Consider the following 127292-nt stretch of genomic DNA (forward strand, 5'->3'; position numbering starts at 1 on the left):
TGTATTAGACACAAGATTTAAGGAATATTAATATTATATTGGTAGTCGATAAAAAACAAAGATAAATAAATTTTTTTTTTGTCATTGTGAGTATATTAGTGTAAAAAGTAGTGACAATTGTATAATAATAATGAAAAAATAGGTATAGTTTTACGGTGATATAATTACTTATGAAAATGAAACCATTATTTTAAAACGAAGAAAAATGATAAACAAGACTATTATATATTATATTGAGACGGATGGAGTACTATTATACTACCCATGTTTCCCTAAAAATATTATGTCATGCATGATATCACCTATATACATATATTATATATGTATAGTGTGTGAGACAGAGTATGACACCTTTTTATACAAAATATATATTATTAAATCGAAGAGGAATTTTGGTATAGAATTTGCATCCTGCAAATTTAAATAAAATATTTTAACTAAATATATTTAATATATGGTATAGTTATAATATATATATATATATATATAAATGTCAAGAAGAATGCTCTATATAATTAATTGTGTAAATAATAACATAGTAGTATTGTGAAAACAATACATCCAATTGAAAAAAAAAATAAAAATAAAAATTGTGAACAATTTTGTATTGAAAAAGAATTTAGAATAATTTCTACATTTTGGATCAGTATTCCATATTTAAAGATTCAAGATATGGGTTTGTTTGGTTGTATTTTGGTGTGCTTTAAAAAATATTATATTCCTTCAGTCCCATAACAAAGTATCTATTTTTTCATTTTAGTCCGTCCTATAACAAAGTATCCATTTCCTTTTTTAGTAACGGTACTATCTACCTAACATTACAAATACCCTTACAACTTACAATATATTACACAAATGTCATTACTTTATATCCCGCGTACTAATAAGGTTATTTTAGTCATTTCTACTTTATTCCTACTATATCCCAATATAATATTAATATTTCTAAAACTACATGTAAAAAACAAATGGATATTTAGTTCCGAGACGGAGGGAGTAATAATTATTTGATATTTGTCATATAAAATATATTTAATGTGATCATGTACTGATTATATATATTTAATCTATATATTACTCCCTTCGTCCTAGGTAATTTGGGCGTGTTACCGTGGATACGAGATTTTAGGGAAAATATGATTAGTAAGTAATTAAGAAGTATATAATTATATTTTCAAAAAAAAAAGGACAAAATTATATGGAACGGACGAAAATAAAAAATATGGGCAAATTATGTGGGACGGAGAGAGTATATGAAAATTATATTTAGAATACACTCATTATGTGTGTTTTCTTTTGTCCAAAACCCTTATCAATAGTCGTCCGAAAAAAATACATTTTTTTTTATTGGCATAAATATTAAGAAAAAAAAATATCTTAATCTAAACGTAAAAGTTGTGCAACGGTATTTTGAGAAATTTATTTAGAGATATTTAAATGATAATGTACATGTGATGTAATAATAATGACAAAATTATTATTATTTATTTAAAATATATAAGGATAAAATTTAAGTTGACAGAAAAATATTATAATTTACAATATAAGCACAAATTTTGTATTTAATTTATTAAAAAAATTGAAGAATTACAAAAGTCCTTTAAAAATATATTTAATTTCAATTATCGCTGTCTGCTCAAAAACTCTTTCTAGATTTTTTTAGTTTTTATTTTTTAAAAAAAAAAAAAACAAAAGAGAGATATGGAGAGCTTAAAGCTATTACTACAAAAAAAAAAAATAGTATATTTGTAACGGAATTCCGTTACTAAAGATCACGTATCTAACGTAATTCCATCATTAATTCCGTCTCTAATATCATTAGTAACGGAAAAAGTGAATTTAATGACGAAAAATCTCGTTACAAAAATGATATTTTCTTGTAGTGTATGATTTATTTGGTTTGGTTTCAAAATTATTTTTTTACTATTCAATTTATTCGATTTACAATTAAATATATTACTCCCTCCGTTCAATTTTTATTGTCCTAAAGTATATTTGCCACGGTTTTTTAGGTGATTGTCTTTTTATTATGAATTGACAAATTTGTCCATAATTGTATGGTAGAAATTAAAAGTAAAAAATTGAATAAAGGATAAAAATGTAAAATTTGTATTTAAAAAATGAAATAGGACAATAATTATTGGGCGTCCCAAATAGGAAAATAGAATATTAGTTTGCGGACGGAGAGAGTATTTTATTTTATAAATATATTGTTTAAAGTAAATTTCATAAAAAAAAAAAAAAAAAACACAAACTCAAAAAAACCCTATAATGTCTACTTGGTTCAAGTATTTTAATTACCAAACAATCTCCACGATGCTTTATAAAAGTATATTCAGTATGTTCATTTCTCAATAGAACAATTGCTTAGAAATATTATTAAAAAATACAAATATATACACACGTTAATGTAATATATATCATCAATTCATAAAAAGTCAATTATTCAACACAAAATATTATTTTTTATATTACCAATATAATTTTTCATACCACATAAAAAAAAAAAAAAAACTAATTCATCTAAAAACGCTGAATGAACAGACCGATTATTCTTCTTATAAAATATCATTTTATTTTTTTTTTGTGAAAAATCATGTAAACAAACCCTAAATTAACCTACAATAGGTTTAAAATGCAAAATCTAACTCGATCACATATAGCGAACAACTTTTTGGTTATCGATTGAAAAAATATACTTTTCCCGATCCGAATTTGGCTTCTACTCTTCTCGAAAGGATTTCCTAATTAATGTCGATTATATTCGAGTTTTTTAATAATATTATATTTTCGTATATATATATATATATGCATGTGAGAGGAGGAGACAAAGTGAGAGACATAGAGACAGGATTATAGATACAAAACATGTATTGAAGATCAAAATTGAAATTTGTTTGGGATTTATGTGATCATATGTTGTGATATGTTTCTCCCCTAACACCTAACCAATCCCATTTATCGTGGGGAATTAATACACACACATATAATATACTCCCTCCGTTATGACACAAATTTTAATAAAAGTGAGTAATAATTGTTATTTTTTTTTATTGTAAAAAAAAGTACAAAAATGTAATAATTTTTTACTTAAAAAGGAAACGAGAATATTTTTCGATGACAACTCAAAAAGGAAAGTGAACATAGATTTGAATGATGATAGAGAGAATATATTATAAGAATTTAAACATTTTTATTTATTTCTTATTTAGCCTTTTCAATGATATCTATTTTTAAGTCAAATATTTATATAGTCGACTAAAAATTTTGGAAAAAAATTAATATAGTGGGTGGATTATTATTATTATTATTATTAACATAAAGATAGATAAATAGATTCAATTTTACATTAATTATATTGGAAACATGATAGGTATCATTTTTATTTTTATTTTTATTTTTAAATATATAGGGTGTGTTCAGTGTGTTTGGTTATGATTTTAATTTAAAATTATTATTATTCACTTCACATCATTTTTAATAAAAAATTATTATTTTTTCATAATATATTATATTAAAATATTATTTAATAAAAGTTCAAATCATAATATTCTCATTTCAAATCATTTTCAAACAAATATGTTCTAATATTTTTAAGACAATATAGTCATTGAATGTTATATTTTGTATTAAAAATAAGTGTTGACATTGTATTTTATTTTTGAAAAAAATTGAAATAAATAGTAAAAAGATGGGTAAAAGAAATTATATTTATTTATTCTTTTTCCTTTATATGTTGCTAGTATATGTATACCCATCTTGAAATTTTTAGTAATTAATAAATAATATCGTAGCAATTTGAAAGGAAAAATTAAAGACTCCATTTATTTAATTTTTATTTTAAAGTTTTATTATATAACCATTACAACTATTTATAAAAGTTATATTATCTTTTACAAAAAAATAAAACCCATCACATTAAGTCAGGGTGTTTTGTTTGTTTGGGAATTTGAATTTTGAGTTGAGATTTGAATAGTAAAAATTTTGAATTGAAATAGTGGTACGATGTGATATAAATAGGCGTTGATATGATGTTTTGAACATGAAATTGATTTTTAATATAATATAAAAAATAGAAAAATAAGTATTTGATTTAATATTTTTGGAGAAAAAAAATTGATGAATAGTATTTTGGGATAGAATCAAAGTAAGCAAACCCTAATTTATTTGAAATTTTATAAGAATTGTTAGAGTACTTATTATAGTTAATCGACATATTGTTAACTTCAAAAACTACACTTATTAAAAATATTATATTTTAAATATAATAATAAACATATAATATTTTTAACATGTGTATTTTTTAAATATTAACAACATTATACTCCTTTCGTTCAAATTCAATAGTCTTATTTTACTATTTTATTTCAAAATAATATTTTTATTTTTATAAATAATTATATCATCGTAAAAAAAATTACTTTTATTTTTTTATTATTATCATACCAATGTCATTACTTAACACTAATATATTCAAAGGGCAAAAAAAAAAAAAAAAAGAAAAAGATATTAATAATCCTTAAAATCACGGGCACACCATAAATCCGCTTATTGTTTTTGGACGGAGGAAGTTTAATAAAGATTCAAAATTCTTTAGACCTATACTATTGACTATGGAATTAATTCAAAAACTTTGTAATTTTTAAATACTCTCTTCGTCCCAAAAGAGTTGTTTTGTTTTTTCATTTTCGTTCGTTCCAAAATAATTATCTCGTTTCCTTATTTAGTAACCGTGGACCCTATTTTATAACAAAATTATTCATACTTTTCCAAATTATCCATAATTATTACTCTAACTTACTTTTTAAAATTCTTCAAAAAGTAAAGACATTTTAGTTTTTTACATTCTACTTTATACCCACTTTCAAGACGTCTCTTCTGGGATGGAAGGAGTATTAAATATAATTAAATTGAAAATTTTCAAATGCTGAACACTAGGCACCGATTGAATTTGAAAAATTTGAAATTATTTAATTTAATATTATTTAAAATATATTATAATAGTATGAGATGTGAAACATGGTTAGTCAAACTTCAATAAATTACATTATTTATCCCTAAAATGGTTAAAGTTTAATTACATGAATCAGAGCCTAATTATGATGGGTAAGGCTAATGATCACAAATGCTATAACACATGGACAAGAAAATAAATAAATATATAACATTTATTTATTTAATTGAAAAGTATATTTATTTATTTATCTATTTAAAGCACAGAGAATATTCAAACAATATTTAATTAATTGATTAATTAATTAAATTGGTCCATTAGTTTGAGAAGAAGATTGATAATGGATCTGCTTTTCTGGACCACTTCCATTAATTGGCTAATCCCCTTAATCATGCCTTTTTATTATTCCCATTTATTTATTTATTGTCCCTATATAATTATTAAATTAGATTGACCACATTAACAATTAATTATAATCACCATCATAAAATAATGTCGCCAAGTAATAATGCTGTTCAAATATTTTCATGTCTGCTGTTCATTAATAAATATTTAACTTTTATACATATAAAATATGTCAACTGCTTTTTTTTAATACTTCATTCGTCCAAGAAGTATAGTCTGAGTTACGTTTGACACGGGATTTAAAGAATATTAATAGGGATAAAAAGTACAAGTAAAAGACTTTTTTGTCCTTGTGTGAATATATTAGTGTAAAAAATAATGACAATTGTGTAATAATAATGAAAATGTAATGGTAGATTTATAATGATATGATTATTTATAAAAATGAGACTATTGTTTTGAGACGGACAAAAATGATAAACATGACTATTATATGGGGACGGACGGAGTATAATTTAGGCTCTATTTTGATAAGAAATTTTGATAAGAAATTTTGAGTGTTTTCATAATAGTAAAAGGTTAGAATACTTTTTTTTAAAAAATATAAAAAGAGGCTTTGAATGAGGTATTTTATACTATAAAATATATATTGTTTAATATAATATTTTAAATAAAAATAAGTATTTGAAGTAAAATATTTTTTTTTTAAGATATACTCCCTCCGTCTCTTAACAATTTATCCGTTTTTTTATTTTGGTCCATCTCGTAACAAAATATCCGTTTCATTTTTTAGTAATTGTACTATCTACCTAACATTACAAATATCCTTCTAATTTACAATATATTACACAAATGTCATTACCTTTATATCATACAATACTAATAGGGTTAATTTAGTCTTTTTACATTTATTTCTACTTTATCCTAATATAATACTAATATTCTTAAAATTTCGTGCATAAACAAAATGGATAGATAGATTGGGGACGGAGGAAGTATTATTTATAAGCAGTAACAATATTTCCAAATATGTGTATGTTAATGAGAGCCTTTCGAGATGTTTAGTACTCCATCTGTAGTAAAAAAATTATATAGGTTCATTTTTTATTTTATTTTTTTTTGCATGTTATAAAAAAAATAGATCTATTTTCTTTTTTCTAGTAAAAAGTTACACTACGTTCGGCTGAATCTAAGAATTTCATTTACTTTTTGTAAATTGATATTTGAATATTAATTATTATATCAAAGCGTAATACAAATTAAAAAAAAAAAGTTATACAAATATAATGACATTTTTAATAATACTAAATATAAGTTATACAAATATAAGAGTTTCATTTTTGCAAAGTGTCTTATAATACTAATACCAATACATTTGTACAAAAAATTATACAAATATAAGGATATTTTTAATGTTAAATACAATGATGCAACTACTTTTTATTTTATCAAAACGTAATGATTTTTTTTTCTATTTTTTACTATAAAGAACAAAATAATATACACTACATTTATGTCAAAAGTAAATGTATCAATTTTATTTTTTTTTTACGATGGAGAAAGTATTAATTGTTTTAAATAGAAAATATATATCTAAATGTATCAATTTTTTTTTTTTTTTACGATGGAGAAAGTATTAATTGTTTTAAATAGAAAATATATTAGATATAATGATTTAAATATAAAACTGTAAATGTAATATTTTGAATGTAGTTCAAAATATATTTGCTTTGATTTTTTTATAAGAAAAATAAAATACTATAGTAAACTACATAATATAAAGATACAAATGAAAATTTGTTTGTCCAACTAAATTTTTACTGATACGATCAGCATTTAATACAATGTATCTTTATATTATCAACATAATTTTTTATATCTTACATAAAAAATATATATATATATCTCAAACAAAAATATTAAATAAACATATAATAATTATTATTTTTTTAATTTAGAAATATTTTTGTCATTTTACTCTTAATTTGAATCATATATTAATATAAAATAATTAATATTTAAAGATCTATATGCAACACATTATTGTTACTCTTCTTTTTGGACGAAATGGTTTAAATTTTGAGTTAAAATTTAAATAATAAAAATTTTGAATTAGAATAATAGTATGATGTAATATGAATTGGAGTTGATGTGATATTTTGAATATAAAATTAATTTTCGTATAATATAAAAAATAAAAAATAAGTATTTGATTTGATATTTTTCAAAAGAAAATTAATAAATAATAAAAATCCGACAAACAAACACACCTTTAGTATAGTTTTAGAAAATATTGTTAAAAATAATTCAAAACATAATTATAAAATACACTCAAACAGAGCATAATAATGTACTTCACCATAAACTAACCTTTTCTTTTTGTGTAAATAAAAATAAAAATAAAAATAAATAAACTTTAGGGGAAAAGAGGAAGAAATCAAAATACCACTTTAATTATTTTAGTAACATGCTCCCGATCCGAGAAAGATCAACGCTTCATGCAGCGTCCACGTGTCAGCACGCAATAGGGCAGTTCGACATAGAATAATGCACCGCTTCGTATATATGCACTGCATACGCAGTCTTATTTGCTCCCCATTTCATATTTAATCTCATTATTATTATTATTATCGCATTTCAGTAAAACACGCGTTTCTCTCAACCCTTTTTTTTTTTTTTTTCTCTCTGCCATAATTGCGATTTATCGTCTACAAAGAAGAAAGCGCTTTTCGATCACCGACGACGACGGCGACTGCGATTCCGATGGAAGTTGGTCGGAAAATGGTGCCGGCGGAGGAGCGCGGCCTGAACCTGAAAGCAACGGAGCTTTGCCTCGGCCTGCCGGGCGGCGGCGGCGGCGGCGGCGGAGGAGGAGGAGGGAATACCGATACTGACCCTACGTTCAAAATCACCGGCGGGAAAAGAGGCTTCTCCGAGACCGTTGATCTGAAGCTCAACCTTCAATCCAACGGCTCCGCTCGTTTAGATCTGACGGACGACGTTAAATCATCGTCTAAAGAGACGGCTGAGATTCCTCTAAAGGATCCCGTCAAACCCCCCGCCAAGTAATTATACATACACAGATATATATGTATATACACGATTAAATTTTCAAATTTTGGATATTACCTTGTGTTTCAAATTTTATATTTTTTCACAAAATATCATATCAAATCAATTTTTTTCACAAATATTATATTAAATATTACATTAGTCTGGCTCTAAAGTTTCAATTTATTTTTTGAATATTAATTTTTGGATATTAATTATTATATGAAAACTTAATATAAATGAAAGAAAAATGACAAAAATATTTTTATTAGTATCTTGTAATACTAAAAATATTTTTAATTTTAAGTTGAAACAAAATAGTATATAATCTTTTACCATATTTAAAAACTTTTATTTAAACAAATACTAAATTAAATTATTTATTGAAATTAGGGCACAAGTGGTGGGATGGCCGCCGGTGAGATCGTTCCGGAAGAACATAATGGCTAATCAGAAGAGCGGCGGCGGCGGCGGAAGTGGTGGCGGAGAGGAGGCGGCGGGAGGCGGCGCCGCCACATTTGTGAAGGTGTCGATGGACGGAGCGCCGTACCTCCGTAAAGTGGACTTGAAGATGTACAAAAGCTACCAGGAACTTTCCGATGCGTTGGCCAAAATGTTCAGTTCCTTCACCATAGGTAATTAATTAATTAATAATAATAATAATAATAATCTCTCTGTCTAATACAACAATCTTGTTTACTATTTTTGTCTGTCTCAAAATAATAGTTTTATTTCCATAAATAACTATATCACTATAAAATTACCCATATTTTTTCATTTTTATTGCACAATTGCCACTATTTTTTACTCTAATACACTCACAAGGGTAAAAAAGTTTTTTATCTATATTTTTTACCAACTACCAATATAATATCAATATTCTCGTGTCTAACTCAATTAAGACTATATTTATGGACCGAGTGAGAAATAATAATAATAATAAACGTAATTAATAATTGCAGGTGGGAATTATGGAGGGGAAGGAATGATAGATTTCATGAAGGAGAGGAAAGTGATGGATGTTTTGAACAGTTCTGAATATGTTCCTTCTTATGAGGATAAAGATGGAGACTGGATGCTCGTTGGAGATGTTCCTTGGGAGTACGTATATCTATATATATATATATTTATTTTTATTTTATTGAATTAATAGTATAATTTTATTTAATTTAAGGATGAAATATATATATATATATAATTAAATTAAATTAAATAAATAAATAATTGATATATATGTATTGGTGCAGGATGTTTGTTGAATCATGCAAGCGTCTCCGAATAATGAAGGGATCTGAAGCAATTGGGCTCGGTAATAATTCTATAACTCTTTAATTATTTTTCAAATTATTTTTTTTAATTCATGAAATATAAATTTACATTATATAAAGATATAAATCGATAACTAAATATAAGATTGATGTTAATATAAAATAAATACAATATATAATCGATCTACAAGTCTATATTTTATGTAGCTCACGAGCACTCTAGCTAACCATTTTCTTCTACCGTCAGTTAAATTTATTTTTACTCTTCTTTTTAGTTCGTCTACTAAATTTATTTTATTACTAATTTGGGCAAAGTTAACAAATCAATATTTAATTATTATCCTCTATTCAACACTTATTACAACAAATATCGCTAACTTTATTACATTCTTTCTTCATTTACTTTAATTTTTAATTAAATTTCCGAAAATACTCCCAACTAATTTTTTAGTTTATTATTTTTCAATAAAATATTATCTTTTTAATTTCTGTATCGACCCAAAATGTGCTAATTTTCATGGTCGGAGGAAGTATTTCATTTTACCATTTTTATAAAAATGCATTATTATTATTGTTATTGTTATTATTATTATTATTATTATTATTACTCCCTCCATCCCATAACAAAATATCTATTTTTCTATTTTAGTCCGTTCCATAACAATGTATCCATTTTTTTCATTTTAGTCCGTCCCATAACAAAGTATTTATTTCTTTTTTAGTAACTGTACTGTCTATCTAATATTACAAATACCCTTACAACTTACAATATATTACACAAATGTTAATTAATTTAGTCGTTTATACTTGATTCCTATTATATCCCAACATAATACTAATATTTTTAAAATTTTATGTAAAAAGTAAATGGATACATTTGTTTTTTTTTAGGACTGAGGGAGTATTAGGGTTCTGTTTTGTATTAACATTATTATTTTTATTATTTGGGCATGAAATTCAGCGCCAAGAGCAATGGAGAAATGCAAGAGCAGAAGCTGAAAGAAGGAAGAAATAAATAAATAAAATATATATATATATATATTAAAAGTATAATTAATAATTAATTAATTAACCATGTGAAGAAGAACAGTGGTTTGTTGGTTTGGTTCAGAATTTGGAAGATAATGATGACGATGAAGACGATGAAGATGATGATGATGATGATGTTTCCATGTGCCCCACTATTTGTTTTTCTTTTTTTAATTTTGTAATTTTATATATTTGTTTCTTTTTAATTTTCTGGGTTTCATCTCACGACTTTGTCTGTAATTTTATTATTATTATTATTATTTATTATTATTATTTTAGTATAAAGATATGGACATTATCTTCTGTGTATTGGACAAGAAGTATAAATGCACTCATATGTGTTGTCTGCTTTTATTTTATTATATATTTTTTCCGGTCTCGTTGAAAGGTTATAATTTTTTATTTTCGTCCGTCCCAAAATAAAGTTATTATTTTTTAATTTAGCAATTATATTACCTACTTAATATAATAAATATCCTTCAAACTTATACTATATTACAGAAATGTGATTACTTTTATATTACACAATACTAATAAGGTATTTTCGTCTTTTTCACTATAACTCATTAATATACTAATATTAAAAATCTAGGTGTAAAAAGTAAATAACAACTTGTACGGAACAGAAGGAGGATATATATATTATTAAGGAGTATATATATATTATTATTAATGTTATCTTATTTTTAGAATTACAACTGCTATATTACTAATTTATTTATTTATTATAATTATTGCGTTGTAGTGATTGATATGTAAAATTATATGATATATGTTGGGTTCAATGATAGTATACGTATGATTAATTAGTACATATTGAAGCAATTCATGTATCAACATTTATATTATAAAATTAATTTATATTTTATATACCATATGTCAATATTTAATATTTAAGGTGTTATCAAACATCATATAAACCGCCTTTATATAATATATATATATATATATATATCCAGCTGCAAAAACAGTTGTATTGTATGTACATACTTTTTTTTAAGTACATGATACTTTGGTTGTCATAAAAAAAATATTCTTTTTTTTTTTTAAGTAAAAAATAATTATATTTTTGTATATTTTTTTACTATAAAAAAAGTAACAATTATTATTCACTTTTATTAAAATTTGTATCCCGTCAAATGAGCACACATTTGCATGACGGAAGGAGTAATAATAATAATAATAATAATAATAATAATAATATATGTATATTTGTTTGGTTATTTTATTTGGTGAACAGATTCTTTTAAATCTTGGCCTACATTTTAAAAATTATAAATTTATGTATATATATATATATATATATATAGTCGGGGTGAAGGGGAACATTAGCATGTGCATGTTCATGGGGCTATTATTTTTTGTTATATTTACGTATAAATTTCAAAATTTTGAAAAATTTTAAAAATAATAAAAAATCGATATTTGATATAATATTTTATAGAAATATATATCACAATAAAAAAATAAATATTTACTGTAATATTTTTCAAAACAGAATTAATCCTAACATTTCTTTTCCACGATTTAATTTTGTTTTTGCACTATGTAGTGAATAATAAATGGTTTCTTTTATTAAGAAAGATTGAATACATATATATTTTTTCTAATTATTATATTAGATACTTATTTTATTTAAAATTGCATATTTTAATTAATTAATTTTTTTTTTGGTATTATTCGGAAAATTTTAAAATAACAAATTCTGCATAGTCATAAGGAAGCATTTGTAATATATACATTTATAGTAACAGCACATCACATGCAAAGTGTTCAATGCATGTCCCCATATTATTTATTTAACTTCGTTAATTATATTCTTTTTAATCAACTAATCATTGTATCTATTTATTTATATCGGCCTGAAAATTCGATATTTAATTCCAGCCTAAAATTTTTCATCAGAAGAATTGGGGAATTTTCGAATGTTGAAAATTTTGGGAGAAAATAATGAAATTGTCTTATTAATCGTCAAAATAAGGGTCTGTATATACGTAATACAAAATAGACTCGATAGATTCAAATCTAAGTAATCATCGCATAAGACCAAATCTAAATCTACTAAATCTAAAACGGAATATCTAAAATATCTCAAGACTGAACAATTCGATGCGAATCTCCGATGATATGTCGATATAAAATTAATCCAAAAACAAACAGCAAACGAATAATTAATTGATAATAAAATTATATTATATTACAAAAAGTAAATGACAAAAAAAAATACAAGAAAATATGGGGCTTCCAGCCGCCTTCCCCTACCCTATTTTATTACTTTTTTTAATATATATAATATAATATAATTTTTTTTAATGAAAAATTATATACTTTTTTAAAATATAAAAATAAATAATTATAATATATAGCTATTGATATTGTTTTGTCGTTATTTTGTATCATTTAAAATATGACAATTACAAGAATAAAATTATTGAAAAATAAATAGATATGTTCTTTTTATGTGTAAAAATATATTGTATTATATTCTAATTTTGAAAAATTAGCTCCCCATTTTTATATGTGTAAGCAATGTTTCGTTTGATTTCTTTTTATACTTATGTAGATTAATTGTTTCCAGTAAATATATATATATAATTAATTTATCATATAATTGACAAAAATAGATATGATTTGAAAACCCTTCTCAAAAGATTTCTCACTATTATTAAAATGCATTCTTTAATGTGTAAAATATTGAAAATTCAATCCACAAAACATATGAATGTGTATTACCAACCATGTGTTGAATTGGGCCAAATGATTTTTTGTAGGCCCATTGGGCCGAATCATTATAATGGTTGGGCTCCTTTGATAGGGTTCTTATAATTGGGCTATGTATGATTTTGGCACTGGACCGGAAATAATGTGACAGACCGTCTAGCCGGTCTAGCTTACTTCATCCCGGTCCAGAATGTACCCGGCCGAAATCATTTCGCCTATAGGTACCAATTTGGGTGTACAATTTTTATTTTTTATTTTAAAATAATTTTAAGTTTTATTCAAATGATTTGGGTGGAAATAAAACTCACAATCATATCTAGATAAGATAGAAGATTTGCCACTAAGTCGCATATTAACTTTTGTTATTATTTTATTAATTAATAAATATAAACATATTAAATTTTAATTTTAATAAATCGGCCCAGATTGAACACAATTTAAATTTTTATTTTTTTTTAAAAAACCCCGAGCACGATTTTTTCGGAATCGAATTCGAATCTAATTTTTGAATCGTACTTATTTTTACCGTTCGAATTTTCACTATCATCAATAGTATTTTAATATATATATATATATCATATCAAATATCTATTACTCTCTTGATCGCAATTTTAGTGGGCTTTTAAGGTGCTTTTGATACATATAATAGAATTCTAGATAAATTATAGAAAAATAAATTTAACAGAAAATGAGTTGATAATTTTATTTGATAAAATATAAAATTTAGTAAAATAAAAATTCATTTGAGAAATATATATAAAAAAGTAAATAAAATGATATATATAAAAAGGGAAAGGTATATTGCTAGTAGAAAAAATAAATTAAATTGATCACTAGAAAATAATAAATAGAATAAGAGAAAGTGTGTAAAATAGTTAATTAATAATAATATTTTAGTTAGTAAAAATAAAATAGTTTGACAATTTTTTTCTTTTGTACTTTACATATAAATTAATTATATACTTTTCAACTAATTTGTCCACTTTAATTGGAGTACAAAATTTTAAGTACGATGTATTTAGTAAATAATTAAGAAGTGTATTAATAAAAAAAATTATGATATAATAAAATAATTATAAATTAAGATTAAGATTACTAAATAGTTTAATTAAAATAACATAAATTTTAAAATGTGATTTAAGTATATAATTAGATTTCCAAAAAAATTACGTAGGACGACCCAAAATAGAAAAAGTAAAAAATACGTACACCAATTAAGTGAGACGGACGGAATATATAATACTCCATCCGTCCCACCTACCATGTCCACATTGTCGTTTCTGTCCGTCCCACATCTTATGTTACTTTTTTTTTTCTTTTTAAATGATTACACACCTCAATTTCATTTTAAATTTCTTAGTTTAATATTTTTTAATTATAATTAAATTAATTAGTTATCTTAATCTTAATTTATAATTATTTATATTATAGGATAATTATTTTTACTAATACATACATACTTAATTATCTACTAATTATACTTATCCTAAATTCTCGTGTCTACAGTAACGCGGACTTCCAATGTGGGACGGAGGGAGTAATATATTTGTAATTTATGTAAAAATTAAATAATATTTTAGTATTAATGTCAAATTACTTTTACTATAAGAAAGAGATATTATATTTTATAATCGACGGACAAAAATGATAAAAAAAAAATATGTGAATAAATACTCCCTAAGTTAATTTTGGCATATAGATCATTGTGCTTTAATTATTCCTGCAGCAAGTCTTTCCATTTCGGGTGTGTTTGTTTGAGGGTTTGAATTTTGAGTTGGAATTTGAATAGTAAAAATTTTGAATTTGAATAGTTATATGATGTGATATAAATATGTGTTAGATGTAATATTTTGAATGTAAAATTGATTTTGGTATAATATAAAAAATGAAAAATAAGTGTTTGATTTGATATTTTTTGGGGGGAAAAAATAGGATAAATAATGTATTTAAAATCCAATTCTCAAAACAAACACACATGTATTCTGAGGTTGTAGAAAGGCTGATACTGCAACCTTGCTGCAGTATGAAATATGGGCTTGACATTATTCAAATTGCCCACTTTTATGTAATGGCTTACAAAAGACAAATGCATAATTTAGGAAATGTCAAATTTTTTCAAATGTATGAAAGCTCACACCATCTCATTTCATGCAAAGGGAAATTAATAAGGGGTTTGTTTATTCCAAGGTTGCATGGAACAAAAAAGTTGGTTGTGAGTAATCTTGAGATTTTGTTTTAGAGAAAAGATTGTTGAGTGAAGCTCTCACCACTTATCCATATTGATTCTTCATATTCTCAATGAGTGTTCGTTCTACATTGAAATCCACCAGAGAGGTCGAAGGTGATAGGAGATAAAGAAGTTCCAACCAGAGATGATGATCAGGCTCTGAGCTGCTCTATTATATGGTGGTTGTCAATATGAGTTCGTGGCAACTTAAACCTGATGAGGTATTTTCCTAGGTTAACCATGGTATGAGTATGGGTAGAAGGAGTTGTGATTATTTATGTTCTATAATCAGTATTGATTAGTGGAATCTCTCTTGGATTGGTATCCCCGGATGTAGGTTGATTCATAACCGAACCGGGTCAACAAATACTTTATCTCATTTGGTGTTTTGAGTTTTGCATTTTATTTGCTGTTAAGACGTTTAAACTGTGAACCAGCCACATTTCGGGAGTTGACCCTTATTGAAGTGTTCGAGATGTTTTGTTCGATATATCACTTACCAATAGTGTATTCTCTAAATCATTGAGTAGATCTATTCACAATTGCAGACATGAGCAAGGAAGGTCGTTCAACGTCAATACCTCAATTGTTTGATGGAACAAATTATCGAAGTTGGAAGAACTAAATGAAAGCTTTTCTGATGTCACAAGGTGAAGATGTTGTTGATTCTGTTGAGTTTGCTTGGTCTCATCCCACAAAAACCTTTCAAGATAAAGATGGAGTTTTCATTGTTGTGAAGAAACCAAAGAAGGAATGGACTTTAAATGAGAAAACTGTTCGAATTGCTAACTTGAAAGCAATTTACTCCATTTTCAACGTTATGGATGAAACCCAAGCGAAACTGATATCCAACTGCAAGATTGTGAAGGAAACATAAGATATTATGAAAAATGCATTCGAAGGATTCGTTCAAATCCGAAAATCAAAATCGGAACATGTGGAGACATTTTTCGAAAGGATAAAAATGAATGAAAATAAAATGGTGGTTGAATACTACAATCGTTTTATGGATATTGTCAACCAAGTTGAAGCTTTAGGAATGCACTTTGAAGACAAGAGGCTGATGAGAAAAGTGCTTAAAAGTCTCACAAACAATTTCAGGCCAAAACTGATTATGCTTGATGAGCCTTCGAAATCGAAAGGTATGACTTTAGATGAACTATATAGTACTTTTGTGAGCTATGAAATGAATTAGCTTGAAGATGAAACTTCAAAAAGCAAGACCTTAAGTGTGGAAGACATAGAGTTGATCGAATTAGATTAGGAAATGACATTTTTTAGTCAGAAACTTTCGAAGATGATTAGTGAGAAGCGTGCAACCAAGATGAAATATGGGAAGTTTCACAATCGTGGTGGCTATCAGGCTGTGAATAAGCTCACGGCAGAAATACCCTGAATAGAAACCATCAACTTATAGCAAGCCTAAAGTGAAATTTGATGGTGGATTAAAAAAAAAGTCACTGTGTATGTTAAGCCTGAATCTGTCCAAAAGCCTACATACTATGAATTCGGAGGAATTGGTCATATTAAGTCTGAATCCCAATTGTAAAAAAAAAAAAAGAACATATCAAGCAACATGGAGTTATAATGATGAAGAGGAAATTGTCTGAGTTGATGAGCAAACTAAAAAAGATGAAGTTGTGGCCTTCATGGTTGGTGTCAAAGACAATAGTAAAGTAAAGATCGTCTTTGTTACAGAAATTGCTCAAAAAATCAAGAAAATTGGATACAGATGAGTTGATTGAAACCTATGAAGAGATGGTAGTATAAAAAAGGAAACCTATGATGAAGAACAAAGAGTTACTGAATACCATCTACTGACAGAAAGCTCAGAAGAAGAAATTGAAATTCTGAAGAAAGATGTTACTGCTAAATCAACTGAATCAAATGCTGAGAAATGAAAATCTGAAGCTGAAAGACAAGAATGATCATCTTCGGAAAGGAAAAGAAAAGTTGAATGAAGTACTTTATATTGGGAAACCTTTTGATAATCACAAAGGAACTGGGTTTTGTGAATCTTCACATAGAAAACCTACTACATTTGTCAGAGGTAGTCTACTGACTGATGTCAAACTTCCAGGGAAGAAACCGGCTCCTACTCAAACTCAAAAACCGAAAGGGAATAAGAAAATGAAATGGATGGTGTGAACTTCCATACATCTGAAGAGATTTGACTTTTCCTAAAATACGCATTTGTCTTTTGTAAGTCAATAAATTAAGTAGACAAATTGAATAATGTCAAACCCACTTTCATACTGCAGCACGATTGCAGTCTTTATGCAACCTCAGAATATTTGAAATGGAAAGACTTGCTGCAGGGATAATTACAGCACAATGGTCCATATACCAAAATTAACTTGGAGAGTATTTATTTACATTCTCCCCATTTTTGACATATGGATGCATGCAAAATGTGCAGGGGATAGCCTCCAACACGATCAATTCAGTAAATACCAAAAATATCCAGGTTCATTATTCAAAATATAGTCCAAATAACAACAAATGCTACAGGCAGCCTTGTACAACAAATAGCAGAATTATTGTGATAACAACGAATCAACAACCATCTATACTGATTAGATCAACAAAAACAAAAACAATAGAAAACAGATCGGCAAACAACTCCCCTTTCTTGCACGCACTCCTCCTTGTAGGGAGCATATGGCCAAAAAGGCCTCAGAAGGAGGTTTCACTGACTTCCGTCTCCTCATCCCTTATTGCACGAGAATCCCTTGGAAGAAAATTAAGGGCGCGGGAGATCTTTTGGCGATAATCGCCAAGGGTGAGTTTGATACCCAGTTATTCGGTCAGCACTTTTTGGAGAATCTTTCATGCTTCCAACAGTTGAGCAGCTACATCTTTTGGAGTAGGCTCATGGATATCATTGTACATCTTGACAGGTTTTCTTTCGGTGAGAATGTCCCTACTGAAATCACATTTGAGGATCCTCTAGTCCATTAAGAAGATGAGGACTTTGACATCTTCACAGCATCCCTCCAACTCCGTCGCCGCAAGGCTGGCACTAAGAGAAAGGTCATTGTTCGTGTGTTTGACCCTGTGAAGAAGAATAAAGCCAAAAATGTGGTTGCTTCAGCACCATCTAAAAGAAAGACATCGAAGTCCACTACCAAATGTTTTATGTTCAAAGAGATCGTGGTTACTGATGCCATGGATGACACCCACTTCGATGACTCTGAGAAATTGTATGAATTTGACATCCTTGCCAACCGAGGGTTCATTGCCGAAATGAAGTTCAATCACGAACTTCATGTGGAGGTTGGCTTTGCAGAATACATACGTGAACGAGGATTGTTCTTCTGGGCCACATGTCTCAAAATGTATTCTCCAAAACTTATGCGTGAATTTTATGCTAATCTTTACTAGATGAAGGGTCTGATTGGTATCATCGTACGTATGTTCGAGGGAAAGTGATTGACCTAAGTCCCTCTATCGTCAATGAATTGTTGCAACTCCCTGGCGACAACCCTAAGGATCTACCTTCCTATTTTACATCTTAAACGAAACGTGATGTTGCACTCTACATTTATGCCCGCAGAACTGGTGATTTTGGCCGTGCTGGCCTTGGCTCAAAGGAACTAACAATGAAGTTTCAATGCTTGTTTCGACCGTGTACTCACAACATCTTTCCGACAAGCAATGCCTCATGCATTGGATCCGAAATTGGTAAGCTCATTTTTGCCATTGATAAAAACTGTTCCCTCATCAACTTTGGATTTCTTGTCTTGTCAAAAATGGTGAAATACGCCCGAGGACAAAAAACGGAGGCCACCAAGTTAAGGGCGTGGGAGATCTTTTGGCGATGATCGCCGAGGGTGACTTTGATAGCCAGTTGTTCGATCAACACTTCTTGGAGAATCTTTCGTTCTTCCATTAGTTGAGCAGCTACATCTCTTAGAGTAGGCTCATGGATATCATTGTACATCTTGTCGAGGTTCCCTTCCGGTGAGAATGTCCCTACCAGAATAACATCTTCCCCCATCGTGGGAAGGATCTCATTCTTCTCAAGAATGAGGGTAAGGAGAGCAGGGAATGGTAACTTTGTGACCTCCATCTTTTGTCATCGGGCATATTTCACCATTTTTGACAAGACAAGAAATCCAAAGTTGATAAGGGAACAGTTTTTATCAATGACAAAAATGAGCTTACCCATTTCGGACCCAATGCATGAGGCATTGCTTGTCGGAAAGATGTTGTGAGCACACAGTCGAAACAAGCATTAAAACTTCATTGTTAGTTCCTTCGAGCCAAGGCCAACACAACCAAAATCACTAGTTTTGTGGGTAGAAATGTAGAGTGCAACGTCACGTTTCGTTTAAAACAGATAAGAGGAAGGTAGATCCTCAGGATTGTCGTCAGAGAGTTGCAACAAGTCATTGACGATAGAGGGACTTAGGTCAATCACTTTCCCTCGAACATACGATGATACCAAGGAGACCCTTCATCTAGTAAAAACTTCGGAAGATTAGCATAAAATTCACGTACAAGTTTTGGAGAATACTTTTTGAGACATATGGCCCAAAAGAACAATCCTCGTTTACGCATGTATTCTACAAAGCCAACCTCCACATGCAGTTCGTGATTGAACTTCATTTCGGAAATGAACCCCCAGTTGGCAAGGATGTCATACTCGTACACTTCCACAGAGTCATCAAAATGGGTGTCATCCATGACATCCGTAGCTATGATCTCACTGGGCATGAAAGATTTGGTAGTGGACTTCGATTTCTTTCTTTTAGATAGTGCTGAAGCAACCACATTTTTGGCTTTATTCTTCTTCACATGATCAAACACACGAACAATGACCTTTCTCTTAGTGCCAGCTTTGCGGCGACGGAGTTGGAGGGATGCTATGAAGATGTCAGAGTCCTCATCTTCTTGATAGACTTGAGGATCCTCAAATGTGATTTCAGTAGGGACATTCTCACCGGAAGGGAACCTCGACAAAATGTACAATGATATCCATGAGCCTACTCCAAGAGATCTAGCTGCTCAATTGATGGAAGCACGAAAGATTCTCTAGGAAGTGCTGACCGAACAACTGGCTATCAAAGTCACCATTGGCGATCATCGCCAAAAGACCTTCCACGCCCTTAATTTGCTTCCAAGGGATCCTCGTGCTACAGGGGATGAAGAGGCGGAAGTCAGTGAATCCTCTCTCTGAGGCCTTTTTGGCCACATGCTCCCTGCAAGGGGGAGTGCGTGCAGGAATAGGGAGTTATTTGCCAATCTGATCAGTATAGATGGTTATTGATCTGTTCTTATCACAACCATTCTGCTATTTGTTGTACAAGACTATCTGTAGCCTTTGTTGTTATTTGTATTTTGATTGATGAACCTTGATATTTTTGTATTTACTGAATTGGTGGGTTGATCGTTGGAGGCTATCTCATGCATATTTTGCATGGATCCATATTCCAAAAAGAGGGAAAATGTGATTAAATACTCTCTATGTTAATTTTGGCATATGAACCATTGTGCTTTAATTATCCTGCAGCAAATCTTTCTATTTAAGTATTCTGAGGTGCAAGAGGGCTAATACTGCAATCGTACTGCATTCTGAAATATGAGTTTGACATTATTCAAGCTGTCACTTCATTTAATGACTTACAAAAGATAAATACATATTTTAAAAAATGGCAAATCTCTTCATATGTATAGAAGCTCACACCATCCCATTTCATGCAGAGGAAAATTAACGAGGGATTTGTTCATTCCAATGTTGCATGGAATATACAACCAAAGAAGACAAAAAAAATTGGTTGTGAGTAATCTTGAGAGTGTGTTTTAGAGAGAAGATTATTGAGTGAAGCTCTCACTACCTATCCATATCGATTCTCCATATTCTGAATGTGTGTTCTACACTTAAATCCATCGGAGAGGTCGAAGGTGATCAGAGATAAAGGAGTTCCAACCAGAGAGGGTGTGAACTTCTCTGTTATATAGTGGTTGTCAGTACTAGTTTGTAGCAACGTGAATATGAGGAAGTATTTTCTTAAGTTAACCAAAGTGTGGGTAGAATAAGTTGTGATTGTTTATGTATTGATTAGTGAAATCTCTATGTATGTTGATTCATAACCGAACTGGATCAACAAATACCTTGTCTCATTTGTTGTTTTGAGTTCTTCATTGTTATTTGTTATTAAGACGTCTAAACTGTGAACCAACCACGTTTCAGGGGAGTTGACCTTTATTTAAATGTTCGAAGGTGTTTTGTTCGATAAATCACTTACCAAAAAAATAATATCTTATACTCCATTTGTTCGTTCAATATATTATCACTTTCTTTGTTTCGCTCGTCTATTATTACACAAGAAAAGTCACACTAAGGAACCATATATGGCGGATCTTCACGAGTCCAACCCACACCACCAAATCATTCCACAAACAAACTTTTGTTTATATATAAAATAAATAAATAAATAAATAAAAATAAAATTGAACTTTTAATTATATATTACATCAAATAGGATTCTTTTATAAAATATTATATTAAATATAAAAAATTTTACTATTTAAAAAAAATTCCAAAACAGCAAAAACTTCCATCGAAACGGTAGGTAAAAACTCCAAAATCCTGTGTCTAAATCAAGATCTTTCTAAAATAACTATTTGAACACAAATTTTTACTAATATCAGAACAGACAAAACTCTATTTACCTACACACTTTGCTTTGACACTCTCATAGCATTTTTCAAAAAAACACTACATCAAATTCTTACTATTATTTATTAGTATCTCCGTAATCCAACTATACACTCATTTGAATTTGACTGGGTACGAGAGTTTTAATAAAAATATGTAAAAATAAAAATATCTTCTTTTTACGATAATGGAAAAAGTAAAAAATATGATATTTATAAATTAGTATGACAGATGGGTATGATAAATAGCATTTTTTTTTTTTTTCCTTTATCTCAGGATTTTTAAAATTTCAAAATTTTTATCTAAACAAAACCTAATTCATCCAAACATTGTATGGTTCGCCTAGTGTGACTTGCTTGTGGGGCCTAGTTTGTAAGGTATTAGATTCGGCCGGGATTTCGGGCAGCAAATAAATAAATAAAATAAACAACATTGTGATGCACGTTTTCTCAACTTTTTTTTCATCAGGTCAATCAAAATACTTTTCCAGTTTATTTTCCATTTTTTTTATGTTTTTTTTTTCAATTAACACCATCAAATGAAATCAAAATCAATAATTTCATTACACATCTCATTTACTATGTATCACTTTTCCTAAGCATATCCAAAGAAAACAATCATTTTCAAATCCTATTTTTTAGTAAAAATAAAAAAATCATTTCTTCAAGAATTCCCTAGGTCTACATGATTCCTACCTTATGTCAATAACGACTCCAATTTTAACCCAAAAATGCAGATTTTGCCAAAAAAACTTGCAGATAATATAAAATGTTCACCTTGATTTTGAAGCACAAGAAATTTCTTCTGACAGAGTATAAATCTTTCGACATCAAACGGGCTTTCTTGATCTTCCCATTCATATAATCCTTCACCTTGCAAAGACACCCCTTCGCCATTCTCTAAGCTTTAAGATAACACCAAATGATCAATATAAGAAAAAACATTACATTTCAATGCTAATACATTATGTCCGAATAATTGTAAAAAAAATATAAACCGATATTTACACAAGCAAAGCAATGAGATATCAACTACTCCTCTAGATTTAAGACGAGTAGTGTCTTCAGAACCTGTTTTAAACATAATTTTCCAACCCTTTTGCACCAAGTTTTCACAGAACATATGAGATATTTAAACATACCTACGAAATTGAATTAAACGTGCCTAAATCGACAAAATGTAGAAAAGCTAGAGCATTAATGTAAGGAAATATTAGTGCAAACACTAGACATGAGTCCTTTGTCCAACTAATTGTGTAAATCAATACCATACATAAGCAAAGCAATGAAATCAACTTCTCCTCTAGATTTACGACAAGACTAGTGTGTTCGGCACCTGTTTTACCATAATTCTCCAACCCTTTTGCACCCCAAATCGACAAAATAAACAAACCGAGCATAAATGTCATGAAGCATTATAGCAAACACTAGACATAAATCAATAAACAAGGCACTGCAGTGTGATTAACCAAGTTTCATAATCCAGCTTGCATATAAAAATCGAACAAGAATCAAACGAAATTGAATTATACGCCCCTAAATCGACAAAATTAAAAAAAACCTAGAGCTCAATGGCAGGATACATCAGAGCAAAAACTAGACATAAGTCAGTAATCAAGGGCACTGCAGTGTGATTAACCAAGTTTCACAATCCAGATTGCATATAAAAATCGAACAAGAATCAAACGAAATCGAATTATATTCCCATAAATCGACAAAATTAAAAAAAAAAATAAACCTAGAGCTCAATGGCAGGAAACATCAGTGCAAGAACTAGACATAAGTCAGTAAACAAGGGCAGTGCAGGGTGATTAACAAAGTTTCAGAATCCAGCTTGCATATAAACATGGAACAAGAATCAAACAAGTAAACAGATTACAGAAGAAAGCTAAAGACAGATTCAATCCAATTCCATGAGATAAAAAATCAAGTTCGTGTGCATCAATTTCAATGTCAGGAACCCTAACAAGGGCAAAACAGTTAACGATAGAAACACAATTCAAGGCTGCAATTGAACACCAAAGTGGCTCTCGCGCAATCGGAATTCAATCCCCACCCAAATCGAACCCTAATTTCTCAAACGCTAGCATACTCTCCCCTCTGACCTTCCACAACATTAAGCAGCGAACCATAAGGCGAATCCTCCATAGAATCCTCCGGCGCCCTCAGAGCGCCATGAATCAGCACAACCAAAGCCCCAACAATCAAACATACAAAAAGCCTCAACCAGAGCTTGGTCCAGAAAAGCGCTAGCAAAGTTATCACAGCGAGAATCCCCATGACTATTTTCTGATCGACAAAGCAATCGAAGACCGACAACGGCTCGTCGCGCAGGAAAACGAGGTATATCCAAGCTGCGAAGAGGAAGAGGAAGAAGATCAAGGCGAGAGGGCGGACGATGAGGGAGACGAGGAAGATGCCGAGAGTAAGGAGAGCGTAATTAGGGAGAAAATAGCGGAGATTCTGAGTGATGCGGAAGGAGGCTTCGGAGAGGGAGACCGGGATGCTGAGGGCGGAGATTTCTAGAAACTGCCCCCATGGACGGACCTTCCCGGCGTCGGCGTCGGCGGTGGCCGTCGGCGGAGCTGGCGATGACATGTGGTCGTCGGTCGAGTAAAATTTCTTCTGAATTAAAGAGTCAACAAAATGATCACCGGAAGGAATTGGTGTCCTCAGTTCAACACTATATATATATAAACTTTTTATGTTTTTTTTTTTTTTTTTATGTATGATTTATTAATATCAAAATATTTTAAATTTTTAAGACTAAATTATAATCATTTAAATTTATTTATTTTATCTAAATTTATTTTCATTGTAGTTTTTAGTAAAATAATATGACTTAGGTATGCCTGTCTCTAACAATGACATTTACTTTTTTTTTTTGCCTTATAGAAATATTTTTGTAATTTTTTTTAATTTATATTACGTTTTGATATAATAATTAATATTTAAATATCAACACATAAAAAAAAAAGGGTAAATGAGACCTTGAAACTGGACGGAGGTAACTCGGTCGGCTTGGAAATTTATTCAAAATATATTCAAAATAACAATTACGAATTTTCACTGACATAAAAAATAAAAATATATATATATGTTAATATAATAAAATACAATACCTCAAATTAATTGGAGCATATATTCTATGAGACTATCATACGTTGTGGGTTTATGTCCTGTTCTTGTATTATGTTAATATAATTTATGTATTATGTCTTCATATGGTGGGATGTATGTCTTATATTATCTGTTGAGTATGACTATGTTATATGTTTTTATAAAGTGTATTGTAAAATATTATACTTCATCTGTCTCACTTAATTTGTCAATTCTTTCTATTTTCGTCTGTTTCAAATAATTTATCATTACTTTTTAGTCGGGACGGAGATAGTATAATGTATTGTCAATTTATATATTGCATTTACATTATGTTACATAATTCATATGTATGGTTTGTATTTCTATTATATAATTTTCTTTTTCTTTTGTTGATAGCGTGGGAACTCGCAGTCGCTATCCGAAAATGCGCATTGGGTAAATTTCGAACTTAATACCCAGCAAATTAAGTCCGACAAGGCAAGTAACATTAGACAAACCCTGTATGACAAATGGACTTGAAGGCGTCGGGATTTAACCTTTGTTCTTATATTATATGGTACTATATTATAACACTATGCTTAATTTTGTATTTCAGCATAACAATAGCATATAATTAACTATGCCAAATAGTGACAATACTATTTTTTTAAACCATAAACAATTTTGGTGTGGTTGTTTGTGAATTTGATTTTTTTTTATTTTTTTATTTTTTAATAATAAACATTTGAAAGTGAAAGTAATTTGATGTGATCTTAATAGATATTGATGTGATATTTTGAATGTAAAATACAATTTTAGTATAATTATAAAAAAATAAAAATAATTATTTAATTCGATATTTTTTAAGAAAAAAAATGAAAACAAAATTGTCCAACACTCCATTGTAGTTTCAAAACTCAGCGTAAACACTTTATTTACTTTAAAAATTGTACGGCGCTCCCTTATATTTGAAAAAAGTTTTCATGAAATCACTTTGTAGTTTCAAAACTCCGCGTAAATCTCCAATTTATTTTAAAAATTGGATAACGCCCCTTATACTTTAAAAAATATTGCATAAATCTCCCGCGATGCAAAAAATATAGATAAGAAATCATCGTCTCATCACAAGGGAGGTTTCATGGCGGTGGGGTTTCATGCAATATTTTTTAAACCAGAATGGAGTGTCATGCAATTTAAAAAAAAAAAAATTACGCTGAATTTCGAAACTAAAAGAATTTATATGCAATTTTGCCAAAATTGAATAATAAAAATTTGTAAAAAATACATAAAAGAACACAATCTTAAGGTTTTTTATTGACGAAATGTGGTAGTCAAAGCGTCCTAATTTTTATGGATGGACAAAAATTATAAATATATATATATATACAATTAGGTGAGACAGAAGTAATAAGTAACAATATGTTAAAATTTATTTGTGTTATTATCATGATATAATATATACTTATTTTGTCCGGATTAATTATATCACTTTGTCTGGACATACATACTAAGAAATAATAATATTTTAATGTAAAAATAAAATTGAATGTTATAAGAAATTTATGAAAAAATTAATAAAAAAAATATTGTTATAAGTAAAAAAAAGATAATGACAACTGAATTATTATTTGTTAAAATGTGAAAATAAAATTGTGGATGAATAAAATTGTTTACTATACATGAATATGCATAAATTTAATGAAAAAAAAAAAACTGAAATAATTATAACGAAAAAAGAGAATATATATTTTGATATAGTTTTTATTATTTATTAATATATTTTATTTTTCAAAATTATAAATTAAATTTTAACAATATATTTTGTCAATATACTACGTTACAATATATTTTTATTGATTAAAAATAAAAAATAAATTTCAAATAACATCAAAATATATATATAAAAAAATTATTATTATATTTATATAAATATTTTTTAAGTGTTAAAAAAAATAATAGTTTAAATATTATATTAAATATGATAATTATACTAAGAGTTAGATTCTATTAATAATTCTAAAAACCAATATAATTGCATCGGACATTTAATTAATAGAATCCGAAAGTAAACATCAAATAATTTGGATAAAATAATATTTTTCACTCTAATCTCGTATAGTAAAAAGCACCCATGAAATACACAAACAAAAATGTTAAACTTCTCTAAATAATTCAACTAACTAATAAAATATTATTTCATTCATCTTATAAAACAATGCTTAAAATTTCTAAATATTGAGATTATAAAACAATGCTTAAAATTTCTCCGACGAGTCGTATGGGCGTCTCTGGTACTGGAGGACTAAAACAGCAAAAAATTTTCACTTATGGGACTAATTTGCGACAACTCTATTTACGGGACTAAAATGATAAAAGAGTCCAATTACGGAACTAAAAGAACAATTTACCTATTTTTTACTAAATATGATATGAGTATTTTCAATAAATAAACTAAAACAGACACCATTTGTCTTTTGGACAATATATTTAACATTTAAAAATTCTTATACTCCCCCCGTCTCAATACAATAGTTTTGTTTACTATTTTTATCTGTCCTAAAACAATAGTCTTATTTTCATAAATAATCGTATCACTATATAACTACCCATACTCTTTCGTTATTATTACACAATTATCACTACCTTTTACACTGATACACTGACAAAAATATCTTTTACTATCAATATAATATCAATATACCTTAAATCTCATCTCATGTCCAACACAACCAAAACTATAATTCTAGGACGGAGGGAGTATTTGTATAATTTATTTGCAATCATTATATTTGTATTAAAGAGACTTATAGTCTTAATTTGTACCTTTACAATAATTAATATTTAAAGATCAGCATACAAAAATATCCATAATACTCTAAGAAATATTTATTTATTAGAATAAAAAAACAAACATACATATACATTATTAAAAATTGACACTTACCTGGAATTTACTCTTTTGTTATTATAAACTTAAAAACACTATTTCTAATAAAAAAAAAATTATTATTTTTATCTCATAAAATATCACAACAAAATACTGCATAAACAAAAATTCAAATCAAACATCTTATTTGAAATAAATTTCAAACCACTACCAAAGAATTGAATAACAAATATTTATTTTAAAACTTAATATACAACAATATCTAATTGCCACATATCCATACATGGGCATAATTTTTGCTGATATATATTAACAATAATAAAATCCAACAGTTTATTTTATAAAAATAACAAATAGGTAGAACACAGCCTGTTTTACCCAAATTAGAAAGAAACCTAAGAAAAAATAAAAATAAAATTCAACCAAAGTGAAATAGTAATGTAATATTACAAGCTAGAGTCCTCACTGAGGAGACGCAAAATAACTAAAAAACAAAAGAAAGAAACACAGGATATTATATGATGTGATATGATCAGATTAGGAGGGAATGAATACTACTACACTAATTCCTACACACACACACCAATTTCTTATATATACACCAGCAACAAGAATGTAGGGTAGGGTAGGGTAGGGTGGCCGTGACAACATACCTGAGCTTCAGGATTCTCCGAACTGCCGCTCCATGATCACCTCCCCGAGTTTGATGTAGAGAGCGCGTTGCTCCTCGAACGTCAGGTTTATAAGTATCTATACGGCGCAAGAAGAGAATAATGTCTGTCGAAATTCCGATGAACCAAAAGGAAGTGTATCTTTAGGAGATGTTTTTTTTTTTTTTTTACCTGGTCCATGATCATCTCGATCGACAGGCTCTGAGGCACCACGAACGACTGGTGGTAAATGTACGCGAAAACAGCCATCACCATCTGCAGAAAAAAATTGGCATGAGCTTTCATACATTTTTGTGTCCAAACATGGGAATGGTACTAGGAATTCACCTGGCAATCCATTCTGTCGGTGATTCCGCCATGTCCAGGTATGCTGTCGCCGAAATCCTGGGATAGGTAGATCACATAAGTACGAAGATGTCTGATAGTGACAGAGTGAACGGTAATTAATAACGATGCCTGACCTTGATCTTGAAAGCTCTCTTAAAGCCGCTGGCGAAAAAGCCTCCGAATGGCGCTATAATTGACGCAAAGAGACCGAGACACAGGGCGTGCCACTGTACGGGCAATATAGAAATCTCTTTCCAGGGGAACTGCAGAGGTGTGAGAAGCATAAGACGAGCATCACAAACGAAAAAAATATAAATATATATAAAAAAAAAAATTGTATAGACCGGTATTAACCTATATGACTTTGTAAACATGAGAGTTATTTTAAATATAAAGGCGACGGTTACTCTAAGAATACATAATATAGCCACAAACAACATATAATATGAATTATATTAATATAATACAAATGCAATATATGTACTAACAATATACGATATAGAGAGACAGACAACACGTGAATTATATTAACATAATACAAATGCAGTGCATAAACCGACAACAAATGCTACAATTGATTATAACATAAGAAATATATTCATACAACACACCTACATGCTTTTATTTAACACAGTATGTGATGTTTTAAATAAAAATGTGTTATTGGTTTTCCGATCAGACAAATCAGCATGGTACTGATCAGCACCATAACCATCCCAAAGCATAAAACACACACATACGACAATATTTGTTTTGGTGGGGAATGGATGGTAAGAAACTTACCCAACCAGGAAACCACTCGGGTACAGAAAAATGTTCTGGCTTAAACAATGGACCGGGATCGCATTGAAGCCAACCAGTCGATAGATCCTGTGCAATTACAGCTAACTTTAGAAATTTTCGAAAAGGGGTGAATAGTGAAACCTAAGAAGAGTGGATGAAAGACACGATTACCTTCCTTGGACATGTCAACCATTGAAATTGGCCCAATACATTTGCCATCTGAGGAAGTAAAGAAAATAAACTCAGCAACTAGATTATCGAAACTCTCTTCCATAGCAAGTTTCTAAAAATTCTTGGCCAATATATAGTTAAACGACTCACCAGGAAGGCAGAGATCATGGTAGCAATAGATGCGCCAATAAAACCTTCCCAAGTTTTCTTTGGCGAGATCTTGATCAGAGGAGTTCTTCCGAAGAAGAATCCAAAAATGTAAGCGGCAATGTCATTGATGACAATTAGTGAAGCTGGTAGGAGGAACCTGTATTGAGGAAATTAAACTCCATTTGACATTCTTTATACAACTTTCCAATAATCCATGTCAACCACAACAATTGTTAAGTTAAAAAAAGGTTAAGTTGAAATCATCGCTATGCTAAAAATCAACAAAGTGAAGAAATTATAGCACTGTCATTTCTAAAGAAAAGCCCTTAAAGACAACATGGTAGGTTTTTCTCCAGCATTTTTAGAGGAAAGATCTCCAACTAATTGACCTCAGGTTCGTATAAATTAAGACATCCTGCAATATCAGAATGCAGCTCAAAGGTTTTAAGCAAGCTTTCCTTAACTAAAAGAACTACAAGACTGATAAGTAATATCGAATACATTTGACAATGTTACAATGGAAAGAAAAGCTGTGTTACCAGAAGATGCCTTCAAAGATATTTGCCACGGTAAACGATGATTGGGTAAAAACCACAATTAAAATCATGTGTGTCCATGCATATTGGCTGAATTGATACTTGTACATCTTCTTCTTCAGGGTAAGAATGAACCACATGAAACCTGAAACCACAAAAGAAATTAATATTCAGCTTAAATTCTATAGTACAACGGACAACCTAAAGTTTACAAGTACATTGAGAGTCAACTAATAACATTAGCATAAATCTTTCGTGTTGGATTATAATAACAAAAGATGCCCTCGGTGAGATATATAGAGCTGTCCACCCAACCAAAGTCTTTACTTAGTAAATAAATTGGTTTAGTAATTACATACCATAGCATGATTTAAAGAAGTTTACAAAAGAAACAGCCAAACCGGAAGTTCTACTCTCTGTACCAACCTGCGATGTACAAGAAATAACAGGTAACCATATGATACTTGATTACTCTTCCCACAAGCTTATACAAAAATTTGTCTGTTGTAACGGTATTAACAAGCCTCTGACTGAGAATTCGACCGTACACAAATAACATTGCTGTGAAGAAAAAGTGCCTGAAAAATAGAGGACAGAGTAAAAAAGAAATCCAGTTAAGGATTGATGATTTATTGTCTTTAGAAATTGTGAAACCAAGTTAAGAACCAGAAGAAAGAAAGTATGGAAAGGTAAAATCTGCATTGTCCTTTACAGGAAATTCCACCAGGATTCTTTTTATAGCATAAAAAATATGCAATACAAGAACTGGGTAAATAAAAGAGTTAATTGGAACGAAACAAAAATTCTTGAGAAGTTACATTCTGACTTTTCTAAGAGACAATAAGTCTATATAGTCACATCAATTTGTGTATTATCCTATTCAGAAAAGTATTACTAGCAGATAAAATTGCTCGCTGATATATATCAAAGTTACTAACCAATTTAATAGCCTAAAGCCCGGGAGGTGTCTGTCTTCACGTACCCTCCTAAGCAGTATGAACAGCTCCTTGGCCATATAAATTTGGATAACAACAATCATGGCACAGATATAAAGGTGACCCATGTAAATAAGCAAGGCAAATCCTCCAATCATCCAGGCAGATGATTGTGCACGGATTAACATGGACTTGTACTTGTTATTGTCATTAACAAGTAATTGGCCACCATTTGCTCTATCAACTTCGGGAGGGACCTAATGTAAAGAAAAAAAAAAAAAAAAGCAAGTTTCCATAAGTACAAACACTTTTGTTCTATGCTTAGCAATGAAATTGGTAGTTTTATACAACAATATGAATGAGAAAGGCCACATAAGAGTATGATACAGTTAAGTTAACAAAAGGATATCTGACCTCATTTGAACCTCTGCGCCGGCGTAACCGTGCAGTAGGCCCAGTAGGAGTAGATGTTCCACCAGTACTGCTTTCCATTTCTTTATTTCTTAGACCCCTTTAGAAAGATCTCACTTAAAAGTTTACAACTATGACTTCCAAGTGATTGCTCGATTCACCTAGAGGAATTACAAGTGTACCAGATGGATCTCCAGTTACCTGAAATAAATAAAAATGAACAAGGTCAAATAAGACAAAAAAAAAGAAAAGGTTAATCCTTCTTTGATCCTGTTAAAATGAACCCTCAAATCCACAAGCTCCTTTTCTTAGTTTGAATTACACATCACAACTTCAATTTTTTTTTGCCATTCGGATATTTTGTGTTAATAGTTAAATTTTTCCCTTGCTCTTCCTATTCTAGCTAAGCAAAACAAAACAACATTCAGCTTATCCTTTTACTAAAAGTAAAAAATAAGAGAAAACCAGAGCAGACGAATCAGAAGTGGTTCACAGTCAAATTTAATATTATGGTGCTTTTTGGCACTATTAATCGACAGTGATTTTTTTTTCGAAAACATCTCATAAAATACTTAACTTATTACATTTTTTCAAAACTCCAAAGCTCAAAAGTTTCTATCTAGGAGCCAAGATTTCAGATCTTCATACAGTTCTTACATATTATAATTTGAACTTTGACATAGACTACTCCTTTCCCCTTCCTTCAGTTTAAGATAATAATTAACAGCTGAATGACAAAATCCCCAATACATAAAACACACACCATGATTTCCTACTGTTTCTTAAAACCCAAAAATTCACATCCAAAGAACGCAAACTGTCTCAAATAACTGAATCCTGCAAAGGAAACACAGCCAACGAATGCAGTTTAATCAGGAAAACAAAAACTAAAACATCTCAACAGCTATAATAATGCATAGCAGAAGCTGAAGAACACATCTCGTCCAAATCAAAGAAACAAAACACACCAATATTCACATAAATCAGCTCACAATTCCAATAAACAACCGATTCAGCTGTCAACAACAGAAACTACACAACATTGCTTCAACGACAGAAACATAACCACATGAAAACATTGATTTCCCATCAATTCGCGAATACGACAAAATTAACGAAACTCGATTAAAGGCAAGGGATAGAGGCGTCACCTGAGCAGAAAAAGGAAGATTACCAGAGCGAGGAGAGATCCAACCAGCGCGTCGCGAAGCTCACTCAGTGAGTCAGTGGCTCGCCCGTTTCCTCTGTTCTCAGGTGAGGGTAAAACCAAGTCTACACTCTACATAGGTATGAAGATTTGGAAAGGGAGAATAAATGGGGGGAGTGGTTTGATTATTAATGAAAATTGGTTTGGGAGCGAATATGTGATTATGCCAGAGTTTTGGGTCCCAAATGGCACTATTTGCTTGCTTTCGAATCAGAATTTGTTTAAAATTGCATTAAGGTACAAAAAGGAATAATGTATAATAGTAGTCTATGAGAATATTTTGATAAATTTAATATTTGTATTGTATGTATAAGATAATGATATTTTGTAATTTAATAAAAATTAAATATTTTAATATTACCTATAATAAGAAATTTATACATTTGGATGAAAAGAAAAAATAATAAAATGCGTATGAAATAAAGAAAATAATATTCAGCTGTAAGGTCTCATTTATTTTTGGGTCATTGTATTAATTTTAAAAATATTTTTATATTTGTATAATCTTTTTTACAAATATTATTATAATAATATTATAAGACAATAGTAAAAAATATTTTTTTTTCTTGTATTATGTTTTCATATAATAATTAATATTCAAATATCGGAACAGTATTATATAATAGGTATGCATATATACCAAACCATATCCGGTGGTTAAGGTATTTCCATCAATAGATGCCTTCTTTCATATATTTAAATATTTAACTGACTGAAATTTGTGTGATGTAGTTTATTTCAAATTATATAATTTTATTCTTGTCACATTATTATATATTCCCTCTGTAATAAATTTTAAAAGTAATATAATTAGTAAAATTGAACAAAAAAAAATATATGGAATGGAAGAAGTACTCATTTCCATACCGAATCCAATTGGAAAAGTTATTAAAGGCCAATGATGAATGACAAGCGCGATTGAGAAGACTTTGACAAGATCAATTGGTGTTATTGCCAAAATACAAAACTCAGGTGGCAATATGAATTTATTTATCCCAATGCCGGTAATCGTAGCCGGAATGTACAACAATTATGTGAAAATACTCCGTAAATTTGCTCATAAAATTAAGAAAATATGACATGTAAATTCTGTTTATATAAACATTTTTAGAACTATTGATAATTTTTTAAAAAAATGAATCGCATGATAAAAAAATTCAAACATAATTTATATCTAATATAGGTAACATAGCTCTGATGACATAGGAGATTCGGAGTACCAAGTTAGTGGAATAGTCTTTCACTCTTTATAAAATATAAAAATCTAATAGTCTTTCACTCTTTATAAGATATGAAAATCTAACATTAATTCTAACGTGAGATATTGACGGAGAAGAGAGAATGTGTTCTAATATAAATAGAAATCCAAATATAGAAAAAGATATATAGAAGCCCAATATAAGGGAATGTAAGGAAGAAAGAAAAAAGAAACCAAAGATTAAAAAGTACAGGGTGTTATGTTATCATTGACAATAACAAAATTCAGACAGTTAAATCACCTTCAAGAATTGGAAACCAAAGAATGCAGCATAACACTTGTGCTCTACCATTCTAATCCTACAATGGCTATCTAAGGTAAAATCAAAACTAACTCAATTAAAAAACGACTCAAGACGAGGACTCGAACCCCAAAACTAGTGCGTATTTTCTTACCGCAATCCTAAACTAATCAAAAGAATCACATAAATCAACCTTGGCAAGAGAAACTAAGCCTCGATAAAAAAAAAAACGTACCTGCGAGAACTCAAGAGATGGAGTACGTCAACACCTCCTCCTCCGTCGGCCGCCACATTGTCTTCTTGGCGACGAGCATTCCCTCATTGTTCTTCGAGTAAGTCATGCGCACGTCCCATTGCAAGGATTTGAATATCGTCTCGAGTTCGGTGATAATCTCAGATGTGTCCCGGACGATGATCTTGCCTTCTGGTCTTAAAATCCGGTCGGTCTCGGCGACCAAAGCCATTAAATTGCACCTGTAATTCTCATACATATCCAAAAGGCTCAGCCAAGATCAAAAAAATTATATATATATATATATGTATAGGCGGCGAATATCGAATATTGCACGCACTTTTGTTTAATCTTTGAGAAGAGATGGTCGGCGTGGAGGAGGTCGTATGTTCTCGGGTAAGTACTGAACGATTGGCACCAGTCATGATAGATGCCGAATAGGCCTCGCTCGTAGATGATCGGGAGTGTATCGGCGGCGTCGATCGAGATCACGTTCATGACCCATATGTTCTGTTCTCTCAGGGCGGCTGCCAACCTGAGAGACAGAGGTTCTGTTTAGATAGATACTTTTAGAATTTTTCGACGCTATTTATTATTTTTTGCTTACCCTCCGTAGACGGCTCGCATGTCCATGACGTTTCGCACGGTGGACCACTTGATCCCGAGTCCGTTCAGGTAAGAGTTTTTCACGACGCGTTTCCAGTGTTGGTAATCCGCGGAAAAGTCGTCCGGAGCTGGTTTGCCGTAAACACCGACCTCGCTGCTCGACAGCCAATACGGCGGTTTCTCGACGCGTGCGGGCCACTGTTCCGGCCATTTAGAGCCGCGTTCTGTCGGAGCGGCGGGGATTTTGTGCATGCATGCTTGTAGAGGCACATTCCTGATCACATTCACAACAAATTGTAGCTAAATTGAATCAAGAATCAATTTTTTGGGGAGACGTAAATGAAATGCATACCAGGCTGCATTTGGATCATCGGTGTCGGGGCAGAGTGGAGGATTGTTTTCCTTCCTTTTTTCGTAGCACTCATCCGTCGTAGGCTTGCGATACACCGCGATTCCTACTCCGTTTACTTGATCTTTGATTATTGACACAACTTCCCAGCACATTGCTTTCGTCAATTTCTTCATTGCTATCATTAAAAGCTCAATACGTTAAAAACGTCGCTTCAAAGTAAGACACGGCTTGCAAATTACTACTTTCGAATCGCTTCGACAAGTCTTCTTATTTCCTTGTAGCTACAAAAGTTATCGACTCATTTTTTCGAATCAACTATCAATGTTATTTGTTATTAGAACATACCTTCCCAGATCTCAACATCTTCGGGTAGTTTCTGGTAAACAGGAGTCGCAGACCAGACGAAGAAGCCACCCGGACGTAGCAACCGGTTAAGCTCCAACAGAAGCTTACCACCTAAAAGTTAACACAATTTGGTAAGTAAAAGATGAGGCTAATTTACGGATTTAGGGGTGCGTGCTCTGATTTAAGTCGAGTTTAAAGAACCTTCGATATGCCACGGCACCCTGCAACGTGCACAATGCACAACATCGAAGACTCTTGCAGGATACGGAAGTCTTGATGTCCCCATAACAGCAGATATTGCCGGAATTCCTCTTTCAAGTGCAAATTGAACCTGAGCCTCGTGCTCGTCTTTTGGGGCCAGCGACATAGTCAGCACATCTCTATCGAATAGAAAACCTCCAAAGCTAGCAACGCCGCAGCCAACATCCAAAACAACTCGGGATTGTTTTCCCCATGCAATGTCAGGCACAGACTGCATAAAAATTCAACTCAAAACAATTTAATTCTGAAATTTTAGCCGCAGAGAAGAGATAGTTATACATATGCATTGTGTTCTTTAATATGGAAACATAGTAAGAATACGGCGCTATGATTTACTTAAAAGTGCATTCGTATAGCCATAAATTAAAAAATAAATAAAAACATTACCTCCTGTATGAAGTCAATGTAGTGAAGAGCACCATGCTTAAATTGAGTGCCGCCGCCGGGGAAGGTAAGGAATTCGCCACTGACTTTAACCCAATTCTGGTGTCCCTTATATTCCGCAAGCTTGGTATGAGGAACATTATGATACCAAATCTGCGATAAATAACAGAAGTATATCGTTACAAAGAAGAACTAAATCAAAAAATGGAAAAAAAAAAAACGAAGGACCATCTTGTTTAAAGTTTATACCTTGTCCCGGCTACTAGGCCATTCAATGGGGCGTTGATATCCTTGAGGGACGGGAACAATGCAGGTCGGAGGATTCTCTGGACAGTGCCTCTCCCTGTGTTCGTAGTGCTTAGTTGTTCGAAGTTTATTTATTGCCGCTAAGTTGTCTAGGCATGGAATGTAATCCGGCCCAGCATAGGTTTTGCAGAGTTTCCAACTATAAGTGTTCTTGTTCTCTGGTGTAGATGATGTTTGAGCTTCCTTTTCATTTTTCGACGTGGTCGCCTGAGTTGAAAATGATCCATTTTGTGTTGTCGACTCCTTCAAAAGCTCTGACTGAGCTCCTGATGGAAACACTTCACCTGGTTGGTCTTTTTTCTCAATGGAACCTTGATCTGCAGGCTTCTCGTCTTTCTTTTTCTCCATTGTTGCATCTTTCTGATCCTCTTTTTTCACATCATTTGCATTGCCTGAATTTTCTGAATAGATATTTTTATTATCCTTATCTTTTGGGTTCTCAGCCTCTACATCTGTTTTGCCTGAATTTTCCTCAGATATCTTCCCATTATCCACCTTTTCCTCAACCCCACCCCCTTGTTTATCTACATCTGTTTTCCCTGAATTTTCCTTCGAGCTTTTTTCACTATCATCTTTCTTGCTATTCAAACTTTCATCTACCTGACCATCAGGTTTATCTACATCTGTTTTGGTAGTTTTTTCTTCCGAAGCTTTCTCATTGTTATCTGTCTTGCTCTCCACTTTCTCCTCCACCTGACCATCTTGAGCTTTCATCTCAGTTTTACCTGAATCTTCTTCCGATCTTTTCTCACTACCATCATTCTTGTTATCCAACATTCCCTCCACTTTAGCCTCTACTTTTTCGACAGCTTCATTGACTGAATTTTCTTCTGCTTTTTTCTCACCGCCATCATTCTTACTTTCCATCTTCTCTGCCTGATCCCCTTGTTTATTTACATCCATTTGCCCAGAATTTTCATCGGATTTTTTCTCATTTTCTGCAGCCCCAAAACTTGAAGAGACTTTATTCTCCACCTGTCCTTCACCATCAGCTTTCTTTCCCTCTACATTCCCCGACAAATCTTTCATTTCCTCTTTGTTTCCTACACCAGCTCCTTTCATTTTATCACTGCTTGCTTCCATCCCTTCACCCCCCTTCTCATTCTTCTCCATCTGATTCGAACGTTCATTATTGTCAACTTTAATTGCATCCTCGGGCAAGTCACCCTGGCTATCCTCAAACTGCTTCTGCTTTCCATCATTCTCCTTTGCATTATCTTCAGTTGCAACATTACTATTCTCATTGTCTTTAGCACTACTATCTTCCTTTGCAACACCACTATTCTCATTGTCTTTAGCACCATTATCTTCCTTTGAAACGCCACTATTCTCGCTATCTTTAGCACTATTATCTTCCTTTGCGACGCTACTATTCTCGTTGTCTTTAGCACTATTATCTTCCTTTGCAGCGCTACTATTCTCGGTGTCTTTAGGACTCTCTTCCGTCGCCAATTGAGTACTCTCACTGTCTTTAGCATTGTTGTCATTCTCAACATTGCCTTGAGTCTCCTCTGTTGTCACCTCACTCTTGTTCTCTTCCGAAACTTTCGAATTCTGAACATTGAGTAGAGATGACGATGTCATCACCCAAACACCAACCATGCAAAGGGCTACAAACACAACTATTGTGACTGTCGATCCAGCGCCGGATGATTTCCGGCCATCAATCCTCGAGTACCTTCCTGTTGCCATGATTCAGCTCTATACCTCAATCAACCCCAAAAAGCTCTTCTTATTGCACCTACATAACAATTAAATGCCAACACCAATTTCAACCACAAATCATGCCATTTCTGTCAGCAATACTCTTTAATTAATCAAAAGTTCAAAAGAAGTTGGAAATCATCCCTTCAGTGTGAATTACGCACAAATTTGATCCTCTTAGGTTTCTTGAATATGAATAGGAGGACAAAAATGCCTAGAACAATTGATAGATGCGCAAACATGCCTGATTATAACATTTTCTGCAATCCGATTGTATTTTGTGCAAAAACCATAATCATACTTCAATTGCTACATAACTACACGAATTTTTCATAAAGCACAAACACAAAATTAAACATCAGAAGCTTGAAATACAAATCGAGCGTAGAAATACAACACAAAACAGCACTTTCGGGTTATAAACAATGCACCGGAAACACTAATAACATTTTCTGCAATTCGATTGTATTTTGTGCACAAAACATAACCATACTTCAATTGCTACGTTTACTACACGAAATTTTCATACTGCACAAACACAAAATTAAACACCAGACGCTTGGAATACAAATCGAGCGTAGAAATACAACACAAAACAGCAGTTTCCAGATTATTAACAATGCACCGGAAACACTAATAACATTTTCTTCAATCCGATTGTCTTTGGTCAACAAAACATAATCATACTTCAATTGCTACATAACTGCACGAATTTGTCATACAGCACAAACACAAAATTAAACATCAGAAGGTTGGAATACAAATCAAACGTACAAATACAACGCGAACAGCAGTTTCCAGAACAAATTTAATTGAAAGCACGGAAACAGAATTGCTCAGAGGCGTGTACCTCTTGCCGCGCGCGCTAGTCATGCATTGCCGTTATGCGGCGAAATTATGATCATAGTACGTAGTAATTGTGTGTTGTGTGATTTTCAATCCTTTTTCCAGTGAATTTCCGTCGAATTTGAGGATCACAACAGCATGCAGTTGAAAGGCAAGAGAAAGAGTCGGCTAAAGTGGAAGAGGAAAACAGAAAACCACAAGAAGAGCGCGAAATTCGGGCAGAGAGAGAGAGGGGGAATGTGTGCACGTGTCCTCGCGTGACGTACTTTCAGCGGCGCACCAGACCGGGGCCGGACCGGACTGGTCCAGCCGGACTGGACCGGGCCGAGTATGTCAATTTTATTATTCAACACTGCTTGTTTGAATGTGTTTCTTTTGTGGATTTTGTGTTATAAATAATAAAATTTTGAAGGCTGATTTTTGAAAACAATATGGATAAAAGTTAGTGCAGATATTGTGAAATAAGAGTATATAATATTTGTTCATATTTTAAAATGTAAACTTTATAAAAATATATCATATATTTTAAAAGACTATGTTATTTGTTGGTAATTTATATATTATATTTATATTATATTAATATAAATTATATAATTTCTCTATTAATAACATGTGTTTTTTTAACACTGTGTTATTTATGGGATGTTGAATAAGGTCATCTCCAATCCATAATTCCATTTATCAAGTTTTAACTACAGTAATGTTACTTAAATCATAACTCTATTTTCACTGTTATTCTTCAAATATTCAATTTTTCCTATTATTTTAAACAACTTTTTATATTTATAATTTAAATTAATTTTTCAAAAAAATAAAAAATAAATTTAAAAATAAAAATAAATTCAAAAAAAAGAAAGAAAGAAAAGCAACCCCATGTTTTGGCATTGCTATATTGCAAAATTAACACACCAAAATATGGTGTAAAATTTAACGTCGGTTGCCAAATCTACCAACTCAACTCCATTAATAGCGATGTTTTAACTCGTCGTAAAATTAATATTTAGTGTAATTTTTTTTTTTAATGTTGCTTTGATGTTTTCAAAAGATTTTTCTTTTTTTTTTTCACATTATAAAATTCAAATTAAAAACCAACAAACAATGTTATTTTATTTTTAATTTAATCAATTTTTGATATAAAATACTATTTCATAACTTTGTTCGTCCATTATTTCTTGAATTGAAAAAATCAGCACTAATCAACACCCTTAATATAGTACACAACCTTATTATACACACAACACATGCTTTATATGTGTTGTATAACAGTATCTAGTGTATTAAAATCAACTATTGTTTGTATTGTATAAGACTGTAATGTGTTGTTAATTTATGTGTTGTATTTTTATTGGTGTTTTTGTTTTGGGGATTCCACTATTCATCTCATTTTTTCCCTCCAAAAACATCAAATCAAACACCTATTTTTTATTTTTTATATTAAACTAAAAATCAATTTTACATTCAAAACATCACATCAACACCTATTTATATCAGGTTATACAACTATTCAAATTCAAAAATTTTACTATTCAAATCCCAACTCAAAATCCAAACCACCAAACAAACACACCCATATGAATACATACCGTAGCCGGTATGCTGTCAACATGATGCTGAATTTTGATTTAATCGGATCAACGCATAAAGTTCAGCACCGTATCCGCCGCCATATATAATATATCATGTTTGTAATTTTGATTTAATCGGATCAACCCGTATCCATATATATCATTCTCTCACAAAGCCTCTCATCCAAACCACTCTTCAAACGAAAAATCAAAATACCCAAAATCACCAACCAAACAAACCCTGAACATGGAATCCAAGTCTTGATATTTTTTAAAATCACATCAACAGCTATACTATAGAACATATTCGTATGATCCAAGTCTTCATATTCGTTTATCAATGGAATCCAATCTTATCTAAACACAATAAGCCCCAAAAACCACAACAAAAGGGCCAACTCAAAACAATCAATTCCTTCCACATATATTCCAAAAGACTTTTCTTTTCAGCTCAAGAAAATTAAGTTCACAATAACAAAACATACATACCTCGATGAAGAAGAAGAAGAAGAAGAAAATTCCGAACCTCGAATGCATTTTCATAAAAGCATGTCATGTTATCTGCCAGATCAAGAAACAAGATTAAAATTCCGTGGAGGTGAAAAATTTAAGAACATTAAGATCAAATCACAAACCGATGATCAATGATTGCAGAAGTTGTGGAGATCCATTACAGAATGTTTCGATTAAGAAGGGACCGGTCCAAGATAATAATCCTCCAAGGCATCCAAGCTAACAACTGTTCGAAACTCTTTCTCGGCCTCATCGAACTTATGTCCAAGAACAACAAATCGCACCACCGTGCCTTTTTCTATCTTCACTGATTTCAAGTTCTTGAAGAAGGGAGGCTCGCCAGGAAAGTACTCGTATTCAGACATTGTTCGATGAGAAAGGTAAACTTTGTCCGCGGGGCCGCATGTCAAAAAGACTCCGTGCTTTATAACTTTGTAAACGGTGCCTTCCAACACCTCTCCCGGAAGCATCTTGAAAGTGATGCAGCTGAACTTCACCGGAAATATGAAATTCCCGGGATGCGTCCTGATTTTTCCTTCCCCGATGCTGTGGATATCTTTGACGGCAACGAAAATGCCACTTTCTATGGAGGCCTTCCTCTCGGCAACCTCGGCCATGAGGCAAACTAGAACGGCCTTCTGAAGCATTTTTCCGGAAGAGCAATCGAGGCTTTCGGAAGGGATCATTAAATCCCATGACAACTGAGTCTTGAGAAACATTTTTCCGTAGTCGACCTGTTAGAATAGAACACAAATATCATCTATGTTATAGGGGTTTGTTTGGTTTTAGTTTCAAATCCGAATCACCGCTATTCAGTCCACACGGATTTTAATAAAAATACACTACTTTTCTCACAAAATATTACTTCAGAAGACTTTTTAAACTAAAATTAAAATACAAAACTCAAACTCAAATCAAAATCAAATTGTTAAAAATCATTTTCTGGTTTTTCAATATGGAAACTCGCAATTTTCCTTAAAAAACATCACATCCTTCACCCATTTTTCATATAAAACATCGCATCCAATAATTATTTCACTTCAAAAACATTAAAACTTAATAAAAATTAAACCAAACAATTAAAACACCAAAAGAAGTAAAGAACATATCCTAAAACTTTGGTAGCATCTAATAGACAGGAACAAAAGGTGTTTTTTTTTAAAAAAAACACCACACAGGATGCAATTTATGCAATCTACAATGGTTGTAAATGGAAATAATGGAATGGGATCACTTGGATCTTTCCGATAAACGCTACAATGTGAACCCGAATTAACACATAGTGAAATGCAAATTTTAAATAAATTTAGACTACTACAATCTCATAATAAGAAGATGCATACAATCCTAATATATATACATATAGTAACACATCAACCAAGATTCCATTTAAATGATATTCGATTTGATGTTTTTGTCTCCTTAAAAAAAGTTATTGACGATGAATAGTTCCAAAACTTCCAAAAAAAAGTGTATGCAAACAAAGCCGAAAGAAGCAATTCTAGTCCTATTCATAAAACAAATTTGCCAGAATCATTAAAGCTCATCGACTTCATCATAAATGATCCGCTTTCCGCGAAATAACCTCGACCAATCGGGCTTTCGACACAATTAAATAGAAATCCCCAAAGTAGCCACATTCTAGTGATCAAAGAAATACTCCTCTTTCTATTTTCATGACATCCAATACATATTTGCATCGATCCCATAAACATATTCTCTATGCAAATCAGCCAACAATCAAGGTGAATAAGGGTCGGGAATGCCGAATCTCTTTATGATCAACAAATTCAATTTTCTAGTTAGTTATTTCGGGTAGTTCCTACAAAGGATCGAACTATTCTGAATTAGATTCATCCCTGTAGTAATCAAACCCATCCAATGTGTATTTTCCATTTGAACTTTTCACTATTAACAAAAGCAAAGCAAAACACAAACTGCAAAACATATCCAAAAGCAGCCAAAATAGACTTCAACACTTCGAATAAATCTAAAATCATTAATATTAATTACAATCAACAACTCCAAACAGTTCAAACCCTAAATACCCATACGAGCCGGCTATTTTAGTTGATACAGAAAATAATTCAAAATTAGTGTAAAGATTGAACTTACAGAGCTTCCTACGAACTCGTAGAAGACGCCGACGACAACGAACCGCCTGTCTGGGAGGACGCCGAAGAAGGCCGGAGAAGCAAAACACGTCAAAGTAAGAGATAAAGAAGATGATAGAGAAGAAGAAAATGGCAGGTGGATAACAAATATTGGAACTTGGAAGGCGGGGACGAAGAAGAGGAAGGTTTTGAGACGGAGAAGACGAGAGACGCGACGAAGACGGGAGTCACAGCCTGATGGATTCTGTAAAATGAATGAAATTAAAAATAGTGTATATTTTTATTTATTATTTAAAAAATAAAAATAAAATTAGTTGGGCTTGTTTCTTTTTGTTGAATTTAAACAAAAAAAAAATGATTTGAATTAATATTAAATTAATATTTAATAAAATATTTTGTAAAAAAACTATGAAAAAAATGCAGAGTCAAATAATAAAATATAGAAAATTTGGAAAAGAAACACATCGTAGACTTTTGAAGTGTAGTTATTCCAACATTCAAATTGATTTAAAAGTTGTTTTGTGATAAAAAAATAATAATAATAATACTTTTTAATTTTAGCCTATTATTTTTGTTTTATATATATTTTTAAATTTTTAGTAAATTTATTCTATTTCTAAATATATTAAAAATATATAAAATAATTTAATTAAATTTTTAATGTTAAACAAATAATTTTATTTATATTTAAAATAAGTAAAATTGATTTAAGTTAATTATAAATAAATAGATAATATATTCTTTTTATTTATTTGTATTATATAGGATTTTATTATTAAAAAATAATACTTGTATGATATATATTTTATTGAGATATAATGATAAAAATATTTAAAATATTTATAATACTATTGATGCAAAAAATAATAAAATTGTTGAGATATGAAGTCTGATTATATTCTAAAATTTAGGGATATGATTTGGATATAATATCCGAGATTTGGAGATATAGTTTGGATATTATTATCATAGGCATTAGCTATAAATATCCATGTATTCTTACTTTGACATGTGCCTGCGTACTTTATAGTAGAATTTCTGGTTTGGCAGCACCCCCAGACGTAGATCATTATGATCGAACTGGGTTACCAAATTCTTGTGTTCTTTTGTCTTTGTTATTTTATCTTGATTTTCTAGAAATTTCCGTAACAAGATGGTATCAGAGCCTGGTTCGTTGGTAGGGTGAATTGAGAGGAATCGGACATTGGGTCGTTGTGGGAATCCCTTGTGATCTGCGGAGGTGCCTTATGTCGAAAGTCTCCTGGCGGTGTTGGGTCGGTCCCGACTGGTAGGTCAGGGAGCGAGTCCCTTTGTGATAGGCAGTGCAAGGTTGGTAGGGAAGCATAAGGGTTTCGGCAAACGCAGCGGAATATCCGATGTGCTTTCATATCAAGTGAGCCTTATGTTTGTTTGTGGGAGTCAAGATGGATGAAGTCGAGTAAAAGAAGATCGACAAGGAAGATGCAAGTCAGGTGGTATGTTGAAACTGCAAGGGACACTTGAAACGAGAGTGCGGGGCGCCGAAGAAGGATCAGGGTTCGGCAAACACAGCGGAGGAGATATCCGATGTGCTGATTCTGAGCGTCAGCAGTCCAATGGAGTCATGGATTTTGGTCTCAGGAGCGTCATTCCACTCATGCAGAGATTCGGGAATCATGAAATCCTATGTCACAGGTAATTTTTGGTATTGTCTATCTTGTAGATAATGAGACATTGAAAATTGTAAGTAGAGGAATGATTCGAATCAGAACACCGAATGGTGAGGAGTGGAGATTGAATGACGTGAGCCATGTTTTGGGTCTGAAACGGAATCTGATTTCCGTTGAACAATTGGATGAGGCAGGTTAATCGACAGTTTTTTAAACTCAGTCGTGGAAGGTAACATAAGGATCCATTGTGGTGGTCCAACAGAGAAGAGATGGAACTTTCTACATGACGAAAACCATGCAATACAGAATCAGTTCCGTGGCCATAAATAATGACAAAAATTTATGGCATTCTCGTCTCGGACACATGAGCGAGATGGAGATAGGGAAGCTCATGTCAAAGGGAAGATTGTCAGGTCTCAAGTCCGTCGATATTGGAGTATGCGAGGACTGTATCTTTGGGAAGCAACTAAAGGTGGCGTTCTCAAAGGGTGTAAGAGACTTGGAAAAGAAAAACTTGGAGTTGGTTCATACGGACCTGCGGGAACTAACTTTTGTATCGACCCTTGGAGGCTCATAGTACTACCCCATGGTCATTGACGACGCTACAAGGAAGGTATGAGTATATTTCCTTAAGTGTAATTATGATGCTTTTGATACCTTTAGGAGGTGGAAAGCACGTGCAGTGAGAGTAGTGAGCCGATTTATGAGCAATCTTGAAAGATAATCTAAGATGGTGACCTTAGATGAATTGAGGTTGTATTCAACCTCAATGGGTCTATATGAGTGAAGAATGAGGTTTGACGTTGTCATTGCAAATTAAGTAAAATGTTGAAGTGGAAGATGAAATCAGTCTTCGAGTGGGAGATTGTTGAGATATGAAGCCTAATTATATCCTAAAATCTAGGGATATGATTTAGATATGATTTGGATATAATATCCGAGATTTGGAGATATGGTTTGGATGTTATTATCATAGGCATTGGCTATAAATATCCATGTATTTTTACTTTGACATGTGCCTGCGTACTTTATAGTAGAATTTCTGGTTTGGCAGCGCCCCAGACGTAGATCATTATGATCGAACTGGGTTACCAAATTCTTGTGTTCTTTTGTTTTCGTTATTTCATCTTGATTTTCTAGAAATTTCCGTAACAAAAATAATAGTAATATAAATTATTATTGATGTGTATCTATCCAAATGGAAAGAGTATATTTTTACTAATAATTGTGTGAATTAATGATAATATCTTTTATTTGAAATAAAAAATAAATTTATTTTAGTTTTGAATTGAGATTCGAATTTTAAATAATGAAATTTTAAATTAAAATAATTGTTAATATAATATTAGTAAATATTAATATCATAATTTAAACATGAAATTAATTTTGGGGGTGTTTGGCAAATAGCTTTTTGAAGAGCTTTTAGCTTATTGAACAACTTTAGCTGTTTGATCAATCAAAAAATTAATTTAGGTGTTTGATAAATTAGCTTTTTGGATCCAAAAAGCTAATTTTTGAAAAGCTAACTTACCCAGCGTTTTGAAATAGTTTTTTCTGTAAAAAATTTTTGTTTCCTTATATGCCCTTAAAATTTTATTATACATTTTACGCAAATAAATATATTTTGATTATTTATTAATTATATTAGAATATTTTATTATATTATAATTCTACTTTTATAAATTTAAAATAATTAATTTTTATATAAAAATTATTTTAATTAGGAAATATATAAATTTATTAAAATCAACATAAATAAAAAATATAAATATGAATAATTTATTTTTTTTATTAAAATTACATTATATAGATTTTATACTAAAAATAAATTAAATTTATTGAAATTATAAATATAATGAACTAATCGATAACTAACATAACAAATATATACACGAAAAATTTATTATTTTATATTTTACATCATTTTCAATAAAAAAAATTATTTATATATTTTAATAAAAATATATTATTTTTTAAATCTAACTGTAATAAAAATAAATACTTTTATAACACTTTTACAATTTTCAATAACTAATAACAAAAACTTTTAAACATCTTGAACTCAAAAAAAACATAATTGAATATATTAGAAACAAAAATAAAATAAAAATGTCCTCAATTGTCATTTTACGTATAAACAGCTAATATCAAACAGTTGTTTTACCAAACATTTTAATATAAACAGCTAATCGAATCAGCTAGTCAAACCAGCTAATTGAATCAGATAACAGCTAACCGCCAAACACGCCTTGATAATATTTGTGTTGAATATTTATGCTATTTTCTTAGTGCAGAGACTATTTTTAATATAAAAGTGAGTTGATAAAAAAATAATGATATTATGTAAATTTTATTAAAAGATTTAATAAAAATATATTGAATTGGTAAATAAAAAATATGTATATATATATATATATTTTCACATATTATACTCTCTCCTTCTAATTAGAAAGTATAAATATTTCTATTTTAAATTGTTTAATTACAAATTAATATTTTATTAAATATTTTATTTTTTTACATAATATCATTATTTTTACTCTAAAGGACAAAGATAAAAATATCATTACACTACTTTTATTATTATTTCTTAAACACTGCGCTAAAAGTAAATATTTACTTTGGAAGTGAACTGAGGGAGTATTACCGTTGTCATTTTTGTCCGTCTTAGGTTTCATGTCATTTGTTTTTTTGAAAAGAAATTAATTATTTTAATTATATTTTAAATTTTATAAATTATAATTTTTTATCCTTAGTTTGACTAATTAATTATTTTAATCTTAATATATAATTATTTGTATTGTATTTCCATTTGCTAATTATACATTTTACAAATTTTTGTGTCTATAATAACTGTAATATTGTATGTGAGACGGGAGAGTTACAAATCGATTATTATTTATTAAAATATGACTAATTGTTGTATTCGAAATTTTGCTTCCGGACGGCCGTATGTATTAGGCTTGTTGGACGAGTGAAAATATGAATTTCTGGGCTAACTCCAAAAAGTCTTCATATTAGTCTCGTGCATGTTGGATACACAAGGGTGAGTTTAATTGTTAGCTTTTACACCTGATTTTACTATTTTAATTTTTTTTTTTTTTAAAAATATCAAATCAAACACTCAATTTTTATTTATTTTTTTATACTAAAATTTAATTTTACATTCAAAATATCACATCAACACATATTTATATCACATCAAAATTCAAAATTTTACTATTCAAAATCAAAACTCAAAACTAAAATCTTACAAGTAAACACACCAAATAAGACAAAAATTAAAAGAGAGCAAAAATTGACTAATTTCAGCATAAATGAAAGAAAAACAAGACGAATTTACATGAATTAAAAGAATAAATAAAATGAGAATAAAAGAAAATAAGAACAAAAAAAAAAAAAAAGATGCAAGATGATTGAATAGTAAAAATTTTGAGTTGAGATTTAAATAGTAAAAATTTTAAATTTGAATAGTTGTACGATGTGATATAAATAAGTGTTGATGTGTTGTTTTGAATGTAAAATTGATTTTTAGTATAATATAAAAAATGAAAAATAGATTGTTTGATTTAATATTTTTTGGAGAAAAAAATAGAATGAATAGTGTAAATCCAATTCAATCCCCTCAACAAACGCACCCGTGTGTGTTCTCTTCTTCTCCCCCCTTTACACCTTTTTGAAATGTCACTTAAGTACTTCATCAAATTTTATCTTATATAACTATTTTTATTAATTTCATTTAAAATTGTCACATAACTCTTCCATTATTTTTATTACTATTCATCGTAAACTTTTTCCGTCGTGAATAAACTTCATTTAAACTTCCTCGATATGGCTTTTGGCTTTGGGTCTTTTCTTCTCCATTCCTTTGTCTTGCCTAATAGGCGGACCATTTTTTGGCCTTAATCTTGGGCTTATACTCCAATGCGATAGAATTTGTCGTTGAAGTAAAATTTACATATCAGTTCTACTTGAAGAGAATTTAATTTTATAAGCATCCATTGGTCTATTATCTTCCTCGGGCGTAGCCCTCCGTTAATCCGACCGGTTTTTCGACAATCCGGCCTTTCATCAAATGGCCGTTTTCTTTTTGATTTTTTCAATGATTCTTTCAAAATCAGCTTGATTCTTCTGCGATTCTTCCGACATTATAATGATTCTTTTGACCGGTGATAATAATAATAAAATTATAAATAAATGAAAATTTTCACATTAAACAGGCTATGCATGAGTTTAACAGCAAGAGTATAATAAATATATATATATTTGATTTAATTTGATTTTTTTTTTCTTTTTGAGATCTCATTTGAAAATTACAAGTGAACACAACTCAAGTCTTCAAATTTTCGAAAAATTTGGAAGTAATTAATTAAGTATATATTGTGATATTTCTTTTAAAGAATAAAAAATTTGTTGTAATGTTTTTCTAAATATATATAAGATTACGGAGATAAAAAGATCAATTCGGATCTCATATTTGATTTTTGTCCCACTGTATTATATTGAATTATATCATTTATTGTCAAAGCCTTACAAATATATTTTTGCCAATACATTTTGGGTGTGTTTGTTTGGGGGATTGGATTGAATTTACACTGTTCATCCAATTTTTTTCCCCCAAAAAACATCAAATCAAACACCTATTTTTTATTTTTCATATTATACTAAAAATCAATTTTACATTCAAAACATCACATCAACACCTATTTATATTACATTATACGATTATTCAAATTCAAAATTTTTATTATTCAAATCCCTAACTCAAATATAAAGATCATTGTATATTACAAATATATTTAAATTTATATCTATTTATATCAATCTCATTGCATTAATTTACTCATAATTCTCTATCTTCAAAACTCATACATATCAATATCATTATTATATTAATTTACTCGACATCACCAAAATAATTATTTACTAAAATATAATACTGCCTCCGTCCCTAGTATTTTGGACACGAAATTTAAAAAATATTAATTTTATATTGGTAGTGGGTAAAAAAGTAATGATAAATAATTTTTTTGTCCTTGTAACTATATTAGTATAAAAAGTAGTGGCAATTGTGTAATAATAATAATAAAATAGAGATAGTTTTACGATGATATAATTATTTATGAAAATAAAACTATTATTTTGGAATGAACAAAAATAATAAACAAAATTATTATATTAGGACGGAGAATATACATTAAAAATAAACTAAGGGTGTGTTTGTTTGGGGGTTTGGATTTTGAGTTGGGATTTGAATAGTAAAAATTTTGAATTTGAATCGTTGTATGATGTGATATAAATAGGGTTTGATGTGATGTTTTGAATGTAAAATTGATTTTTAGTATAATATAAAAAATGAAAATTAGGTGTTTGATTTGATATTTTTGGGGGGAAAAAATTGGATGAATAGTGGAAATCCACCAAAATCCTTCAAACAAACACACCCTGAGTACATTTGGAACGGATGAAGAGACGCTAAAATATCTTACTTTGCTCGTAACAAAAATATCCAAAAAGTACAAAAAAATAAAAATAAACTGACTACAAATAATTGCTTATAATTCACAAATGAAATAGTTCAAAAATCTGCATCATATTTATTCATAATTTTAAAACTGTACAAGACTTTTTTATTTTTTAAAAAATATCGAACAAAATCCCCAAAAAAACATTCATGCAACTCTCCTATGTCTCGGAGGATTCTGTACAATATTTTATAAAATCATTAAAACCTTATACAATTTTTAAAATCATAATAGAAAATGATACAGACTTTTTAAACTAAGTTCACATATTATAAGCAATTTTGCCAAAATAAAATAAATACCTTAAGCTTTCCTGCTCCTTTCGCCTACATCTAATGTCCAAAGATCCGATTTTTTTTCACCGTTCCAAAGCTGTTCCAATGACATAGTAATGCAGTTTCTCGCTACGATCCGAGCCCGATCGAGCTCGAATCAGATTCTCGGACATGTATGCATGTCTTAAAATCGCCGATGTCCGAAAAGCATTACAAATCCATACCGTCCAATCCGTTCGAGGAAACGGGTCCGAGCCCGTCGTCAGCAATAGTTGCCAGAACCCGGAACTCCCTCCACCTATCCTCGATCCATCTAACGGCGTAAACTGCGTATCGGATAACGACACCGACCTGAATTTTCGACGAATCCTCTCCCAAGAAAGTCGGATTCTCCCCCGGAACATAATTGTAGTTCGGCATCAGCTGGTTCGACAAGTAAACGCAGTTCATCGGCCCCGACCTGATAAAAACGCCCCGTAAATTCATCTTGTGGACAACCCCTGTCATGACCTCGCCCGCCACGGGTAGAAAGAGCCGACAACGAAACTCGATGGGAAAAAGAATGAAGTCCGAACAGAACTTGTTGTCTCCCTGGCCTATGCTGATTAATTTCGTCACTGAAAGAAAGTAACCGTATTCACAGGCTTTATTGTTCAACAGCTGCTTCAGAAGAGCATTGGCTAGAACGCTTGCGAGAACCTCCCGGTTCTTCTGCTGGGAGCTCACGGGAATCCCGACTCTTCGGATAAATACAATTTCGCGCAGCATGGCAGTAATCTGAGAACGATGAAATCAGAGATTTAGAATTTCGTAGAGAATGTAGATTTTACAGAATTCAAAATTTGAGCAGTGGGTAAATAAATGTGTCGATTTGAAGAAAAGTTTGATCCGAAAACGAAAGACGAAATCACAGATTTAGAACCTCGATTTTACATAATCCCAAATTTGAGCAGCAGCTAAGTAAATGTGTTATCGAAGAAAATTTTGATCTGAAAACGAAAGACGAAAACACAGATTTAGAACCTCGATTTTACAGAATCCCAAATTTGAGCAGTGCGTAAGTAAATGTGTCGATTTGAAGAAAAGTTTGATCCGAAAACGAAAGATGAAATCACAGACTTAGAACCTCGATTTTACAGAATCCCAAATTTGAGCAGCAGCTAAGTAAATGTGTTATCGAAGAAAACTTTGATCTGAAAACGAAAGATAAAAACACAGATTTAGAACCTCGATTTTACGGAATCCCAAATTTGAGCAATGGGTAAGTAAATGTGTCGATTTGAAGAAAAGTTTGATCCGAAAACGAAAGACGAAATCACAGATTTAGACTCGATTTTACAGAATCTCAAATTTGAGCAGCAGCTAAGTAAATGTGTTATCGAAGAAAACTTTAATCTGAAAATGAAAGACGAAAACACAGATTTAGAACCTCGATTTTACAGAATTCCAAATTTGAGCAGTGGGTAAGTAAATGTGTTATTGAAGAAAACTTTGATCCGAAAAGGAAAGACGAAACCACAGATTTAGAACCTCAAAGAGGATCTGGATTTTACAGATTCCTAAATTTGAGCGGTGGCTAAGTAAATTTGTCGATTGAAAAGATCTTTGATCCGAAAACGAAACACGAAAACACAGATCAGACCCTCAAAGAGGATGTGGATTTTACAGAATCCCAAATTTTAGCAGTGGCTAAGTAAATTTTTCCATTGAAGAAAACTTTGATCCGGAAACAAAAGACAAAAACACAGATTCAGAGCCTCGAGCCTCAACGAAGGATGTGGATTTTACAGAATCCCAAATTTGAGTAGTGGCTAAGTAAATGCAATGATTGAAGAAAACTGATCCGAAAACTCACCTGAAAAGACAAGTGTTGGATCAAAGATGGCAACGGATCGCTACAATGTTCGGAGTCCTAAAGATGTTCCAATGCCTGCAAGGTACTGTTGAGGAAATTGAAAAACCCTACAAAATACCCAAACTCATTTTAGCACTCAAATCTGGAAGCAGAATCAATGCAGTTTCGAAGATTTACAGCTACCGGTGCTGCAGTAAGTGCTTACTGTTAAATTTGAAGCTGAACGATAAGTAAATACACAAGCATCAGTGCATAGCAGGGTTTGAATTTCAATCAGTTATGTATTCCGCCATGAATGCAAGTTCTAAGATACTCAGACCCGTCTACACGCATCAACACCAACAAGATGCAAATTATTGTTCATCAAAGAGAGATTGTTGTATCAAATACCAATCTTTTCGTCTGGAATTACCTATTGTTGTAACAGATGAACAGTTTCGCAACGATACCTAAACAATCCTGTAACTTTTTGGAAAAAAAATTTGAGTTATAGGACAATCGCATAGAAATATTAACAACAATAACTCAATCATTTCAACCTAGCAAAAACTGAAACCTTCAAAATTCACACAGATCCAGTTCCAGATGCACATCTATATCCATACAGCTAGAGAAATTGATATTCAAAAAAAAAAAAAAAAGTATAGATACACTTAAACTAAAAAACATACCGAAATCCCACTCTACTCAGACGAAAATCATCAACCAACGATCGAAAGCGGTAGATAGATCGAGAGAGCAATATCTTAGCCTGCAATGTCTCCGTAGTATTTTGAATTGCTGCAACTTTCCCTTCTGAATATAAAAAGTCCCATTTTCTTCTTCCTTCATTTCTTTTATAATAAATACAGAAATATGTGCAAGTTAGCATTTTTAGGTGGACTGTGCTAACATGCGCACCTGGTAGATAATATCTGACGAACAGACCAACACACAGCCAATTCACCACCGATAAACCTTCCCAAAACCTTCAGATTTCTAACTGTATGAGCCTTGAATACACGGTTACACCTCTCTGTTCCTCCGCGAAATCTTATGAATTTCTGAGTTTCTGAGGCAGTTTTCTTATGCCAATTGATGCGCTTTATGCTGCTGAATGTGCTCTAGCGTCTGAGGATGACGACGGCATTGTCTAGCTATCAGCTTCATCCACAAAACCCCTTGCTGATGGATTCGTTCCAGACATCGGTTTACAAATTCCATGCGGCAGCGGCGTCTCGCCGGTTGTTCAGGTATGGCCCTTCCGTTCCTATCAAACATTGTCTCTTCAGTGCAAAACCGATTTCCAGAGACTTCCGGAGGGATCCGTGTAAACGATTCAATCGTTTGCTTAATAACGAGAAAATCGGATGGAATTTCCCTAGCGGAGCCCTAATTTGCAGTAATAGGGGGATTTCGTCGCGGAGTTCCTGGTTGGATAATTGGAATGCAACCTCGAAGCCTCATGGTAGGAGAAAGCCTCAGGAAGCGATAAACTATCGAAATCGAGGCGATGTATCGAGCTCGGATGCTGAAGAAGGCACCAGTACCAGTACTCGTGGCAGCACAATGGAAAGGATCGTCGAGAAGTTGAAGAAATTCGGGTACATTGAAGATGTTGATGGTGATAAGAACAGGGAGATGAGTGGAATGGTTGAGAAAGGTTCCATTGAAGACATCTTCCGTGTTGAGGAAGGTTTGTTGCCCAACGCCAATGGAGGATTTTCAGAGGAGTTCCCTTTTGGAGATGAGAATGTGGTTGCAGTAGGCAATGGGGAGGTGCGGTTTCCATGGGAGAAGAGTGATGCCAATGTGCCGAAACCGTCGGTCGATAGTCGGAGGAGACGTAGTTTGGCAGAATTGACACTTCCCGAATCGGAGAGGAGACGGCTGACGAATTTGGCTCTCAGGGTGAAGAACAAGACGAAGGTAGGGGGTGGAGGGGTGTCACAAGAGGTTGTGGAGATGATCCGTGAGAAATGGAAGTCGTCCGAGGTTGTTCGGCTGAAGATCGAAGGAGCTCCCGCGCTTAACATGAAACGAATTCACGACATTTTGGAGGTGAGGATTAAGGATTGGTAAGATGTTTTTTTCTTGATTGTTGCTTAAGCTTTAGTGTGTTCTATGGCTTGTTCTTGCTGTTATAACTGTCTTCGAAAAGTTGCAGAGGAGTCTAATGGAATGTGACGGCATTGTATTAGAAAATCCGGGCGCAATCACATAGTTAAATTCGATCTTCAATGTGAAAAGTTTAATGGGCTGTTATTTAGATGTGATGTCGTATTTGTCGATGGCATAAAGATTATAGCTTTTTTGTATATTCTTGGTAATGTTTTCAAGGGGGAAAATTTACGTAGGTTAATGCGATGTTCAATGTGAAAAGTTTAATATGCTGTAATTTAGATGTGTTATCGTATTCTTAGATGGCATTATGTGAATGATGATACACTCATTTCTGTGTTGCGTTATGGTTTTTTTGTATAATCTTGGTAATGTTGTCAACGGAGAAAAGAAATAGACAGAGTGTTCAACCTAACTTGTGATTCATGAGTTAGATCCCGATTAGTTTTGGTATTTTGGTTTATATCGTATTAGTAGATGCCATTATCTGAATGATTATACGCAGGGGGGGGGGGAAGGCAGACAAAGTGTTCAACCTAACTTGTGATTCATGCGCTAGATCCCGATTAGTTTTGGTATTTTGGTTTATAACGTATTTGTAGATGGCATTGTCTGAATGATTATAAGCTCGTAGCCGTGTTGCATTATACTTATTTTGTATGTTCTTGGTAATGTTGTCAAGGGGGAAAAAGTAGACAGAGTGTTCAACCTAACTTGTGATTCATGAGCTAGATCCCGATTAGTTTTGGTATTTCGGGTTGCAATTGCATCTGTTCTTCGCATTAACAGAGCTGAATGGCGAGTTCTCTAGTTATTTGAATTCATGATGAAGATGCAGCTAATATGCCATTTGTTTTCGATTTTGTTCATTAAAACTGTATCTCTGTTGCTTAGAGAAAAACTGGAGGACTGGTTATCTGGAGATCGGGTACTTCAGTTGCACTTTATCGAGGTGCGACCTACGAAGATCCTACAAAAAAATCGAAGAAAAGGGTATTCAAAAGAAATGAAAAACCTCACGAGATCCCTTCCGCCACAGACAAGGATGATCCTCAAGATTCTTCCAAAACGGAACCTATATCGAATACAGAAGCACCGGAAGCTAAAGAACTCAAATCTGATCCAACTGACACCGTTCCTGAAAAGTCGACATCTGAAGTGAGGTACGAAGAAGAAGTAGACGAATTGCTCGATGGCCTAGGCCCAAGATATGAAGATTGGCCGGGAGATGGTCCACTTCCAGTCGATGCTGACTTGCTCCCCGGCATTGTCCCCGGTTTTCAACCTCCCTTTAGATTACTCCCTTACGGCGTTAGATCAACGCTCGCCAGAAAGGAGGAAACTTCTTTGAAAAGGCTTGCTAGAGCACTGCCGCCACATTTCGCGCTAGGTATATGAATTCTTGTGTAAATAAATCATTCGATGATTGAAAGTAAGGTTTTATCAACGATTTCTTGTATTCAGGAAGAAGCCGGCAGCATCAAGGATTGGCCGCAGCCATGATAAAGCTATGGGAAAGAAGTTCGATCGCAAAAGTTGCACTCAAACGCGGCGTTCAGCTAACAACGAGCGAGAGAATGGCAGAGGATCTTAAGGTAAATGCATAAAATCTTCAGTGATCCCTTAGTTCGAACCCTTACAAGAGATTTCGATCTTTTTTTCGTTGCGGACAATGTGCAGAAATTAACCGGGGGAAAATTGCTCTCGAGGAATAAAGACTACCTAGTATTCTACCGAGGGAAGAACTTTTTGTCGCCGGACGTTGCCGAAGCATTGCTGGAAAAAGAGAGACTGGCAAAGGCCTTACAGGACGAGGAAGAACTAGCGCGATCAAGAGCGTCAACATTAGTTACAACGAATGCGGAAGATACTGATGAGTCGGGAATCGCCGGTACACTGAAAGAAACACTGGATGCCGACACCCGATGGGGCAATCAACTGGACGATGACCACAAGGATAAAATGATGCAAGAAGTCGAAATCTTACGGCACGCCAGCATCGTAAGGAAGCTGGAGAATAAACTTAATCTCGTAAGTTGCACCATTTTTTCGAATCTTTATACTGCCCTCACGTTATTGAGCATCGTTCCTATTTGTTCTCCGAACCAGGCTCTAAAAAAGATAACGAAAGCTGAACGCGCCTTGTCTAAGGTGGAGGAGTCTTTAAATCCCGCGGATCGTTCGGAGGAAACCGAAAGCCTCACCGATGAGGAAAGGTTCATGTTCCGAAAGCTCGGTTTACGAATGAAAGCGTTTCTACTTCTTGGTAACACGACGACATCCTTACACTGAATAAAATCGTCGTTTCGCCTTTCGTACAAATTATAATGTGAGACTATATCTTACAGGTCGGCGCGGAGTTTTTGACGGGACAGTAGAGAACATGCACTTGCACTGGAAATATCGAGAACTTGTCAAGATCATCGTCAAGGCTCCGAACATTGAAGAGGTTAAGGATATTGCCCTTGCGCTCGAAGCCGAGAGTGGCGGCGTATTGGTTTCGGTAGATAAGGTGTCAAAAGGATATGCCGTAATAGTTTTCCGGGGAAGGGATTATTCGAGACCTCCGTCGCTTAGGCCGAAGAATCTGTTGACGAAAAGGAAAGCCTTGGCACGATCAATCGAACTTCAAAGGCATCAGGTACGAATAAGAAGAGAATATGGACTTTTTGCATGTTGATCTTTGAATATTAGTTATTATATTAATACGCAGTGTAAATCAAGAAAAAAATACAAAAATATCTCTATTAGTCTCTTATAATACAAATACAATGACATTTGTGGAGTAAATTATACAAATATAATGATATTTTTAATAAAAAAATTGTACCATTCTTATGGGACAGAGGTAGCATTTTATTTGAAAGACAAAATTGTTCGTAACTCACTTATAGTTTAGAAATTGCATGAGGTCCTTTATGTTTCGACAATATTGCACAAAATTCCCTAAAATACGAACTTCTTGTAATTTTTAGAAGATCCTATGTAATGTTTTCTAAAACACGAGAGAATCTCATGCAATTTTTAAAGTATGAAAGAGAATAATGCAAAATTTTCAACTCACGATTTTGTTATGAACAATTTTGCTTATTTTAAAATGCAGTTGTTCGATTTGAATTCGATTGGTATTTTTGTTTTTGTTTTTCGACAGGCACTTTCCGACCATATATCAAAGCTGCAAGCACGAGTGAACCAGCTCAGATCAGAAATTGTATGGCTGTTTTTATGCTACTTTTACATTTCTTTTGTTGTTTTTCTTCGCACATTGCGTTTGCGCCGTTGATGAATGTTCTTGAAATTATTATTCGGCAATTGCAGGAACAAATGGGAGTTGTTCAAGACCGAGGAGACGAAGAACTTTATAACAAACTGGATTCAGCTTATCCATCAGAAGACGAGAACAGCGAGGTTCGTCAATGCTTTCAATTCAATTTTATTAGAGCTGGCAATGGTTGATTCGTGTCGAGTTGACTACTTTAAACGGATTAAATAACCCAACCCTAACCCGACTCGTTTATCATCATGTCGGGTTCGTGTTGATCTGTATATATAACTAAATCGAAATCTTTGATTCAAATTCAATCATTTTTGTCATGTTGTGGTGTTATGTTAGATTTTGTTGTTTATAGTGTAATGTGCACAATCAATTAGATTGAATTATTTAAGATTGACCTTATATTAAATTAATATATGGGTTAATTATATAATCATAATTATTTTACATATGTAATAAATATATTAATTAATATTAATATATTATAATCGGTTTTCGTGTTAGATTCGAGCTGAGAGACTCAACCCTAATCCAACCTATTTATTATCGTATCGGATTCGTGTCAATTTGTATACATAATCGAATTGAAATTTTTTATCCAAATTTAAGTATTTCGTGATGGTCAATTTTTGTCGGCTCTAATTTTTATAGACAACATAACAATTCTCCCTTTGTCCATCAATAGATAGTGTGTAAAGATTATAGTAATACCTATAGGCCCTCGTTTGGTTCGATGAATTTGGATTTGATAATAGATTTTAAATGATTGGATATGGCTTACTTCAAATGCATATATCGAGTGCCGCCTTTTCTTCTTCTCGGCCATTACCTTAACAAGAAATGGAAAAATTCTTCATCTTTTTGCAGGACAAGGAAGACGAAGCTGATGTTATGTCCAATGACAGCGGAACTTACACGGATGATGAAAATGTCGATCTTGTTCATAACGACTATCTGGAAACAGACGATGGTGTTGATGATGGAGGCAATGGCGCTGCGCGTAATGCCGGTCCGGACACAAATTTTCCTTACAACTTCGTATCGGGACCCGGAAATTCCGAAGCTCTATGAAAGGATTAGTTTTCATGGCAAGATCTATCAGGTCTGAACTGAACTGTTATTCTTGAGGAGCGTAGAGCTTTCTGGGTTTACGATTTACGGACATTTACAAAATGTTAATGTTGTCTTCTCTTATTTTTCCTGTTCTCGTTTTAGTTTTCTTTTTTTTTTTTTTTTTTTTTTTTTTTTTTAACTTTTGCCAAAACATCTACTATTATGGGCTATTACCATCTATTTCATAATCATATGTTTGAAACAAAATTTTATTGATAAATCATCCTGTGTTGTGTTGAAGTAAAAGGTAAATGCAACTCTGATTTTAGTAAAATATGGTTTGATGGAGAGTAGATTTGTAATCGTAAAATTAGGTTCAAACTTTCAATGCTTTCGAATTTTATCTGTCACACATGGTTTGTCCAAGTATAATTTGTCTAGTTTGTAGATTATTAAGGGGGTATTTGGCAAATAGTTTTTTAAGAGCTTTTAGCTTATTTGAACAATTTTTAACTGTTTGTCAAAAAAATAATTTAGGTGTTTGGTAAATTAGTTTTTTGGAATAGCTATTTGGATCCAAAAAGCTAATTTACCCGGCTTGCGTTTTGAAATAGTTTTTTCTGTAAAAAAAAATTTATTTCTTATATGCCCTTAAAAATTTATTATGCATTTTACACAAATAAATATATTTTGATTATTTATTAATTATATTAAAATATTTTATTATATTATAGTTTTACTTTTATAAATTTAAAATAATTAATTTTTATATAAAAATTATTTTAATTTTTAAAATATATAAATTTATTAAAATCAATATAAAATAGAAAATATAAATATTAATAATTTATTTTTATATTAAAAGTACATTATATAAATTTTATACTAAAAAATAAATTAAATAAATTAAATTTATTGAAAATTATAAATATAATGAACTAATCGATAACTGACTAAATAAATATATACACTAAAAATTTATTATTTTATATTTTACATCATTTTTAATAGAAAAAATTATTTATATATTTTAATAAAAATATATTTTTTTTAAATCTAATTGTAATAAAAATAAATACTTTTATAACACCTTTACAATTTTCAATAAATAATAACAAAAAATTTTAAACATTCTAAATTAAAAAGAACATAATTGAATATATTAGAAACAAAAATAAAATAGAAATGTCCTCAATTATCATTTTACATATAAACAACTAATATGAAACAGTTGCTTTACCAAATATTTTATTACAAACAACTAATCGAATCAGCTAACAGCTAACAGTTATCAGCTAATTGCCAAACACGCCCTAAGTTTGGTCGGAAGTTTAACCAAAATATATTCGAGTCATTATTACTCTATTCGTTCGTCAAATTTATTCTCATTTTTTTTTTGTCCATCCGTTAAGCTTATCCTATTACTATATTTGAAAAAGTAAAAAAATCAATATTTATTATATTATCTCTTTGTTCTAACTCCTAACTAAATTTTCAAAAATATTTTCAACTATATTTTTTTATTTTTCTATTTTTTAATAAAATATTTATTTTTCTTAATCTATGTGTCAAGCCCAAATGAGCTAAATATTGGCCGGATGGAATATTTTTTACTCTCCATTGTCTCACATTGAGTTTAGTAAATTTTTGTACAATGATAAATTTGTATGGACAAATGTATAAGGTTTCTGCTTCACCAAGCTGCATTCAGGCTTGTTCATTCCAAGGACTTTCATGTAATGTTCTTTGTGTTTCAAATTTTATAACTTTGGATAAAAAAGCCTCTTAAATTGTTACTTGGTGTGATTAATTTTGCTAGCATAATTTTGCATGTTATATATTACTCCTTCCGTCCAACTAGAAAATATACATATTTCTATTTTGAAACGTCCAATTACAAAGTAAATATTTCATTTAATACCTCACTTTTTCCACAAATACCCTTACTTTACATCACATCGTTACTTTTACCCCAAAAAGCAAAGACAAAAATGTCATTTTACTACTTTTAACTATCCACTATAATTAAAATACTATTATTTCTTAAACATCGTGCCAAAAATAAATGTTTAATTTGTGTGTGGACGGAAGGAGTATTACTCTTTGGTTTGAGTTCTTTTTCGTATATTTAAAAAATAGTAATTACGAGTTCCTATATAATAAAGTAAAAAGCATGAGTTGTCATGAAGTTGATCTAGCTAACATAATTTTGCAAAAACTCAGTGCAAATTTCAGACTAAAACAGATAAAGATAAATACAGTCCGAAAATTCAATTTAAGTATAGACTGTTTTGGATCAGACACGGCTAATTGATCAAAACATTTGAAGTATAAATACTTATTAAATATAATTATATATTTAATGTCTAATTTTTTTATTATCAATAAAATAGGAGTATTATATTATCATAATTATATTTATTTAGATTAATATAATAATTTTTTATAAAAAAAATTACATAAATTATATTTAAAATTAAAGTTGAAATTATTGAGCTGACACAGTCCAATCCAAAATCACTACCCGGCACAAATTTGAAATGAAGTCATACCCAAAAAAACCAAATAGGTCCAAAATTGCATTTCTATTTCAAAACAGATCATATTTGAACCTAAATTTTGATTCAATTTGGAATTGGATAATTGGGCCATGCTGGTCTAAGCACAAAAACCTGGTGCGTTCGTTTAAAGGATTTTGCAAAAATCTTTTTATTTATTAAAATTTTTCTCCAAAAATATCAAATCAATTACCAAATTTTCAATTTTTATATTATACTAAAATTAATTTTTTAATTTTTATACTAAAAATTAATTTTTCATTTAAAACATCGTATCAACATTTATTTTTATCACATCATACTACTATTACAATTCAAAATTTTTACTATTTAAATCTCAATTCAAAATCCAAATCTCCGGCTCACATCCACCCGTGTTGACTGTGATTGCGTTGACCATTCTCTACAATATGTATATATATACATATAATATCCATGTAGTCAAATTATACAAGGTACATACATCACTATAGTCAAACAATACATATATATATTATTATTATTGTCAAACGTCGAAACATATTTTACACACGCATTGACGTTTGCATATGCCATTTTCTCAAGTAATAAAAAGGCAGCCTTATTTTCGATCCCATGATCCAAAGAATGATAAAATTAAAAATCACAAAATATGGATAAGCAAGTGTTCCAACTCTCCTCAAGTCTTCAAGAACCTGTCCCCAACCCCAACCCGATCCGCGGTATTACATACTCAGAAGAATAATGTTGCCAAGAGGAAGTCACTCGCCACGCAATGTCTCCGGCGGGAACATCACACGCAATGCACCAGACATCACTCGCCACGCAATGTCTCCGGCGGGAACATCGCAAATACTACCAAGCTTTGCATAAATTGCTGCCTACCAATACAGATTTATGCTTCCGCTCACTAAAGTTTTTAAATTTTTTTATTGTCGCTTTATTATATACTTCTATTTAAAAATAAATATTATATTAGAAGCTGGACGAACAAAATACAAATTTTCTTTTTCCAAAACTTTGCACCAAACATGGTTTAAATTCAAAACCCTAAGCAAGATTTCACAATCCAAACACAGAACAATAATAATAATAAAAACTTCTAATAGGAGTATAATATTTGTGAAGAAAAATAAATATCTAATATAATAAATTTTTTAAAAAATACTATTAATGAATAATACCAAAATTATATATATATAATGAGAGCCGAAGTTGTTAATTAACACAAAATCACATAGCACTTGTTTGCATATTTATAAGGTAAAATCTTAACTATTGTTTGAAAGAAATATTTTTTTATAAGAAATACAACTAGTTGAGAGTGAACATAGGACCAGTCCTGGTTGGATAATCTCTTCCAAAATCTTTCAATTTCACTTAGACACATATGAATCGACAAAATATCACATTCAAACTATTATTCAAATCAAAACAAAAACTTATCATCGCTCAAAAAATCGATTTACAGGGTGAAAAGAATTCAATTCTAGAGACTTCCAGTCGAGGAAATCCGAGAGCTCCAACAATACAAGGTAGCATTGGAGAGGAAACAAGTCGAAATAAAATCCACAACAGACATTACCAGCAATTCGATCGAAAGAGCTCAGATCAAGTTGCAAATAACTAATCCGGCCTCGGGTATAGATTCTATGTTACAAGTCCTAAAGTGTATGAAAAACACCGAAACTACGGCAACTTCTATTCGATCAAAATTTTCCAACCACGAATTTTTAGCAGCAACACTAGACTTTGAAACTAAGGTACAAAGCTATTCTACAATGCTGTGCTCTTACACAAACATAATATAAATCCAGATAAATATTAATAAAAAAATACAAATATACACAGACATTAATATAATATATACATTATCCACTCATAAAAAGTCAATCATTCAACACAATATATTATTTTTTATATTACTAACACAGTTTCCAATACCACACAAAACAAATCAATTTATTTAAAAATGTGAGTGGACAGACTGAATATAAATCAAAATTTCGAATTTGTAGATAAAAACAGCAGCAGAGGTGGAGAAGGCAGTGCAGATGAAATTATTTGAAGTCGAAAGGAAATTCAGAAACCGACAGACGTAAAGTAGACAAAAAAAGAAAAAAAAAAGAAGCAATGCATATTTTTGTTAAGGGAACTCGAAGAGAATATAGCAAAGTGCCTAAAAATTTAAATCACATTTGCTAGATAACTCTATGTAAACATAAATATTAAACCAACAAAAATGGATGCGAAGCTTCTCATAAATAACTCAAAACATAGTTGAAAATCCACATGATTTGAATAAGACGTTAAAACTAAAGTAAGGATAATTTGAGAAACGGGACAATTGGGAGTTCGAAAGATGAATTCTCACTTGAGAGGAATGAACCTGGAAGAGTGTGTAGCACCAATACCAGGTCGGCCGTGCTTGACGGGCTTGTATGAGATGGAGAACTCGGCTAAGTAGTGCCCGATCATTTCGGGTTTGATTTCAACTGGATTGAAGGTCTTTCCGTTGTACACGCCGAGGACACTTCCAATCATCTCGGGAACTATGATCATGTTGCGTAGATGGGTTCTGACTAGGGCGGGCTTCTCACCTGGTGGAGCTTCTCGTTTCTGTAGAAGAAATGATAAAAAGGTCAATGAGAAAACGAGATGCAAAGTCCATGAAAAATTAACCATAGCTGCAACAAAATAAAGCTCCATTTCTTTTATCTGAGGCTTATAATGAAAGTACACAAAATTGAAATCAAAATCAGAAATGTCGCCATTCGGTAATAAATTGAGTTCAGTTGATAATTTGTTATATTGCACTTCTTCGACACTTTCTAGAAATTCAGATAAGTTGATACATGTGGAAAAGAATCAATAGACATTAAGGGTGTGTAAGTTTATAACATTTTAACAAATTTCTACTATTCATAAAAAATTTTCTTCCCAAAAACATCAAATCATACACCTATTTTTCAAAGTTTTTATACTATACTAAAAATTAATTTTACATTCAAAACATCGCATCAATACCTATTTATATCACATCATATAACTATTCAAACTCAATTTTTTTACTATTCAAATCTCAAATCAAAGTCCAAAATTCTAAACAAACACACCCTAAAACACTTCAGAATTTGCTCAAACAACACCAGATTCAAAATAAAAGCAGGTTCAAGAAAATTAAACATTTTAACCAAAAACAGAATATAAAACCAGGCTAAAGGACAAACTAATTCGACAACTCACCGCCTTGCGCAGCTTCTTGATCAAAGCCATCGGCTTCCTCTTCAAACCTCTCTGAAACCTGTGCATTGCATCTTGAACATGTAAAGCCCAGAAAGTATCGCCGAATACACGGGACAGATATACTTTTATAATTAATATATTGGAGTAACAACGGAAAATATTTCATATTTCTACCATCATATTACTAAATTAATGGTCCTATTGCATTCATATTTATGTAAGTAATCAAAAACTGAACCCATTGAATTCCACAAAAATGTTGCCCTATACATATCCATAATAAATATCTATAAACAATCAAAACTTTGTTTGTTGTCCTCTCATTCCATGTTTACACTATGCTCCCAACCTTTTCATCTCAAACATTTCCCAAAATTTTTTCAAGTTGCGACTGTTTATAATCTTGGGCCTCTTAAATATTTAATATATATACTGGGGTATAATTTTTTTAAAAAAACTACGGATTACATAATATAATCTTCGGTCTCTTGAATATTTAATATATATTTTAAATTTATTTTTAATCAAATATGGATTACATCATAATCAACCACTAAACAATATCTCATCCTAATTTCCAAACAGTAATGTCGAACTTCCAATCACAATTTCACCGGAAAAAAAAGGCCACAAATTCATGATCAGGGGCTAAACAACAAATAAAAAGTAGCACAAACAATCAAATGTCTGGTCAAAATACTCATTGAAATTCATTTAAAAAAATAAAAAAACATGTTAAGCTATCATTGATCCATAACTTCAACAAACATCATTTTCACTATTAATCTTGAATAACAATAACGGTGAAATCCAGAATAACCTAAATTGATAGGGAAACCAATTAACTAACGTATTAGATATAAAATTCATCCAATTAAGTGATTAGAGCCAAACAAATAAATCTTAACCGCGTCGGAAAAAGTTCAAAAACACAACTCACCTTCTTCTGGCGCGAGCATTGAAGAGCTTCACGAGCTCATCAGTGGACATATCGAGGAGTGCATCGAGGTCAACACCCCTAAAGCTGAACTTCTTGAACGTTCTTTTCTTCGGCTGCGCCGCCGCCACCTCTGTTTCGACATCCGCCTGAAATTCTATCCAAAATCAGTGACCGAATCCAGACAACGCGACTAAATATATAAACCTGAGAGCGTGCCGGAAACCAATTACCATGGTTGCTTGTCGGAATTACTGTGTTGCAGAACGCTGCAACCAAATCTGAGCTCCGGCCGCGGCTAGGGTTTCTGTTGGTGTGCAGACCAAGAAAGATGGAGAGGAAGATATATATATATATGGCAAGGGTTTAGGGTGGAGAATTGGTAATTGGGCTCGGCCCAATAATTTTTCTTTAAGAAGAAGCCCAATAAAAAATCAACAATATCATGTTATTCAAAATAAAAAAACATTCTGGCGTTGGGTACATAAAATTGATAGCAGAAGAATTGAAATAAATTTATTACTTTTGTTTGTTTGTTTGCTATTGGAAATTGAGAATTATGTGATTATTTATTCTTTATTTCTTTCAATTATCTTTATATACTCGATAATATTGAGATTTGTGAACTGTGAGAAAATAATAATAATAATAATAATTATATTCTTTTCATTCGAGTGACATGTAACTATTCTTTTATTTTTTTCATATTCAATTCAAATCAAATATATCAATTATTTTTTAACACAAATAATTTTTATTTAAATAAAACATGCTCTTGTACCATATATCAATTATTCTTTTTATGACATAGAACCGAAAGCGCCGCACCGGATAAACCTTTGACTGAACCTAATATTTTGCAAATCAGGTCCGATAGGCGAATCACATTGAACTCTACCGTCGAAGTCCTTCCTAATCTGACAACAGACAGGCATTTTTAAGTTATTTACGTAATTTCTTCTACTTCACATCGAAAAAACACATACGTACAAGTCAAATCTTAAAATATTTCTCTATCTTTCAAAATATATCATATGAGAACATTATACATCCCTAAAAAAAAAAAGATAACGTACAAATAAACAATAGTACACCAACAACAAATCCTCAGCTCCAACTGTTCACCTAAATATATCACACATACATAAACGTACATAGCCATCACTTCGATTTCAAAATTTCGAAAGCGAGAAGGGAAACAAACACACCATAATTAACACCAATGTATACATATGCATATATATATATATATACATATACACACAAATGTATCTACGTATAAATATATTCCCCATGCATTCGCGGGACACTTTTAGGCGCAGTGTGTACCTTGTTGTCACAGAAATACGAATGCGATATTTGTCTAAAAGCCGAGACATTTTCTCTCGTTGAATTTCGAGTTCAACTCTGCCAACGATGGAATGCTGCTCCCCGTATTCACCACTCGACTCCACCAGGCCTTAACCTCGTCCTACCAACATAAAAATAAAAAAATAAGTTTCTAGTCATCACGCGCGATGAATAAGCAAACATGTAGTAAGAAATAATTTCGAGTAGTTTTAGTTAGCATGAACCTCGAGAAAATCATGGTTGGAGACGTATTGACTCCCAACCGATGATTGAATCCCCCCGACATCTACCAAAATAGTCTTCTTCGACTTGTGACCGATGCGCTCTATTGTGTTGCCTATGCGCCATACAAAAGTAACAAGAGAAGAGACGGCGTAAATAATCATCTCGTAGATTTTTAGTTGAAAATGGTCGTTTAACAGAAACTGTATAATATTACCTTTGTCCGGCTCTAAAGGTCTCATTTACTTTTTGAATATTGATATTTAAATATTAATTATTATATCAAAACGTAATACAAATTAAGAAAAAAATTGAAAAAATACTTTCATTAGTGTTATAATACCAATAGAATATCATTTGTACAAAAAACTATAAGTACAGCAAAAGATGAATATGATTCTTAAAGACGGACGAAGTAAGTATGAAATTAACAATGTATTTTCATATTAATCTAATCATTTTTAAGCGAGATGGTCATTTAATAAGTTAACTGACCTCAGTATGAAAAAATTGCGTATCATAGGTAAAAATGAAAACAAAATTTACCCGTAATGCGAGCAGCGTAGTAACCCGTTCCCGTTAGACCTGCATCGGAGCTTCCGAGGCGTACGCGCAGGAAATATCCGTTCAAGCGCGATAGCGACTCGTTGGAGTTCATCCATCTGATCGAGCATCAAAATTACGAAATAAATACATATGAACACAAGCGAGTACGAAGGCGATATTTATGTATTCACCTGATAACATCGCCGCGCGACAGGCGTAACTTGATTATCGCGTGAAGAGCCTCTCCCTCTGCAGCTGTATCTGCATTCTGTGCCGCGGAATGGAAATTAAACTGTGGAAATCTTCGAATGTTATTTGTCGCAGTGTTCCTCCGACATTCAGAGTAGGCAAGCTTATGATCATCTCTGTCCCGGTCATCATTGACGGGAAGAAGTTGAACGAGGCAGCTCGTGCGCACCTTATGTTGATGCGACGCGGAGCACGAACTCGCCCAATGATCGAACTGAAAGCATTTGATGCAGAAACTGGGAGATACGTCAACCCTGTCGAATGCACTTACTTTTACCAAGAGATCGTCGAGCTCAGCTTCTGTTAACTCCGGACATATCCGTAGATCATGGCTACTACTGCCACAAAAGAAGCATATTTGCGCAGATGTCAACGAAGACTTCATCTGCCCTGTTGCACGCGTAACGTTCCTGAATGCATCCAATCGTTTCGCGAAAATGGACGCCATTGCATCCGAGGTTCTTAACTTGTGAGGAAACTGTGCGAGGCTCGGTTTATGAGTAGAACTGACAGAAGGCTTCGTGAGTTCTGTCGAGCATGCAGGAGTTTCTTCGACGACTTGATCGCAGTTCTCTAAATCGACAGATTTATTGTAGAGGCGCGTAATCCACAAACTGGAAAGAGGGCTACTTTTCGAAGGAATGTATCTTATCGGCAAAGGGGTGTCGACAGCTTTATCCCGAGCATTGTTATCAAACGGGGCTGAAAACTCCGTATTTCTTGAAACGTTCTGATCTTGTGCAACATTCTCGAGAGGTTTCTTGGCAGCCACCGTAGGTTCTTTAGATTCTTCGATGGAACAACAAGTATCCTTATTTATTCCGACGATAGGAAGTTTGGTGTTTCGGCAGTATAGGGACTGAAACATCGATTGGAATCCCGGCTTTGGGCTCTCGCAAGCTTCATTGGATCGAGCGAGGGTCAGGCAGAGGGAAGAAGAACCTTCTTTATTAGAGTCCGATAAACCTTTCACCATGTTCGATATCCAGTTCATAAAAGAGCTATCCGGCGGGGCGAGTAGAGGAGAATCCCGACTAGCTAGCATTTGCCTTTTCGATCTTTTGCTTCCGGTAAACTGCTTTTCTCCATCATACCTCTGTCTCTTTAATCCTTTCGAGAACAATCCGATGCTATTACAGCTTTCCATGCTCTCGTTGCTGTCATCTTCGTCGTCTGATCTCGCGTAGATATCCCCATCAGATAATGCTTTTGCTTTCCCCTTTTCATGGTACAGATTAATCCTGTTGTCTGTAGATCTTTCGACTGGACTGTGAACCTCCTTTGCAGCCATTCGACACAAATCGTTCTCGGCAGAGGATTCGAGTATCATCAGATGGTTACTAATTTTGTTGGCATCAATTTCTTGGGAAGATGATGTTACTTCATTGTCCAGTTCTTGCTGTGACACCAATTTTGGAAGAGAACAGTTTGGACCTTCACAAAGCTTTTCTGAATGAGGTTCGGAATTTAGTCGAACTGTTTCGCCAATAATTTCGTTGCTACTAGCAGCAACAAGCTCAGCATCATCTGCTAATGTATCCTGCTCTGCAGAAAACCAGCAGCAAAATTGGCCACGTCCCAAATACCTAAAATTCTCTATTTCAATAATAAAAAATAAAAATAAAAAAATCGTATATTTTAATAATGGCGTGCAAATCATCTAAATAAGATGAGAATTCTAAAAATTTCTTAAATAAGATAACTACCATAAATATACTATAATTTAACACTTTCGAAGAATAGTTATAAGATATGAACACAGAAACATCAAGACAAAACTCATGATCATTTGCGGAAGCGAAGATGAAAGATAATCACTAAACAAAAGCCACAAATTTCCACAAAATAGATCGTATTCGGCGAAAAGCAAAGTCGATATACCAGCATTCCTTTTGCTGCATTCGGCAATATCAGCAAAATGTCGACTTGATGGACCCTCTTCTTGATTGTGTCGGGTAATTCCCTCTAGGATAGCATCAGCGCCGGCTGAACAACACAGAAAACATCTTAATTAGCAACCACGACAAACAATCACCATTGGAAACACGAAATGTAGAAATAATCGACACAAAAATAATCTACTCAACACCATACTCACAATTAGAGTTGCCTACAGAAGACCTTAACATTGGAGCTATGTCACCAAACTTTTCTTCAACAGCTTTCTTGTCGCCACTACCCTCCTTGGATCTACTGATCTGCAATGTCGAAGGATCCTTCATGCTCAGCCCCACATTCCACAGGTTGAAAAGTTTCTTATTCGGCAAGCTTGGATCAGCACATTTGAGACTTAAACCGTTGTGGGGCGACCAAACTAATTCCGATAGAGGATCAGACGCTGCAAATGTCATGTCGACTCTAGCATCTGCATTTACACCTGCACCCGAACTGCTGTCCAGCCTCCTCGTGCGTACACTGTAATACGTAGAACCCAAAGCAAGTCCTAAATCAACATCTTCATCATTTAAATTCATCTTTGATTTATCTTATCATCACATCCCCTGTAATTCAGTAGATCAACAAAGTTCGTCATCTTTTAAATCTGGATAGCCTCAAACAGGAATAAGAACACACAACCAGTCCAAATTGTCGAGTCGCGCTTACAACACAAGATATTAAGCATAACATAATTCGAAAGTTTTAACAAACTATAGCTTAAACACCATTGCAGATTAAACACAAACGATATAGAAAAATTTCAAGCCAGGAACCTTTTATGCCAGTGGTGTTTTGTTTTAGATGCCATCGACGTAAGGTTTTCGAGTTTCTTAGAATTGAATTTGATTTTCCCTAAATCTTCAATAATGGTAAGGATGTAAGTTTAGCTCATAAACAACCAAGTCAACCATATTAACCTAATTTAAGTTCATATTCAAACAAATTATTGCAATTGTTCTAACAATGAAGTATATATGCATCGAAAAACAAAAGATTCGAATGAAGAAACACTACAGTTTAACGAAGATCATAGTTGATTCCGCTACATCAGAAAACAACTTCACCGATCGTAATTAAACAAATTTGAACCTCAAAGAAACCAACGTCCTAAGTAATTAAACTTCACCACAACTTCTAGAAAGCTCGTACCACAATTAAACACTAATTCCAATTCCAAAAACTCACAAAAACCTCAGATCTCCCCAATGTTTGTGCTTATACTAAAAAATTAAGCTAAAAAACAAAGTCCACAAATCAACTACACCTGCAATTAAAAATTAAAAAATAAAAAATCACACAGAAACAGGAACAGACACATAATTCCATCGAAGAAACTAATAATTGCACATTCAAATCAAATACCTTCATTGCACCTCCCCACTTTTCCCCGCAGTTCTCGCACGCTTCAACCACAAGATCATCCACAACAGAATCAAATCAAACAGAATCAATCACAAAACAAGAACGATCTACAACAACAAGAAGAGGATGGAAATTATTAAAATCTGGGAGATTCTGAGGAATGGATTGTAGACCATATGAACAACAGCGCTTTCAGAATCTGAAACGAAGTCCCCCTACTAGTGGTTGACATGCTGCCACGTGGACACCCCTGGCACTGCAATAGTAACTCCCAAAAAGTCTAACCAACAGTACGCATATTTTTTCTGTCACACATTTATTAATATTAATATTATAATACTGCAATTAAAAAAATTAATAATATTATACTAATATGTTATACATTTAGGGTTTTTATCTTTTGGCATGAATTTCAAGTTTCTACCTGTGTGGTTGTTTTGGTGATAGGATTTTAAATTTACTGTTCATTTTATTTTTTATTTTAAAAATATCAAATTAAATACTTATTTTTTTTTTTTATATTATATTAAAAATTAATTTTATATTCAAAATATTACATCAACGCCTATTTATATAGCATTATACAACTATTCAAATTCAAAATTTTTACTATTCAAATCTCAATTCAAAATTCAAAACCCCCAAACAAAGACACCGTTGGATTTTGTATTTTTTGAAAGAACTATTTGGATTCGGCATTTTTTTTTAAAAAAAAACAGAAATTATTTTATAAAATATTATTTTAATAAAATTATAATATTTTAAACATATTTATGTAAAAAGAGTATCTATATAAAGTAATCAATGAATTTAATAAAAGTCATTTATTAATAGTGAGTGTAAGTACAAATTGGTTGTGACATATCTATGGGCTTTCTAAAATTAGATAGATATGAATAAAAATATGTGTCACTATCAGATTGATTTTTACCCATTTAGGTAAAAAAAGGGTTGAATATATAAATATAGACTTTTTTGGGGGAAGTTGGTAGAATATTTTATTATTGTGGCGAATGGCGATCATGGTTTCATTTATATATTTAAAATTTGACCATTAGATATCAATATAATTATTTTAATTGTTATATTTGACCCTACCCTTTGATCTTAGAACGCCCTTTCTATATCATTATGTTTAATAAAATGGACATGTACGTGTGTAGTTTACATTTGTTTTTTATGCACTCTTTTATTATTATTATTATTATTATTATTATTATGATTATTAGGTTAAATTGCACAAAATTTATCTGTGGTTTAACGAAATTGCGCCAAATTTCTCATACTTCAAAAACTGCGTAAAATTCTCTCGTGGTTTTTTAAACTCTGCGTTTAACCCCCTCGACGCTCCTTATTTAACGGTATTTGACATAAATGCACTCAAATTGCGAATAAATTTTAAAATCTTAATTTCTAAACCCATAAAATTACAAATATATTTATTTTTCTTATAATTAACTTAAAAAACAGTAAAAATAAACTCTTAAACTTGAGAAAAATAGTTAATTTGGAATATATTTACTATTTTTCGAGGCTAAATATAAAAAAATATATATATTTGTAATTTTAGGAGTTTAGAAATTGAGATTCTAAAATTTATTCACAGTTTGAGCGCATTTAGGTCAAATATCGTTAAATAAGGAGCGTCGAGGGGTTAGACACATAGTTTTTGAAACTATGAGGGAGTTTGACGCAATTTTAGAAGTATAGGGGATTTGACGCAATTTCATAAAATTACAGGTAAATTTTGTGCAATTTAGTCTAATATTTATTATATAATCTTTATATTTTTAAAATTAAAATATAGGCAATTGGTACTATCTTGTGATGATTGTAATTGATCGGCACAATATAATATCTTTGTTAATTTAACGTTTTTAGATGGATTGATTTTTTGTGTGTGATACGGAGAATTAGGTAGTACTCATTTTGTCTTAATATAATAGTCTTGTTTACAATTTTTGTCCTTCCCAAAACACTAGTTTCATTTCCATAAATAATCATGTCACCGTAAAACTATCCCTATTTTTTCATTATTATTACACAATTGCCACTATTTTTTACACTGATATACTTACAAGGGCAAAAAAAGTTATTTATCTTTATTTTTTATCGACTACCAATATAATATTAATATTCCTTAAAATCTCGTGTACAATACAACAAGACTATACTTTTGGGACGGAGGGAGTATTTTGAGTATAAAATACTCTCTCCGTCCTATATCTATATATTCATTTATTTTTTACACAAAATTCTATAAATATTAGTATTATATTGAAATAAAGTAGAAATAAAGGTAAAAAGATTACATTAACCCTATTAGTATTGTATGATATAAAGGTAATGACATTTGTGTAATATATTGTAAATTATAAGGGTATTTGTAATGTTAGGTAGATAATACAATTACTAAAAAAAAATGGATACTTTGTTATGAAACGGATCAAAATGAAAAAATTCATAAATTGTTAAGGGACGAAGGGAGTATATTATTTTAAGTTGAATATTTGAAAATTTGACTTTTTATAATAAGTATTGAATTTTTCTTTTTTACTTTTTGTAATAAGTATTTGAAGTTCATTTTATTTATTTTTTATTTTAATATTTATTTTAATATTTTAATTCTAAGACAACTTAATTAGAATATTAAGAGTTAAGTACAAGAATTTTACCATAACCTACCATATAAAAGATAAAACCTTTATTAGATTGTATTTTTATTTTTGATATATAGGCCAACTTGGTTTGCTGTCGTGTCGGATTGGTATGACCTAATTTTTTTAAAACTCAAATATTATTTTTATACCGAATTCGAATCAATTTTTTGAATAAAGTCTATTTTTTACGAGCTTTTACAATTTACACATTCACCAAAAAATACAAAATAAACAATACATTAATTGATATCTAATGAAAACTTAATAAAAATATAAAATCAAATACTTTATATGTCATTTAAATTTATTACATACTTTCTTTTTTAGTTGTCATGAAAAAAAAAATTGTTTTTTGTTTTTTTATTATTAAAAGAATATTACTTTTTTAGTTTTTTCACTATAATTTTTTTTACCAATTTTCCTTTTTAAAATTTCGTGTATGATCAAATGGATATTTTCAAATAGATATAAATATCGATAACAAAAAAAAGTACAAACTAAAGTTATTTTCTTGCAAGCAAAAAATATCTAACACTATACACTAAAATATTATCTAATAGATAAACATTATTCAATAAAAATTTATTATTAGACACATACAATAAAAATCAACAATTCAAGCATACAATATATATCATTTTATATAATACTATGTTTATATAAGTTGGACGTTAGTTTTTAATAAATATAATATTATATTAGTTGATTATAACATAAAATAAAATATTTTTAAAAAAATATAAGTAAATTAACAAGATGAAATAAAATTTTAAATAAAGTAAATGTGTAAATATTAGTAACTGTAAATAAATATAATATCAAATAATATAGATTGAAAACTATATAAGAAGTTTTTGCTATATAAAAAAAATAAATAAATACTTTTTAGTGAAAAAATAAAAAAATATAAATTCAATAGACGGAGAAAATATCATAATACCACATATTTAATGGAGTACTTCATATCTCTATAAAAAAAAATATATCCTCACTCGCTTTATAAATTAAAAATAAAAAATAAATTGGTAGAAGAATAATAAAAATAAGTAAAATTATATATTTCTTTCGTCCCTTAACAATCTATTTATTTTTTCATTTTAGTTCGTCTCATAATAGAGTATTTTTTTTTTTAGTAACTGTGTATTATTTATTTAATATTACAAATATTCTTCTAATTTATAATATATTACACAAATGACATTTAATTTTATATCATACAATACTAATAATATTAATTTAATCATTTTATTTTTATTTTTACTATATTCTAATATAATACTAATATTTTTAAAATCGAGTAAAAAAAGAAAATAAAAAATAGGATAAATAGATATTGGAGCATAGAGTACAATAAACAGACAAATCCAATTCTTCTCATTTCACTGTCAGAATGAGAGCATTTGGTCCAAACCAACCAACCCACCCACCCACCCACTAAAGAATATTACTCACTAGTCACTCCATCTAGGGATGTCAATGGCCTCGGGTCGATTTGAATCCGACTCATTTATTTGAGGTCAGATCCAATTACTCAGATATCAAATTCAGGTGTGAGTCGAATATTGTGTACTCTAGTCCGGTTTATATCGGATTTCGAGTCTAAGAGTGGACTATATTCGGACAAGGATCCGATTAATATATTAATAATATATTATTTATATATATAAAAAATATATTTTTTAATCATATAAGTTATATTTTTTATTTAATTTGTATATTATTTATTATTTTATTATAATATTTTTGAGTAAAATATGCTCCCTCCGTCCAAGATATTTTGAGCTTATTACACAGAATTTTAGGTAAAGTATAATTAATATGTAATTAAAAAATATATTATGAAAAATAATTATTATTTGGTAAAAATAATTATAAATGAAGATTAAGATAAGTAAATAGTTTAATTAAAATTTTAAAATATAGTTAAAGTGCATAATTATATTTCAAAAGAATAGAAATGACAAGTTAGGTGGGGCGAGCGAAAATATAAAATATAGACAAATTATGTGGAACGGATGAAGTATAAATTTAAATATATGTCGGGTCCAAGTCCGGGTTCGGATCCAATTTTAAGTTAAATATTAAGAATTGCAAAAAAAAAAAAAAAAAGAAAATTCAAGTCTGTCGGATCCATCGGGTATTGTTTGGATAAGGTCTGGATATAATCGGATCTCGGGTCCAACCATATGTATTCGGGTCGGGTCTCGATATTATTTTTTTAAAAAATATGTTTAATAAAAATATATTATTCTATATCAAATCAATATATAAAAATAACCATAAGTTAACAAAAGCAAAACAAACAATTATTTATTTAAAATAACATTAAATAAAATACTCCATTCGTCTCAAAACTATAGTCTTAGTTAGGTTTGACACGATATTTAAGGAATATTGATATTATATTGGTAGTGAGTAAAAAGTATGGGTAAAAGACTTTTTTGTCCTTGTGAGTATATTAGTGTAAAAAATAGTGGCAATTGTGTAATAATAATGAAAAAGTAAATGTAGTTTTACAATAATATGATTATTTATGAAAATGAGACTATTATCGTGAGACGGACAAAAATGATATCGAGATTATTATATTGGGACGAGGGAATACTTATGTGTACCTAGAATCATCTAGACAGGTTTTTCGTGCATGCATAGCAGAACATTTGCAGTTTATTTTTATACCACCTAACTTAGCAAGGGATTGCAACACTAATCTATTTACTAACAATAATTTTATTTTTTTTAAAAAAATATTATATTAAATACTTAATTTTTTTTTTATTATAAAATACTAGATTAATTATTTTTATAAAATACTAGATTAATTATTTTATTAAAATTTTACTATTTTCAAAATTATCAACTTTTCTATATAAACTGAACCTCTCTCTCTATATGATTAATAAATATATTGATGAGATGACAAAGTCACAATAATTAGGACAAAGTAAACAATATCGGGTCTGTTTTTTTAGCAAAGTTTTTTCAAATTTTATTATGTGGACTGTACATTTTTCGTAAAAAATATATTTTATCTCTTATAAAATATTTTATCAAACATTATTTTCATACCAAATTCAAACCAAATTTTTTGCAAATTCATCTAAAGTAACACACTTGAACTTTTACAAGTAAGAAGTTTATTATTATTTTTTTAAAAAATAATAAAAAATTGAGTATATAATGTAATATTCCCTTTGTCCCGTTGAAAGATTGTCATTTTCTATTTTTGTCCGTCCCAAAACAAGGTTACAATTTCCTAATTTAGTAATTGTACTACCTATCTAACCCAATAAATATTCTTACAACTTACATTATATTATACAAATGTCATTACTTTTATATTACATAATACTAATAGGAGCATTTTCGTCTTTTTAACTACAACTCATTATAATACTAATACTTAAAAATTTACGTGCAAAAAGTAAACGACAACCTTGCACCGGGACGGCGGGAGTGTATTATATAAAATTATTTTAACAAAAAATATTTTGGTTTTTTTACTATTAATAAATAATATTATTCTAGTCCACTCACATAGTATATATCTTTTTATTTTAAATTGCTCAATTATAAAGTAATTATTTTAAAAATACTTCACTTTTTCTCCACGGATACATTTATTTTACCGTCACATTATTACTTTTATAAAAAAATCAAAGAACAAAATTATCTTTATATTACTTTTAACTATCTTTATAATTACAATACTATTATTTCTTAAATTTCGGGCTAAAAATAAATATATACTCCCTCAGTTCGGCCGCAAAGGACTCACTTAAAACCTATTTATTTCTATATCTCATCAATAAATAAATATTTTTATTTATATTTAAAACTCCTATTTTTTTTCAAAAAATTAGTTTTTAAGTTAAATATAAATAAATAAATATATATCTTTTTTATTTATTTATATTTTATAAAATTTTGTTATTTATAAAATAATATTCATATTGTACATTTTTTATTAATATATAATATTTAAAATATTTAAAATATCAATAATATTATTTATTAAAAAAATAATAAAATAATATCGTAAGTTATTAAAGAATTTGAATATAAATGGAGCCAACAATTTATGGTACAAAAGCGCATAAATTAGCAAACATCAGCCAAAGTGTCAAAGTTTGAGGTCTATCCTTCAACGGGGACAGCTCACAAGACATTAGCCATTCAATTATTGAACCCATAACTTTGGGTCACTCACAATAAAGGTGAGAGGTGCTGATGTTTTTTAAAAAATTAATAATAATAATAAATAAATAAATAAATAAATAAATAATACGTGTCCAATCCATTTATTTTATTTCGATTTTACAATTTCTATAATAGTAGATTAGATCGAAATATCGTTATACTTTCCTCTGTGTCGTACATAAGATCGTTACTATAGATACGAAAATTTAGGTAAAATATAATTAGTAAGTAATTAAAAATTATATTAGTAAAAATAATTATTGTATAGTATAAATAATTATAGATTAGGATTAAAAAAATTATAAATTATGAAATTTAAAATATAATTAAAATATATAATTATTTTTCAAAAAATAAAAGACAAATTATATTGGTCGAACCAAAATAAAAAGAATAAATACTTTATATGGGATAGATGGAATAATGCATAACAAATGAGGACAAAAAAAAAAAAAAACCTCAAAATAGATTACAGGGAAAATTGCAAAAAAATAAAAATAAAAATTTCCTATTTTCCAAATTCATGTATATATACATATCTATATATACTCACGTCCATCTAATATCTAGAAATCAAATGATACTTAGGGGTGTGTTGGTTTTGGGGTTTAGATTTTGAGTTGGGATTTGAATATTAAAAATTTTGTATTTGAATAGTTGTATAATGTGATATAAATAAGTGTTGATGTGATGTTTTGAATGTAAAATTGATTTTTAGTATAATATAAAAAATGAAAAATAGGTGTTTGATTTGTTATTTTTAGGGGAAAAAAATGGAATGAATAATAGATTTAAAATCCAATCCCCCAAACAAACACACCCTAGTTTGATCAATTTTTTGGATATAAAAAACTGGCATCGTTAATGTAATTCGAACTTTAATCGCATTGGCATTTTGAAACTCTAATGAAAGTGACAGATCTGGCACTGACCAATCAAATCAGCATGGTTAGCATATCACAAAAGCTAATCAATATATATTATATACTATTATAGCATACTTATAATACAACATATATTATGTTATAACTAACATATAATATCTTATAACAAAACATATATATATGTTGTCTCGTAATTAAAAATTTGTTTATTACAAATAGTCATTCATCATTGGAATCGCCACGTTGTCGCCTAGTAGGTTTGCCGATTCTGATTTGGCCCTGTCGTGGTTGATTGTCAGCACCACTTAGGTTATTATTGCTTAGTAATTGAATACAGTCTCATGATAATATGAGCAAGTCTCGTGATAATATGAGCAAGTCTCGTGATAATATGAGCATGTATAATTGTATACGGCTGTGTTATTTAATGTAATGTTCATGTTATCAATTTTCATTAGTTTTTAAACTATGGAATCAAAGTTGATTAAAATTATTTATAATGGGACAAAAATTGATGAATTTTTCGTATCGAGATTAAAATTGATATATTTTTAATTATATTGAAAATATTATTATTTTTTACCCCAATTTATTAACATTGTTGATAAAATTTAGATAGGGTTGAATATGGGCTTAACTTGATACTCCTTTGACCTAATTGGGCTTATTCTGCGGGTCGGGTAATGACCCATAAATTGGGTCCATATACAGCTGAACGAGTGAAGTGACTGTTCAACAAAGGCCGGAATTCTCCGACGGAGCACCCTTCGCAAGATATTGGAGAGATCGAACGCCGAAAAATGGATAATCCGAAGCATACATGCTTGAAACTGGAAATGCGGTCAGGGGGCAGTGAGATTGGGTCCGTGTTCGTGAAGGGATCGTGGTATCCGACTCGCTTCGACCTCGCCATAACTGACGGACTCCATGCTTGGACTTGCCAAGGTAGGTATAAATAATAACGTTCGAATTGATACAAATTGATTTGTTGTAGTGTAATTTTAGTTTGGGTTAACTGTTTGTGGGGAAGCTAACGAGGAGGAGGTGAAGGATAGAGCGTCGAATTGGGATCAAACTGTGTCGGATTACATCGATTTGGCCGAGAGGTATCTAGGGTTTCAGCAGCCTGGATCGGTTTACGAGTTTTCGGATGCTGGAAATGGATGCAAACGGGTGCGTTTCATCAGTTACTGGATTTTAACTTTCTCGTTTCGAAATTACTTTCTGAGGATCAATCGGCCATGGCTAAGTTTGGAACAAATGAAGTAGATGAACATTTGTCTGTTCAATCAGTTGGTTCTAATATCAGCATTCGCTAAGTTAGCCTAATTAGTTCATATTACGTAATTCATATGCAGAACTTTCGCTATGCAGATATGGCACCAAAGTAAATCGATAATCGAGCACTTAGGTTCCATTAGAAGCAATATTGAAAAATCCAACTGTCACTTTCTTAGTTTTGAATCTCAATTCTTGCTATGATTTTAAAATTTTGCAGTTATCATGGACATTTGAGAAGGAAGGTGTAAAACTGGAATGGCGGTGGAAATGCCAACCCTCTGCTGATAGCAAAAGGACTACCGTGGAGATTCTGGACTTTCTCATGGATGCTAATATAAAATTGAGCGTAAGATGCAAGACCAATCAATGTTCCTACCTTCTTCTTCCTGTGTATATTCCTCGTGAAGCTGTAGTTGCCGGTGATTCACTTTTTTGGCTGTGTTAGTATCTCATGAAGCTGAAGTTGCCATAGCTAAGCAATTTACTGAGTTCGAAGCTATTCAAACTTTTGTGTGTTGTTATCTCCTGAAGCTGAATTTGCCATTGCTAAGCAATTTACTGAGTTGAAAGCAATTTGCTTTTTTATGTGCTATTATCTCATGAATCTGAAGGTGCCGGTGCAAAGGAAGTTACTGAGTTGGGAATAGTTCGACTTTTTTATGTTTTATTATCAATGGCATTGCTAAATTTCGATATTTCTCACAATCTTTGCTGGATCATGTTTAATATATATCTTCACATATTATAAGTTGCTTCATACAATCCTGTTGATGCTAGTGGTTGGTCCTGTCATTTTATGATTTGTTTGTTTGGTGTGAACAGGAGGAAGTCATCTGGAAAACTCAATCGTTTGACAAGCTGAAACAAGAGGCTGAAAAATGTTTAACACAAAGCGAGAAGCTCAGCAGTGAGAAAGCAGAATTCGAATCGTTTTGCTATGCGAAGGTATCTCTTTTCCATGAAATCTGATGCAATAATGCTTCGTAATGTCATTTCCTATGGAGCATCTGTGTCGGTAATTTTCTTTAAAGATTTCTTCTGCGCATTTGAACTCCCAAATTCTTACGAAAATTTCCGGTGCGCTGCATCATCCTGCTTTCAGTTTGTTAATGTCCTAAATTCCAAGAAAGCTAAACTTAGAGAGCTTCGCGATCGGCTCTCCAAACAAACGACATCTCCCCCCTTATCCGACAAGGAAGAGGAGTCCACGGACAAAACAGAGAGCTTCGATGAAGCAAGTGATGACGAGGCAGAAAAGGATATTGGTGGGTCCTCTAAAGATGTTCCGGCTATTAAGGTCTTGTCTAGAAAAAGGAAATAACCTATTTTGTCTTCTCTATTACAGTGTCTCCTAGAATTATAGTTTTTTCAGATTTGCTTTGTTCGGTAGATTCATATCCCATATTATAAATTATCCCTCTTTTGAAAACGACGAATCAGTGTATATATATAGATATGTCATTGAAGGATCGTTAGTACTTTACAGCCACAAACAGATCGATGATGACAATGGGAATGCAGTCGACATTTTCAAGGTGCATATACTTCATTGCTTCTTTCTTCGTACTTATTTATTTATTTTAATTTAGTCGTTTTAGTTCTTAAGGAGTTAGCCGTAGAATTTGAATAAGGAACAAGATATGATTAACATAGTAAGGACAAAAAAGATGATTGCAGGGACAGAGACATAGATTCACAGACGTCGAACTCCCAATGGTACTCGATTCCAAGACCAGAAATTCGACAAAAAAGGTACAATATTTATTTCAAGATTACATCTTTATCATTCCACATTTCTGTTTGAACATCGAATCATTTGCACTCAGGCAATGGCGCACCGCACAAGCACTTGTTATGGAAAAACGAGGTGTACTCGAGCTTCTGCAAGCTTCCGCCGACGGGAATCGGTCCACACAGCCTGTTATAACTCACATTCAGAAACAAGAAATCCGATTTCGCCAATCCCTCCGGCAGCCTTCCCGTGATCCGGTTATGGTTTAAATCCAGCGTCGACAGGCTGTCAGGAAACTTCACATTCGAGATATCAAACTCCAGCATGTTCCTCGAGAAATCCGCAATCTGAATAGTCTTGTTCTCCCCGAACAGGATTGAAATGTCCCCTTCGAGCCGATTGCGCTGCAGTTCGATCAACGTGAAATTCAATCCCCCCCAACCATGCGGAATCATGCCGGAAATCTGATTATGAGACAAGTACAAATACTGAAGATTCGGACTCAAGTCCCCGAACGAGTCAGGGATGCTTCCCGTCAGCCTGTTCCGATCCAACCTCATTCCCGACAGGTTCCTAAGCCGAGCGAGCGACGGCGGGATCGAGCCGCTGAAGCTGTTGAACGACAAATCGAGAGACGTCAAGGTCGTCATATTGCCAAGGAACGACGGGATTGGTCCGGATATGTTAGTCCAGCTTATAGTGAGCGATTGGAGGCGGGTAAGCTTGACGAGAGCGGGCGGGATCGTGCCGGTCAGGTTAGCTATCTTATGGAACATGAGGGATTTTAAGTAGGGGAGATCTGCGATGGCCGGCGGAATTTGGCCGGAGATATCGGCTGCGAAGAGATGGAATTGGCTGATCCGGTGGGTCTGGAGATCGCATTCGACGACGTACCATGTGCAGCAATCGGTTTTTGGATCCCATGAGGCTAAGTGGTAGGGATTGTTGAAGGCCTGTTTGATTGAGAGGAGGACTTTCTTGTCGTCGGGATTGCATTTTTCTGAGGAAGAAAGGTTTGGGATGAAGAACAGGCAAAGAATGCAGGCTAGTGTTGCTGTCTTCATCTTCTTCATAGTTCTTCAGGTTTGCTTTTTTTTATTTTTTATTTTTTATTTTTTTATTGCAATGGAGATTCTGCTGATGATGTTTTGTTTGTGTGTATGTATATATATATATATATGTTTGTGTATGAGGTGTGTAGGTTTGGCTTGGGGAAGGCTACTTGCTTAGTGAAGTGGCGTGGGAAAGTTTGATTGTTGATGACAGTCAAAAACGCGTTTGGGATTTTTTTTTATTTTTATTTATTTTTTTATTTTTTTATTTTTTTATTTTTTTTAAATTTGCTGTCTGAATGATTTAGGGATCTTATACGCGGCGGCGGCATTCGTGTTTGTCTAAAAGAGGTTTGGATAATGAATGTAAGTATTTATATATTTTTTGCGCGATATAATGAGAAATGAAATGATATTTTTACTGTTAAGTATAATGATGTAAATGAATACTGAGAGAGTAATTAGATTGAAATATTGATTAACTGCTGATCTGGTCAAGTAACGGTGTTGATTTGACCCCTAAAAGGGTGATTAGCATATACTTGTATATATTTTAAGATATTTATAATACGAAATATATTATATTATAATTTAATATATGCTATTTTATAATACAACATATGGTAAACATATGTTGGTCATGTATATGACATATGTTGACTGATTATACTGATTTGATTGGATCAACACACAATTTTTAATCATTAGATTGGAGTTAGGAATTGATACAATTATGTATACAGGACAATAAGAATTTGGGATGGTAATAAATATGTTTAGTATAGAAACTTTCAATTCAAGTTCGGTCAAAAATTTCGATCTAATTATATATGCGGATTAATATAAAAATGTTGATTAGATCTAATTAATATGTTGTAGCTACTCTTCGAGTAAGCTGAATCTAGTGGCATCCTTATGGGACCATGGTGCTTATTAATTATTATCTTGAATTGTAGGTGTATCGAATGCATTTGAAATTTTTTTAAATAAATGTTCTACTTAAAAGAGATACTTTTGTTTTTGTATATTATATTTAAATATTAATTATTATATTAAAATATAGCACAAAATGACAAAAATATTTTTAGTAGTGTGTTACAATACTTATATAATAATATTTGTATAACAAAAATTACAAATGTAAAAATATTTTTAACGTTATTTACAACAATATAAAAGATAAATGTAATTTTTGAGATTTAGGGTGAATAAAGTAATTAATATAATAAATGTATATACTAAAATTTTATTATTTTATACTCCTTCCGTTTCATAACAAAGTATCCATTTTTAGTCTGTCCCATAACAAAGTATCCATTTCTTTTTTTAGTAATTGTACTATCTACTTAACATTACAAATACCCTTACAACTTACAATATATTACACAAATGTCATTACCTTTATATCACACGTACTAATAAGGTTATTTTAGTCATTTCTACTTTATTCTTACTATATCTCAATATAATACTAATATTTCTAAAACTAAATGCAAAAAACAAATGTATACTTCTTTATGGAACTGAGGGAGTACTATTTTACACTCTTCTTAATAAAAAAATATTTATATTTTTTAATAAAAATTTATTATCTTTCTCAATTCTAAAAATATTAAAAATAAAAATATTAAAAATAATTATTGTATAATACATTCACAATTTCAATTAACTAATAACAATTTTTTTTAAAAATTTCTAAAAAAAAACACAATTGAATATTTTAAAAATTAAAATATAGACGTCCTAAATTGTTATTATATGTATAAAAAATTAATATTAAACCGCTATTTTATCAATCAAATTAATTGACTAAACTAATATGTAAAACTATTGCTAATTACCAAACACACTCTAAGCCATTTTAAATTCAATTGTAGTTAAAGGGTTTGTTTGATTATGATTTTAAACACAAATTATCATTATTCATTTAACACCGTTTATAATAAGAATATACTACTTTTCTAAATAAAATATCATATAAAAATTAAAATTAAAATAAAAACTTCATTTCAAATTAATTTAAAAAACAACCAAACAATATCAAAATAATCACAAGTAATTAGATTAAAGAAATGTATACATTGGGCTTTTGGAAGGACACATTTTTATTTGGACTTTCATTCTCAGGCTCATAATATAAAGATCTTTTTCAATGTACACTTGCTCAAACAATTCAAACTTTACGGTCAAAATGTTAAATCAAAATTAAATTTTTCGAATAATGATTTTAATTACTATTAAACAATTTTAATTACGATTTATAAATGGATGGTTTTGGTTTGAACCGCCAACTTATATATATTCACTATAGTATTTTTTAATTTTTTGAAAATTAAATTTTATTTAAAAATAATTAACTTTGATTTTGAATTTATTTAAATATATATATTTATTATTTATTTTATAGTGTAAAAATTGTACAGTAATAATTAATCAAATTTTTATAATATAAAAATAAATAAAAACAATAAATTAAAATAAGGAATTAAATTAAATTTTAAATAAAAATAAATAAAATAAGTTATAGAAATATTGATGTATTAAATAATACTATTATACAACAAAAAAATTACCAAATTTAAAATATTAATGTAAAAAAATAATATGATAATTATTTATTTTTAATAATATTAATAATATTATTTTATTTTATAAAAATTAAATGATATATAAAAAAATTAATTATAAACATATTATTATTATTATTAGAAAATACACTTACCCTAGTACATTACATCCACTGATCCACAGCCACCGCGGTCCGTACGATCCGCACAAGGTTTTCTTCTTTCTTCTTTTTCTTATTCTTCTCCAATTTTTTCGTTTCTTCCTTCCTTCTTCTTCTTCACTTCACGTCTTCACCTACGGTCGTACCCTACTGGCCTGCACTTGCTGCTCCGCTGTGTCCTCGCCACCGGTGCGGTGGTTGGTGCTGTTAGATTCAAAAAAAAAAAAAGTCAAACCGCCGGTTCAAACCGGTTCGATTTGTGTCCGGTTTCGGTTTGAACCGGTTCTCGAATCTATATAGTTGCTCTTTAGTTTACTGTTTATTAATCGATCGATATATTGTGTTGGTTTCTTGGATTGAAATGCGGAATTAGGAAGGAGTTATTTGGTGAAACAAAATTGGTTGTGAGGTCAGTTGATCGTTTGGGTCATCTATATTGTTGTTGTTCTACGTGAGTATTCAATTAGGGGCATTAGGGTTTGCTTTTTTTGTTGGGGTATATGTATTCGAAACTTTGAATACAAGGGCGGACATGCTTGAATGCTAATTACCCTTTGGATTTTTAGTTGCAGATCTGAATACAATCATGGCGGATAAAGAAGATCAAACTGCTACGAACGAGGTTAAGGATGATGTTGGAGAGGTAAAGTATGAAATAAAAATGTTTCGAATTTATAGTATCTGTTATTTTGTGCTTTTTGAGAGGCTAGAATCTTTATTATACTCTTCGTTTTCTTTTGGAAATAATTTCATTGAAGGTTGGGAATGAGGATGGACTCATATGTGCTTGAAGAGTATGTGGTGAAAAATTTATGATTTATGCAATGGAGCTACGACTGAATTGTGTGTTTGTGAAATTTATGTCTATTTTAGTATGTACATTATTCGGTTAGACTGCACACAACTTTAATGAAATTGAGATTCAACTGGGGCTTAAATGTTTGAAGTTTTGGTTTGAGCAATTAAGCTAGTTATGTATGTTTATATGCCACTAACTATCTTGTGCATGATTAAATCAGGAGTTGAATATGTATAACCTTATGTATATATTTGATTGTGATGCAGATAACTTCTTTTGATCCTACAAAAAAGAAGAAAAAGAAGAAAGTCGTGGTTCAAGATCTAGTTGAAGAGGAGCCTGTTGATACGCTTGTTGAGAAAACCGAGAGCTTGACTGGTAATGATCTTCGGCAATATTCTCTTAGATGCATTTGTATTTTATATTTGTGAATTTAAATTTTGAGATAGATCAATTTTAACTTATTGATCCTATGTAATTGTATAAAACTTGCAGTTTCTGATACTGTCGAAACTTCATTTGCTGGTCTTAAAAAGAAAAAGAAGAAGCCAGTAAGCATGTTGTTTTTCCTTATTATGTCCTTTGAATTTTCTGTGGTTTTTATATGTGGTCTTCATGAAAACTGTTACAGGCACCTACAGATTTGAATGAAGAAAAAGAGAATATTGTCGAAAATTCAGAAGGTAAGGAGCTTATTTGAGAGAGCTTTATTACTTAAATTTGATAATTGTTTTTAAATATTCTTTTTAATTTCCATTTATAAAATTCTAAAGATATCAATGGAGAAGATGAGGATGGGGAAGGAATTGTTTTACAACAGTATCCTTGGGAAGGAACTGATCGAGATTACGAGTATGAGGAGGTATGTGCTTCTCAAATGATTAATTGTATGATGTGGCTCACAGTTTTAAATGGTCTGCCCCATTTGCTATGGCAAGGGGCATCATTTCCAGACGCTCGACTGATGAGCCATTGCCATGGCGCAAGGCAGAATGGTTGGTTTTAATATTCTTTGCTGTTAATAGTTATGATTAATTAGGGCTTTTCCTTCCAAATTCTCAGCTTCTTGGCCGAGTCTTCAACATTCTTCGTGAGAATAACCCAGAGCTTGCTGGAGATCGGCGCAGGACAGTTATGAGACCACCTCAAGTTCTTCGAGAAGGCACCAAAAAAACTGTCTTTGTGAATTTCATGGATCTCTGCAAAACGTATGCTCTTTCTTTTTCAAGCTAAGAGGAACAATTGTGAATGTTAGCGTCCTAATTAATGCTTCGGATTTCGATTTTGATATTACAGGTCCAGAAAACGAAACATTACTTACACATAATTGTTGTTTGGGTGTTTCCTTGTTGTTCACTATCACTATGCAAGCTTCTTTATACAATATTTTTGAAAAAATTAATATAAATCATATTGAACATTGCAGTAAACTGGTGCTCTACAATTTTCAATATGATTTTGGATTTGATCTTTTCTTGACCTTTGTGATGGTGACATGAATAAATATTGATATGTTACATTTTTCATGGGTTTTATTGTAGGATGCATCGACAGCCCGAGCATGTCATGACTTTCTTGCTGGCTGAAATGGGTACAAGCGGTTCTCTGGATGGACAACAAAGGTTGGTGGTCAAGGGAAGGTTTGCCCCAAAGAACTTTGAGGGAATTCTGCGAAGATACATCAGTAAGTTTTTCTATAACATTTTCAGAAATTAAATTCAAAGAATATGTTCCGAGTGATAGTTTCAGTCAGCCTGATCTTAAGTTCCTCTCTTTTTTCTGTTTTTAAATTAGGAGCTTATAGTGGTTTTAGTAATTTTCTCTTCTTTTATTTCGAAATTGCTCAACTCATGAAGCACATATATTGAACAGTGGCGCTTATTGCCGTTATGCATACAAATTTGTTTTTAAGAATTACGTAATTCATGTCAAATTATTGTTGTGTGTTTTATAAATTGCCTGGAAGTAGTATAATTTTGCTTGTGCTTGATGGGTGCAGATGAGTATGTTATCTGCAATGGATGCAAAAGTCCGGACACTATCCTCTCAAAGGAGAACCGGCTCTTCTTTCTCCGATGTGAAAAGGTAGTTTAGTTTCTGTTTAATTTAATTGACTAGAATCATTGCAATGTTAAAGCATAGTTTTATTTGACTTTACACTATCACTTGTGGCAGAGACGCATGTTGTCATAATTTTAAGCCCTAGCTCATAGTCGGAAAATTATAACATTTTGCATTCTATCTATCTATCAATCTATCTATCCTTTCTACAATCAATCCGACCTACCCTTGTTCATCTTTAATCACCTGTCAGTTCTCTTTATTTTGTCAGATTCTGTATCCAGGTGTCTTGCACATCAGTTTAAGTGAATTAAGTAGAACAGAAAGTTGTCCATAGTGGTCTGTCTGTGTTTGGGTTTGGCCTGTGATGAACAAAATCTTTGCCTACATTGTCTGATTGTTCTAGACGAAGAGTAATTTTTATGCTATCTGAGGCCATTAGGGAAGCTGACCATACTTGTCGGGTGTAATATGATCTTATACATACCATCAAAGTATCATCGAAGTGTTCTTTTAGGCAATAGGTATAGCTAGAAATGAAAAAGCTGTGTGTTGTGTTGCATGAGGTTCATGAATAAGAAGTGTATATATATATATATATATATGTTGGTTCCATTTGTATGTATTAATTCATAGAAACAAAGAGATTTCTATAAGGGAAAAAAAAAAGTGGGAATTTGCAGCCGCAGATTGTAATGTTTACTTGTTTTTTTTGTTTTTTATTTTTTATAATGTGGAAATTTGTAGCCGCTGATCATAATGTTTACTTGTTTGTTTGTTTGTTTGTTTGTGTATAGTGTGGGTCTGGGCGATCAGTTGCTCCGATCAAGGCTGGATTTGTGGCCCGTGTTGGTCGCAGGAAAGCCGGAACCTAAATGTATGTTGCTTCTCCTCCCCTCAAACGCTACACAAGACAAAATTACTTTAACAATATCGTTCTTACCAAAACTTTCCTTACTAATAATGTGGTGTGGTGTGGAGTGGAAGATTGCCGCATTCTCTAACTAACTATCAGGATCGATATATGGATATATTGTTGAGTATTGTCCCACGTTGCATATGACGCGGAACTCTCTTTTGGCTTACAGTGAAGAGCCACTCCATCTATGATCAATTAGTTAGAAGTCCGGATCCTTTTTCTTTTTTTAACACTATCAGGATGGATGTGTATGGATATGCTACTGATAATGAATGCATGGTTTTAATTATTATTGTTATTATTATATAGTTTTAAAACTAAATTAATAATTTTTCCTTCCATATATATATATAAACAAAATAATGTGGACTCGTTATCTTTTTCTTTTTTATTTATAAAAGTATATATATTATATTATAAAACATATTTCATCTGTCTTCAATTATAAAGTAAATATTTTATTAAATATATATATATTTATTTTCATAAATATTCTTATTTTACATCGTTATTTTAACAAAAAAAAAAAGCTTTAAAAGTAAATATTTACTTTTATGTGGACGGATAGAGTATTATATACATACACACTCCATTCAATTTTAATAAATACTCTCACCATCAGTAAAAAAAATTATACTAAGTATTGTTGGACATGAATTTTAATAAAAATAAACAATAATTTTTTCTTTCTTTTATAATCAAGCTATATTTATTAAAATATTTTCTTTTTTTACGATAATTCAAAAAAAAACATATTTATAAATTTGAATAACGATGATAGTATAAATTTAATATAATAATATGTAGATATATATATTAAGTTATCGGAATAATGGCAAAATATACATAATTTGTTTGATTTTGATTTGAAATTAAAGATTTTATTTAAATTTTGATTTAAATATATTTTTAATTGAGAAAAATAAAGATTAAATAGTTAATTTTTTTTATTTAAAATAAAAAAATTCAACGGGAACAAGATTGTGGCTTTGAGTTTTGAATGGTAGAATATTTTGAATAAACAATTAGATTATAATGTAATATAAAAAATTATGTGGATGAATAGAAATAAAAAAATGTGATATGATAGGTTAGACGGATGATGGAGTATATTTTAAAGATTTGCTTAAACTTGAATTTAAATTCAAATATTATATGATATTTTATAAAAAATATATTTTTATTTATAATCGTGCCACTGAATAATACTTTCTTAGTTATTTAAAGTTGTATTCATTTTTATTTTTATCTTTTTTTGTCGATCACCTTAAAACATTTTCGTTTTATTTTTAATTTTTTAATAAAAATTCATACTACTTTATATATATATATATTATTATAAAAAATAAAAAATAACTAAGGGTGTGTTTGTTTGAAGGATTTTGAAGGATTTCTACTATTCATCCAATTTTTTCCCCCCAAAAACATCACATCAAACACTTATTTTTCATTTTTTATATTATACTAAAAATCAATTTTACATTCAAAACATCACATCAAACCCTATTTATATCACATCATACAACTATTCAAATTCAAAATTTTTACTATTCAAATCTCAATCCAAAATCCAAACCCCCAAACAAACACACCCTAAAAGTACACTCTTACATTAAAACTAGTGTCTAAAAGTTTAAGTACATTTTTAGGTGACATGAGAGTATTATTTGGATTTGAAACCCAAAACAAACACACTTTAAGGGTTGATTTGATTTCGATTAAAATCAGATTTTTTATTTGAATTACTATATTTTGTACCCCCTCCGTCCTGATATATTATTTTTGTCCGTCCTAAAATAATAGTCTCATTTTCATAAATAACTATATCACTGTAAAATTATCTTTATTTTTTCATTATTATTACACAATTGACACTACATTTTACACTAATATACTCACAAGGGCAAAAAAGTAATTTATCATTACTTTCTACCGATTACCAATATAATATCAATCATTCTTAAATCTCGTGTCCAACACAACAAGAATATAATTTTTAGACTGAAGGAGTATAAAAAATAAGTTATAAAAATTAAACAGTATTAATTTGTGTTTAAGTCGCAAAACAAACATACCCTTAAAACTTTCAAAATTCTTATTTACACGTAAGCCTAAATATTTTAATTAAATGTAAATCAACCCAACCAAACCAGTCAAATTCAACCAATAATTTTCTAACATACAAATACAGTCAGTCCTTTCCCAAGAAAATCTTTATTAATTCTATCATTACATACATCAAATCATCAAATGACAACCACTTAGGACATCCATCATCAAATTATTATTATTATTATTACCCCTTCCGTCTCACATTCGTGTCTGCTACACTGTAGACACAGTATTTTAAGAGGAGTGTAATTAGTAGATAATTAAAAATGTATTAGTGAAAATAATTATTTTATACTCTATCCGTCCAATTTCTATTGTCCTAAAGTATATTTGCACGATTTTTTAGGTGATTGTCTTTTTGTTATGAATTGACAAATTTTCCCTTAATTGTACGGTAGAGATTAAAAGTAATAAATGAATGAAGTGTAAAAATATAAAATTTGTGTTTAAAAAATGAAATATGACAATAGTTGTTGGACGTCCCAAATAGGAAAGTAGGACATTTGTTTGTGGACGAAAGGAGTAATATAAATAATTGTAAATTAAGATTAAGATAACTAATTGGTTTAATTAAAATTAAAAAAAATAAATTAAAAATTTAAAATGAGATTAAAGTGTGTAATCATTTTTCAAAAAAAAAAGTGACATGAAATATGGGAAGGACAGAAACGACAACGTGGACATGATACGTGTAACGGAGGAAGTATTATTATTAATATTATTATTATTAAATTCAATAAATCCGTGTGCTTGTTTGAATAGGGAACCATCAACTAATCCTAATGCATGACACACACATCAAGACTACCCAAATAAAATCAAACTACTTAACTATTTTTAATTCTTAAAAAATCAAATTCCAGTCATACTTGATACCAAAGACCCACAAATTAAATTAACCAAAACATATAAAATAACAAATAAAATAAAATACAAAAAATTTAATTAGCTAGGCCAAGTCAACTAATACATTCCAAATTTCCAAGCAACAACCCTAATCTCTAATCTCCCTATAAATAACACCCTTCTTCATCACAATTTTTTGCATCCCAAAAAAATCAAAATTTTTATTTCATTCAAAAATTTCAATTTTTATTTTATATTTCATTCAAAAATATATATATATATATATGATGAAAATATCAAAATCTCTTATTACATTCAACCTTCTTTTAGCCTTTCTGATCATTTCTTGTTCTTCTAATGGAGCTGATGCTGTGAGAACCTTGGGGATGGAAAAATGGCAGAAGGACCAGGTCCTCCTGCTCCAGGCCCTTCCCCGCGGTCCCGTGCCGCCATCCAGTAGCTCGCCGTGCACTTATATCCCCGGCCAGGGCGGCGGCGGTGCGTGCCCGTTGAATGAAAAGCACTTTGCCAGTCGCCGGAAACCTCGTCGGCAATCGTCGATGAAAAAGGATGGAGTGAAGGGCCGGGACTTGGCTTCTTGATCAATCGATGGCTGCATGAGTAGGTTTTTTTGTGGGATATATAGAATTATGGATGTTATTTTATTTTTATTTTTTATTGATTTATTTTATTATTATTATTATTATTTTCTTTTGCCTCTCAATTAGAGCAACCATTGAATTTTGGTGCTAATAATGTAATCTTTTTTGAGGGGGTGATAGAAAATTGTAGCAGAAATATACATAAAACTGTATCTGTTCGAAAGAGAACTCTATGGTTAAGGGGTCCATGGAGCTGAGGTCCCATGTAATTGTATATTCAATATATTTCTGTTATATTTGTGATTTTTTAGTTTATTATTAATTTATTGTTTCATTTTTTTGTTATTATGTAGTCCCTCGTGGTTATCTATAACTTTTTTGGTATTACATGCATAATCTATGTATATCTTATTCAAAATAATCATTTTCAAACATATAAGTTCCATACAAAATTAAACATTCAGTTATTATTTATACATATAATTATTTATTTATTTATTTCATTTTTATGGTATACAATCAACAAAACTAAATAATATAAAATTCTCCCATAGTTTTCTGAATGTGCTGAAGACTACTTTAGTTTTAAAATTTTATAACATTTATTTGTGATTTAAAAAATATTGAACACTCATCGTTTCTTTTAATATTGGATTAAAAATATTAAAATTTTATTCATTTTAACCGTTATACCTCTTAAAAATTGACTTCATCGTACAAGGACACACATACTACTTCTTCATACATACACATATACACTTCCTCTCCCCGCTATCGCTGCCGCCGTCGGAATCCTCCACCCCTTCAAAACCGACCACTCCCAAAATCCCTTCTTCCATTTCTTCTTCTTTATGCCGCCCCTCCCTCGTCGCCCATCTTTTCTTTTTCTTCATTTTTCTTTCTTATTCTTCTTCTTCTTTACTATTATCTTTTACCGGAGCCCCTCCACTATTTTTTTCTGTTATGGTTCACCGATTGCTAGTCATGTTGGAAAACAACGAAGTTGATCTTGTCGTTGTGGGTGATGTTAACTCTGTCCGTATATTCCGTCGGGAGGTGCCGTAGTGGATGCGGCCGCCTCTCCGGCGGCCATTGTGGCGGCGTACTCTGGCGGGACCAGATTCCTTTGTCTATATATATATATATATATAAAGATTTATTTATTTATATACACTGTGGGAACCGGCGAGTTGTTGCAGAGCTTGCAAGAATTTCCGGTGGAGCTCCGGTGACCAACACTGTTGTGTCTTTTGGTTGGCCTGTGAATCTTTTGTATCGCCCTTTTTAATTCCTATGTTGCTTTGCTCTTCCGTAGAGTTGGCGGAAGCCCCATTCATCGGAAGTCTATTACCGTCATTTCTGGCATCCAGTCTCTGGATTGATTCCTAAATCCCCTGAAAGGTCCTCAAATCAGAACAAACCCTAACCATAAAACACAATTCAAATTAATTGAATTCAACTCAACAAAATTGAGACTTAACTAGGGGGATCTAAGTAAGCCAGTCGGATTTCATCGGATTTTTATCTTCTGCACCAATCTTGCTGCCGTCGTTTCCATCATTGTCGTCGTCTTCATTGAGCTTGTTAACAAATTGGCGTTCTTTGTCGGAAAACCGTTCCCGAATTTATCTCTGCCACGCCGGAGAAGAAGTTGCTCCTCCACAACACCTATTCCCTCAATTTCTCAGGCCTCGACTCTAATATAACTCGGGGTATTTTTGTAAATTCATCCTCTCTTATATCATATTTAGTATTACAACTCGCGATTTGAGCGCATATATTACACTTGCCGTTGCGTACTAACAAAGAAAATTTGATGTGCAATATTTTCCAAATTACAAGTAAATTTTATAGGATTTTCAAACCATGAAGAGTCTTCAGCAAAATCGGAACCATATTAAAGTTTTTTTTCGCTGTTTTGCCATCAACTAATCAAATTATTTCGCTTGCTTATTATCTATTAAATCTGTTTGGTTGGAGGGATTCATGTTATATATACACACATATTTTAAATAACTTTATAACATTCATTAGTTTTATTGACAATACGATAGATTTTAAATCTAAAAAATTCTACTGAAATATGTTTTGGTTTTGGGTTTTAATTTTAAATAGTAAAATTTTGAATTGAAATAATTGTTTGATGTGATATAAATATGTATGTATTGATGTGATGTTTTAAATGTAAAATTAGATTTTAGTGCAATAAAATAAATAAAAAATAAGTGTTTGATTTGATATTTTTGAAGAAAAAAAAAATTAGAATAGTGAAATATGGATAAAATCTTACAGGTAAACAGAGTTTTGCCACCGAAATTTGCCACAGATATATGTATTAACATAACCTATATATATATATATATAAATTGATATACAAAAGAAGTCTTTAAACAAAGATATGAATTAGGAAAGATTGGTCTATGAATTATAAACTGATAATTGAAACTTGTTATACCTCAAAAAAATATATTTTTGTTACCAAGTAACATATTTGCTGCTTCTGATCATTTAATTGGAATGAAATTTGGAATGTGTACATTTGGCTATATGAATAATTTGAAAACAAGCACATTCATTTTGTATTACATAGTAACAATTTACACATAAACATAATATATTTAATTCAAATTATGAATAATTGTATCTTTAATATAAAAAAATAATATTTTGTATTAAATTATTAACTTTTTTATAGTTAAATAAAATATATATTATATATTGTGTTAAAAATGCATATATTGTATATATATATATATAAATAGTGTTATAAAAAATAAATTGGGTGCACAAAGCCGCTGTTGATTTATACTTTTACAAATATGATTTTTTACTTTCAATTTTTATCGTTCTCAATATCATACTCCCTCCGTCCCACATACCATGTCCACGTTGCCGTTTCTGTCCGTCCCACATACCATGTCACTTTCATTTTTTGGAAAATAATTACACACTTTAATCTCATTTTAAACTTTTTAATTTTATTTTTTCTTAAATTTTAATTAAACTAATTAGTTATTTTAATCTTAATTTATAATTATTTATATTATAGGATAATTATTTTCACTAATACATTCTTAATTATTTACTAATTACACCCCTCCTAAAATACCGTGTGTGTCTACAGTGTAGTAGACACGGTACGTGGGACGGAGGGAGTATTATTTTCAATAAAATATATATTATTTATAAAATAATAAAAGATAATTAAATAATACTTTTACAATTTTTAATAATTAACAACTAAAATCTCAAAAAAATTTGAACCCTAAAAGAATACATTTGTGTTCTATTTACTAAATATTTAATTTTTATGTTAATTATTACATTAAATACTACTATTATTATTGAAAATGTCTATTAAAAACCTTTTCCAATATTCAAATGCTGCATTCTTTTAGTAGTTTTTATTGCTAGTTCTCGAGAAAATTATTGTACAAATATTTGTTATTTTATAAGAAAAATTAATATATTTCTATGAGAAATTATATCATATTAGAATTAATTTTAATTGAAAACAAACAAACCAAAATTATTCTTAAAATGTCCAAAATTATAAAATGTTTTGGGTTTTTTGGTTTTCAATTAAGTTTGATATTTGATTTAAATAATATTTTTTACAATATTTTATATGAAAAAAATTATGTATTTTATGAAAGATTTAGACTAAATAGTGATAGATTTGAATTTGAAAAAGAAAAAAAAAAAAACAACTCTCTCTATCTTATGCTTTCAAAAGTTTGCTGATGAATTTATAAATATAAACTAAATAATTTAAATAAAAGATTGTAAGGATAATTTAAATAAAATAGATGTTAGTTTGAAGAATTTTCACCAAATTTTATTATTGATTTAATTTTTTTTCTCAATAATATCAAATCAAACACTTATTTTTTATATTATATTAAAAATATTATATTAATATCTATTTATATCATATAATATAATTATTCCAATTCAATTTTTTTATTTTATTTTTTTTATTCAAATCCAAACCTTCAAACAAAGAGACTATAAATTAAACTAAAAAAATGTCGAACACAGAGTTTGAAGCATTCTTACACACACACGCACGCAAAACGTGTTTGTGCGTGCCTCGGTGTGTGCATGTAATAAGCCAACAAAAGGTTCTCGTGACCTAAGCAATTATATATGTCGTTTTTTCAAATAATAAATTAAAAATAATAATTTATTTTAAATTTTTATTTTCCAGCTTTGATTAAAATTTAAAAAAGATAAAAAGATAAAAGCACCCTGGCTTGCAAGGCAAGAATTACATGGGATTTGAAGTTTGAATAATTCATAAGTGACTAAGTCAAAGTCAAACCCAGCGACAATGGTCAACGCTTATTTAGGTTTAATTTATGTTGTCTTTCCTTTTCACTTCCTGTCCTAATTACCAGTATTCATCTCCAGTGATTAAGGGCGTGTTTGCTGTTGAAAATATTTTAATAATGTTAAATATATATAATCATACCTATTAATTAGTTTATACTCTCTCCGTCGCAAATGTGTGCTCATTTGACCAAACACGAATTTTAATAAAAGTGAGTAATAATTGTTAATTTTTTTTTTTTATATAGTAAAAAATAGCACAAAAATGGAATAATTTTTTACTTAAAAAAGAAATGAGAATATTTTCGATGACAACGAGAAAAAAAAAGTGAGCATAGATTTGAACGATCGAGGGAGTATATTTTAAAAATTAATAGTGTTAAAATAGTAATACTCGATATGTCCCTAATTGTTTGTTTGTTTTTGTTTGGAATTTTGGTAGCTTTGGTTTTAGTTTGAGTTTTAATTTTTATTTTAGTTTTGGTTTAAATAGTATTTTGATTTAATATTTTTTTAAAAAATATTTATATTTTATTAGAAATCGAATTTGCTGAAAAATATTGATTTTGATCTCTCTCTTTTGATAATTTTAATAATCTCTCTCTTTCAATTAGGGTGTGTTTGTTTGAGGGATTTGTCTGTATTTCCACTATTCATCCTTTTTTTTTTCCCAAAAAAACATCAAATCAAACACCTATTTTCATTTTTTTATATTATACTAAAAATCAATTTATATTCAAAACATCACATCAACACCTATTTATATCACATCATACAACTATGCAAATTCAAAATTTTTACTATTCAAATCCCAACTCAAAATCCAAACCCTCAAACAAACACACCCTTAATTTACCTCTCTCACTTCCAGTTAATTTACCCCTATGTCTTGATCTAGATTGTTTTTTTTTTTTGTTTTGTTCTAAAGTTGTGTATAGTTGTGATTTGAAATTCCAGTATTAATTTGAGTTTTTATTTAAGTAATATTTTAATTTGATATTTTATAAAAAAAAATAATATTCTCTCGTTTCGCATCTAAGGTTATATTTACATTTTGTTATTGTAGTTAATATTAAAAATATCCTTATATTTATATAATTATTTATACAAATGCTTTTTATTAGTATTATAAGACACTAACAGAAGTATTTTTACAATTTTCTCTTAAATTGTACTACGTTTTGATATAATAATTAATATTCAAATATCAACACACAAAAACTAAATATGGTCCTTAAAGCGAAACAAAAATAGTATATTGTTAAGTTTGAAATCACAATCAATCAAATACAACAACTTTCGTGATTTAGACTAGTTCGAGGACTTAAAAGTATGATTCACTGGCTACTTAAAAAAAATAATACGATGATCAACACAAAATACTCCGAAAGTAAATAAACACATATAATTGGAACGTAATAAACAAAACGTTGTGCTATTTAACTATTAGTCTCGAAATAAAATATTAGAGATGCAAAAAAAAAAAAAAAAAAAAAGAAGAGAAAAACTTCTACATTTTACCCATTATTAAATCCATTCCTTCTTTCAACTTCGATCCCTAGCTAATTCTTTCATTATGTCTCTTAGTAACCTCATTACGTTCCGATAATTTTTCTCATTTTCTTGTGACTTTCAAATTTTACTTGATCATTGAACTCATCATTTTCAATATTTTCGGATTATTCTTTCTCAAACTTTTCTAAACTATTTCTTATACACACTTCTCAGCAACATGGGTTTTTGTCTCAGTCTTTTAAAAAAAATTTCCATAATAAATCGGATTCAAGTTTCTTTTCTTAATCTCTTTGTGAGATAATTCAATTGAGCGCATGTACTCCTAGCCCAACAAATCTCTCCAAAATAAATACTTTCATGGGCTTCTCGGATAATTTATTACTTTTTTTAATACCGTTTTAGCTAGGATTTTTGAGTGGTCGACAGACATCTTTTTCTTACTTTTAGTTTGATTTCATTGGACTTTAGAATTAGGTTTCTCGTTAAATAATTTCTGTCGGATTAATTTCATTTACAGTTCTTCAGACAAGATTTTCCACTAAACTTTAAAATCTATTCATCGTTTTTGGCCTTTAGGCCGGTGATAATAGTAAATATTTGTAAAAAATTATTGAATATGTTCTAGGTTTAAATTCCAGCGATGATTAAAGCTTATCTAACCGTACTATATTCAAAATATATCATTTCATTCATAAGAAAAAGCGTTGGATCACTACCTCCGGGTGGAAATAGACCATACCTATTTTATAAAACTAAAGCCTGAGCCTGGCCTATCGGCCAATTAAAATATATATCTAAGGCCTATCCTACTTTAAAACTTGGTCTGGCCTACGAGCCTATTTAAAAACCTATATAATATATATATTTTTTTATTTTTCAAACTTAATATTTGTAGAAAAATATATACAATTATTTATTATATATGATAAATCAGTTAAAATAAATTAATTTTTTAGTTTTTATTGTCACCAAATATAATTTTTTATAAATTATAAATAATTAAAAACATAATATTTATATATATTAGATAAAAAAAAGTCTGATAGGGAAAAAGACTTTTCGTAAAGCCTAAGTCTGTTCTATTTATTTAAAAAAACTTAGAAATATATCTGAATTTAGCCTTGTTAGTAAACATGCCAGGCTAAATCAAGCCCCTGACAGACCGTTTGGCCTATTTCCATCCCTACCCTTCATCTTCATTCTCATACAATAATAAAAACATGAAGCTCTTTTCCACCGATTGTTCTTCCACTTGTAAATGTTTAAGAAAAGTACTTTCATGAATTATGTACACTGTTCTCGTATGTGTGAGCTTGTATGAGTTATTGACAACATTTTATAATACTATACAAGCTCACAAACTTAGAAAATCGTCGTTCAAAATTATGTGTGTAGCTCCATTAAACTTACTTGCATATTATGTGCAAGATCATCAACCATGAATGATGTTGTTTCTATTGGCAAGTTTTGAATCGCTCTAAACTATCCAAAATCATTATGTTAAGATCTGATGAATTTGGAGGTTGACACAGAAGATGAAAGTTAAATCCATCAACTTCTCTAAATTTTGCGTTTCTCACTTAGTCATTTTTTTTATTTTTTTTTTACGGTTGGAATTACCTGCACAAAAACATTCACGATAAAATTAGAAAATTTCTCTAATATTAAAGTCTACTCATATGGCATAAAAATATATTAATTTCGTGATAAATCTTCTGCTTTTGCGTGATTTATATGGCTCGGGTTTCTCTTATGTGATAGATTATTTATTACTTTATTTGTGATGTAAAATCACTTTTTATGGATATGAATTACAATATCCATAAACTTAAATATAAATTTTTTGTCTTCTGTAGTATAAGAAAATGCACTTAAAACAAAAATTAAACCTGAATAATTTGTTGTGCTGTAAAAAAATAATAGTAATAAAAAAAATTAAAAAAATTGTTAATAAGTATTCTTTGTTTTATTTTATATGAGTTAATGTAACTTATGTATTGAGATAAATTATAATATATTGTGTGTATTATTATCATATATTGTCCGTTTATGTATTTTTATTTTTATTATATAAATATATATATTTTATATTGGTAGTTTATATTTTATATGTTGCCTATTTATTTGGAATACTAATATTATAGTTTTGACTAATTATTGTCAGCACAATAATTTCCATCATCATGAAAAATTGAATGTGATAAGGATATATGTTACTGATTTTATAGTAAAGAATACTAATGTGTATGGTTATATGTTTAAATATGAGTTTGAAGTTGAATTAAAAATAATTTATTTAATTAATATTTTATCTATAGTGTAAATATATATTCAAATCAATAGGTTGAATATGATGTAAGTTTGAAGTTGATTTATGGTAGAATTTCCAATTTAATATTTGATCTTTAGAAGCAATATAGTTTTGGTAAACTTTGAAAGCTCGTGCGTATTGGAATATGGTAAATAATTTTATTTCTATTTTTAATTTTAAATTTCATATACTTCCCTTAAATATTAACTTTGATGATATTTATAGGAAAAAAAAAAACCAATATAAACTAGCTCAGGATTATCACATACCCATGTATACATGGATGTATCTCTATAAAGTTATAGATATAGATCCATGTATTTATACATCGGTGTGTGTGGGGCAGGGAGGAGATGATGCTGAGGATCCCCTCCCATTTTCAATGGGAGGGGAATGGGAGGGGATCCTCAGCATCATCTCCTCCTGCCTCACTCTCAGCATCATCACCATCACCATCACCATCACCCCTCCCTGCCTCACTCTCAGCATCATCATCATCACCATCACCCCTCCCTGCCTCACTCTCAGCATCATCACACACCCATATATACATTGGTGTATCTCTATAAAGTTATAGATACCCATGTATTTATACATGGGTGTGTGTGGGGCAGGGAGGAGATGATGCTGAGGATTCCCTCTCATTTTCAACGGAAGGGATCCTCAGCATCACCCCTCCTTGCCCACTCTCAGCATCATCACACACCCATGTACACACCCATGCATATATAGGTGTATCTCTATAAAGTTATGATAACAGACCCATGTATTTATATATGTGTGTGTGGGGCAGGGAGAAGATGATGCTGAGGATTCCCTCCCTATTTTCAACACATTACAAATATGGATATAATAAATGTTAAGTTTGTTTACTTTTACTTTTTTTAGGTGAAAAAATTATTGAATATCATAAAATTTTGTACTTTTCTTTATAGATAACCTTTGAAAATGAGAAAATAAAAAAAAAAGAAAATCACATCCAAAAAATAAAGAAAAAATTGTATCGATCCTAAGATAACATGTAACTCTATATAGTATACATGAGACATTTTGAGGAAGTTCACAAATAATTTTAGGAACTTAGTCCAAAATGGATCATATCGTACTAATATAAAATTAGATTAGTCTACAACAATAATCATTATTATTATTATTTTTTTTAAAAAAGTAAACAATGGATGATGGTACCTGAATTTCAACTATTGCATCCTTAAATTATTACAAGACTTTGAACTTTGAATTTGAATAATTTTTTTCCTTTCAAAATTTATTTTAAATCAATGTAGAATATGAGTTCATTTGACCAATGTGTTAATAATGATAGTAATAATATTCAAATGCATTAAATTTTGTATATTCATATATTCTTTAAATTTAGAAACAAACATGCATACGTATAATAGAATTCAATATTTATGTATGTGTGTGTGTGTTTTTTTTTTTTTTTTGGTATTTTTACACTATTTATCTATTTATTATTGCTTCAGTTCCGGACGGAAATATATATTATTAGAGTTTTTGTAGAGATTAAAAAAATAATGATATTTTATTAATTGGTGAAAGTGTATAAGATAATTTTAATATTTTTGTTATTTGTACTTTATGTATATGTGTAATGATTTGATTGTGATTTACTTAAAAATTAAATATATTTTGATATTATTATTATTTGATATAATTTCATGGGATGTTGTTTTAATTGTAATTGCAATAATTAATTAATGAAAAACTAAATTACAACTTAATTATAAAATTAATTTTACTAAAATAAAACATAAAAAGCACATGACACTTTTTGATTGGAGGATATAGAGAAAGTATGGAGAAGATGGATACGATAACTAAATCCGTATTTAGATATATATATATATATAAGGAAAATTGTAAATAATATTTCACACGTATACCTCATTATCACTTTTGTCCTGTATTTGGAAAATATATTATACATGTTTGCAAAAGTCGTTGTTCATGTCGTTTGGCCGCACTTGACGTTCACACCATGTGCGATCACGCACGGCCAAATGCAATTGATGAAGTTCACTTACCGAAAGCTCCAAATCACATATTTCATGGTGTTTACTCTCCAATAATCTTCGGATATTCGACATTAAGTTCAACAATTACGTAGATAATGAATTTCAGATACGCATTCTTGTATTGCCTCTTTTGCATCATTAGCAATTTTAAAGAGTTTGCGGGTAAATTATCACGTTTAATTTTAGCTATATTTGTAATGGAAACATATAGATTCGGATCACATATGAACAATTATTTTTATTTTTTATATTTGTTGTTATTCCAAGAAATCGGTATTTGAAAAGATATTGATATCTCCTTATTTATTTATATAAGGAGATTGCAATGCTATTTCAAATATAATAACTTGGAACAGCGACACACAAAAATAAATAAACAAATAAAAACCATACATGACCGAAATCTATATGTTTCAATTACGATATCTTCAAATTCACCGTACTCCAAAATTTCCAACGATGCAAAAGAGGCTATACAAGAATGCATCTATGAAATCATTAGTTACGTGAATGCTAAAGCTAATGCCGAGTGTCTAGCAAGATTATTAGAGAATAATCGCGGAAGATGTGATTGTTGGTTTTTGTCGATGAACTTTACTAATTACATCGGCCCCTGTCACTCTACTTCAGTGACTACCGGCCCTATATTAGCAGTATTTCGATCTATAACAATGTGACAGATAAAAAATCGAAAAAAATATATACGAATATGATTTTAAAATGAGAATGAATTTGAAGAATAACTTTGATGATTAGTAAAAAGAAGTATTTTAAAATATTACATTTGATATTAGTTTATAATTCGAACCTATATTTTTCGTCGACGATGGATAGGAATTGATGCAGTCGGTGGGTTTCGCTGATCCAAAACCTAGCAATCTTCTACCGGGCATATTATATGAGTTTCGTTAGTCGCAAGCTTAATAAATTCATATGTATATTTTTGTAAGAAAATCAAAACCGAATCACAAAAAAAAAAAAAAACGATTATTATTGATGTTATTGTTGTTTTTGCGATGTATTTATAGGTATATTCAAATATTCTAGAACGCTAACTACCTCCTATATTTATAAGGATATTCGAATATTCCCGAATGCTACCTACCTCCTATATTTATAGGTATATTCAGGGCGGCTCATAGCAGGAGCAGGAGTAAGGTGAGCAACTGCTTAGGGCGGGTCCATATTTTAAATTATTATCCATTACTATTATTAAATTTTAAAATTAAATTTTAACTTTTAGTTTATATTATTTTCTTCGTAATTATCCTATTTAATTTTAAAATTAATTTTAAATTCTGATAATATATTTTTTTTTATATTTCTTTTTTCATAACCACGTTTCACCCTATTTTTCCAAATTTAATGGTTGTATATACTTTTTTACCTTACACCCTGACACATTGCGTCCGTCAATTCAGACCAAACTCGTCTCACCTTATCTCTTATCTTTTTCACTCTCCTTCAGTCCTTTTCGCTTTTCGAACTTCCGGACAGACCGTCTTTCATCTTCTTTTCTCAAATTGATATTGTCCAGACGGTCACGTTCAACCTCTTCTCAAATCGACGTCAATCAGTGATATTATTTTTAAAATACATGAGAGGGCCTATAATTTATTTTCGCTTCGAGATCCAAAAAAGTCCGAACCGCCTTGGATATATTCTGATATTCTTGAATACTACCTATCTCTTGTATTTATTGATACATTCGAAGTTTCTAGAACGCTACCTACTACTGATAAAATTTAATTATTAATAATTATATTTAAGAGTAATAGTTATAATTTTTCGTCAAATTCAATTGAATTATTTAGTTGTTTTTTTTTTTGGTTTTGAATGAATGTGTCTTTTTATATTAGATAAAAATAATTGTGTTAGTAATATAAAAATTAATATTCTGTATTGAATTGTTAATTTCTTTTGTAGGTAAATAAAGCATATATATATATATATTTGTTGTTGCAATTTTTCAACAATAAAAAGTAAAATCTGAAAAATAGGAAATTATCTTCGAATTTGATATAATTAGTGCCCTGAGATTAAGAATCTCTAAACACCTTATGATACATAACTAAAATAAGAAAATAAAAATACATACTGAAAAATAAAGTGGTGATCCCCAAAGACAATTCTTTTGAATTTGATTTCGATTGAAGATGGTTTCTTAGGTCAGGAACAGACCTATTTAAAACCCTTTAAAAAATGGTTTGAACCGCCGTCTGGTTGCTTACAGCAACCGCTGTCAACCGCCCAGAAAGTCCTCTTCTGTCGACACGTGTGTTAACCGACTCACCAACCGCTCGCGCCAGTTACAACACTCAACTGTCTCGGCCGACTGCTTCTGAAAACCTCACCGCCTTAAATGGGCGGCTGGTCCCGACCGACTACTCAACCGCCCAGGCAATAACTTCTGACTTCTTAGACTGGTCGCTAGATCAAACGACTCATCGGCCGCCCCAACCAAGCGACTGAACTATTGTTTACTTAAGTAGGCTACCAATTAACAGACCTTTTTCGACCGACCTCCGTATTAGCCGTCCTTCTTCGTCCGACTTCCTCTTTCGACCGATCTCCATATCATCCGTCATTTTTCACCCGACTTCCTGTTTCGACCGACCTCCGTATCAGCCGTCTTTCTTCGCCCGACTTCCTCTTTCGACCGACCTCAGTATCAGCCGTCCTTCTTCGCCCGACTTCCTCTTTCAACCGACCTCCGTGCCCGACCTTATCAGGTCTGACATCTGTGCCCGACCTTATTACGTCCGATCTCCGTGCCCGACCTTATCATGTCCAACCTCAGAGCCCGACCTTATCTCACCGACCTGAGTACGTATTGCTCTTCCCTTCTTCGTCCTGACCGACCTCAGCGTCTGCCATCTCATCTTTCCTCGCCCGACTTTAATCCTACCAGACTCGTCTTGCCCGACTTTCGTATCGACTGTCATCTTTCCTTATCCGACTTTCTTTTGACCGACTTCTGGACCGTTTGACTTATATTCAGACCCATTCAGAATCCTACTGCCATTATTTATTATTATTATTATTTTTTGTGTTCAACAATATTATATATCGTATTTTTTATAATATTTATAAGTATAGACTATTGTGCCAACAAAAAATAGATTGAGTGAAGGAATTTATTAAGATTGGTTCACGTATATGTAAATTATCAAATTTTGTTTTATTATATATACACACATATTTGTAAATACTAATGAACTATTTTATTTATATATGATAAATCAAGCATCGATATAATAATATTATGATGATGTTTAATAATGTATAATATTATCGTGTATATATTAAATAAGCTATCATTTCAATTTGAAGGATAAATTAATTCCTTCATTTTAGATTTTAATTTTAAATTTTTATTATATTTATTAAAATATATATTGATTTCTCAAATAAAATATTACCTTTAAATTATTATTTTCAAACTAAAAATCAAAATAAAAAAAAATTAAAATCAAATTATAAAAAAATACACCCTAAAATTATTTGATTTTTGAATAATAATTTTATTTAGAAATTTAAAATTTATAATATATTAATCCAAAAAATTCAAACTAATGAGATATTTTGGCGGCCCTACTTCTTCTTGGGCTTTCTTCTTTTTCTTCCTTTTGGGTTGGGCTCTTCACAAAGATATTTATTTTGGACAAATTTGACATTTACCCACGCATGATCCAAACATATTTATTTATTTTTGTTATGTAAATTGAAGTATATTAATTAAAATATTATAATTGACAGAAAATAATTCTAACTTTAAGTAAAATATAAAAAATATTTTATTAGTACGTGGAGCATATATGTATCATATTAGAAAGTTGATACATTAATTATAAATAATCCAAAATAATTAAATAAATACATTGAATAGTAGACATATTTTTAAAAAAAATTCCAAAATAATTAAATAGTAGACATAATTTATTTATTTTTTTTTTTAAAAAATCTCCAAAAAATGCAACATTAACTTTTCATTTAAAATATTATTTATATAGTTACTTTAGCCAAAAATACCAAAACTAAAAACCACAATATGCAAACATATTACATATATATATATTAAATATTGTATATTATTTTATATAATTATATTTATATTATATAGTATATAATTTTTATTTCGATTTAATAAATTTAGTTTTCCATAAAATGATTTATATTAAATAGTATGTTTTTTTTATTAAAACATAAATTTTAAAATACTTCAATATATGCTTTTAATTAAATACTAGTATTTCAAAATTCATTTAATCATCTTATTTGAAAAATTAAATCAAAAAAATCTTTAATTCTACTTGTTTGTGACTTTTTAATTTAAATTCTTTTTAGTAAATTTTCCAAAATAAATATATTAAATCAAATTTATATTTTCTAAATACAATAAAAAAAAAATAATTTATCTTCAAAATATAAATAAATCAATATTTATACCATATCAAATAATTATTTGAATTTGAAATTTTATTTTAAAACCCCAACCCCAGGAACAAACACCCCAATTCAAGTTCAAACTTATACATCATCCTTGGTGTCTTGTAATTTCAAACTAAATTAACATTATTAATTTTGAATGATTTTTCATAAAAAAATTATCAAATCAAAATATTATATAAATAAAAATTTAAATTAAACAATTCATTCAATATTTTTAAATGAATTGATGTTGTGTGTGATAGAAGAAACTATGCTAGTAATATAAAAAATAATATTTATATTAACATATTTGTATATTTGTATATTTTAATACGGAGTAATATTTATTGAAATTTATTTCATTGAAAATGCTACATGAACAGACTCTTATTAAAAATTAATTTAATATTCTCTCCGTCTCATTAAATTGTTGTTATTTTTTATTTTCGTCCGTTTCAAAACAAGATTATCATTTTCTTATTTAGCAATTGTACTATCTACCTAATATAATAAATATCTTTCTAAGTTACACTATATTACACAAATGTCATTTTTTTTATATTACACAATAATAGGGGTACTTTCGTCTTTTTCACTACAACTTATTATAATACTAACATTAAAAAATATACGTGTAAAAAATAGATGACAACATTGCATTGGGACGGAGAGAATATTATTTTTTATATTAAAATAAAACTAATATTAAATTAAATATTAAACTCGAGACCCAAGAAAAATGTCTGTTACATGGTAACCTAACACGATGATCAATGTGTTGCACATGGAATACACAGCACAACACAAACAACACGAACTAATTCTTGAGATCAACAATATCAATATTTTATTTCATAAATAATAATAATAATAATAATAATAATTCTTAATTAATGTATGATTTAAACAAATAATATATGTATTTAAATATTTTAAATATTATATCAAAATAAAATACATGCAAAATGTACATCAAATAATAAGATTTTATATTATACAAATAAATAAAAAATATATTTATTTTTATTAATATAAGTTAATTTTATTTAAAAAACTAGGAAATTTTAAATATAAATAAGAATATTTATTTATTGAGAATAAAATAAAAAAAATTTGAATAGATCGTTTAAAAAGTAAATTAAATAAATTTATATTTATTAAATATATTTAAAATTAACAAAATTAACTAAAAATAAAAACCTATCAAATATTATGGAATAATCCAAAATTGAAAACATATCAATTGTTACAAGCGGGACAATAAATTATAGTAATAATATTTAAATTTCTTATTAACAACTGCACTCATGTAGTAGAACAAATATTATCGACAATAAATTTTGAAGTTTTAATATTATTTATCAACAATATTTTTTTAAGAAAGTATCGCACCAAATATTTATTCTCTAATAAAATATTATATTAAATAATTTTTTAAAATTATTGGAATTAAATAATTTTTTAACTATTGTAAAATTTTCTTAAACTCTAAAAATTCGAAACACAATCTAGAATGATCTGATTTAACAAATAGGACACGCAATAATATGCTTTAATAATTTGAACAAAAAATATATATTATTATCATAATAATTAATTATACACTTTTTTTTTTTTTGTTAGGATTCAACCAAATGATATTAATAAGATTCATTCATTATTAAACCAACATAAAATATGTTTTTCCATTATACCAAATTAATATATATATATATATATTACCAAAAATATTATGATCAATAACGTTACCTACGCCATTTTTATATATTCGAGTTGTCTAACGTTTCAATATTTTATTATAAGTTGAAATTCAATTTTAATTCATCATGCCAGTCACGTGGGTTTGTTTGATTTTGATTAGAATTTCAATTTTTTATTTGAGTTTCGATTTAATGAAAATATAAAAGTATTTTTATTAGTGTCTTATAATATAAATATAATGATATATGTACAAAAACAAATTTAATATTAAGTACGAAAAATATAAATGTAAATGGATAAACTATTTTTTTTAGTCTCGTAACTGACTCCTTGTCATTTTAATCTTGTAAGTGAAGCTTGTCGCAAACTAGTTTCATAAGTAAAAAAAATTTGTTGTTTTAGTCATCTGGCGCCGGAGACGCCCGCTTGGCTCGCCGGAAGCCACGTGTCCGCCTGGTGGATTTTATTTATTTTTAAATTTTTTAAAATTTTTTTTCAATTGAACCAAATAAAAAAAAATTAAAAAAGGTAAATAAAATTAAAAATTAATTTAAAATCAATTCAAAAAACAATAAAATCCATGTGTCCGCCAGGTGTCGCTGACCTGGCGGACACGTAGCTTCCGGCAAGCCACGTGTGCGTCTTCGGCGTCGGAGGACTAAAACAACGAAAATTTTTCACTTATGGTACTAACTTGCGACAGCTCCACTTACGAAACTAAAATGATAAGAGAGTCCAATTACATAATTAAAAAAACAGTTTATCGAATGTAAATTTATTAAATGAACGAATAAAATATATTTATATAATTAAAAAAAAAACATATTGCTATATTTTTGTTGAGAACCGTATAAGTTGAATACTAAATTTTGATTTCAAACTGAACAAAAAATTATAAAATGAAGTTAAACATCATAAGATAAAAATAACTCGGGTTCTTTTGGTGATTTCTTAAATCATTTTTAACTATATATGTAAGTATATTTTTAGAAGATGAAAAAAAATAACTTTTTACTGTGAACAATTTTTTAACCAATTTGAGTGAATATTGTTAAAATGAGATTTTTTATCTATTTGGATTACCTAACTCATCACTTTAGCACAAAATATGAATATAAGATTTGTTAAGCGTCATAGTTATTTGGACATTGTAAAAAATATATATATTTTTTCTGTCTCAACTTATAGTACTATTTTCGTCTATTTTACTCAAAAGTATTATTTTTTTATTTTAGAAAAAGTAATCGTACACTAATATCCAAATATGATTAACTTTTAGTTAAACTACAAATACACAATTACTTTTTATATATAAAATCAAAGGACAAAAATGTCAAAACATCTTATACACTTTCACTAGTTAATAAAATACTATTATTTTTTAATCTACTATAAAATTTTAAAAGAGTACATTCATCCGAAACGAAAGGTGTATAATTTTTGTATTTGTGCATTGAAAAATCAATACGATAATTTGTTAATTAACTCGGTTGGAAAGTAAATCCTACTTTGAGACATCAATTTATAAGAAACTTCAATACATAATCACTTAATGACATGACATAATAAACTTTTAATTTAATTACAATCATCACCAAAACCTAATGATCAAAGACTATACAAACACTACACCTAACTTTGTGAATTATTGATTTTCTAGAATCAATCATCCTCGGGGCTCTTTTTAATACTCCCCCGTCCCAAACAAACCCTGCAATATTTCTTTTTTGATATGTCTCAAACACCCTGCAACATTTCCAAAATAGAAAATAATTAATTATACTTAATCTAGACTCCACACTTTATCCCCTCACACCATCCAAATAAAAAATAAAAATATATATTTCTCTCTCCATCACATTACCTAATTTATAAATTATCCGCTATTCACCTAAAAAGTCATGTTAAAAGCAAATATTGCATCTTGTTTGGGACGAAGGGAGTATTACATTATTAGACTCTTCGTATATAATATGATATTTTATCTTTTTTTGCATGTTCCTGAATCGTATAATCAATTATAATCACCACTTGATCATGTTTTTCTTTCAATTTCAAGTTTTTGAAGAACTTATAATTTCTATCTTTAATTTGGCTATTTAAAAAATATATTTTTCTCGTATATTGATTTCATTCACACATCGAACATTTATTAATGAAACTTAAAAATATAATATAAAATCATCTCTTTTTTTTCATTAATAATAACATTAGAAACTGAATTAAAAATAAAATTATGTTAACTACATGAATTTTAAGGACGTAAGTCCGCTGCAAATATCCTTTTTTTTTTTTTTAATGTAAGGTGAACAATGATATGCTTTATTAATATGAACAATAAATGTACATTATTTTTATAATAATCAATTATGTACTTTTTTTATATTCAACCAAATGATATCGATAAGATTTATTCATTATTAAAACAACATGAAATATATGATTCCATCAATCAAATTAATATATATATATATATATATACTTCTATTATGATCAATAACGTTAACTAAGTCATTTTTATAGTTTATGGTTGGTAATAGTTTCAATTTTTTTTTTATAATAAGTTGAAGTTTAATTTTAATTGATCATACTAGTCATGTGGGTTTGTTCGATTTTAATTTGAATTTGAGTTTTTTTTTTTATTTAAATTTTGGTTTAATAGTATATTGATTTAATATTTTGTAAAAAAATATATTAAATATTTATAAAAAATCATGTGGGTTGAATAGTAAATTTTGATTTTAAACCCAAAAAAAAAATTCTATAAAATGAAATTAAACATCATAAAATGAAAATAACTCTCGGGCAGTTCTTTTGGTATTTTATGATATTCTTAGAAGATTAATATAATACTTTACATGACAATATCAAAAATTTGCAAGTGAAATTTAAAGATTTTGTGTTTGCGTTCAATCTGTTTAGCGAACAAAATTTTAACTAATTTTAAATGAATGTTGTTAAAATCGGGTTTCTATCTATTTAGAATATTTAAAACCTTATTTTAGCACAATAGATGAATGTAAATTTGTGCTTTGTTTAGGCAATTAACTTTAGAATATTAAAACTATTTTTTTAAAAAAAAATATCACATCAAATGCTAACTTTTTACTATTTTCAAATTTTCAAAACTTCCAAAACTCTCTTATCTAAACAAATTATTGTTTAGTGCAAAATTATTTGAAGATAGTTCATACAATATTTGAATTGTCTATTTGTGCATTGAAAAATTAATACGCTTGTTTGTTGACTCAAGTCGAATATGTAAATTTTTATTTGAGTATATCAATTCATAAGAAATTTTACTACATAATCATTTACTGACATGACATAATAAACTATTAATTCGACTACAATTATCACCAAAGTCTAATGACCAAACGCTATACAAACATTATAACCTAACTTTCTAAATTACGAGTTGTTTGGAATTGGTCCTTGTCAGGTATCTCCTTAATATTGAAATATCATAGGGTTTGATTGTCCAACATTTTTATTCCAATATGTATTTCCTATTCTTTTATAAAAGTCAACATTCAATATAAAATTTTGTTTTTATATTGTCAACACAATTCTTTATACCTCTCGTATAAAAAAAATTTTCAAATCAAAACACTAAACAAACAAACCCTGAGCCTTTGCATGTGATATGGTATTTTATCTTCATTTTCTAGGTTTTTAGATTGTATAACCAATTATGATCACTGCTTAATCGTATTTTTCGTCCAAGAATTGAGTAGAATAAAGTCTTTAATTCAGATTTTTTAAGAAGTTTTAACTTTCATCTTTAAAGTTATATATTTAGAACACATAATTTTTTTGAAATCTTGATTCTACCCACACACACAGCAAAAAAATAATATATTTGTAACAGAATTCTGTCCCTAAAGTTCACGTAGCTAACGTAATTTCATTCATAATTTTGTCTCTAACGTCATTAGTAACGGAAAAATAAATTTAGAGAAAAAAAAATTTTGTTAAAAAAATAATTTTTTCTTATAGTGACATATAATGATAATATATAAACAAAATTTCTCATAACTCACATATGATTTGAAAAGATTGCACAATTCTCTTTCATAATTTAAAAATTGTATGAAATTTCGTTGTATTTTAAAAAATATTGTACAATTTTTTTTTAGAGATTTTTGTGCAATATTTTTTAAACACAAAAGAGATGGTGTAATTATTTGAAAATTCTATATAATATTTTCTAAACAATGAAAAAGTCTTATGCAATTTTTAAATCACGGGAAGAATTATGCAAACTTTTCAACATACGAATGAGTTATAAACATTTTTTTTTTCTTTTTATATTATATATATATATAATTAGCTAAAATTAATATTTCATTCGTCCGCCTCTAAGGGTCATATTTATTTTTTGCGTCATTGTACTTAAAATTAAAAATATTCTTATATTTGTTTAAATTTTTTTACAAATACACTTCTATTAATATTATAATACACTAATTGAAGTATTTTTGTAATTTTTTCTTAATTTGTATTATGTTTTGATATAATAATTAATATTCAAATATCAAATGCAAAATATAAATGGAGACTTTTAAAGCCGGACAGAGATAATAGTATAGTTGATCTAAAAACTTATTGTAGAATTACAATTGGATCATAGTAGTTTGACAATTATTTTCATACATATTAATTATTTGTTAATAAATGTTGTTATCTCAATATTTGAACATCTTGCAAACATTGTATATGTCAATAGAATATATATATATATATATAAAAGCATCAATTGATTATATAGAAACATGTGTTGAGAGTCATATGAAAATATGTTCGTTATTTATTTGACAGTTATTTTCATACATATTAATTGGTTGATTTGCAAAAAATTAAATTTTTTTCAATAAAAAAAATTAAATAATATGATGTTGTGTAAATATTTGTTAATATGTGATTTTAAATATATATATATATAATATTTTTATGCGATATTTAAATATGATATTTTATTAATAAAGTTTGATCAATAACAGCAAAAACAATTTTAAAAATATAAGCAAATATTTGAAATAAATACATTTTTTTGTCCCTTTCTAATATCGATATCGATATATATATACACTTTTATACAATATATTGAACATATATATATATATATTCAATTATATATGCTAAATTTCAGTAATTTTGATTGAGTTATTGTACATACATTATTTTATATTGCTGAATGTGATATTTGTATACATAACATATTATTTACATAGTACCAATTTATTATTATTAAAAACATAAAATTGATACATAATATTTCCTCAGTCCCTTAACAATCTATCAATTTTTCTATTTTGGTCTGTTCAATAACAAAATATTCATTTTTTTTTTAAACTGTACTATCTAACTAACATTACAAATACACTTCCAATTTACAATATATTACACATGTCATTACTTATATCATACAATACTAATAGGTGTAGTTTAGTCTTTTTATTTTTATTTCTACTAAATCCAAATATAATACTAATAGATAAATATAGGATGAAGGAAGCAGTTCTTTTTTCTTAACCCAAAACATTTGTATTAAAAGTCAACAGATTTGAATTAATTAATTGGTGTGATTTTTATTTTAGTAATGTATTAAAGAATTAAATTTGTTACTATCTAGGAGAAGTCTATTCTCCAAATCGTTAGTTTTGTTTATGGCTTTTTAGGCAAATTTTGAAAACCTCAAAGACACGACAAAAGTGCTTTTTTTGGAATTGGCGATTTTGCTTCCCATTCCTCAATGTCTAAGATTTGTTTGCTTGCAATTTTCAATATTTTATTAAAAAAATATATATTTCATCCGTTTAAGTTATATACTCCCTCGGTCCAGTTGGAAGGGTGACGTTTGTTTTTTGCACGTAGATTTTTAAATATTAGTATTATATGAGATTGTAGTAAAAAAGACAAAAATACCCCTATTAGTATGGTGTAATATAAAAGTAATGACATTTGTGTAATATATTGTAAGTTGAAAGGGTATTTATTATGTGAAGTGGGTAGTACAATTACTAAATTATGAAATGATAACCTTGTTTTGGGACGGACGAAAATAGAAAATAGTAACCTTTCAATGGGACGGAGGGAGTAAATCAATTTATTCATTTATTTTTTTCTTTCTTGTAGATTTTAGCATATTTGGATTTTATAGATAATATCATAGAAAAAATTGTAAAAAATATCTTTTATGTATATTCATTTATCATTTTTGTCTTTTATTTATTTCGTCAGACCAAATATATCTTATATGTTTGCAAAATTCGTCATTTCTGTCATTTCACCGCGCATGGGACAACTGTTGCGTGAACATTACGTACGGCCAAATGACAACTTTTGCAAACGTGTTAGATATATTTAGCCAACGAAGTAAATAAAAGATTAAGTGATAATTGAATATACATTGAAGATACTTTTTATAATTTTCTTGGTAATAGTACGATAGAAAGATAAAAAATAATAATAATAAAAAAACAACCATTTACTTTTTAAGTAATATTATTTGTAATATCGTGTAAAATATAGAAATATTTTTTTATTAAAATAAAAGTACTTTTACTATATATATATAAAAAAAAAACATTTGAATTTGACAAATAAAAATGACAAATGATCACATATCATTCGATGGAGTATATTTTTTCAATTAAAATCACATTAATTGAAATTGAATTTTTATTTAAATAGTAATTTGATGGAATATTTTGTAGATAAAATAGTGTATTTTTATTAAAAAAAAAATCATACAGAATAAATAGTATGAATTTCAATTTTAAATTACAGCTAAACAATGACATAAAAAAATACTTCATTCGTCCACGAGTAATTTTTTTTAAACTTTTTATTTGTCATTTTAGCCTTGCTCAAATCAAAATTTCTTATTTTTTTTTTAAAAAAATAATTTTCAACAAAATATTAAAATACATATACTTTTTATTTTTCACATTACTTTTTAAGGATAAAATAAACATTATATTACTTTATTACTTCATCAACGTGCATATCTATAAAATACTAAGAGCACTTTTGGATTGACTTTAAAAGATGGTTCAATTTTATGTTAGGATAAATCATTATAAAAATAAACTTTTTTATAAAAAAAACTATTTGGAATAATAAAATTAAAGGTGCTTTAAAAATATTAAAATTACCAAATATGACAAGTTATGTAAATATATTTTTTTATTAAATTTTTTTAATTTATTTTAAAATTTTATAGATTATATTAAAACGTTTTACATTATATGTCCTAGTTGAAAACATATTTATTTAATTTTATGTGTAAATTTTAATTTTAATTTTAATTTAATTAAAAATTAAAAAGAACTATAATTAAATTTAAGTAAATTTTAAATTACTTTACAAATTATTTTAAAAAATTATAAATTATTTAAAAGTATTAAATTATTTACTATATAATTAATATTATATTTTTAAAATTTAATATCTCAATTATATTTTTTAAATATTAATTTAAATATAATATATAAATTAGTAATTAAAATATAATATAATTAAATTTTAATTTGAATATAATATATAAATTAATTATTTTATTTTATTTTTATTTAATATTATTATTATTATTATGAAGGATAAAATTGAATTTAGGTTGTAAAACAGTTTTTGCTTTTTTCATAAGGATTCTCTGAGGTGCTCTTAATTATTTTTATTATTTTTGTCCGTTGAAGCCACTCTAAAGTAGTGTTTTTTTTTTTTTTTTTTTTTTTTAAATTATAGAAAAAAAAGCATGTCCAAATATACAAACGATAAATGTGGGATGTAAATTACCGATTCACCTAAAAGTTTAAACTATTAAAATATACATATTTATTTATTTATCTACAAAGAAGAATCAACCAACAATTTTTTTTTTGTATTTAGAAAAAAAAAATATTTATCAAAATAATCTTATATACTTTTATTACCTAATTATATATATTTTTAAATCTATTACAAAAAGTAAAGAAGTACATTGGATTGGAACCAAAAAAATATAAAATACTAATAAATTTTGGTGTATTATTTTAAATAAATTAATAAATATATATGTAACATTTTTAAAAAATAATATAAATAAATAATGCTACAAAGTAATATTTGAATATATAGTGTATTAAAAATAAAGTAAAATAAAAAAATTTGGAAAGGACAACCACGTATGCATGCATGCATGGGAATAAACACTGTATTAGCCCCAACAAAGTTCCGTACAGTTGTCCCGACAATGATTTCAATTACGTTTCGATTTCAAATTCAATTAATTAACCTTCTTTTTTTTTTCTTTTTTTTTTTTTTTTTGGGTAAACTGTTTTTTTAGTCCCATAAATTGACCCCCTTATCATTTTAGTCCCTTAAGTGGAGCCTGTCGCAAACTAGTCCCATAAGTAAAAAATTTTCGTTGTTTTAGTCCTCTGGCGCCAGAGATGCCCGCGTGGCTCGCCGGATGTGACGTATCCGCCAGGTGTCGTTGACCTGGCGGACACGTAGATTTTATTTATTTTTTTTTCATTTTATTAAATTTTTTTTAATTTTATTTGTATTTTTTTATTTTTTTATTTGTCCAATTAAAAAAATTAAAAATGAAAAAAAAAAAAGTAAATCCACGTGTCCGCCAAGTGTCGCTGACCTGGCGGACACGTCACCTCCGGCGAGCCACGCGGGCGTCTCCGGCGCCGGAGGACTAAAACAGCGAAAAACTTTCATTTATAGGACTAGTTTGCGATAGACTCCACTTACGGGACTAAAATGATAAAGGGGTCCAGTTACGGAACTAAAAAGATTCATATACAATCACACCTATATATCGTTACTTTTATTAATACTCTATTTGTCTCATCTTAATTGAATTTTTTCTATTTTTGTTTTTTTACATAACAATTGACACATTTTTATGATATATACAATTGTTAAGTAATTAAGAAGTGTATTGACAAAAATAATTATGATATAATAAAAATAATTATAGATTAAAATTAAGATAACTAAATAGTTTAATTAAAAATTTTAAAATACGGTTAAAGTGTGTATAATTATATTTTTTTAAAAAAAAATTATGTGAAACAGACCGAAATAGAAAGAGTAGACAAATTATATGGGACGAAGAGTATAAATCAACTTAATTAACTATGTAACATTTAACATCATATATCATACTCAAAACCTCTTTATTTCTATCTCTCTTCAAAAAAATAAATACTTTTATCTACATTTAAACTTCCATATCTTTTATAAAGTTAATTTATATTAATTATAAATAGATAAAAGTATTTTTTATTTATTTGTATTATAATAAATTTTATTCTCTACAAAATAGTATTCATATTACATATTTTTTCGATATAATTTTAAAAATATTTAAGTACATACTTTAATTTTTTTTTTAATTATACATGTTAAATTTATTATCTTAAATATTGTGCCACTAATGAAATCGTTCAATATGGAATGTGTATATATATATATATCAATAATTACTTTTGTTTAAAAAAAAATCGTCTCAACTAAAAGTATTTTTTCTTATTAATTTTTTGGTACGTCCTACTCAAAGGTTTTTATTTTTTATTATAATAAAAGTAATCATACATTAATATAAAAATAAATAAAATTCAACTTTAACATAAATTACAAATATATCATTACATATATATATATACAATTATTTTATAATTTTGAAAATTATCAGAAAAAAACTAAGATACATTTTGTTACTAGTGGTAATTATATATTTCAAATTTCTCAATAAATTTTCAAAAATAAGTTTATAATTTTAAACGTTAAAATAATATAGGTATGATTTAAAAAATAAAAATTATATAGTAATAAACATCAATAATATATACAATCATAAGTTATATTTATAAAAATTATACATTTGGATATTTTCTGTAGTTTTTAAAATACAATTTGGATCATTTATTTTTTATATTTTTAATCACTGGTGAGAATATTAAAAATGATTTTATTTTCTAAATATATACATAAATATAATTTTTCACAAAATATCGTATATAAATAATAGTTTAAATTATAATTCAAAAATAAGGATGCATATTTTACTGTTAAGTAATGAATAATTTTTTTACTTTTTTTATTTTTTACTATTTTTTATTTTTGTGAGAGAGTAAAAATTGAGTTATGATGTTTCATATATTTGATTGAAAAATAAATTTAAAATATATTTTTAAATATTGCAAAACTAAATAATTGGGTGTGTTTACTTTACAATTTTTCACATAATTTTACTATTTCAATTTTTTTTTTCAAAAATATAAAAATCAAACACCCATTATTTATTTACTTTATTACAACAAAATTAAATTTTACATTCAAAATATCACATCAAAGTATATTTATACGATATCAAACAACAATTTCAATTCAAAATTTTATTATTCAAAACCAAAACTCAAAATCCTACAAGTAAACATGTTTTGATGTAATATATATTCATTGAAGTTATTTATAGTTTAAAATTTTATAAAATATAAAACATAAATATATTTATTTTTAATCAAAATAAATTATCTTATGAAATAAAATTAACTTTAAATGTATAAAAAAACATACTCCCTCCGTCGTGCAAATGTGTGTTTATTTGCCTGAGCACGAGTTTTAATAAAAATGATTAATAATTATTAATTTTTTCTTTTATAGTAAAAAATAGTATAAAAATAGAATGATTTTTTACTTTAAAAAAAATGAGCATAGATTTGAATGAGAGAGAATATTAATTTAAAAAAAAAATAGAAATAGAATATTTCAAGTCGACCTCAAATAAATTTATTTTATAAATAATTGAAATAAAAAAAAAAAAAAGTTAATGGAAATCAACTTATTTTCCAATTAATTTCTCACACGTTCCAACTACCAAATAAATAAATAAATAAATAAATAAATATATATATAATATATTCTAAACTACAAAATCAAATCTCAAATATACACACACTCTGTCACGTTTGTTTGTATTATATATATATATATATGATTATTCAATTTTTGGACTAAACAATTATACACCTATTAATGTAATATTCATCCGTCCGTCTCTGAATGTCAAATATATCTTTTGCGTCATTATATTTAATATTAAAAATATTTTTATATTTATATAATTTTTTTTACAAATGTCCTTCTATTAGTATTATAAGATATTATTTTTGTAATTTTTTCTTAATTTGTACCATGTTTTGATATAACAATTAATATTCAAAGATTAACGCGCAAAAGGTAAATGAGACCTTTATAGTCGGACAGATTTACTCCCTCCGTCCCAATACAATAGTCTTGTTTACCATTTTTGTCCGTCCCAAAACAATAGTCTTATTTCCATAAATAACCATATCACTATAAAACTACCTTTACTTTTTCATTATTATTACACAATTGTCACTACTTTTTACACTAATACACTCACAAAGGAAAAAAAAAAAAGTCTTTTACTCGTACTTTTTACTTACTACTAATATAATATCAATATTTTTTAAATCACGTGTCAAATACAACTTATACTATAATTTTGAGACGAAAGGAGTATTATTTAAAAATAAAAACAATGATTTAATAATTAAAAAATAATAATAATAAGGAATTGGTAATTACCTGGAGCATTCAATTAACGTGTTACTGTGACAACACAGCCACGTTGTTAATTAACGACAAATGACAAAAATTATTGCAATAAATAAATGGATCTGTGTTTGTGTGTCAGTCAGTGACCTCACCTCACACTTATTGTTTTATTAATTAATTAATTTCTTCAGATCAAATATAAATATAAATATTTAGTTAAAAGAATAATAATTATTATTATTTTTTAATATAAAATTAATCAAACTTACGATCTGAGTGGGATTTTATTTGGAGATTTGAGAAGGATTCACATTCACATGTAATTTTCGAAATACACAGAAACCATAATATTTAATTCCATTTTTATTCCAATTTCGTTACACGATTCCCATCTCCTCCAATTATTGTCTATATAAAATAAATAAATAAATAAATAATAAAAGTAAAATTGATTAATTTAAATAACATTAATCATTACCGTGTGAGCATAATTTACTATTTAAATATACATGTTTTGAAACTATTTTATAGCTTTTATTTAAAATAGAGATTTTTTAATTTTTGAGAAATTTTAAAAATTAGTAGAAGATTGATTATTTAATAGGGTCTTTTGTTAAAATAAATAAATATTTGATATATTATTTTTTTTTAAAAATATTACTGTTGACAAATAATGTCGGTTCAGTTTTCAAAAGTATGTACTATGTCCTGCTCTAAGGTTTCATTTACTTTTTACGTGTTAATTATTCAATATTAATTATTACTCCATCCGTCCCAGATACCGTGTCTGCTACACTGTAGACACAGTATTTTAGGAGGGGTGTAATTAGTAGATAATTAAGAATGTATTAGTAAAAATAATTATCCTATAATATAAATAATTATAAATTAAGATTAAGATAACTAATTAGTTAAATTAAAATTAAAAAATTTAAAATGAGATTAAAGTGTGTAATCATTTTCCAAAAAAAGAAAGTGACATGATATGTGGGACGGACAGAAACGACAACGTGGACATGGTATCTGGGACGGAGGGAGTATATCAAAACGTAGTGCAAATTAAGAAAAAAAGTGCAAAAATATTTTTATTAGTATCTTATAATATAATAATATTAGAAAGATATTTATACAAAAAAAATTATATAAATATAAGGATATTTTTAATGTTAAGTACAATGACGCAAAATGTAAATGTGATCCTTAGAAGTGATTGAAGAGAATATATAAAAGAGACAAATTTTGGAGGGTTTTGGGTGTGTTTGTTTGTTTTTCATATATATATAATCAACTATTCATCCTGAAAACTATTTTCAATAAAAATATATATTATTCGTCTTAGCTTAATGTATATATATTTTTTTTTATCATTTTCATTAATCTTACTAAAAAAAAATATATATCTATTTTATATTATAGTAAAAATAATTAATATACAAATATCAAAATAATTTTAATTTTTACAAAAATATTTTACGAGGCCAAAAATATCAAAAATATCCCAACAAATTAATTAACTAAAAGAAAAATGAATATTTTATAATGAAACAGATGAAATATTATTTTCTCTCACAAATAACACATAAAATACTATTTAAATTAAAAGTCAAATTACGACATTAATTTGAGAATGCTAAAAGGTATATATTTTGTATGTATCATTTACTTTTGTTATATAGACCTATACTAATATTTTAAATAAAAATATAGGTTGAATATTATCTTTATTCGGCTCTAACAGTCTTATTTACTTTTTGTTTTATGATTTTTTAATATTAATTATTATATTAAAACGTAGTACAAATTAAAAAAAAAATTGCAAAATTATTTAAATTAGTGTCTTATAATACTAATACTAAAAATAAATAAATCAGACTATAAACTTTTATTTAGGATGCATGCATGGATGAGTAGTGGCGAGTTATATATATTAAAAAAAAAAAAAAAACTTATTTAGTATTAAATAAATTTAATGGATCCAATGATTAGATTAAATAAATTGTTTTATTGATTGATTAAGGGAATATTAACTGTTAATCAAACAATATTAGCGTTGAAGAAATTTGAATCTTGATTTAATTATTTATATTAATTTATTGGCACACATCTATGTAATTTTATTTTATTTAATTAATTTATTTATTTATTTTGTCACGCATCTATGTTGTTATTGGATGAACAGTAAATTTTAAATTGAATAATTCATATCAAATTGACACCACATTCATATACATTAATTATTTAAATTTTCTTTGGCCATTTGGTATCTAGATCCAATATTCCTTAAAATAGTGGTTAGAATATATTGACTAAAATATTATTGAAAGTAAAATAAATAAATTATAAATTCAATAATTATATATTTTAGTGAAATGTAAAAAATAAATATTTTAATTTAATACTTCCTCCGTTAAGAAGTATCCATTTGTTTTTTGCACATAGTTTTAGAAATATTAATATTATATTGGGATATAGTAGAAATAAAGTAGAAATGACTAAAATAACCTTATTATGTATGATATAAAAATAATGATATTTGTGTAATATATTGTAAGTTGTAAGGGTATTTGTAATGTTAGGTAGATAGTACAATTACTAAAAAAAGAAATAGATACTTTGTTATGGGACGGACTAAAATGAAAAAATAGATATTTTGTTATGAAATGGATGGAATACTTATTTTGATTTTATATTTTAATTTTGTATAGTAAAAATTTAAATTAAAATACTTATTTAATATAATATAAATATATATAATAATATAATATTTTAAATAAAATTAAATTTTAATATAATATAATATAATATAATAAATATTTAATTTAATATTCTTTTAAAAAATTTAAAATAGTAAAATCATTCAAAAATTTCTCGAAAACTCCTAGGCACGAAGAGTTGAAAAAAAAGAGAAAAGTAAATGATTTTTTTGTTTCAGTTAATTTATCCATTTTAGTTGAAACACAAAATTTTAAATAATATGTAATTAATAAATAATTAAAAATATATTAATAAACATAATTATGATATAATAAAAATAATTATAAATTAAATTAAAATAACTAAATAATTAAATAAAAAATTATAAATTATAAATTTAAAATATGATTAAAGTATATAATTATATATTCTTTTTTTTTTAAAAAAAAATTATATGAGATGAGTCGAAATAGAAAGAATAGACAAATAATATGAGACGTAATAAGTAACAACGTATAGGGTTATTATGGTCATTTAAATCCGCTTCTGTCATATGTCTATCCCTGCATGGCTGCACTGCAAGGCTCACGTGTCTCCTGGCCCGTCATGTTATTCCACGTGTCAACATCTCATTCCATGCGTGCGTCTCTGCACGAACCTTTTAATTATAAATATGAAAATTTAAATGTAATATAATTAATCAAAAATTAAAAATTATATTCATAAAAATATTTATTATATAATACATATAATTATAAATTAAAATTAAAATAATTATATAAAATTTACAATGTCGATTAAAATATATAATTATATTTTTAAAAATAAAAATAATAAATTATGAAATTGATAAAAATAAAAATAATAATAAACAATTTATATGAAATAGAAAAAATATATTAGTATAATTTTAATTCTTTTCCATTATACTCATAAGTATTTATTTGATTTTTATATGCAATTTTAGGTATATTAATATTTTATAAATATATATTTGTAAAAAATTTTTTACTCTTAATATTAATGATAATAAAATAATAACGACAAAAAAAAGTATTTTTATTAAAAAATAAATAAATATTTCTTTCGTTTCGATTTAAATGGACCTTTAATTCATCAAGCTAACACGAATTTTTGTATTATTCCACAATTATTTTATTTTAAATTTATAAAATTTATAAATATAAATAAATAAATAAATATATATATATATATATATATTTAAAAAATGCCCAAGTAATCTTACCCATGTTACCTCTCTTGTAACGGTTTTGTGGGAACTTGCAACGAGGTTTATATAATAATTAAATTAGTTAATAAAAATGAATTATTTTAGTATTATTTTGAGGTCTTGTTTGGTTTTGTTTTTGTTTGAAAATTTTATAGGATTTGTACAATTCACATAAATATATTTTTTGAAAAATATTAACTTTAAATAATTAATTTTTATTTTTGATATTATTTTAAAAATTAAATTTTATATTTAAAATATTATATCAATATTTATTTATATCACATCATACCACTATTCTAATTTAAATTTTTTACTATTCAAATTTCAATTCAGAAAATCCAAACCCCGAACAAAGACACCATATTCACTTTGTATTATTTTTTAATAAAAATATATATTTATTGTTTAGGACAAAAGTATATATTAAAGTTTTTGTAGTAAATTAAAAGATAATGCTTCATCTGTCTTAGCTACAATGTCTTTTTTATTGTTGAACGGAAATTTAATAGGATATAATTAGTAAATAATTAAAAATGTATTAGTGAAAATAATTATTGTATAAAAAAATTAAATTTAGATTAAAATCAAGATAACCAATTAGTCTAATTAAATTTTTTAAAAAATTATAAATTAAAAAATGTAAAATAAAAATAAAATATATAATTTTTTATTTTTTTTTTAAAAAAAAGTGACAGAAGACATATAAAAATGAAAAGAAATAAAAATAGTACTTTAAATAATTTTCAGTAATTTAGATTTTTTTCATCTGAATATAACTCATTTTTATTTATAATATCTCAGATTAAATGATAAAAATAGTACTTTCAATTTTATTTATGAGATTTGATTTTGATTTTAATTTTATTATTTGATTTTAGTTTTTTTAAATAATATCAAATCAAATATTTATTTTTATTTATTAATGTTATTATTTCAAAATATTTAAAATATGAAATCACTATATATTTATATCACATTAAATGTTATCTCCGCTCCATAAAACCAGTACCATTTTTATTGTATTTAACATTAAAATATTTTTATATTTGTATAATTTACTCCACATGTGTCATTATATTTGTATTATAAGAGATTGATAGGAGTATTTTTGTCATTTTCTTTTAATTTGTACTTCCTCCGTCCCGGCTAATTTTCTCATTTAGATTAAGTACGAAGTTTTAGGTATCTTGTAATTAACGAATAATTAAGAAGTGCATTAGTAAAAATAATTATGATTTAATAAAAATAATTTTATATTAAGATGACTAAATAGTGTAATTAAAATAAAAAATTATAAATTATGAATTTTAAAAT

The 127292-nt window shown here is 29.2% G+C and overlaps 12 protein-coding genes, 1 non-coding gene and 1 pseudogene across 38 annotated transcripts; 6 read left to right on the top strand and 8 right to left on the bottom strand.

Annotated features, from left to right (window-relative positions):
- The first annotated feature begins 7907 nt into the window (after positions 1–7907).
- Positions 7908–11001, top strand: LOC127249194 (auxin-responsive protein IAA14). The gene is made up of 5 exons (XM_051271895.1): positions 7908–8364; positions 8744–8985; positions 9313–9451; positions 9598–9659; positions 10580–11001. The coding sequence occupies exons 1-5, from the start codon at positions 8063–8065 to the stop codon at positions 10615–10617; spliced, it is 783 nt and encodes a 260-aa protein (XP_051127852.1). The 5' UTR covers positions 7908–8062; the 3' UTR covers positions 10618–11001.
- Positions 11002–24155: 13154 nt separating this feature from the next.
- On the bottom strand, positions 24156–24924 carry LOC127249195 (PRA1 family protein D-like). The gene has a single exon (XM_051271897.1). It carries the CDS (start codon positions 24854–24856, stop codon positions 24335–24337), a length of 522 nt encoding a protein of 173 aa, XP_051127854.1. The 5' UTR covers positions 24857–24924; the 3' UTR covers positions 24156–24334.
- Positions 24925–28622: 3698 nt separating this feature from the next.
- LOC127249357 (phosphatidate cytidylyltransferase 1) lies at positions 28623–33542 on the bottom strand. Of its 3 annotated transcripts, none has more exons than XM_051272112.1 (12): positions 33385–33542; positions 32214–32411; positions 31803–32056; positions 31291–31442; positions 30868–31009; positions 30329–30485; positions 30179–30226; positions 30008–30094; positions 29359–29487; positions 29225–29281; positions 29069–29152; positions 28623–28976 (listed from the first exon to the last, which is right to left on the bottom strand). In XM_051272112.1, the coding sequence occupies exons 2-12, from the start codon at positions 32289–32291 to the stop codon at positions 28887–28889; spliced, it is 1278 nt and encodes a 425-aa protein (XP_051128069.1). In that variant the 5' UTR covers positions 32292–32411; positions 33385–33542; the 3' UTR covers positions 28623–28886. The 3 variants fall into 3 exon arrangements, with proteins under 3 accessions (XP_051128069.1, XP_051128068.1, XP_051128070.1); XM_051272111.1 differs by having other exon boundaries at positions 33362–33540; XM_051272113.1 differs by lacking the exon at positions 33385–33542 and adding an exon at positions 32974–33047.
- Positions 33543–34846: 1304 nt separating this feature from the next.
- On the bottom strand, positions 34847–40316 carry LOC127249253 (probable methyltransferase PMT26). Of its 2 annotated transcripts, none has more exons than XM_051271975.1 (9): positions 39957–40316; positions 37346–39143; positions 37100–37249; positions 36653–36923; positions 36452–36562; positions 36107–36281; positions 35756–36028; positions 35489–35683; positions 34847–35390 (listed from the first exon to the last, which is right to left on the bottom strand). In XM_051271975.1, the coding sequence occupies exons 2-9, from the start codon at positions 39092–39094 to the stop codon at positions 35162–35164; spliced, it is 3153 nt and encodes a 1050-aa protein (XP_051127932.1). In that variant the 5' UTR covers positions 39095–39143; positions 39957–40316; the 3' UTR covers positions 34847–35161. The 2 variants fall into 2 exon arrangements, with proteins under 2 accessions (XP_051127932.1, XP_051127933.1); XM_051271976.1 differs by lacking the exon at positions 39957–40316 and adding an exon at positions 39881–39954.
- Positions 40317–41761: 1445 nt separating this feature from the next.
- LOC127249254 (DNA-directed RNA polymerase V subunit 7-like) lies at positions 41762–44386 on the bottom strand. 2 transcript variants are annotated; one of them, XR_007838269.1, is made up of 3 exons: positions 44146–44386; positions 42153–42764; positions 41762–42078 (listed from the first exon to the last, which is right to left on the bottom strand). XR_007838269.1 is itself a non-coding variant. In XM_051271977.1 (3 exons), exon 2 carries the CDS (start codon positions 42747–42749, stop codon positions 42204–42206), a length of 546 nt encoding a protein of 181 aa, XP_051127934.1. In that variant the 5' UTR covers positions 42750–42764; positions 44146–44386; the 3' UTR covers positions 41762–42078; positions 42192–42203. The 2 variants fall into 2 exon arrangements, 1 of the variants encoding a protein (XP_051127934.1); XM_051271977.1 differs by having other exon boundaries at positions 42192–42764.
- Positions 44387–51264: 6878 nt separating this feature from the next.
- Positions 51265–54265, bottom strand: LOC127249122 (DNA-directed RNA polymerase V subunit 7-like). 10 transcript variants are annotated; one of them, XM_051271776.1, is made up of 7 exons: positions 54120–54264; positions 53861–53913; positions 53654–53771; positions 53449–53555; positions 52720–52786; positions 52516–52582; positions 51265–52370 (listed from the first exon to the last, which is right to left on the bottom strand). In XM_051271776.1, exon 7 carries the CDS (start codon positions 52359–52361, stop codon positions 51804–51806), a length of 558 nt encoding a protein of 185 aa, XP_051127733.1. In that variant the 5' UTR covers positions 52362–52370; positions 52516–52582; positions 52720–52786; positions 53449–53555; positions 53654–53771; positions 53861–53913; positions 54120–54264; the 3' UTR covers positions 51265–51803. The 10 variants fall into 10 exon arrangements, with proteins under 10 accessions (XP_051127733.1, XP_051127731.1, XP_051127727.1 ...); XM_051271774.1 differs by lacking the exon at positions 52516–52582; XM_051271770.1 differs by lacking the exons at positions 52516–52582; positions 52720–52786 and having other exon boundaries at positions 53861–53907; positions 54120–54263.
- A 111-nt stretch (positions 54266–54376) lies between these two features.
- Positions 54377–60036, top strand: LOC127249120 (CRM-domain containing factor CFM3A, chloroplastic/mitochondrial-like). Its single transcript, XM_051271767.1, has 9 exons — positions 54377–55488; positions 56443–56938; positions 57013–57143; positions 57229–57579; positions 57658–57814; positions 57897–58189; positions 58700–58759; positions 58867–58956; positions 59690–60036. The coding sequence occupies exons 1-9, from the start codon at positions 54565–54567 to the stop codon at positions 59891–59893; spliced, it is 2706 nt and encodes a 901-aa protein (XP_051127724.1). The 5' UTR covers positions 54377–54564; the 3' UTR covers positions 59894–60036.
- Positions 60037–62968: 2932 nt separating this feature from the next.
- On the top strand, positions 62969–64548 carry LOC127249041 (uncharacterized; annotated as a pseudogene).
- A 92-nt stretch (positions 64549–64640) lies between these two features.
- Positions 64641–66979, bottom strand: LOC127249098 (40S ribosomal protein S15). The gene is made up of 4 exons (XM_051271732.1): positions 66829–66979; positions 66599–66744; positions 65659–65716; positions 64641–65031 (listed from the first exon to the last, which is right to left on the bottom strand). Exons 1-4 carry the CDS (start codon positions 66829–66831, stop codon positions 64783–64785), a joined length of 456 nt encoding a protein of 151 aa, XP_051127689.1. The 5' UTR covers positions 66832–66979; the 3' UTR covers positions 64641–64782.
- Positions 66980–67334: 355 nt separating this feature from the next.
- On the bottom strand, positions 67335–72466 carry LOC127249097 (uncharacterized). Of its 6 annotated transcripts, XM_051271726.1 has the most exons (8): positions 72263–72466; positions 71061–71463; positions 70844–70948; positions 68905–70558; positions 68714–68829; positions 68170–68282; positions 67925–68066; positions 67335–67512 (listed from the first exon to the last, which is right to left on the bottom strand). In XM_051271726.1, exons 2-7 carry the CDS (start codon positions 71434–71436, stop codon positions 67959–67961), a joined length of 2472 nt encoding a protein of 823 aa, XP_051127683.1. In that variant the 5' UTR covers positions 71437–71463; positions 72263–72466; the 3' UTR covers positions 67335–67512; positions 67925–67958. The 6 variants fall into 6 exon arrangements, with proteins under 6 accessions (XP_051127683.1, XP_051127685.1, XP_051127682.1 ...); XM_051271728.1 differs by lacking the exon at positions 67335–67512 and having other exon boundaries at positions 67682–68066; positions 71061–71377; positions 72263–72465; XM_051271725.1 differs by lacking the exon at positions 67335–67512 and having other exon boundaries at positions 67682–68066; positions 72263–72465.
- An 8271-nt stretch (positions 72467–80737) lies between these two features.
- On the top strand, positions 80738–83155 carry LOC127249093 (DNA repair protein XRCC4). 5 transcript variants are annotated; one of them, XR_007838247.1, is made up of 8 exons: positions 80738–80951; positions 81037–81179; positions 81505–81633; positions 82110–82232; positions 82390–82552; positions 82774–82822; positions 82955–83039; positions 83114–83155. XR_007838247.1 is itself a non-coding variant. In XM_051271715.1 (7 exons), the coding sequence occupies exons 1-7, from the start codon at positions 80807–80809 to the stop codon at positions 83089–83091; spliced, it is 879 nt and encodes a 292-aa protein (XP_051127672.1). In that variant the 5' UTR covers positions 80738–80806. The 5 variants fall into 5 exon arrangements, 2 of the variants coding, with proteins under 2 accessions (XP_051127672.1, XP_051127673.1); XM_051271715.1 differs by lacking the exon at positions 83114–83155 and having other exon boundaries at positions 82965–83091; XR_007838245.1 differs by lacking the exon at positions 83114–83155 and having other exon boundaries at positions 82390–82822; positions 82965–83040.
- LOC127249092 (polygalacturonase inhibitor-like) lies at positions 82959–84176 on the bottom strand. Its single transcript, XM_051271714.1, has one exon. It carries the CDS (start codon positions 84090–84092, stop codon positions 83100–83102), a length of 993 nt encoding a protein of 330 aa, XP_051127671.1. The 5' UTR covers positions 84093–84176; the 3' UTR covers positions 82959–83099.
- A 2653-nt stretch (positions 84177–86829) lies between these two features.
- On the top strand, positions 86830–90904 carry LOC127249094 (eukaryotic translation initiation factor 2 subunit beta-like). 4 transcript variants are annotated; one of them, XM_051271721.1, is made up of 10 exons: positions 86830–86850; positions 87366–87442; positions 87865–87976; positions 88094–88149; positions 88230–88281; positions 88372–88460; positions 88661–88806; positions 89140–89282; positions 89598–89683; positions 90457–90904. In XM_051271721.1, the coding sequence occupies exons 2-10, from the start codon at positions 87386–87388 to the stop codon at positions 90532–90534; spliced, it is 819 nt and encodes a 272-aa protein (XP_051127678.1). In that variant the 5' UTR covers positions 86830–86850; positions 87366–87385; the 3' UTR covers positions 90535–90904. The 4 variants fall into 4 exon arrangements, with proteins under 4 accessions (XP_051127678.1, XP_051127676.1, XP_051127675.1 ...); XM_051271719.1 differs by lacking the exon at positions 86830–86850 and adding an exon at positions 86894–87250; XM_051271718.1 differs by lacking the exon at positions 86830–86850 and adding an exon at positions 86894–87208 and having other exon boundaries at positions 87372–87442.
- On the top strand, positions 90016–90099 carry LOC127249424 (small nucleolar RNA SNORD34). The gene has a single exon (XR_007838320.1). It is a non-coding gene; the product is annotated as a small nucleolar RNA SNORD34 (small nucleolar RNA).
- Positions 90905–127292: the final 36388 nt, after the last annotated feature.

This window comes from Andrographis paniculata, unplaced genomic scaffold (assembly GCF_009805555.1).
Source record: "Andrographis paniculata isolate CXL003 unplaced genomic scaffold, ASM980555v1 Contig35END, whole genome shotgun sequence".
Lineage (NCBI taxonomy): Eukaryota > Viridiplantae > Streptophyta > Magnoliopsida > Lamiales > Acanthaceae > Andrographis > Andrographis paniculata.

What these genes read in the sequence shown, in the direction of transcription:
- LOC127249194 (XM_051271895.1), top strand. Translation starts at nt 8,063, where the DNA reads ATGGAAGTTGGTCGGAAAATGGTGCCGGCGGAGGAGCGCGGCCTGAAC. An exon ending in GTTCAGTTCCTTCACCATAG is followed by an intron (nt 8,986 to 9,312) that starts GTAATTAATTAA and finishes TAATAATTGCAG; the next exon opens with GTGGGAATTATGGAGGGGAA. An exon ending in ATCTGAAGCAATTGGGCTCG is followed by an intron (nt 9,660 to 10,579) that starts GTAATAATTCTA and finishes CATGAAATTCAG; the next exon opens with CGCCAAGAGCAATGGAGAAA.
- LOC127249195 (XM_051271897.1), bottom strand. Translation starts at nt 24,856, where the DNA reads ATGTCATCGCCAGCTCCGCCGACGGCCACCGCCGACGCCGACGCCGGG.
- LOC127249357 (XM_051272112.1), bottom strand. Translation starts at nt 32,291, where the DNA reads ATGGAAAGCAGTACTGGTGGAACATCTACTCCTACTGGGCCTACTGCA. An exon ending in GGCGCAGAGGTTCAAATGAG is followed by an intron (nt 32,057 to 32,213) that starts GTCAGATATCCT and finishes TCTTTACATTAG; the next exon opens with GTCCCTCCCGAAGTTGATAG. An exon ending in TCGAGATGATCATGGACCAG is followed by an intron (nt 28,977 to 29,068) that starts GTAAAAAAAAAA and finishes TGCGCCGTATAG; the next exon opens with ATACTTATAAACCTGACGTT.
- LOC127249253 (XM_051271975.1), bottom strand. Translation starts at nt 39,094, where the DNA reads ATGGCAACAGGAAGGTACTCGAGGATTGATGGCCGGAAATCATCCGGC. An exon ending in GATGATCCAAATGCAGCCTG is followed by an intron (nt 36,029 to 36,106) that starts GTATGCATTTCA and finishes GAATGTGATCAG; the next exon opens with GAATGTGCCTCTACAAGCAT. An exon ending in TTCTCAAAGATTAAACAAAA is followed by an intron (nt 35,391 to 35,488) that starts GTGCGTGCAATA and finishes TGAGAATTACAG; the next exon opens with GTGCAATTTAATGGCTTTGG.
- LOC127249254 (XM_051271977.1), bottom strand. Translation starts at nt 42,749, where the DNA reads ATGTTTCTCAAGACTCAGTTGTCATGGGATTTAATGATCCCTTCCGAA.
- LOC127249122 (XM_051271768.1), bottom strand. Translation starts at nt 52,361, where the DNA reads ATGCTGCGCGAAATTGTATTTATCCGAAGAGTCGGGATTCCCGTGAGC.
- LOC127249120 (XM_051271767.1), top strand. Translation starts at nt 54,565, where the DNA reads ATGACGACGGCATTGTCTAGCTATCAGCTTCATCCACAAAACCCCTTG. An exon ending in GCCGCCACATTTCGCGCTAG is followed by an intron (nt 56,939 to 57,012) that starts GTATATGAATTC and finishes TCTTGTATTCAG; the next exon opens with GAAGAAGCCGGCAGCATCAA. An exon ending in CAGAAGACGAGAACAGCGAG is followed by an intron (nt 58,957 to 59,689) that starts GTTCGTCAATGC and finishes ATCTTTTTGCAG; the next exon opens with GACAAGGAAGACGAAGCTGA.
- LOC127249098 (XM_051271732.1), bottom strand. An exon ending in AATGCTCGCGCCAGAAGAAG is followed by an intron (nt 65,717 to 66,598) that starts GTGAGTTGTGTT and finishes TGCAATGCACAG; the next exon opens with GTTTCAGAGAGGTTTGAAGA. An exon ending in TCAAGAAGCTGCGCAAGGCG is followed by an intron (nt 65,032 to 65,658) that starts GTGAGTTGTCGA and finishes TTTCTTCTACAG; the next exon opens with AAACGAGAAGCTCCACCAGG.
- LOC127249097 (XM_051271726.1), bottom strand. Translation starts at nt 71,436, where the DNA reads ATGAATTTAAATGATGAAGATGTTGATTTAGGACTTGCTTTGGGTTCT. An exon ending in TTCTGTAGGCAACTCTAATT is followed by an intron (nt 70,949 to 71,060) that starts GTGAGTATGGTG and finishes TGTGTTGTTCAG; the next exon opens with CCGGCGCTGATGCTATCCTA. An exon ending in TCGCGCGGCGATGTTATCAG is followed by an intron (nt 68,830 to 68,904) that starts GTGAATACATAA and finishes ATGCTCGATCAG; the next exon opens with ATGGATGAACTCCAACGAGT.
- LOC127249093 (XM_051271715.1), top strand. Translation starts at nt 80,807, where the DNA reads ATGGATAATCCGAAGCATACATGCTTGAAACTGGAAATGCGGTCAGGG. An exon ending in CGAGGCAGAAAAGGATATTG is followed by an intron (nt 82,553 to 82,773) that starts GTGGGTCCTCTA and finishes AGTACTTTACAG; the next exon opens with CCACAAACAGATCGATGATG. An exon ending in ATGCAGTCGACATTTTCAAG is followed by an intron (nt 82,823 to 82,964) that starts GTGCATATACTT and finishes AGATGATTGCAG; the next exon opens with GGACAGAGACATAGATTCAC.
- LOC127249092 (XM_051271714.1), bottom strand. Translation starts at nt 84,092, where the DNA reads ATGAAGAAGATGAAGACAGCAACACTAGCCTGCATTCTTTGCCTGTTC.
- LOC127249094 (XM_051271721.1), top strand. Translation starts at nt 87,386, where the DNA reads ATGGCGGATAAAGAAGATCAAACTGCTACGAACGAGGTTAAGGATGAT. An exon ending in TATTGTCGAAAATTCAGAAG is followed by an intron (nt 88,282 to 88,371) that starts GTAAGGAGCTTA and finishes AAAATTCTAAAG; the next exon opens with ATATCAATGGAGAAGATGAG. An exon ending in TTCATGGATCTCTGCAAAAC is followed by an intron (nt 88,807 to 89,139) that starts GTATGCTCTTTC and finishes GTTTTATTGTAG; the next exon opens with GATGCATCGACAGCCCGAGC.